At 36.4% G+C, this 144,179-nt stretch overlaps 8 protein-coding genes and 1 pseudogene across 8 annotated transcripts; 8 read left to right on the top strand and 1 right to left on the bottom strand.

Moving 5' to 3' along the window:
* The first annotated feature begins 12,354 nt into the window (after positions 1 to 12,354).
* On the top strand, positions 12,355 to 14,031 carry LOC116134794 (UDP-glycosyltransferase 73C1-like). Its single transcript, XM_031420439.1, is given in 1 exon segment — positions 12,355 to 14,031. A coding segment is annotated over 1 exon segment (1,479 nt). The 5' UTR covers positions 12,355 to 12,395; the 3' UTR covers positions 13,875 to 14,031.
* A 26,063-nt stretch (positions 14,032 to 40,094) lies between these two features.
* LOC116134747 (secreted RxLR effector protein 161-like) lies at positions 40,095 to 40,592 on the top strand. Its single transcript, XM_031420406.1, has 2 exons — positions 40,095 to 40,281; positions 40,432 to 40,592. The coding sequence occupies exons 1-2, from the start codon at positions 40,095 to 40,097 to the stop codon at positions 40,590 to 40,592; spliced, it is 348 nt and encodes a 115-aa protein (XP_031276266.1).
* A 1,150-nt stretch (positions 40,593 to 41,742) lies between these two features.
* LOC116134746 lies at positions 41,743 to 43,355 on the top strand (annotated as a pseudogene).
* A 19,243-nt stretch (positions 43,356 to 62,598) lies between these two features.
* On the top strand, positions 62,599 to 64,170 carry LOC116134745 (UDP-glycosyltransferase 73C1-like). Its single transcript, XM_031420403.1, has one exon. It carries the CDS (start codon positions 62,599 to 62,601, stop codon positions 64,168 to 64,170), a length of 1,572 nt encoding a protein of 523 aa, XP_031276263.1.
* A 2,019-nt stretch (positions 64,171 to 66,189) lies between these two features.
* LOC116134811 (UDP-glycosyltransferase 73C4-like) lies at positions 66,190 to 67,779 on the top strand. The gene has a single exon (XM_031420462.1). The coding sequence runs from the start codon at positions 66,201 to 66,203 to the stop codon at positions 67,698 to 67,700; it is 1,500 nt and encodes a 499-aa protein (XP_031276322.1). The 5' UTR covers positions 66,190 to 66,200; the 3' UTR covers positions 67,701 to 67,779.
* Positions 67,780 to 68,088: 309 nt separating this feature from the next.
* On the bottom strand, positions 68,089 to 69,516 carry LOC116134744 (UDP-glycosyltransferase 73C4-like). The gene is given in 1 exon segment (XM_031420402.1): positions 68,089 to 69,516. A coding segment is annotated over 1 exon segment (1,428 nt).
* A 13,204-nt stretch (positions 69,517 to 82,720) lies between these two features.
* On the top strand, positions 82,721 to 86,321 carry LOC116134810 (UDP-glycosyltransferase 73C3-like). The gene is made up of 2 exons (XM_031420461.1): positions 82,721 to 82,817; positions 84,426 to 86,321. The coding sequence occupies exon 2, from the start codon at positions 84,643 to 84,645 to the stop codon at positions 86,101 to 86,103; it is 1,461 nt and encodes a 486-aa protein (XP_031276321.1). The 5' UTR covers positions 82,721 to 82,817; positions 84,426 to 84,642; the 3' UTR covers positions 86,104 to 86,321.
* Positions 86,322 to 88,291: 1,970 nt separating this feature from the next.
* On the top strand, positions 88,292 to 89,864 carry LOC116134804 (UDP-glycosyltransferase 73C3-like). The gene has a single exon (XM_031420450.1). The coding sequence runs from the start codon at positions 88,308 to 88,310 to the stop codon at positions 89,769 to 89,771; it is 1,464 nt and encodes a 487-aa protein (XP_031276310.1). The 5' UTR covers positions 88,292 to 88,307; the 3' UTR covers positions 89,772 to 89,864.
* Positions 89,865 to 113,910: 24,046 nt separating this feature from the next.
* Positions 113,911 to 120,254, top strand: LOC116134796 (A-kinase anchor protein 9-like). Its single transcript, XM_031420441.1, has 8 exons — positions 113,911 to 114,023; positions 114,129 to 114,326; positions 114,488 to 114,610; positions 115,242 to 115,279; positions 115,370 to 115,538; positions 115,741 to 118,932; positions 119,066 to 119,193; positions 119,744 to 120,254. The coding sequence occupies exons 1-8, from the start codon at positions 113,943 to 113,945 to the stop codon at positions 119,976 to 119,978; spliced, it is 4,164 nt and encodes a 1,387-aa protein (XP_031276301.1). The 5' UTR covers positions 113,911 to 113,942; the 3' UTR covers positions 119,979 to 120,254.
* Positions 120,255 to 144,179: the final 23,925 nt, after the last annotated feature.

Raw genomic sequence — 144,179 nt, 5'->3', positions numbered from 1 at the left:
AATAAAAAAAAAAAAATTACGGTCGGGCTCGTACAAAAACCCGTCAGGTTAGGGTTGGCAGGTCAGGCTGGGCTGACCCTTTTAGACAAAGAGGGGAGCCTAACCTTGCACGGGTCGAGTCGGACAGGTTATTTTTCCACTCTATCTAACAGTTTCTATTAAACCACTCAACTACCCAGAGGAGTTACATGACAATTATTTGATGTAATCTTTATCCCACAAAATTTACAGCCATACAAACTTGTCCTTCACCGTCCAACGCTCTTTGTCAGAGATTGCAGTTAGCAACAGCAAAGCCATGTGAAATTGTCATCACTTTTCAACTACGTTTATCGTTTATCATTTCTAAGAATGTATGCAATTGCAAGCACCAAGTGCTTTCAAGACTTGGGCGATTAAAGAATTAAAATCCTTTTTCTTGTTACACAAATCGGGGTAACTTTAATTTATTATTATAACTTGTCTCTTTAAATAAATAAAATCTAATTTTAAATTAAATTAATTAAATAATAACTAACAAAATATACTTTTATTATCTTTTTTAAAAATAAATTTCATAATTAATGAGTAGTATTAGTTTACCAAACACCTTTTAAGCAGTAACTTAAGAAATAAGTGACTAAAAAAGAAAGTGGCATTGGCAGAGCCACTCTTGTTCCAATGGCCCCTCCTGAATCTTGAATATTTTTCTTTTTAAGTTTTTTACAAAGTTTTTATTAAAGCATTCTCAAAATTCTTCAAGCCCACAAACTAAACTACATTAATCGGCTATGCTTCGTACGAAAATTGTAGAATGGTTTGAAAATTAAGTTTTATACTAAAAATTTATCACAAGAAATATTTATCATGAGTGAAATTTCTATATTGTTAAGCATTTTTGACTCATTTACTGTAGTGATTTTTGTGTCATTGATGGAACTGTAAATACAGTTGATGCATGGTCAATTGAAATGAAGCTACAGACAATTGTCAATGGTTTTCAGCACTGCAAAATAAGGACCACTAATGTCAATGAATTATAAGTTACAAGTAAGGTGGATGAAGAGAATAAAAGAGTCACTATAGAATTGAGTAACCAAATTCGACAAATTCACTACACTAATCGAATGGATATTAATATTTTCTTCGATTATCCAAATGAGAAACAAATCGTGTATACTTTAACCAAAGGAGAAATCATTGTTGCAATTAGACAAGAAGAGAAAGGAAATAATCCTAAGGATAATAGTACGGAAATACAAAAAGTCTTGTGTCATGAAGCTCTAAACATGCTTGAGAAAGTAAAAATATTTTGGCTTCAACATGAAAGTTTTTATGCTAACAAGCTATTACGTACTCGTAAGATAAAAGATGTGATAACAACTCTAAAACATAAATCATTGTCCCAAACAATTTTAAATAAATATTTTATTTCATTTTAAACCTTGAATTTTACATAACATATATTTTTTTTGTAATATACAGATAATTATTACTATGTAGAGGCAACTTTCCTTAAGGTGGGAATTAGAAAAATTATAACTTATTACAATGTAGAGTTTATTCTTATTTATAACTATCCCAAGTTGGGACTAGAATTTTTTATGACTATGTAGAGTTTATTCTTATATAGAGTATCATTATAGAGGGGTTTTACTGTATATATATATATATATATATTGACTTTATAAATTTTTAATTAATCTAATTCTATAATGCTCTTTTTGAAAGGAAAATCCTAACTCCGGACTGTGAATAAACTAAAATTAGTTCAAGAAAAACAAGAAAGGCACAAGGCTAATCAAGAAATGATCAAGAAATGATTTTAGATTTCTTGTTACTGTAACTGAATATCTAAATGAATGAAATACACGAGTGTCTTCTTCTCTTTCATACAGCACTCAGAACTCAGCTTAGTCAACTTAGTAGAAGCTGAGCTTATTTAATACAAAGACAAAACGACAACACTTTGACAAATATTCAAGAGCTCCTACACTTTTTAAGTTTCATAGTTGCATCCATTTTTATCAACATTCCCCCTGAAACCTGACTGGGGAGCCATACCTAATGTTTGTTTCTTTTCACCAACATTCCCCCTCAAGCTTGACTGGAGAGAATTTGAATTTGTCGAATTTGTCTGGTGATTTGTTTGGTCTCTCCTCCTTTGGTTAATGCTTCCCTTTAATTTGGGTGCATTTTGCAGTTTGAATCCGCAAGTCAAAAAATTACACACCTAACCAATAAACATTTCCTGAATACTTGCTCTGCAACGCAACAAATTGCTCAAAGCTACTACACAGCAGATCAACAAAAATTTCTTCTTGAACACTTCTGCTTTCTTCCTGAATCACTTTTGTTCTATAACACAGCATTAGTCAATGTATTACTCAAGCTAAGCCAACTACTCATCAGATCAGCAAGATACTTCTTGAATACTACTGCTCTATAATAAACTGCAAAAAAAATTCTTCTTGAACACTTCTGCTTTCTAACACCATGCAAATCAGTAATGAATTCCTAACTCAACAATCAATCACATCTCTCTAATCAACCAAAAAAATCTACTCTGCAATCAAATCTCTGCAGCACAGTGTAAAACAACCAACAAAATCAACAATCAATAAAATCAACAAAGTCTGCTCTGCAACACATCTCTGTAACAGTTTTACTCAACACTATTACACCTCAGATCATCAGAACACTTCCTGAACCACAAAAGAAACTTCTGCTCTGCAGCTCAGCCAAAAATCTGCTAATGACACAAATAAACATAATAACAAGTCTGCTAAAAGGAAAGACAAATTATCTCTCTGATCAGCAGTGTCAGTAAGAGCAACAACAGTCAGTTTTTGGCACAATTCAAAAAATTGAGCAGGGTTTTGTTAGTAGATTAGCAATCTGAAGTTTTGAAGGCACATATTGAACAACAAGATTTTTTGCTAGAACTTGCTCTCGGATGTAGTGAGTGTCTATTTCTATATGCTTAGTTCGGGCATGAAAAATAGGATTGGAAGCCGCCAACGCACTTGCACTAACATTGTCACACCAAATGACTGGGGTTGAGTATAAGCAGATTCCCAGCTTAGTGAACATACTTTGTAACCAATCAGTTTCTCTTGTAGTTTGTGCCAAAGCTCTATATTCAACCTCTGTAGAAGACAACGCTACTACTTTCTATTTTCTGGAACTTCATTGGATCAAGTTGGGACCCAAATAAACACAATATCCACTAGTACATCATCTATCTTCAACATTGCTTCCCCAATCAGCATTAGCATAACACTCTACATGTAATGAGCTTGCTAGTTTTAATTGCAACCCAAAATTCAAAGTACCTTTTATGTATCTAAGTACCCATTTGCAAGCCTGCCAATGCAACTCAGTAGGGGCTTGTAAAAACTGACTTAGTTTGTTAACCGAGAAGCTGATATCAAGTCGAGTAAGGGTGAGATATTGCAATGCACCTATGGTACTTCTGTAGAGGCTAGGATTTTCAAACAATTCACTGTCATTACGACTAAGCTTTGTACCAACTGCCATGGGTGTGGAGCAAGGATTGGCTTCAAACATTTTTGTCTTAAGAAGTAAATCTGATGCATATTTAGACTGTTTAAGGTGAATTCCAGCAGAGGATCTAGTTGCTTCCACTCCTAAAAAAATACTTGAGAGAGCCCAAGGTTTTGAGTGCAAACTAATCATTTAACTCCTTAACCAAATGAGTGATATAGACTGAATCTAATCCTATGAGAAGTATATCATCCACATAGACCAACACATAGATAAAACTAGAAACCAACTTGAGACTAAAAAGGCTAGAATCGAAAATTGAATTTATGAACCCCTTGGCTTGAAGAGCATTTTTAAGCTTGTCAAACCAGGCTCTAGGAGCCTGTTTAAGTCCATACAAGGCTTTATTCAATTTACACACAAAAGAGGGGTGAGTAGCTGATTCAAACCCCATAGGTTGCTTCATGTAAACTGTCTCATTCAAGGTGCCATTCAGAAACGCATTATTTACATCAATTTGTTGTACATCCCAAGAGTTTGTAATGGCTAGGGTCAGCATAATTCTGATAGTAGAGGGTTTGATAACTGGACTAAAAGTTTCAAAATAGTCAAAGCCTTGTGTTTGTTGAAAACCCTAAGCCACTAAACAAGCTTTATACTTTTGTAGGGTGCCATCTGCATGAAATCTAGTGCGAAATACCTACTTATTTCCCACAATATTCATATTAGTTGTAGGTGCCACAAGGGTCCAAGTGTTGTTGTGAACAAGTGCATCAAATTCTGTTTTCATGGCTTCTCTCCAAGCAGTGCTAGTTAAAGCTTCAGCAACTATTAATGGTTCTGGTTCTATAATAGGTTGACTTTGTGTAAGATAGGCAATATGAGGTAGAGCAGCATCACTGTCATTAGAGAAACTAGCTGCTGACTTGGCTCTTGTAATCATGGGGTGATTATTAATAGCAGATCGGAGCTGAATATTTGTGAACTTTGATAGATTTACATCAACTTCAAGCGTGCAGTTGGGTGAGGGACGGTGGGAAGGGATAATGGGAAGATTAGAAATTGATTGGGAATTAACTGATGAAGTTCAATTTGGAGAGGAATAGGTAGTAGGTAAGTTTGGTAATTAGGAGGCAGTATGTAAGGCTAGTGAGGAGGTATTTCGGACTGCTGTAGTGGGATGTGCATAAGGCTGAGGTAGTGAAGTAGAGGGATGACTAACTGCTGTATTATGTAAAGAGGATTGAGGTTGAAAGCCATTTGCTAAAGGAGGAGGAGGAGCATAACCAACTGGAGAACAGGAATTATGAACAATAACACATGGAAATTTGAAAGAATTTTTAGTGTAGAGACTGACTAAAGCATCAGAATTATGACCAGATACACCAGCATCAGAATTATGACCAGATACACCAATAGTGTTTTCAAACCTATTATCTAAAAAAGGGAACTCAATTTCGTTAAACTTAACACTAGGGGAAACAAAAACTTTTCTATCAACTCTTAGACACTTGTATCCTTTGTGTAGCAACCTATAACCGACAAACACACATTTAGAAGAATGGAAATTAAATTTGTGAGTATTAAAATTGCAAAGAAAAGGAAAGCAAGCACAACCAAATACTTGAAGACCATCATAAGAAGGAATTTGCTTGAAAAGTTTAAAATAGGGTGTGTTATTCTGAAGTACATCAGCAGGCATTCTGTTGATAAGAAAAATAGTTGTTTCAAAGGCTAACCACCAATATTTTAAAGGCATGGATGCATATGCAAGTAAGGTAAGACCCGTTTCGACTATATGCTTATGTTTGCGCTCACTTCTACCATTTTGCTGGTGAACATGAGCACAAGAGAACCTAATTTGTATACCATTACCTTGGAGATAAGGAAGAAGGGCTTTATACTCTCCCCTTTGATCAATTTGAAGGCATTTTAGTTTATTACTGAATTGCTGTTCAGCAAGGTGATGAAACTTAATAAAAATTGATTTAACCTCAGCCTTTGTCCTAAGTGCAACTAACCAAGTGAATCTATTAAAGTCATATAGGAACTGAACATAATATTTAAAACCCTCTATTGAAGAGACAGGGGCTGGTCCCCACACATCACTGTGTACCAAGGCTAGAGGTTCAAGTGCATGGGATTGGGAAATGGGAAAACTGTAAACCCCGTGTTATTATTCCAATGCCTTAAGGTATGAAATTTACTTTTCAAGTAATTTTCTTTTTTTGAATGGAAGGGTAAAATGGTCAATTTACATGTATTTCGAGATGTGGCCATTATTAAGTGTAAGGGGTGATGTCATTGAAGAGAAATGAGGGTAGAATGGTCATAAAGTTGATTGATATGGTTAAATGGCATAAACAGTAACCAAGGGTATAATGGTCTTTTCATACAAAACCATATGATTAAGTGTCCATAAAAGTGCACCAAGGGTAAATTAGTCATTCACCTAATGGGATTGCTTAATGGATAAGTGTTTCAAAGAAGTCAAATGGCATTAAATGAGTGCTTATCTTTATGTTGTGGTGGAAATGACCAAAACGCCCTATATGAAAAATTTATGCCAAATGACCCTTATACCTAACTTTATTGACCATCCATTAGAGCAACAATTGAATAATATTACAAGGTTTAAAGAGAGAGTAGTCGGCCTTGTACACCCCAACATATCACTTCTTCTTCATCTCTAAAATCCACCATAAAGCCACTAATCCAAGCTTTTATTCTCAAATTTTCTTAGGATTTCAAGTTGATTTTCAAAGAAATCACACCCCCCTTAAAGACTTCAATTTCAGGGTTAAAGGTGAGTTTCAAAACCCTAGTTTTCTGAATTTTTTAGTTAAAAGAGAATTCATAAGTGGTTTGTGTGGAAGGTGGAAGGTGAACTTTGGAGTCAAGTAGGAGTACCTTTGTGTTGAATACTAAGGTGGAAAAAAAAATCTCCCTTATGACTACAATTGATAAACCTAGGTTTATGAAACTTACATTTATTTATGTTATATGAGTGTGATGCTATGTTTTGGTTATGGATTGTTTAAATGGTGTGTTTGATTGGTGTATGTGTACATGTGGAGGATGATTATGCCAATTAAGAGATTTGTATTTGGACGATGTTTTGGCACTTTTTGGTTCTGTAAAAAGGGAGGTTTTTATGGCCTTTTATACTAAGAATGATATGGCAAATGATATGAATGTCAAATGAAGGTGACATGGTTAAATGAATAGAATTCGGATTTGGCTTTTTGAGACTTATACTGTACATGCTTCACTGAATCAGTCATAACTGAAGTTATAGAAGTCTGATTGGTTGATTCTTGAAGTGTTAAAAAGACCTAAAACGTTATTTGTTTAGCCAAAAATAAATTGCGATTAGAAGATATGGAAAAATTACTTAAAGTAACGAACTGTATGGCATCCACCTTCTTAATAGAATTCCCATTTGTTTCTAATTCTAATAAACCCCTGAATAATCTTACTACTGAAATTCCTTGTATTGTATGAGAAATTGAATGAATTATTAAGAAGTTTAGTAGGAAATATAGTATGATTGACATGGAATATGTTAGTCCATATGTTTGCATTCATAATGGTAATGCTATAGCTTATTTAGTTGTCTTATGAAAAATTTTGAAATGTTAAAGAATGAATTCCATGAGTCTCTTGAGGTATAAACCAGATCAGAGGAATGGAATTCTATGAACCATGAGTCCTTTGAGGTGACGACCAAGAACAAGGTATAGTTTAATGAATCCGATCGGATAACAAAGACTATGAACCATCAAGTAAAAAGACAAAGAAATAAGCATGCCATGTACATGAATATTTCATAAGTCATATATGTTCTATGTTATATTATGAATGATTATGTTATGACTTATGTTATGAGAAAAGTCCAAAGTGTATGATATGTTTTATACTTGTTATGTTAAGAATGAAGGTCATATTTTGTAGGTAGGTAAGGTCCTAAGTAATTATCTTGTAAAATGATGTATAATGAACCTTAATAGTTTATAAATGGCCATATTCCTTACTGAGCGATTAGCGCTTACCCCACGAAATGTTTTAAAATGTTTTGCAGGTAAGATTAAGGCATGAAGCTGAGAGAGGATTCCGAGGGACGCTATGAGCATGACGGGAGTTTTAATTATGACTTTTGAATGGTTTTGCTAGTATTTAGTGTAGTAATTATGTTTATATCTCATAATGCAGTAAATATGTCCATGTTATTATGGAGTATATATGTTTGTGTTAATAAAAGAAATCAAATTGCTAGTAAATTTTGTAAAAGTGTGTATGTTCTCGTAAGTACTACTATGGATTTCATAATGTACTCCAAGAAAGGAAACTATATTTTTTACTTGTACAATGAACTTAATATAGTTTAGAAATTAAAATGTTTTGAAATAAAAATAGATATATTTTTAAACTACAAGTTTATTCTTTTAATAGGATTTTAAAATAAACTTCTTTCCTAGGCATGCGTTTTCTAGGTTCTCAATGGCCAAGGGATACTTAGGAAATACTCGGCTAGGGAGGGGTTTTACAAAAACTATTTTGATGCAACTTACCAAGTTGACACGCTTCACAAAATGAGAAAGGTGGTGGACACAATTTGTGAAGCTGAGACAGTGATGCAGTTTTAGGAAAAGTAGATAAAATTTGTTGAAGTACATGGGCATGAGGGTGTCCTAACCTCTTGTGCCAAATTGTGCACTGATGAGGCTACTTAATTACAATTAAACAATGGGTTTTTGTAATGCAGTCTAGATTATTATGAATGCAATCAAGATTAGTGGTTGAAACAACATGTTTGTAATTGGCAGAATCCAAAATAGGATTATAGTCAAGACTGATTTTTGAAATGTTAGGAGTGCATATATCAGCAGAATTGGAATTGTGAACACAATCATTGGTCTAAACACAACCAGTAATTTTATTTAAAATAACAAAATCAGATGTTTCAGAATGAGATGCTATATTTTCATTATTCAATATAGAAGTAAATGTGTCCTTCTCAATGTGAAGATCAGAAACAAGTTGGTTGCTTTCCAAATTTGATATAGACACTAGTGACTTATTATCAACAGAAACATTACAAAATATACTATCACTAGACTAACTATTATTAGGACTACTAGATACTGGAACTGCTGGAGACTTAGAGGAGTGTTGTAGAGTAATAGAAAAATCAGTAGCAGGCAACACAGTTTGTACATTGACAGTAAAACTTTGGGATGGACAGGAGGTAGACATTGGCAAAGTAGAAGGTCTGTATGGAATATCCAACTGATAAAGACCTCCTATAAGTCCTTCATGCAACAATATGGCACTTGTGGCTTTGTCCTTTACAACACAGCAATTAGCATCAAACTCTACAACCACATTATTATCTTTTGTAAACCTAGAAATACTAAGGAGATTTTTAGTGATTTTGGGTACACAAAGGATATTCTTCAAATGTAAACATTTGGAATGAAAGTTACTGGGAAAAGAAGATTTACCTGTATGGGAAATAGGAAGATGCTCACCGTTGCCTACTTGTAAATGTTCCTCACAATCATAGTTCTTGCAAATATTCAGGTTATGCAAGTTGGAGGTTACATGGTCTGTTGCACCAGAATCCATGTACCAAGCAGGGTCTGTGGGTGTAAAATGTGTGGCTATAGGATGGATTTGTTGAGTGTGAAGCACTTTTGAATTAGGATGAGTAGCTCCAGGCTGTGAACCAACAAAAACAACTCCAGACTATGAACCAAGAAAAACAGTTGGTCCTGAACCAGTTTGGACCAGGTGAACTTGACTAGGTCTTGAGGCTGTTAACTAGGGACTCCAAAGGTAGGAGAATTCACATCAGAGTACTGAGAGCTAGGATAATGCTTATGATTATAAAAAGCATTCTTTTGTGGGACAATATTGGGAGAACCAATGTACTGGGAATTATGGTACTATAGGTTTCCAGAGTAAGCATTCTGCTATCCAGGAAAAGCATTCTGCTGTGAGGGAACATTAGAGGGTGGATGGCCATTATAGGTGGAATTGAACCTGTGATAGCATTGGATAGCCGAATGCCTTGCCTTATTGCAGACTTGACATATAATTCTTCCTCTGCCAGTGCCTCGACCTCTGCCTCTTACGTAGATAGGAGGTCTTGGTCCATATGTGTTAGGGGCTGCATAAGTTAGGAATGATTGGGAAGGTTAATTGGAAAGGGTATACTCTTGGAAAGGCTAAGATGAATTTGAGTAAGACTGAGGACTGATATATGTTTGTGGACAGTGTGGATTCCCCAAGGATATCAATGAAGGAACATTACTGGACTGGTTATTTCCATAGACTTTTGCTACATTATGGCTTGACTGATTATTCACATTAGAGACGTTGTAACATCCTGGGTTATGAACTGAAGCTATATGGGCTGAGGAGTTATAAAGGTCCACATAATTGAACTTTTCTAGCCTTATTTCATACTTTTGCAACAAGAATTGTGCTTCTTGCAAAGAAATAGTATCAATCTTGGACTCTAATCTAGATGTGAGTGTTACTACCACAAAGAAACAATATCAATCTTGGACTCTAATCTAGATGCGAGTGTTACTACCACAGCATCATATTCAGGCCCCAATTCATCTAGTACATATTGTAACATATCTTCATCAGACACAACTAATCCACTAGCAACTAGACTCTCCAAAATATCTTTCATTTTCTTTACATACTCTCCAATACTTAGATCCCCTTTGTGTGTGGTTTGCAAAAGGTTTTTAAGATGTAAAGCCCTAGCCTTTGAATCTGTAACGAATTCATTCTCTAAAGCTAACCAAATTTCAGTGGAAGATCTACACTTAGATATAGATCCAAACATGTACTCTGAAATTGAAGTTAATAACCAACTTTTTATGAGCTTATATGTTCTTTTCCATAAGACAAACGCTGGATTAAGACTTTCACCAAGAGTACTACCAGCTCTATTTTGACCTAGCTCATTTGTAATATTAGAATCAGAAACTAAAATTGGGGGAGGACAAGGAACCCTACCTAATACATGGTCCTCCAAATCGTGTGAGCCAACAGCGGAAATGACTTGTGAACTCCAGAATTGGTAATTATTCCTCGTCAATTTGGGATTGATGACTTGCAAGCTTGCGACAAGTGCTGTGGTGGTTTGATTCTGCACTATGGGCATCGTTCTTCCTATGCTGTTAAGCGTCTTCGAAGAATCAAGATCAGTAGCCATTGACGTGAGTCACAGCTCTGATACCATGTGAATAAACTGAAATTAGTTCAAGAAAAACAAGAAAGGCACAAGGCTAATCAAGAAATGATCAAGAAATGATTTTAGATTTCTTGTTACTGTAACTGAATATCTGAATGAATGAAATACAGGAGTGTCTTCTTCTCTTTTATACAGCACTCAGAACTCAGCTCAGTCAACTTAGTAGAAGCTAAGCTTATTTAATACAAAGACAAAACGACGGCGCTTCAACAAATATTAAAGAGCTCCTATACTTTTTAAGTTTCGCAACTGCATCCCTTTTTACCAACACTCCCCCTTAAACCTGAATGGGGAGCCATACTTAGTGTTTGCTTCTTTTCACCAACACATACTAGGGAGTGGGTTGAGAAGTACTCTCAATTTTTCCACGTATATAATTACTTTTCTTATTTTTAGTTTGATGAATAAAACTTATTTGGGACACGAACAAGGATGATGAATAAATTTCTCAAAAGCTTCGGTTATTCTTAATTATATATCTATTGTGATACTTTTTTTTTTTCTTTTTTCATAAAAAAGAGTAGTAATATGAGGAATTCACTTTAAGGATAATTTTTTCTCCGAGGATGAATTAAGATAAAATAAAGGAGAAATAAGTGATAAAATATTATGGGTGTAAATGCAAAGTTCTATCCATTAAATCTAACTTATGCAAAAGAAGGCCTAGCCTCTTGGTGAAGTTAGAGTTAACGAATGGGAATTCATACAAGCATTAAGCATATTGCCAAACCAACACTTTGGAACTGTATGCTTGTTTATTTTCGCACCTCAGAATCCACTTCTTGTGGTAGCACGTGAAGTATATTTGGTTGATCTATGCGTTTTATTTCTTTTATGCATTTGTGACCACATGGAAAAATGTATAACATTACCATCAAAATTCTCTCTGCTTTTTGTGTGAACCACGTTCTATTCGGATAAATTGTCTCATCTTGATCGAAATAATTAGTGATTATAACTTGTGAACTTGAAATGCCTCCAAGATCTTAATTTTATATATGACAAACCCAAAAATGAAAATATATATTACTTAACCTGGTTCAAAACCTCTGGCGCAAAATGTTATTAGTTTTTAAGTTTTTCTAATTTTTTTTCTAAGGGTTAGATATTATGACTTAAATTTTTGATACTCTTTATAAACCATTCATTATTAATGACCTAACTGTAATAAATTTATGTTATTTAAAAGTTTGTGTCTTCCATCACAATCGGCCTTATTCTAATGTAGAGAAGAATTTATATAGGATAGTCTCATCACGTCACGTAGTTATATGATGAAATCTTCCAATAACATAATGATATATAGAGTTAGTAACCATCCATCATGATGATGGTTATTAATGAGTGATATAAGGTAATTATTAATCAATCATGCTAATAGATAGATGAAAGAGAATTTGACAAGTATATGCCATAATACGTACTAGTATTTCATTGAATTGCCTTACCATATGACCTAGCGGATAAGGTAAAACTGCCCCCACCTAAGTATTTCTCTCTAACGTATGTATTTACATCACCTGGACAATCCAATTCTAATATGAAATTGAATCATGATATATATATATATATATATAAGAGATGAATGAAACTTGTCCCCTAGTCTTTAATTTCATCTATACCTCAAAATTTCATGGGTTCTGAAGAAAACCAGCTTCACTTTGTTTTGTTTCCTTTCATGGCCCAGGGCCATATGATTCCCATGATCGACATAGCAAGGCTGCTGGCACAGCGTGGAGTAATTATCACCATAATCACTACACCAGTTAATGCAGCTCGGAACAGAAAAACTTTTTCTCGGATTACAGAATCCGGACTTCAGCTCCGAATAATCGAACTTCCGTTTCCGTGTGCCGAAGGAGGATTACCAGAAGGTTGTGAAAATCTTGACATGATTGATTCACTGGGCTCCGCCTTAAACTTTTTCAACACAGCACAGATACTACAAGAGCCGGCAGAAAAATTGTTCCAGGAGTTAAAACCACAGCCAGACTGCATAATCTCTGATATGTGTTTGCCCTTTTCCGCACACATTGCTGCCAATTTTAACATTCCAAGGATTATTTTCCATGGATTTTGTTGTTTCTGCCTTTTGTGCTTGCACAGTTTCTTTCTCTACAGTGGCCTCGAAAGTATGACCCTGGAGTCAGAGTACTTTGTTGCCCCACGTTTGCCCGATAAAGTTGAATTCACCATTCCTCAGCTGTTCGATTCGTTGAATCTAAATTCCTTTACGGAGAAAGTTGCTGCCGCTGAACCAGTCACATATGGAGTCATCATAAATACTTTTGAGGAATTGGAGCCTGCTTATGTTAAGGAATTTAGAAAGGAAAAAGATGGCAAAGTATGGTGTGTTGGTCCGGTTTCACTGTACAATAAAGACTACTTGGACAAAGTTCAAAGAGGTAACAAAGCTGCAATTGATGATAACCAATGTTTAAAGTGGCTTGATTCAAAAGATCCTGGCTCTGTAATCTACGTTTGCCTTGGAAGCCTTTGTAATGTAATTCCTGCACAGTTGATAGAACTTGGGTTAGGCTTAGAAGCATCAAACAGGCCATTCATTTAGGTGGTAAGGGGGGGAGGAGAAGCATCCATCGAGTTAGAAAAATGGATTTTAGAGTATGGTTTTCAGGAAAGGATCAAAGAGAGAGGGCTTGTGATCAGGGGTTGGGCTCCGCAAGTACTAATATTGTCACACTCCGCAATCGGTGGATTCTTAACACATTGCGGATGGAATTCGACGCTAGAAGGCGTGTGTGCTGGCCTGCCATTGGTTACCTGGCCACTGTTTGGGGATCAATTTTGTAATGAGAAACTTGTTGTTCAAATACTAAAGATTGGTGTAAGTGTTGGGGTGAAACATCCTGTGAAGTGGGGAGAAGAAGAACAAATTGGAGTGTTGGTAAGGAAAGAAGATATCAAGAATGCTGTGGAAAGGTTGATGGATGAAGGAGACGAAGGAGAAGAGAGAAGAGAAAGAGCTAAAGAACTGGGAAAGATGGCAAAATTAGCTGTCCAAGAAGGGGGATCCTCTCAACTCAACACTACACTTCTACTTGATGATATCAAAAAACAAGTTCGTTCCAGGAATCAGCCTGCTGATATATGAGAGAATTACGCTAGTTATTCGAAGCTTTCTGTTTGCACTTCCTTTCTTCATTTCACATAAAATAGTTTTCAGTTGTTGTATGCTTCATTAATTTGAAAATGTAGTTGGCTTGCTATGTTGATGAAGACTGTAGTGCTAGCAGAATTGTTGGAAATTGAGAGGGTCTCTTATACCAATTGTTGGAATTTGGAGCAACGACAACATAAAAAGAAGTGATGAAGACAAAAGAAAAACATCCGACTCCGTTATTTTATTAATCAACCTCTCTCTCTCAATTACACACACAAATAATAAAGTTTTCCATCTCTTTTATAGTAAGAGACAATAACATTAAACCTAATCAAACTCTACTTCCTAATTCAACTCAAATAAAAAAAATAAAAAAATATAAACACATAATCTCAAACTCAAACTCCTAAGACAGGAAATTAACTAAAATAACAATTCTCCTAAAACAAATCTTTTAGAGAAGGAAATAACCAAATTACTTAACAAAAGACTTCAACTGAAACTGAACTGGTTAGAACACAACGCACGCCACGGCCAGGGCCGGCCCAAGGGGTAGGCAGGTGAGGCACCTGCCTAGGGCCCCCCCAAAAAAAGCCCCAATAATGGGCTCAAATTTTTTTTAAATAGATTTACAAAAATACCATTGGATCTAAAAAAGTTTATAATTTTTTATCCAAACCGATCCAAAGGGCCCCAAAAGGCCTAAATTCATTATAATTTTTTTACATAAATTTACAAAAAAAACCATGTTTCATATTTTCCATTCACACCCCTAAATTAACTAAACTAGTTATTTAAATGTCTAAAATTTCAAAACACCCATTCAATCCCTAAAATGATGAAAACATTGCATCTCCACTCCTCTACACCGCCATAGTAGTGTCGTTGTCGGCATTAAAGTGATGATTCTGGTCAATTCTCACCAAAATCAACCGGATTCATCACTTAATCATTTCTGAAACGTTTTCCCAGCCTTAAAATCCCCCAATTTGGCCGATTTTTGCTAATTTTCGCAACCCATTTTCATTCTTCACAGCGTGCGACAGCCATTTTCAGCACGTATTTGATGTCGTTGACCTTCCTCGACACCACCATCTTCGTCCCCTCAGCCTCCTCCCCTCATCTCGCCCTCACAAGAAAGATTAGGTAATTTGGCTATATTATCAATTGAAAAAGATTTGGTTTCTAAACTTAAATATAAAAATGTAATTAGTGATTTTGTATCTCAAAAGGCAAGAAAAATAAATTTGAGATAATTTTTTAATATATGCTTATATTATTAAAAGGGCCCCAAAATAACTCTTGTCTAGAGTCAGAAATGTTCTTGAGATGGCCCTGGCCACGGCATAACTTTTTCTTCGCTGTCGTAGTTGTTCCTTCTTTCATGTTCTACCCTTTTCTTTAGATAAGAAAGTCAGCTCGGGAAAGAGGAATAGAAAATGGGTACACTTTTTTCCTAGTAGGCATGGTAGGATAGTAGGGACTTTGGAGATCTCTTTCTGTCTTGCTGTGCCACCTACCCCTGGAATCAATTGTGCATGTCGGTCTTCCCCTGCCCACCCTTTTGAAATGCCTTGTATAAGCACTTTTGATAGCGTGTCTAAGGCATTGTGATAGCCAAAGCTCGTTAATATTAAAGAGGGGGGATGGGAATAAAGTCAAGTCTGAAGGCATATGGATCCTTTCGATAAGACTAGCTCTGAATCGTAGTTCAGATTCAAGTCGGTTCAGTGAGGGTGACCGCTGATAAGAGCTTGAATGTTTATATTTTGTTAGTGATTTAATTGATTTATTTATGGAAAAATGTGTTTAAAGTGTGGAATTTCGATTAATTCTTTCATAAATACCATTTATGGGATCACGGGTGCATTTTAAGTGTTTTCAAGCTCAAACAGGTTTTTAAAGGGAAAAGAATGATGTCGATAGAATTCACAACGCGTAGGAACAAACGGCACAAGAATCAGGGTTGAAATGAGGAAGTTGTGGCACGTCAAAAATGTTATGGAAAATCTGGAAATCCTTCATCATAAGTATGCCTCGATGTTTCTGTCATAACTTGAGCTGTAGAAATCAGAATTTGATGATTTTGATGGCGTTGGAAAGCTTATTTAGAGAGCTACAATGTTCATGTTGATGACTTTATCAAATTCTGAATATTACAGATGCCTTGGACAGAAAGAACGATCGCTATAGTGACCATTCTTACCGCCGCGGCGATGAGTCATGGGTGTGTGTTAATTCATTACCCTAATCCGAATCTGAATGGGCTAAGTTTTCTAATCTTTTTCCTAAGCACGACCAGAACCCAAGGGATATAAAGGAGGGTCTTTAAGAAGTTAAGGACGGGACTTTTTGGAGAGAGAGAAGAGGACGGCTACCAAGTTGGAGATCGGGATCCTGGAAGCTCTCGTTCACTGATTATAGAAGTTTTTTATCACTTTCTTTCTTGACCTGATGTCATTGAATCAAATAATGGATTTTGTTATTTTCATTATGAACTAATTCTCTTTTCTAGGGCTACAGATGTAGCCCAATTTATGCATATGTGTTGACTTTATTATATTAATTTTATATTGAGCATGATTTCTAAGTTGTATTATCGTGTGTAATGCTTTCAAGTCTCAAGGGCCCGAGAGTTGAATGATATCATGGGTTGGGTTGAGATCGAGAGATGAAACCTGATTTGTCTTAAGTAATAAAATCATAAATTGAGCGAACACTAGAGATAGGTTATCGCAATCTGTGAGGCTCCGGTAAATTCCATAGAACTTAATGATCTTTTAGCGCCTAAATCCAACTTAGAGATATCTTGGGTTGTTGCTTAAGGGTTAATTTGCTAATTGCTCAAGAGAGAGAGAGAGAGAGAGAGAGAGAGAGTTAGTGGAATATTAGGGGATTTGGCCTTTAGAATACGCTTAATTAGGTTAACAACAAATGTCAATGCATAGAATTAAATTGGTGCGAAATCTATGCCCTAGGTTTAGTCATATTGATCCTTACATCAAAGCTTTTACAAATTCTGCATTTATTTAGTTTTTAGTTTGTTACTTTATCATTAAAGCTTTTCTTAAAATTCTATTTTATCAAATAGCAATAGGATGTAATAGTTTGGTACTTGGTAGGTAGTTCCCCTGGGATTTGACACTCGTTTACTCAAGCTTTACTACTTGCACGATTTCGTATACTTGCGAAAAACATACCAACCGCGAAAGTCATCGAAAGGGAATGGGCCAGAGCACGTCGTGGCGAGCTTTTCTATTGCCGCAACGACCTAGTGGTCTGCTTGCTTCTGTTTAGTCAATAAGGCATCGACTACCAAAAAGTGTTCAAACTCTAATAATGTTGAAGGCATGAAATGGTTTAAATAATCAGTCCATGTTTGGTATTTACCGTTGGATTTTGTTTATATATATGAAAAATGCTATCCTTCAAAAACTCATACAAGAGGGCTACAAAGTGACATCAGCAAGAAGAAAAAAAACAAAAAAAAGGGGGAGAGAGAGAGAGAGAGAGAGAGAGAGAGAGAGAGAAATCATGAAAATTAAGGTGTGGATTATCTTTGTATGCCCCTTTGTAGTGTCTTTGTAAAACTAGCATGCTAATATAGATTATATATATATATATATATATCATACAGAAGTCTAAATCAAAAACAAAAGTCTAAATCAAAAGAGCTATATAGGATATTATCTTTCAATGCATATCCTAACACATGATAAATCCTAGGTTAGACGAAAACAAAAGTCTATACAAAACCATCTCCAAAGCATACACTATACAACCACCATGCCGATATAAATCTATGTTGGCACAGGAATTTTATCCCCATGTCTCCATGTCTCTCAAAAAGCTTACCACATATTATTATAGTTGGGTTTCCTAGTTGTTTGTGTCCCACATCATCAAGTTAGTGGGATTATCATCTCTTTTGAACCATATATATGGGTATTATTTCAAAGATAATAAAGTAGATTATTTTCAACATATATTATATTTCAACAATACTAGCCTCACAATCACTTCTCACTAACACCTCTCACTAACTCATGTGACAGCTCGCAATTGGTTTGGTCAAGTGAGATCCATTGTTAGACAAACGGAACTCATACGAGTTAACTAATTGCGAACGACACATCGTGTTTGTGAGAAAAAATTAGTAAGTGTTTGTTAGTATAGTATTACTCTATATATTTTATGTTGCAAGCCTCTCAGCACCACTACTTATCTGAGAGGAAAATTAAAGGGTCTTGTGCGTTTAACTATTTTCAATTTAATGCCCTCCATGTATTCTAATCATATGTATATGTTTTATATTTAGTTAAACTGGATAGGTGTTTTTTTCTTTTTCTTTTTTAATTTTTTCTGCTTATTTGATTACTTTTAGATGCATTTTAGAACAAAATTTTTCTTTTCCTTTTTGCTTAGAATATATATATATATATATATATATATGTATATATATATATATATATGAAGGCTCTGACTGCACATATCTTTTTATTTATTAATTATTAATAGTATGATGTTTCACAACGTCACTCTTTCTCTTGAAAAAGAATTCTGGTAAATATCAAAGAGTAATCATTTTCTTTGAAAAGAATCTGTTTGACCCATCAAAGTGTTTATTTGTGGCGACGACGGCCCTATGTACTCTTTGATAGGTATTAGTTTCAGAACAATTAATGCTTAAGAGTTCATATTGTGTTTGTTTCCAGTTTTATTTTCTGGACATAAATAATTACAATTACAACTCATCTATGCATGTTTTTTATTTGCGTCATTGTATAGGTATCCGATGCCGTATTTATGTCGGAATATACAAATTTCAGAGAGCATCCAAACTGAAAAAGAAAGATTTAGTCGGGGCGGATCCAAGAATTTTGTCATGAGACACTCTATCATTGTTTGTCAAATAACTAATGAAAACTTTAAAAACTCATCAAACCTTAAACAAATAAAATAATACAATATTGGGAGAAAATAATATAATAACACATTAATTTTCTACTTGAATAAATCTATGAGAAAAAAAATTTTGAGTAAATTTGTTGAGTAAACCTTGAGCAAAACCTTATTTTAATTTTAATTTTTTTTTATTTTTGACTTCCAAATATTATAATATAAATTTTTATGACTTTGATAAGACATAGTTTAAGCTAAAGTCAATCAAAACTTAAATCAAGCCAACATTACGTTGACCTTTAATATGAATTAATAAAAAAAGGGGAAATTTCCTTGGTATAAATATAGTTAGTAACTCAAATTTTATTAATAATTTTGAGCAGTTGAACGGTGACGTTTGAAATATAGAAAAGTGATAGGTGAAGGGTGAATAATATCTTATTTAAAATATAATTAAAGTTTTAATTTAGGAAAACAGATTCATTCTTAGATATAAAACATAAAATAAACTTACAAGATCTATGTCTTTTTCTCTCAAATTATAATAAATGATCTCCAAAAAAATAATCATTATTCAATCCTAAAATAAACTAAATTGAAATGAGTAATATACATACATAAAACTGATAAAAGAGAAAACGAAGCTAATTATAACACCTTGAGTAGTGAAAACTTCAACAATTTTAGTCTTTAAAAGTTTTAAGAGTGAATAGCATGAGAAAGAGAATGAGAGAGTAAATAATTTTGGGGATAAACTCATAAAAAGCAGGTGGAGCCATCGAGAAAAAAGTAGAGAGTGTTTTAAACTTTTAAAATGATGTGGGTTAGGAATATATATATTAATAACAAGTTTTTTATGATCTTAGATATATGTATAATAATTCTCATTTTTTTTAAATATGACGATGGGTCTGAATATATATTAATAACATTTTTTTGTGGGTTAATATATTATTAATTTTATTTTAAAATCTGAAGGTTGGCCTACCCTCAAAGGGGCTGGATCCGCCCCTGATCTAGTCCCTTACTTTATTGTCCACCAGCCCTAAAGGGACAAGGGTAACATTCAAACTCATAAAATACCCTTCAACTGGTTAAACAAATAGCAAGTTTCTTAAATAGCAGCTGGACAACACTAATGCTCTAAAACACTGGCACACAACCTCCCATTTGCTTCCCCATCACCTCCTTTAAACCAAAAATGTGCATTCTCGACCTTACCCAGTGCCCACATCTCAAACAGAAGAAGTCCAAATAATAGACACAAAAAAAAAAAAAAAAAAAAAAAAAAAAAAAAATTCACGCATTACAACAGAAGAAGTCCAAGTAATTTTATTTTCCTGAATGTCCATAATTGCGTAGCTTATTCAATTTATGAGAGATTTTTTTTTTCTTCGATTGAACATCAAAAAACTTAAATACGAAAGCAAACTTTTTGCAAACTTGTATTAGAAAAACAAAGCAACCAATATCTAAAACTCACCAAAAATAATAATAATAACAACAACAACAATAACAATAACAATAATAATAATAATAAAGATCCAATTAATAACCATTAGAATGAAACCATGATTAAGCTTTTCTTTACCTTTCTGTGCGATCGAGGAGATGGAGAAAAAGGGAGGTAATATGAAAGAAAGTTGGTGATGGGGGTTTTAATTTTGAAAAGTAATGTTAAAACTGAGAGAAATTGTGCCAGCCGGAGTAGTGATCGGGAAGTAGAGAAGATGAACTGGAGAATTTTATGAATAGTCGAAAGTAGTGACCGCAGCCATGCATTCTATTAATTTAAATATAGGGTTACACATGCACAACAAATCTGGACCGTAGGATCCATCACAACACAAATCAAATACATTAAGCTTGAAAGGACAAAAATAGCTTTATCATCTAAAAAAAACGAGGCTCATGAGTTCATGAGAAAAAATCATCGTTTGTGTATCATGCAGATGCAGTTTGGGAGATAGCAGTGAAAAAGGGAATTGAAGGCAAATAATTTTTGCCGCATATTATCACTTGGCGTTGGCGGACTTAATTATATTAAGAACTTTTATTTTTTTATTTTTTTAAAGTTCATTTTACAAAAATGGATTTTTGTCAACGATAAAGCCCGGATAAGAATTCTAGGGTGGCAACCATAAACTGATAAACAGAATCAAAGTAATTTTTAAAGAACTTATAAGAATATTAAGAACATAACATTGTCCTTATTTTTTATATACAATAATGTCTAGGATATCGAATTTTTGCACAGAATTCTTGGGTAAATGGAAATAGTATAAAGAAAGAAAGAATGAGACCCCAACAAGGGAATCTCTATAAGAGTTTAAACAACCTGGACATTTCCAGGAACCAAACAAACACAGCGAAAGCAAAAAAACAGCGAAAACAGTTCAAACATCCAGCATGCAAATCACACGGAAGCCTAAGACAGCAGACCAGCAACACAAAAAAGGCAGGCCTTACATCAAACCAAAAAAACCAGCCTGTACAAATTTACATATAGACAAGGCTAACAAAAAATACTGATTGCAGGTCAGCTTGTACTCCCAAAAACTTGTTATCAGCCCACACATCAGCAACAAAAGTAAGTCTCCCTCCGGGGACCACACTTGAAAATAGGTCCAAAACCACATAACAGAAGCAGCCCCAGTGCATATCTCATAGAAAACATTCGGCCACCCATCACACGGCCAAACTGATGTGTCCAAATAAAGACACATCCAAAGGCCTTGAGGAGGAGGTAACTGCAGCATCAACCGGAAGGAGCAGGAGATACAGGCGTAAACAGTAATTAAACAAGGTAGTTTGCACAGAATTTTTGCATCGAAGGACATAACATTCAGTCAGACACAACCACATTACAGACAAAACACATCTTTCCTGAATGAACGGCCGTCCAACAATTATAGACATTCGTCCATATTTTATGGACGGCCATTCATTATGAATGGATGAGCGTCCACAAAAATATCAATGGACTCTCGTCTATATTATATGGATAGATGCCTGTATACTATGGATAGACATCCACCTTATATGGATGTCCATCATTAAAATTATAAAAACAAAACAATGGACTTCCGGCCATCATAAAATTAATACTTGTTTCAAATAATAGCTAAGAAAAGCATACTCCCGCATCATCAGCTGCATACAAACCGCTGAATTACTTAAATTCCAACTCAAATTAACTCTTTACAAAACACAAACAGCTAGTTAAAATTCTAAACCCACAACCCAAATCAAAATCTAACAAAAACCAATGTAGTAAATAAACCATCTTCTCAATAAACAATTACGAACTAACATTAAAAGAATCAAAACAGAACAAAAATGTTAAGGCATGACGTAAGCTCCAGAAACATCTTGCCTATAAGAGATATCCAAAACCAGCCCTCTAAAACAAGCCAAGTCATCAGTCTCAAAATCACTGTCATACTCTTCGCTTTCATCATGAATCCCTGCATCACTCACATTAATACTCGCCTCTACATTGAACAGTCTCGATTTCTTCTCACTGAAAGAAGAGTAAAATCTTGTGGTAGACTTAAGAAATCTGAGCCTTCTCCGGTGAGCTTGAATTGATCTTAAAGTTCGAAACTTGTAGTGAAAAGGGTCTCTTGTTTCCACACCAAATGACCCTCCATCACCATTGAAAAGAAGCCTTAAACGACCTTGCGCTGTGAATTGAGCCATAAATGTAAACAAAAACCAAAAAACAAGAGTTGGGTTGTGTCAACTTTGAAGAGAACTACTTCAGCGGGGTTATGTCAGTCACTTTTATACAAGATTTTAGAGATGGGAGAGATTAAAGGGAAGAAGAAAAGAGTAGTTTTTGAAGTGGAAGAAAATAAAAAGCATCCAGTTTACGTGAGAAAACTTTGACAAATGTTTTTCAACATATCCTTGAGAATATCTTCTTTCGGTTGGAGTGTTAGCTAAATGACAGATTTGCCATACTCATTATGTCCTCCTCAAATTATTACACCGAGAAGAAGAGTTGGTGTTAGAATTTAGATTGATTTACTTAATAATGGAGTGTTATCTAAACAATGGCGTCCATTGTTTTGTTTTTATAATTTTATGGACAGGCCTCCATATGAGATGAACATCCGTCCATATAATATGGATGGGAGTCTATTGATATTTTTGTGGACGTTCGTCCATTCGTGATGGACGGCCGTCCATAAAATATGGAAGAACGTCCATAATTATTGGACGATCATTCATTCACAGAAGACGTGTTTTGTCTATAATGTGACTGCGTCTAATTGGATGTCACGTCTTTCGGTACAAAAATTCAGTGCAAAAATTTGGTGTCCGTAGCATTACTATTTTTTATATTGATACAAAAAGAAATTTAATTTTGTAAAATAATATTAAATAGCTCTAAAATCAGCCATGTAATGAAAACTAGCCCTTTTGAAACATTTGCACTTTTTAGCCCTCTCAAAAAATTAGAGCAGAAATGTCCTTACATATAAAAAGTAAAACATTTCATTTTTCTCTTTTCGTACTCCTCTTTAGCAGAAATCATTTTCTCTAAAAAATAAACCCTTATCTCAAGCAGTAAACTCTCAACATACAAGAATTTAGAAAATATATATTTATCTCCCATTTGCTCATTATTGGATCTATTAAGAGCTATATAAGAGTTAATTTATTTTATTTGTTTTGATATATAAATTTTCCTCTCATTTTAATAAATTAGACATGGTATGTGTTAAGATTTGTATTTAAGTGTATGATAACATTAAATTGTTGTTGGGTGTCATGTTTCTGGGATTGACAGTTGTTATGCTTAAAAAATTATGGTTGACGTAAGCTTACGTCAGCAAGTACCAATCAAAGTTCAAGGAGACTTTGCACCGTCCAGGATCTGCCATGTCGCCGTAAGACAGAGAGAATACGATTGTCACCAATTCAATAGATTCAGGTTTTGTCTACAAGTGAATGGGGACTGCACACCTATCCAAACCCCTGATAATTTGAGGATATTTCCTAAGTTATCAGACAATGAGTCGTAATGAAGGACTTGCACAACACCTACCCACTTGCAGACTTGTAATCATCACCTTGAATTCAACAGCTATAAATAGAGGACTCCCCCTCACAAATTTGAGATCTCTCACTGATTTTCATAATAATCAATAGCAAGACAACCCACGGGAAAGAGACTAGCTTAATATTCTCTTTGAATACCAAGCTTTTGTACCTCTATTCGCTATTCATGACCTCTTGTAATACACTTATATAAAAGAAACAGTGGATGTAGGAATCGCTTTAAGCATTCGAATTACTATAAAATTCTCACTGTCTCATTTATTATTCAATCTTTGCTCTTTATTATAACCTTGTCCTAACTCATGAATTAATCATGTGTAATTTCTAAGACTTGCTTAGCACTTTGCACGTGCAAGGTTGTTGGTGTCAAAATCACGCATCAATAGTTTGACGCTAGAATGAGGGCTGGATTTCACATCAGCTCTTCATCTGATTCTAACTAATCAGTTAGTTTCACCTGCAAACTCATGGCTCGAGGTCTTGAAACTGAGTGTGCTAACACCAACAATGAGGAGACCACTTACATTTACGAGATTACTCCTCCAGAAGTAACTCCACCTCCTCAAAGCACTGTGGTGGGTAACCCCTCGACTTCTCAGCCAGATCCAGCTGTCATTGATTACTTGGAAAGGTTTAACAACACCCTCTAGACGATGAGCCAAAGGCTAGATCGTTTACATCAGGTCGCGCCACCCAATTCTAATAAGGCGGTGCCACCTCCAAAAATGTTTGTAGCACTAAAGCACGGATTAGAGCAAAAGCTCATACCACATGCACTACGACGCATAAAGATAAGGGAAAGCGGGTGGCTGAGCATGGGTCGAAAGGCTCTAAAGGGCCAGCGAATACTAGTCGCAAGGCAAGAAGAGTACCATGGCCTTGCGACTCGACAACAGTATGTCGCATCAGGAGTTAACTCATGCCACATCGCATGGGCACCCCCATAAGAGTGCTCGGCAAGCAGATTCCCATCATCGCCAAAATGATGGTCCAGACCATCACCAAGGGAAATACCCACCATCGCGGGTCGGTTCTGACCCCCACGGAGGTGGGGAGAACTCCCCAAGCCATTCAGTGCCTTCACAAGGCTCCAACCAACTTGTTGCGTTGTAATTACAACATGTAATGTATAGCAAGTGCACTAGTCGCAAAAAGTAATAAAGTGATAAGTAAAGTATCGTTCCCACGAGGATTATTTGTTAAGCACTGATTTTCCTAATTGTTTGACAAGTTGGAGAAAACAAAAAAATGTTTGGATTTGCGGGATGAATTTAAGCTAAAGTGAAACAACATTTACTACTAACTCAAAGGCTAATTAATGATAGTAAAACTAATTCGAGAGAAAATATCAATTAAGCAAACGGTTAGGGTTTTAACTTCACTAGGATTCTATGAATTAATCAACGAATTATGCTACTTCTACACTCACATGCACGGATTATAAATCGAACTCCCTAATGTGTAAAACATACCTTCTCAGACTATGTTTTCCTACTTTTCCCTATTAAGCTTCCGTACCCAACAATTTGAAGATTAATAGTTCCAAGGATTTTAAGCTAATGGAATCCTAAATTGATTTCATTGATTCTCAAACCTATCTCTATCATTCAATACAACAATGGCAATTCCCTATGAAGCTCATACATGAATCATTTCTCAATCTCATCATGTTCAACATATAAATTCAATAAAAACAAGAATAATCACACAATCCAATAATAGAATGTAAAAGCAACAACAATCTATTGATTAAACATAAAAATCCTAATTACAAAACCCTAACCCAAGGTGAGTTAGTTCATACTGAAATTAACACAAATAGAAGTAATTAAAAACAGTAAACAATATATCCAACGTATTGAAATAAAGAAAAGAAAACAAAGATCTTCCCTATTTGAAGAATCCAAAAAGTTCAATCTCAAATCTCCTCTTCTTCTCTCCCAAAATGTTGAACTCCCTTCTAAAATGGCTAAGTTTTCTTATATAGTCGATCCAAAAACCTAAAAGCTCGCCTAAAACAAAACTGTGCGTTTTAATAAAAACTGGAATTTGTAGACTTCGTTGCGGCGAAGAATAAACTTCACCGCGGCAACGAATTCCTGAGAGCTTTCGCAGCAGCGAACTGTTCTGAACAATTATGAAATTATGGAATTGCCCTCCGCTTGCTTCCTTGCTTGAATCTTCAATCTTTGGTGCTCTCCAATAGGAACAAGCTTCATAATGCTTCAAATCCGCTTTAGAACTTCCCCGAATTCTAAGATTCGCTTACTTTTGGGTCCAGAAACTCAATTCCACTTTTTATTTGCTCAAAGTGCACGTTTCGGCCTGAAACATAAAACATATGAAATTAAGTTGTAATTTAGACAAAAACGACATAAGAATTATCCAAAATTTGGCCAAAAAGCCCAGATAAAATAGTATAATCCTAGGATTATCAAATACCTCCAAACTTAAGACATGCTCATCCCCGAGCATCAGGTACAAAATATGATAGAAAACTAACTAACAAACAAAACACAAAACAACAAAATTGAAAATGAAATGAGAAAAATTAGACTCAAACTCAAACACAAAGAACTACCTAGAATTTATACAAGTCTCAAAAATTGTTGAAACATTATTACTGGAAAATGCTTAACACTCCAAGAAGTTATAAATTGAATTGACTATTTTCTCTATCGGCCTCCTGAGTAGGTAATCCCCACTTTAGTCCACCTTCCGACTTTCTGGATTATTTTATGCAGAAATGCAAAGTTTATCAAATGGTGGTAAACTCCATAAGTCTAAGTATCGAACTATTCTCCACTAATGAGGTTAGACATCACTCAGGATCAAAAGGTCTTTACAGGCTTGTAACGTTAGGCTCAATTAGTGGGCTCCAAAGAAAAGGAAAAGAAAAACAAAGCAAGAGAACTCAATTTCCTTTAAGCAAACACTAAGAACAACATCAATTTCCACTTTCTTTCTCAACCACCGCTCAAGGTGTCAACCCTTTTATAAACCTCAACACGTGCAATTCTTATTTTTGTTCTGAGATGAAACTCTAAAATTTATATATTATATATCTATATTATATATATATTATTTTATATATATATATATATATTATATATATATATATATATATATAATAATATATCTATGTTAGTAAATACGAGTACGGCAAAAAAACAGTACGGGAATTTTAGGGTATATACGGCAAATAGTAAAAAATACGTTTATAAAAATTCGGTCAAAAATTCGGATACGGAAAAAATACGATACGGGTATATACGGGTTTAATACGGTATATTATCAATAATACGTTTTGAAAAATACGGCAATATTGATCCTAGTTTTGATACTTTTATGGACTAATTATTAATGTATCTTTGCATTGACTTCAATTAAATCTTTTGCTTTTGCTTTTGCCTATGGTAACGTGAATCTTTTCTTTGCCTTAACAAATTCCCAGGCCCATGTCTTGTTCTATCCCACCCCATGTCTTGTTCTATCCCACCAATAGAAAATATATATATATATATATATATATTTTTTTTTTTTTTTTGGTTTATGCAATAGAATTATAGAAACGTAATCTACAGTTACAGTGTTGAGTGTTGAAATCCACCACAAACACAAAACACCCGTGACCCATCTTGAAAACCCCCCTCCCTCTCTCTTCTTCAATCAAATCATCTCTCAGTGTCTCACGGTCTCACCCACAAAGCCAATTGCTTCTTCCAGAGTTCCAACAATGACATCTGCTTTACAGGTTATTTTTTCTACCAATACTTTCCTTTCTTTAAACTTATCTTCTCCCCCAAACAAAAACACAAACCCGTTAAAACCCTCAACCAGTTCGCCGTCCGAGCTGAGGAAGGAGAAGTATTGGCAGAAAAGCTGAAAATGTCATCCGTCGCAGAACTGAGGAAGGAGAAGAACTGAAGAAGAGAAGAGATACTGTGTAATTTTGAATTAAACCCCCTAAAACGACGTCGTTTTGGGGTGAGCAATAGGTTTTTTTTTTTTTTTTTCAATAATACGCGAATTATACGGGTATTCGTATTATATGCGTATAATTCGTGAATTATACGGGTATTCATATTATACGCGTATAATTCGGCAATTTTTATAACATACGTTAAAACGCGTTTTATACGCGAATTATACGGCTGGGCGTATAATTCGCGTATAAAACGCGTATTTACTAACTAGGATATATATATTTTAAAAGCTTTAATAAATTGAGGTCACCCCTTGTTCTTGCCCTTTTTTCGACCCCCTAACTTATTATTTTGGTTCATCAACATCTCACAAAACTTTCCAAATTCTTTTTTGTTTGCACTAGGTTTAGAATTCTCTTAAAGGTCATGATACATGTTTAGGGTGAAGTGTTTGGGCACTTTTTGGTTGCACAAGAAGAATAGGACAGTGATGATTTCATAAGGCTCAATGGGGTGACTAGGGAAAAAAATTTCATGGTTGGTTGGAAAGGCTCAAACGTTTCGAAAAACTGCCTAAATCACTTCCTCAATAATGTCTATTCCTAGAATTTCGCCTCAAGTACTTCTCAACTAGGTTCTAGAGTCCACCAACATTATCAAAACTTCATCTAACCACATAAAATGTTTCTAAGCATGCCGGAAACATGAAAATGGTGGTTGAACCACTCAACAAACCTCTAGAAAGGAAAAATTCATCAACCAACCTAAACTTGAAGCAATGCTTAACATTTTCCATAAATAAAATCCCAACAATCCTATTCTCATCATAGACTTATGCAATTCATCATAGACACAACAATCCAAAAATAAAAACAACTAAACACAAACAAAATTTCAAATTTTCCTACCCCCAAACTAAAGATGACATTGTCCCCAATGTCACATCATGCATATCCCAGGAATGGGAAAACAGAATGAAAAAGGTACGAGATAGTTCCCTGATTAATCTGAGAAGTCTAATTTCCGTTCAACAGCATGCACACCCATTCCTTGGCTTCCTCATCATAATCATCTATAAAACAAACGCAATTTTGTGGTGTCCACTGTGTTAGAAGTTTCCATTGACTAATATGAAAATATTACAATCTTATCTCGCCTTTACAACTAACTAGAAAATTTAACAACAATTAACAATCTAAAAAAATAAATAAGTTCCAATGTACAAAACAAGAAAAACAATAACAAATGAAAACATAAATTACAAAAACAAGTGCTCAGGTTTCATTCTTCATCTTCCTCCTCGCCTTTAGTGTCATCATCTTCTTCCTCTTCTTGCCAGTCTTTCCATTGGAAGTTCGAAATATCAACGCCTAGATTGGTGCAACAGCTGTGTTGCATATCATACAGCATTCGGGTCTGCTCTGCCATCCAATCTTGATGTCGTTCCATCTGATTCACCTTGTCTAAAATTTGTTGCAGCAGCTCCTTTGTCGTGGATGTTGAACTGGATGTTACGACAGCTTCTGTGGTTCTTTGTCTTTTTGTCCCGGAGCAGGTCCTTCTCTGGAAGGACGCTCAAGTAGCTTGTAATAGTAGTTGGTGTCGAGGGTGGGGCAAGATGAATAAGTGGTTCATCATCTGCCTTCTTGACTCCGCTCGAGTGCACAGCTCAATGATGAGATGTGGGAAGGCGAAGCTCCCTCGCCCTAGTTTGGCTGCATGTTGTATGCTCGCCATGATAATATTCCCCACATCCATTTTCTTTCCAATGGCAATGGAATAAAGCAACACTGCCCGCTCAAAAGCCACTGTACTATAATGTGTCTCCGAAACCATCCTCGCACACACAAAATACTGCCACAATCTAGCCATGGGAATCAAATTCGTTCCCTTAATGCTCTTTCTCCCCTTCTTTGAAATCTCCTAAGAGGTACCCGACTTTGCTATAACCTTAAGAATCTCCTCCTCCTTAAATTGCCTCTTTCTAAATTCCTGGTACTTATCATGATCAATTGGAGTCAGTTTGTAGAAATCATTGATAACCTTCGCATCGATTAGCACATCAACACCTCTCACATAAACATGCCCAGCATCACACTCAAAGAAGTTGGCATTGAATTCTCTCACTATTGGCTCTATGGCTAGATGTTCGGGTTCACTCATGAAGATATCCCAATTCCTCCCTCGGTTCCAATCTTCTTTATGGATTGTGGTCAAACCTCTCTCGGCAATAAACCCTTTGTCTTTTCTTTTGATTGTGCCTTCATAACGCTGCCGAGCCTTCTTATTCATCATTGATAACCTCCGCATCGATTGGCACATCAACACCTCTCACATAAACATGCCCAGGATCACACTCAGGGAAGTTGGCATAGAATTCTCTCACTATTGGCTCTATGGCTAGATGTTCGGGTTCACTCATGAAGATATCCCAATTTCTCCCTCGGTTCCAATCTTCTCTATGGATTGTGGTCAAACATCTCTTGGCAATAAACCTTTTGTCTTTTCTTTTGATTGCGCCTTCATAACGCTGTCGAGCCTTCTCATTCACAAACCTATTATCGACTTGTTTCCCTTTATCCCTGGAAGCCATTTTGAGCGGCATTTTGGTTTCCAACAGTGAACACTCAAATCTAACCCCAAACTAACTTTTCAACCTGACAATTCAACTCTAAAGTACTCTTGCTACTAACCACAATCACTCCTAAATGCACACCAAAGTTTCAAAAATTTGCACCTACACCCCCAAATTCACTCCCCTTCCAAACTCAATCAAAACACTTCCAAATCAAAAACCCAACTTCCTCAACACAACACAAATCAAACTCCACACTTCTTAAATACAAATCAAACCACAAATTTCACCAAAATCCACAACTCAACACATTCAATCAATATCTCAAAATTAAAGTACTAACAATCAAAATTGATCAAATTTAAGGCTAGATAAATCGAAATCTTACCAATCCCACGATGAATGCACCACCAATCTCACCAATTTTGGCCCATATTGCAAGATCCCCAATTTTTTAAAACCTAGGGTTTCCAAATTTTTCTTCAAAATTTCACGAAAATCCTTGCCAAAGTGAGTTGATTTAGTGTTTATGAGGGTTAAGGAGTGGAGTATAGGGACGGAAATTCATTGGAGAATCTCTGGATTGAAGGGAGGAGTGTTTGGCTCTTGGGTAAGTTTTGAAATTTTTCGCGAAAAATGAAAAATGACTCGAGTATATATAGAAAACAGACTTCGCCGCGTCAAAGAGTAAAATTCCCCGCGGCGAAGTTCTTCGTTCAATTTGCAAAACCCAGCCGATGCCATTTCTTCGCCGCAGTGAAAAATTCCAGTGTAAACAGCGCCGCGGTGAAATTTCCTTAGCTCATTTCCACAATACCGTTTATGCTGCGGTGAAAAATTCCAGGGAATACAAAGCCTCGGTGAAGAACGAACTTCACCGTGGCGAAGTCTAGAACTTTTCAAATCCAATTTTGTGCATCGTGTACATCACCACGGCGAAGAATAAACTTCACCACGGCGAAAACTGGGAATTTCCATTTTTTCAGCATAATTCGATCATTCACTTGAAACACCAAAAACAAACAAAATTAAATTTATTCTAAATCATAAAACAACTAAACAAATTCAAAACAACAACAAACAACTGAGAACACTTGGGTTACCTCCCAAGAAGCGCTTGTTTATAGTCGGAAGCTCGACTTTCTCAAGTCATCATTCCGGGATGTCGAGTTTTACGGGTAGTGACTTACAACTCATCGCCCCATCAATGTATGGCTTCAACTGCTGTCCATTGACCTTAAATGTCCCATTTTCTTCATGTGAAATCTCCACAGCTCCATAAATAGAGGACTCCCCCTCACAAATTCGAGATCTCTCTCTAATTTTCATAACAAACAATTGCAAAGACAACCCACGAGAAAGATATTGGCTTAATATTCTCTCTGAATACCAAGCTTTTGTACCTCTGTTCCCTGTTTGTGACCTCTTGTAACATACTTATATAAAAGAAACAATGGATGTAAGAATCGCTCTAAGCATCCGAACCACTATAAAATTCTCACTGTCTCATTTCTTATTCAGTCTTTGTACTTTATTATAATGTTGTCTTAACTCACGAATTAATCACATGTAATTTCTAAGACCTGCTTAGCACTTTGCACGTGTAAGGTCTTTGGGGTCAAAATCACGCATCAACAACAATGATAAAAAAAAAGGTTAAAATATGTTGTTTCAAAAAATTTAACACGTTGTCTAGTAGTTATCGATCGAGCATGTTTGGTGACTTTCAATCTAATGATAAAAAAGGGTAATTCTGAATTTAACAATGTCTCCTTAATTAATTTGTTGATCAATTACAACATAAGTTAAGATATTAATTTGTATTCTAACTTTGTAGGTATAGCCTCTTTATGTAATGTTTGCCTCGTGATAATTTTAGGACTATTTAATATTAACCTTCAATTTTTGTTAATTCATTCTAATACTTGGATAAAGATATTAAAAAAAAAATGAGTAAATTTGAAAATTTGAATTTATAATAAACTAAAAGTAAAAGATATAAGACATTTTAGAAGTTCAAAAGTCCCAAACCTAGTATCATTATTTTCTTGATAAATTTATCACAATTGAATAAAACGATTTGAATATTAAGAGATTAAATTTATCAGTTGAGAGAATTAGAGGAGAATGAAAGGTGGATTTTGATATTCATAAAAAGAAAAAAAATTATATAAAAGCTATTAATTATAAATTTTACAATCCATCAATAAATATCCTTGATAGTAACTCTATCTATGGCGATGGTGATTTAATTATGGAATTAAAATCAACCATTCATGTACATTTAAATATTGGGGTAATCAATTAAATAATTATTATATTTTTCTTTAAGTTGTTTGTCATGTTTTAGGGTGTGTTTGTTTGAGCTTATAAGCTCTAAAATTAAACTAATCCGTTTGTTTATAACTTTTTTGGGCTTATAAACATGACTTATAAGCTAAAAAAATAAGTTGGGGGAATGTACTTTTTTTTTTTTTTTTTTTTTGGCTATAAGCATTTTGCTTATAAGTTAGTTTGACCAAGTATATTATTACATTATCCCTATTTAATTTTAAAATTCCATAATATACCCTTATTTTTATATTTCAAACAGGTCATGTTACTATAGTACCATTTTTAGTCATTGTAATAATAAAATGTACTTATACGCCACATTTTATCAAATGCGTCAACTACTTATCAATTAGTTATAAGTACTTTAACCAAACACGTAACTGCTTAAATTTCAAATGCTTATAAGCTCAAATTAGCTTATAAGCACTAGCTGTTTATAAGCTAATTTTCATAAGCTCAGACAAACATCCCCTTAACCACATTTATTAATCTTAAATTTATTTCGCTAGTTATGTTAATTAATTAATTTGGTTTTATTATATTTTAATTTTGTTTTACTTGAATAAATTTGGAATTATGGAGTTAGCCTTAAGTTTAAGCTAATTGCACAAAAAATAGGGTAACGCTAGGGGTACAAAGAAATCTTACAAAAATTTTTGTACAAAGTAATGTGGCAAGAAATAAATGGAAGAGTGAATATGATAAGTTTGACTTTTTGTATTCACTCTTCTGTTAATTTTCTGTCACATCACTTTGTATAAAAAATTTTTTTAAAATGCCTTTGTACAAAAAAAAATAATAATAATAAAGTCATCACAATTTCCCAAAAACAAAGTGAAATCAAACCCAATATGGGCCACACAATAGAATAGTATATTACTCCTTTGCAATGCTTATATTTAAATTTGTTCTTTGTTACTGTTGAAGATAACAATAGCTTTCGGTGTCAAAAAAAGAAAGAAGAAAATGAGTTAACGATGTTCCAAGTTCCAAGCCTGTTAGTTCTCATAAGAAGGAACGGCAGCATTTTGGTGTTTCAGCAAAATAATCTCTGCACTCTTCCTATTCTCTGCAAATTGAGAACTGAAGCAAACTAAGACTTAGAGTCTCTCTCTTTCTATTGAAGAAGAAGAAGATGATTCAACAGTCAAGATTATATGTATTTGTGTTTATGTTTAAAACAATTGATGGATTAGATTTGTTTTCACATGGATTGCCAACTCAAATGGCAAGTGTAGTATAAATAATTTTGTAAAATCATTTTATATTCATTCAATTCAAGATTGAGGTATTTTTTTTTTTTTAATTCTCAGTTCTCTGTTTTTAGCGATCCTGTTAGGGCTTTTGCAGTTGAAGAAAATTTACAGTTACTAATTGATGGAAGAAGTTAATTTCTATGCTTGTGAACTTTTTATTTGTCTTTATTTTAGTTTTATTGGAGGGTTAAAGGTTTGTTGCATACATTAATTGCAACTACATACAATGAATGATTTTTCTCTTTTCATTTGTATGTATATACAATGAATAATATTTCTCCCTTCATTTGTAAGGTACAATTGTTAAATGAAGCTCAAAATAGTGGCGTTTGAGGAATTAGAAGTTTTGATCTTGGCCTTTGCTTGTTAAAGAAATCTAACGGCTGCCATTTGTCCAAGAAAGTCAAAGCTATAAAAGACATCAAAAATTTCAGATTTGTATCCTTTCTCCAGCTCTCTCTTTATGATAAAAAATAGTACTCTGCGAGGGTTTCTAGTTGATTCTAATTTTCTTGTAATCAGTTTTAGATTTCTATAATCTTGAGTTGAAGGTCGAGTTTCCTTCAAGGGTAGAGATTCTAGGTTGTGATTTCTCTTGTGATTAAAGGTTACAGTTAGAATTTGGGGATTCATTGAGTGTGTAAAGATTTGGAGTTGATTTGTGTTAGGAAACGACCAGGTTGCGCAGCGGAAAACAAAAAATTACAATCATGGATCGTTCCTTAGAACCCAAAAATCAGGGCATAGAAAATTACAGTTTATATTTTATAAGAATCTGCAGAAAAATAAATCCAAAGGTTTAGATTCATACCCACGTTTGGAGGCTCCACCAATGTTGTCTCTGAACGTGTTTGCTACCGATCCAAGTATAGGATCGAACCAAGAAGTCTACACGAAGACAACCGCCAAGAACCAAGGAGGGATTTGCTAGATCCTCCTTGGCCTTAAGAAATCAAGAAGAAAAGGAGTATTTGATTTTTCAATCAAAAAGTGAAAGTGGCGTGGGAGTGAGAAGAAAAAGGGCTACGGTGTTTTCTTTGGTTTTTCAAAAGGGCAAAATGAATTGATCAATAAAACAACAAACACTATTCCTTTTATAGGCAAACCAAGTTGCCCTATTCCCACATGGAATGGGCTTGGGCTCCAACCCAAACACCCCATGTTGCCAAACACTCCCAATTTGATATTTTAATTTAATTCATCATTATCTTAATTAAAATCAATTAATATTTAATTAACATTTAACAATAATGATGATTTAATTAAATATGTGCGAACACACATTTAACCGTAATTTCACTTATTTAATTTTTTAACAAATTAAATAATAGGCTACGACCTCAGCAAATTTAATTGCACTGTGAAATTACCAAAATACCCTTTCGCCTAAAAAGACGAAAACGCCCTTCTTTCTTCTTGGCTCTTAAATTATCTTCTATGTGTGTGACCCATAGGCTCCTCATCATACCGGTAGTGTATAGTATCGCGATTAACACCAATTAATCGTCTCACTAATACACAGACCAAGATTGGCCCCTAGCAAGGCATCATGGCCACCCGATAGATTCGGATTCAGCAAAGTAGCTACCTTTCAACGATATGGTTACCGTACAATACGATCCTTTCATCATACGTTATCTCGACGAGACGAAGGCATAGAAATAGTGTCAACCTTCGGTTACTCTCGATATTATATATTCAGTTTCTGGACCAATGACCCGTATTATAATCTGGATAGAGCAACAACTCAATCCCACTGTGGCCACAGTTTTAGTGTCATTGCCATATACTGAATTGCGCCGTGAGATAACTTCTCCCGTACCCGGGAGTGATGAATCCTCTGTCAATCCACCATAGTCTTGATACACTCCTTGATATAGCCAATCACCACCGTACTGACAGCTCTGAATAGAACTGCGTTAGGCTAGTGTCAAACTGTACCAATCGGTGCACAAGGCGCTCCGGTGATCTCAAGTCTAAGGATCACATGCACCACCATTCGTTAGAGGATTTGTTCCATAGACACTGGGGTTACCATCCATATGGAATCCTCTGGTGGGTCAGTCCAGTGAACTTGCTGCGGTATATCCGCCTACAACAAGCACCCATGTGTTGCACCAGGTTGTCACCAAACAACCTTGACAAGTGAGATCAGTCACTGCCTTTCGACAGGGTCGTTCAACACTATGATAGCCTTACCGTATTATCTGTGCCCTTACTTCAGAATAATACTGGGGCTACGGACGTTTCTAGAATGGCCACCATATGTGCTCATAGGGTTCTCACTATCAAGATTTGAAACACTTGATACCCTCGTCACGGTTCTACCATTCTAAGGACATATATCAATACATATTGCAATAATAATGATTTACGCGATATAGAATAAAATGCCTTTTATTATTGATTAATGAACATTATTACAAAGAGTCAATTCTACAGTAATTGATTGGCTCTAGGGCATCTACTCTAACAATTTGTTCTTGTAATTTGTAAACTTCTAATCTCTTAGTGCAGTGAGCCCCAAAAGTTTTTGGAGCTCAACGTGGATGTAGTTTTTTCCCAATTTTGGAATAAGTGAACCACGGTAAAATCCTTTGTGTTCTTGATTGTGTGTTCCTGCTTCTTTGGTGTGTGATTTAGATTCTTTGGAATGTGTTTGATGTTTGTTTTGGCAGATTGAGTTCTGATTCTTAGCATAACAGTGGTATCAGAACAAGGTCTAGGGTTTCTTGAAATCTAGGGTTTGTTAATTTTTAGGGCTTTTTGGTTTGTGAGTCTCAATTGCAACCTAGGGGTAGAAATTCCTAAAATCAATGTCTCAATCTCTTGAAAACGGTCAGAAATTGTTTTCAATTTCTAGGGTTTCTCTCAATAAAATCCCAAATCAAACACTAAGTCTTTAGAATGACTACCACACATGTTGAGACCACCCAATATGATGGGAACATCGATTTTAATAGCTGGAAGAAGAAAATGAAGGCATTGCTATCTCACAATAAGGTAGCAATTACACTGGAGAAGGACGCAACAAAGTGGACAGAGGAAAAATTAAAGAAGAACGCTGAGGTGGATGAGGAAGCCAACAACCTCATCATCATGAATCCCTCCGACAGCGTCTTAAGGAAGGTAGATGGCTTTGAAACGCCTATCACACTCTGGGGTAAGCTTGAATCTCTTTATGCTTTGCAATCAACACCTAATCTTGCATATCTTAAAGGTGTTTTATTTGCTTACAAGATGAATAGTTCTAGGACAATTGATGAGAATCTTGATGAGTTCTTGAAAATGACCCTAGTGTTTAAAGGTATAGATCAAGAACTTGGAGATTCCAGTTTAGCCCTGATACTGTTAAATTTGCTAACTAAGGAATATCAGGTTGTAAAAAATGCATTACAACACACTGGAACTATCCCTAGTCTAGATTTAATAATCTCAGGATTAAAGGCTAGGCAATTAGAACTTACAGTGCAAAAAAGGAGTGGTAACAATCTGTTTGTGAAGGGAAAATGGGAGTCAAGCATGTTAGGTAGTAACACACTATTTGAAAATGGCCCTAGGAATAAAAAGAAGGGTAAAAATAGTTGCAAAGCAAAAGGGGAGACTAGAAAATGTTTCTTTTGTAACAAAACAGGACACTTAAAGAAAAATTGTTTTGCTTGGATTAAGAAACAGAAGCAAGGAAATACAGAAAGCAACCTTGCTTCCAGTAAAACCAATATCAAAGAGTCAGAGGTCCTCACTGTCTCTAAATCAGATAATGTGAATGAATGGGTACTAGATTCAGGTTGCTCATTCCACATGAGTCCTAATAAAAATTGGTTCCAAGACTTTGAGGCTAATGAACTAGAAACTATGTTTATAGGAAACAATAATGCCTGCAAAGTCTAGGGAATTGGTAGTATAACCTTGAGGCTTGAAAATGGAAAAAACATTAAATTGACTAAGGTTAGATACATTCCAGAATTAAGGAGGAATTTCATCTCTCTAGGAACACTATATGAGTCTGTGTGTTGTTATAAAGTTGAGAATGGGTGCCTAAGTGTCTATAGGAATAACAACATAGTCCTTAAGGGAGTGAAAAGAAATGGACTGTACATTTTATGTGGGAACCATGATTCTGAATGTTATAATACTGCTTTGTTTTCTACTGACCTGACTGTTATAAAGAAGTGGCACCTTAGGATAGGCCACATGAGTTAGAAGGGCATGGACATCCTAACGCAAACAAGGGCTGTTTGGTAAGGATTCGATTGAAACTCTTAACTTCTGTGAAACATGTGTAATGGGTATGCAACATAGATTGAGTTTCCAAAAGGAACTCACCTTGTTGAAAATTGTTTAGATTACTTGCATGCTGATTTGTGGGGGCCTGAAAGGGTAACATCACATGGGGGCAATAGTTATTTCCTTTCTATAGTTGATGACTACAATAGGAAAGTGTGGGTTTACTTACTTAGGACTAAGGATGAGGCTTTGGGCAGGTTTAAGAGCTGGAAACTATTGGTAGAGAACCAAATTGACCGAAAGATCAAAGCCCTTGGGACTGATAATGGGTTAGAATTCTGCAATTTAGAGTTTGATAACTAATATAGTGACCAGGGTATTCTGAGACACAGAACAGTTAGGAAAACTCCTTAGCAAAATGGATTTGCTGAGAGGATGAATAGAACCCTATTAGAAACGGTTTAGATGTTTGTTGTTTACATCTGGACTACCTAAAACCTTTTGGGGGGAAGCCTTAAACACTTATGCATACTTAGTCAATAGGAGTCCCTCAAGTGCCATAGAATTTATGTACCCTGAAGAAAAGTGGTCAAACAGGAAACCCAACTTAGGTCGCTTAAGGGCTTTTGGATGTGCAGCATATGCTCATACCATTGATGGAAAATTAGACCTAAGATCATTAAGGTGTGTGTTTCTAGGTTATCAAGAAGGAACCAAGGGGTATAGGTTATGGGAGAGAAGTGCACCTGGAGTGAGGATTATAATTAGTAGGGATGCAATATTCAATGATAATCTTTTTCCTTGCAAATCTATTGATAATGGTGCAGATACCTTAAGCAGTAACCCTATAAGTCAAGAACCACATGAGAATGTTCAAATTAAGGTGGAGTCTCTAATAACCCAACCTGAACAGGAAGATCCAGGAACTGAAATCGTCACACCAAATCTAAATCCTGACTATGAAGAGGAACATGTTGAAAATCCTGAGGTTTCTCAACATGATTCACTAGCCCAATACCAACTGGCCTGAGATAGAACTAAAAGAGAGATCAGGCCACCAGCGAGGCTCTCTTATGTTGAGCTCATATACACAGCCTTGGTGGTTGCGGTTGAATTGCAAAGGGCAAAACCTGTCACCTATGAAGAGGCAATCAGATCCAAGGATAGAAGAAAATGGCAGACTGTAATGAAGGAGGAAATGCACTCCCTAAAGGTAAATGGAACCTGGTCATTGGTTCCAAATCCCAAAGACCATAAACTAATTGAGTGTCGATGGTTATTCAAGGTAAAAGAAGGTATATCTCTCTCTGATCCTCCTAGATATAAGGCAAGATTGGTAGCCAAAGGCTACAAACAAAGGGAAGGAATAGATTTTAATGAAATATTTTCTTCCGTTGTGAAATATAAGACCGTAAGACTTATGTTGTCTATTGTTACATGCCATGATTTAGAAGTAGAACAACTTGATGTTAAAACTGCGTTTTTACATGGAAATTTAGAAGAAAAAGTCTACATGAGGTAGCCTGTTGGTTTTGTAGATAAAAGACTTCCAAATCATGTATGTTTGCTACACAAGTCCTTATGTGGTTTAAAACAATCCCCTAGGCAATGTTACAAAAGATTTGATGCTTTTACCATGAGTATTGGTTTTTATAGGAGTCAATATGATAATTGTTTCTATTATGCCTTGAATGATAACATGCCTTAGTATCTTCTTTTGTATGTGGATGATATACTTCTAATTAGCAAGTCTAAGTCTAAAATAGATGAATTAAAGAAAAAACTCAATTCTAAGTTTGATATGAAGGACTTAGGGTGTGCTAAAAGGATTTTAGGGATGGTTATAACCAGAAACAGAAAGTGTAATGAGCTGAAAATACATCAAAGTGTTTATTTGCAAAAACTGGTTTCTAAATTTGGTATGGCTGAGTCTAAGGGTGCAAATATGCCTTTAGCTAGTCATTTTATGCTGAGTAAGTCTCAATGTCCTAAATCTGATTCTAATTTGTTAAAAATGGAAAATGTTCCCTATGCTAATGTAATAGGATCAGTCATGTATGCTATGATAAGCACAAGACCTGACCTTGCTTTTGCCATCTCACTACTCAGTAGGTTCATGTCTAACCCAGGGTTAGAACATTGATCTACCCTAAAATGGTTGCTGAAATATATAAATTGCACAACTCATGTTGGTTTAGAATACTCCAAAAGATGTGAGTCACTTGATCTTGTGGGTTTTGTAGACTTTGATTTTGCAGGTGACAAGGATTCAAGGAAGTCAACTACTTCCTATTTCTTCACTTTGGCTGGAAATTGTGTGAGTTGGAATTCCCAACTCCAACCTATTGTGGCATTGTCTTCGACGGAAGCTGAATATGTGGCATTGGCAGAAGTATTCAAGGAAGCATTGTGGCTGTAAGGACTTCTAACGAAGGTAAAATTGATAGATGGGGCAGTGATTGTATTTTGTGATAGTCAGACTGCAATACATCTAAGTAAAAATCCAGTCTACCATGAGAGGACCAAGCACATGGACATGAGGTTTCATTTTGTCAAGGATTTAGTGGCGCAAGGAGTGATAAATCTGAAGAAGATAGCAACAGAGGATAATTCAGCAGATATAGGGACAAAGGTGGTGACACCTACCAAGTTCAAGCATTGCTTGAACATGTTGTTTGTAAATTAGAGCAGCAATTGAGCTATGAAGAGAAATTGGATGGGTTAGCTACAGTAATGAGGTTTTTGAAGTTGGTGAGTTTTGAGCTTCAAGGTGGAGATTGTTAAATGAAGCTCAAAACGGTGGCGTTTGAGGAATTAGAAGTTTTAATCTTGGCCTTTGCTTGTTAAAGAAATCTAACGGCTGCAATTTGTCCAAGAAAGTCAAAGCTATTATAGACATCAAAAAATCCAGATTTGCATCCTTTCTCCAGCTCTCTCTCGACGATAAAAAATAGTATTCTACAAGGGTTTCTAATTGAGTCTAATTTTCTTGTAATCAGTTTTAGATTTCTGTAATCTTGAGTTGAAGGTCGAGCTTCCTTCAAGGGTAGAGAATCTAGGTTGTGATTTCTCTTGTGAATAAAGGGTATAGTTAGAATCTGGGGATTGATTGAGTGTATAAAGATTTGGAGTTGATTTGTTCTTGTAATTTGTAAACTTCTAATCTCTTAGTGCAGTGAGCCCCAAAAGTTCTTGGAGCTCAACGTGGATGTAGCTTATTCCCAATTTTGGAATAAGTGAACCACGGTAAAATCTTTGGTGTTCTTGATTGTGTGTTCTTGCTTCTTTGGTGTGTGATTTAGATTCTTGGGAATGTGTTTGATGTTGTTTTGATAGATTGAGTTCTGATTTTTAGCATAACAACAAGCAATACAGAAAGAATATGATTCTCTTATTCCTATAAGGAAAAAAACTAATTATTTCATTCTTATTTGGTTCACCTACCAAATTAAGTGTTATATATATATATATATATATATATATATATATATATATTGCTTAATTGTGGAACCCTATTGTACCATATCTATATTTCATTGTCGAACTAAATTGCGCCGCAGTTCATCACAATGGCATCCCTGGCCGATCACCACCACCTTCATTTTGTCCTGATTCCCTTCATGTGCCCAGGCCACCTTATCCCCATGGTAGACTTGGCCAGGCTTCTAGCACAACACGGTGTCATTGTCACCTTAATCACCACACCTCTCAACGCCATTCGATTTGAAAAAATAATCAATCGTGACATTCAATCTGGTCTCCCGATTCGACTTCTGAAACTCAGGTTTCCTTGTGCTGAGGCTGCCTTGCCAGAGGGTTGCGAGAATGTGGATTCTCTCCCCTCGCGAAACTTGTCCAAGAATTTCTCTGATGCAGCTAGGATGTTGCAGCAGCCAATAGAGAAGTTCTTGGAAGAGACAAGCCCGGGCCCAAGTTGCATTGTTTCTGATAGATATCTTCCTTGGACGATTAATGTTTCTCGTAAATTTGGAATTCCTAGTGTCACGGGCTGGGAGTTTCACACCCAAAAGGCTAACCTATTAGGTGGAGGGACTCCCCCCATTTATAAGCCCAAGACCTCCCCAATACGCTTTCAATGTGGGATTTGTTACACTAGGCTTGCTTTTGATGGGACAAGCTGCTTTGCTTTTATATGTTCACATAAAGTTATGTTGTCAAGGATTCATGAGAAGGTGTGATTCAGAGTATTTTGTAGTGCCTGGTTTGCCGGATAGGATTGAACTAACTAAAGCTCAGCTACCAAGTACTATAAATCAAAGCTCAACGACCTTCAGAGACAGGCATGAAGAAATAAAAGCAGCAGATGAGACATCATATGGGTTGGTATTTAATTCTTTTCAAGAATTGGAAGATACATATGTTGAAGAATGTAGGAAGTTACAAGGAGACAAAATTTGGTGCATTGGGCCGGTATCACTATGCAACAAAGAGAACATAGATAAGGGGCAAAGAGGTAACAAGACCTCAATTGATGAGGAACAATGCTTGAAATGGCTCAATTCATGGCCATCAAAGTCTGTAGTTTATGCCTGTCTTGGAACCCTTGGTTGCATGTCACCTCTGCAGCTAATCGAACTGGGACTAGCCTTAGAAGCATCGAAGCGGCCGTTTATGTGGGTTATAAGAGACGGTGTCAATTCAAATGAACTTGAGAAACTGTTTTATGAAGAAGGATTGGAGAGAAGAACAAAAGATATAGGACTAATTATTCGGGGGTGGGCACCGCAAGTCCGCAAGTATTGATTTTGTCCCATCCGGCCATTGGAGGATTTTTGACACACTGTGGGTGGAATTCTATACTAGAAGGAGTTTCAGCTGGTTTGCCAATGATAACATGGCCATTGTTGGCGGAGCAGTTTTTCAATGAGCAGTTTGTTTTGCGGCTAATAAAAATTGGTGAGAAGGTAGGGGCTAGCATTGCTATAAATCAGGGAGAGGAAGAAAAGTATGGAGTGATGTTGAAGAGAGAGGAAATAAGGAAAGCTATAGAGATGGTAATGGATGAAGAAGAAGGCAAAGAGAAGAGGAAGAAAGCCAGAGAAGTTGGGAGGATGGCGAAGAAGGCATTTGAAGGAGGACTGGAGGAGGATCTTCTCACAGGAATATTAAATTACTAGTGAAGGATATTCTAACGGAATCCAAGAGAAGGCTTTGCACGTGATGTCAGTGAGCAATTTTGATCTCTTTCGGCGGTTTAATTGGATTGTTTCGGTGGTGGATTGAATTGGATCCAATTTTGACAATCCAATTATATTTGATCCATTATTAAATTTGTTAAAAAGTAAATCCAATCTAACCAGTTAGACCATTCAATTTATAAATTTCAGTCTATTTTATTAATATTTATTATGTGACAATAAATTTCAGTTTTAATGCCTGATATTTTTATTTTATTGAGATTATTTTCATTTGTTATTTTATTTTTGTAATAGACAACCAACTTATGTCTCTTTCTAACGGAATTATTTATTTTAAAATTTTTAAATATGATCATTTTCCTATGTTTAAATAATATAATAGTTCTCTAATGTTTAAATTATTTAATTGTAAAATAAATAAACTTTGACAAAAAGTTTAATAAGATATATAATCAAATTGGATTTAGATGAAATCAATTTTTTTATTCAATTAGATTCGTTTTTCTTAAATTTCATTAGATTGGATTGAATTTTAATTTTGTTCAAATTAGATTGCATTTGATCGGATTTTAATTTTCTATATATTAGATTGGATCAGATTTTAATTCAAAATTGTATTAGATGGGATTTAAAAACCTAAAATCCTATATATACTTGGGTCGGATTGGATTTAGTAAAAATTATTAGAACACCCATATAAGTGAGAGAGTGTGATTAAAGTTTTTTTTTTTTTTTTTTTCATTAGCATATCAATTTTGTTGTCATCTTTGCATGTATTTTAAATATTATAAGGGTTTATCTTTGATATAAAAATAGTATCAATCTTTAAATTTTTAATTTTAATACTTTTAATTTGGTATAAAATATAATTAATGAATTTTAACATATTAATCCATAATTATAATTCAATGTCGTCTCTCTCTCTCTTTTTTTTTTTTTTTAATTGGCTTTTACTCTATGCATAACTAATAACTGACATCCTAACTGTTGTTTGGACAAACAATTGAAAGAATTTTTCGGTGGATAAAATATCTTTTTTAATATAAAATTTTTAGTTTTCATTTCTTTAATTCAAATTTTATACTGTGATTTCTTACTATATTTAAATTTTAATTTCTTAAAAACGTCCTCTGTAACACCCACATCGAGGTAAGTAACTCTACTTATGTCTTAATGCCTTTATTATTACTTATTCCAAGGTAAAAGAAAGAAAATTGACATTTTCACTTTTCGCCGCGGCAAAGGAATTTTCTCGTTGTGGCAATGAATTCACTTCCCAAATTCGTGTCAGAAATTTCAGACTTCGCCGAGGCAAAGAACTCTCCGAAATTTTTGAGAAAATTCTGGAAAACTTGCTTGAGGGCAAAATGGTCATTCCACCCATAATTAGTTGAAAATGTGGGGAGTGAAAAGAAGTATAATTACATGGAGAATGCAATGGAAATGAGGACATTATTGTAATTGACTAAAGGACAAAGGTGGAATTTCTTAGAAAGTGCAAGGGTAAAATGGGAAAGTATAAATAATACTATGTGTTGATAAGAGTTCAAGAGTTGAAACCCTAGCCACTTCTACCTCCTTTCATGCCACCTTCATCGCCAAAAGCTCTCAAATTTTCTCTAATTACTTTCCAAGGAAATCCATAGAATTTGGTTCACTTTTGATAGATTTTCAATCCTAAGCATTCAAAGGTAAGATTCTTGTACTAAGATGTGAGATTAAATTTTTAAAAGTGTTGAATTCTTAGGGTTTATATGCTTAGGGTTTAAGAGAAGGAGAATTGTATCAAGGGAAGACTAAAGTGTTTGTGTTGCTCACATCTAAGGTAAGTAAATCCAACCCTAGTTATGATTTGAGCAATAAGTGTGTAGAGAGATTCTTATATGTATGTATGTGTTTGTATGTTGAGAATTGTTGATGGAATTAATGATGAACGATGGTTAGAATTCAGCCATGAGAAGTAGTGTTTATGTATGTGATGAATTGGTGGAAGTTTGGATGATCTATGAAAGAATTGGAGTAGAATTGTGGAGTGTGATTTCCTGGCCAGGTTTGAAGTTGATTTTAGGGAGTTTTGCTCCAAATTTTGGTAGCTTGAGAGAGATGTAGAAGTGTAGCCAATTTAGTGTTTGTATGTGCATGCAAATTGTTTGATGAAATTTCTAAGTGAAGTGCATGCATGAATATGATCGCTTGTTATCTTGATATGAGTTTGTAGATGGTAGAGAATAACATGTCCACATGTCATATTGCATTCTTGCATTGAAACATTTGAATTTAGAAAGAATAACAAGAATAAGCCCATCTCCATGCATACATACATATATGAAAACACTAAAGAAGAAAGAGAAAGAAAGAAAAGAAAATTCATTATAGATTCAATTATTAAAGAAAAGAAAAGAAACTGAATTCTTATTTAAAAGAAAGAGAAGAGAAGAGAAGGTTGTTGCGATGGGAGCCCGTGAGTGACAGAGAAACAGAATAGCCCCACATGCACGCCGCCTTCAATGAGCGGCCTCAGAATAGAAAGAAGAATTTGTACAGTCCGTTAGAAGTGCATGTGGATGAGGATTGTACCCAGAAAGAATTTCAAAATACACTCACACGGCCAGGGTTCCAAATCCATGCCTCAACTGAGTCCGATCAGCAAACCAGAATAAAAGAGAAAAGAAAGAAGAGAAACACAGAAAAAGAAAGAAAACAGAAATACAGAAAAGAAAATGCATCTTCTATGCATTTGTGCGTATGCATTATACCATTCCCACTATCCAGAATTAGTTTCACTAATTGTGCCTACATATCAATAAGTCAGAAACTAGACCATTAGAAAGAGCAAAGAAGAATAGAGAAGTTTGGTATAAGGAAGGAAATTCAGAATACGAGTAACGTAGAAAGAATGGTAGTATAGTGGATTTACTTACTAGGCAATTAGTGTTCACTCCGTTGATTTCACTGTTTTTGCAGGTAATAGATAAGATGCGATCGGATGAAACGTCAAGAAGCAGAGGAGTTTGGCAACACTGTCTGATTGTACCTTGAGTTTATTTTTGTGAGACTTTGTTACTTGATGTAGAAATTTGTATATGGAAATAAAATTAGTTTTGGGCCCACTATCTTATACTTATATACATACTTGTTTTTCTATGACATATTTAGTGAGTTTCACTTTATACTTCCCAAAGTATACTAGCTAGAGAGAAATATTACACCCTCTTTTACAATCAACTTCAAACTCTCACTTCCAATTCTCCCAAAAACCCCAATCTCAAACTCAACAATCAACAATTTTTAGAAACGTACATAGCCTCAATATTATTCTGACCAATGACACAGATAATACGGTAAGAATATCATAGCGTTGAACGACCTTACCAGAAAGTAGTGACAGATCTCACATGTGAAAGTTTTTTTGCGACAACTTGGTGCAACGTGTGAGTGCTTGTTGTATGCAAGTTCACTGGACTAACCCACCAAGAGGATTTCATAGATGGTAACTCCAGTGTCTATGAAAGATATCATCTAACGGATGGTGGTGCATGTGATCCTTAGACTTGAGATCACCAAAGCACCGTGTATAAATATTTGTGTAATTTGATGCTAACCTAACGTAGTCCTATATAGGATTATCAGTACAATGCGGTTGGCTACATTGAGAAGTACACTATGGTTATGATGAATCAACAAATTATTCATTACTCTTGGGTACATGAGATGATCTCATGGTGTTATTCGATTAATTACGCTGACCGTGAATTTGTGGCCACAATGAGATTGAGTTGTTGCTCAAATCCAATTTGGTCATTGGTCTGATAATTGAATGTCAATATATTAAGGTAATATATTTGAAGTTAACCCTATTTCTATACTTCAAACCTTGATGGGATAACAAATGATGAAGAGATTGAATTGCACGGTAATCATTCCGTTGTTAGATATCAATTCTTCACTAATCCCTATATGTTAGGTAACCATGATGTCTTGCTACATGTCAATTTTGATTTGTCTATAATGAGACAATTAATTGGTGGTTAATATCGATACTACTCATTGCCAACATTATAAAGGGCCTATAGGTCACACACTTAAAAGACAATTTAAGGTTTTTAAAGAATGAGGGCATTTCGTCCTTTTTGGTGAAAGCGTAATTTCATTTTTTTATGAAAATGTATTTGAATAATTTTGCTATGCAATGCTGAGGTTGCTACCTAACCCAATGTTTATATTGGAATTTAATTTGCAAAATTGTATGTTTATATATTTATTCCAATAAATATATAAATATAAGTATTAATTAATTAATAGGTTATTATTAATTAATTAAATACCAAATTAATTCTATTCCAATTAGGAATATAAATTAAATATCAAGTTAAATCTATTCCATTTAGGAATAGGAATTAATTAAATACTAAATTCAGTATATTCCAAATAGGAATAGGTTAATCCTATTCCAAAGTGGAATAGGATTTTTCATGCTATATAAGCATGAATTAATTTAGGATTTGAAAACCCTAATTTAGTGAGTGCCGCCCCTTGCTTTGGTATTGAGAGAATTCTCTCAATTTTTCATTTATTGATCTTTCAACCTTTAAACAATTAATTAGTTCTAGCAAATAAATTAACTGTGAGTGATCTTGTCTTCGTGTGGATATACCATTGTGTGCAATCCTATTTTGAATTGACTTGCAAAGGATTCAAAGAGAGTTTGAAGGACTCTCCAAATGAAGGTATAAACGGATCCTTGAATGTTTAATTACGTTTTGAAGCATGTAAATAATTTATTCAAAACCCGGATTCATGGGTTTTAGGTTTAATGCGAAATTTTAATTGTTTCTGCTTCCCTTTTAGTCGCATTAATACCTTACAGATATCATACTTGGAACTTTGTTAAAATTAAAATGGATATGATTATCTTAATTCTTACTTTCTTTCAAGATCCACAAGTTTAAAAAAAAAAAAAAATGATGTAATTTATAAGTTAAAGTTTGGATAGTCAATAATATAAATGAAAATTTACATAAGTTTAATCTTCTATGCAACTGTTCAATTTAGTAGTATTTGATTTTGAAATATTACATATTAATTTAATGCTAAATCTAATAAAGTTAATTATAATTTAACATATAATGGTGGAAAGAAAAATTTCTCCTATTAGTAAAACTACTTCAATATAATGTTTAATGTGATTCCATTTAAAATAATTACACAAAATGAATTATTTCATTCAATCTTTTGTAAAATTAATTATTTACAAGAAAAAATATTTTAAGACAATACTTTCTTTTTGAGAAATTATATTAAATGACCCTATCTTAGACGTGGAGTTAAAAAAGTAACACTTTTTCAAAAGTTTCTCACAATTTAGCAAATGACATTATAAACTATTTTTATGGACGAAAATACACCTATTCACAAATTCTTGAACCTTTAACCAAAACCCATTCTTCAACCCTTAAAACCTATCTAACCCATTCTGCATAACTACAATCCCTATAAAATTGAAAGATATTTATGTAGATGGATGGTTAATGTTGGTTGTTTGGGTTAATTTTTAAATGGGGATGTTAAAAATTGAAAGATATTGGATGTTCGATATTCACTATCAGACAACATTAAAATACCCCTTTGTGAAAATTACATATACTACCGTATAGTCCTATCAAACGTTCGATACCCCTCGTTGGATGGTATCAAACGCTTTTCGTCTTCTTCAACCTTGAGTTGCAAAAAGTGACGGATACCATCGACACCCTTTGATAGTAGTCCCAAGTTTCGTCAAAAACATCAAAATCCTTCAATTTGCAACATCTTTAGTTAAAAGTTAACCCAAACAACCAATATTAACCACCCATCTACCTAAAGAATCCTAATTGACATGTTTCTTTCGCATAAAATTGAATTAAGAGTCAGTTTATAGCTTTGGTTTTGAAATTCTTCAATGGAGGTAAGGGTTAGTTTAACTTTGAAGAAGATGGGTGAATGGGTTAGGGTTTATATATCTATCAGGACATTTTCATCCTTCAAAATGTGTAAGATGTCATTTTACTAGTTTGTAAGAGGTTTTTGGAAAGTGCTACTTTTTCAATTTCACCCTTAAGATATTTTTATTTAATATAATTTCTCTTTCTTTTTTACGGTGAAAGTATAATATAATAAATAAAACTCTATACATTTTTTAATTAAATATATATAACATGATATTTGGTGGGGCCTTTCCTTAATATGGGGCCTTAGGCAACTGCCTCAATTGCCTAGGGGTCGAGTTGACCTTGCTTCAAATAAATGTTGACCTTGCTTCAAATAAATATAAATGGCATTTTCCCACCCAAGGTTTGACGAGATGGCAAGTTCCCAGCCCTGGTTTCATAAATTCTAGATTCTCACCCTTAAATTAACAAAAATATGTTTAATGTAACGGTCAAAATTCATTGCATTAAATCTAAAATGAAAATAAAAATTTCAAAATAACCTTCCACATCTCAAATTTCTCTCGCTTGCACCCTCTCTCAACTCACCACCAATGTTGGCATTGTTGCAATCAACCCAACAGGTGCACACAGAGGGTTGGGCGTTGGCACTGAAGATGTGTGTGCGTGTTGTGGATAGGCAAGTTGGTTGGGGAAATTCATCGAGCAAATGGTGTGCCAACCCAAAAAACTTTGATCGCAAACTTTTCCAAATCCTAGAAACACAACATAATCACTCCAATAACAAACACAAACAACCTTCAAAGAGAACCAAAACCCTCAAACTCCAAACAATTCACCAAATCGACTTCCAAAAGAAGCACAAATTGGCAAATCGTGAAGAGAAACGCAAACCTCTCTGCTAGCGAATTGACAAGCAACCAGTTGCTGGTGAAGGGAGGTTATGAAGAGCAAGAGCTGGCAATTGAGAAGGTGGTGTCCGATTGAATTTTGATCACTGGATATGGCTAGAATCCAGTGAAGAACAACAAAACCCTAAAACCAAAATTGTTGGCAAATGAAGAGATGGAACAATCAAGAACCAAAGGGCTTTTGATAGGATTCCTGTTAGTAAAGTTTACTAGCTGAGGGGGTACAAGGGTAAAAGTGGCACTAGGAGTGTGAGGGAGTGCTAAAGGGAGCATTGTAGTAATGGTTGTTATGGGTTGGCCATGTGTCAAGGGAATTATCTGTTCTTTTGGCTTAGATTGTTAATTGCATATTTGTTATTCTTCTTTTATTCAATACAATATTTGGATCCTTGTGGAATTTTTGGTTGTTCTTTGTGTTCTTAGAATTGTTTGCGGGTGGAATTGACTGATTTGGCAAGGGGTTCCATCAATTTGGTATTAGAGCCTAGTTAGCTAATGGTAAATACTAGAATGGAAAGTAGAATTGACAGCTTAGAAAAGGAAGTGGGATCTATGAAGCGAGATTTAGAAAGTGTTAAGGAATACTTACTTGAGATGTGTGAGCTAAAGTGATTGAGAGAGGAACGAGATGAGGCGCAAAATCACGAGAAAGGAAAAACATCATCTTTGAAGAGTCTAAACAACGGTGAGAACCGTGGGCATGATTAAATAAAAAATGGTGTTGAGATGAGGAAAGATGACAAGAGGATTAAGAAGCTGATATTGCCGATATTCAATGGTGATGATCCTTATGGGTGGACTTTCAAGGCAAATTGCTATTTTAGCATCAATCGGTATGAAGGGGTAGAGATGGTGTAGGCTTCCTCTTTGTGCTTGGTGGGAAGGGCCTTTAACTTGTATCAGTGGGTAGACTCTCTTTCACCTTTTCACTATTGGGGAGCTTTTAAAGCAGCCTTGATCACCAAATTCCATCTATCTTTCCACGGGACAACTTATGAGGTACTAGTAACTTGAAATAGACGGTGATGGTGACGGAGTTCTGGGAAGAATTTGAAGCTTATGTTGCTCCATTGAAAAAGATAGGAGAGGAGCAGAGCTGCTCATGGGGATCTTTATGAATGGGCTTAAAAAGGATGTATAGGACGAGTTGAGGTTGAATAAGCCTAAAGCATTAGTTGAGCTGATTGAACAGACCCACTGTATTAAGGAAAAGAATTGTGTTTTAGAGAAAACCCGACTCAGATTTGGTAAAGTCTAGACCCATAGACATGAATCCTACAATCAGGTATCCTCTAATCTAGATCTAAGTCGCCCAAATTGGTGGAATAATCCGCCAAAAAATGCTGAGTTGGGGCAATTCATGGGAGCTCAAAATCGAAATTGGGAAAGGGGAAGTAAGTCAATGGAGATTACGGTACTCCGATAAGAAGTGATGGATTCCAACGGTTAACTAAGATTGAGGTTCAATTTAAACGGGAAAAGGGGCTTTTTTTCATTGTGGTGAGAAGTTCGGACCCAACCACCGCTACCCAAGTAAATCAGTCTAGATCTTGCTGGTTCTGGATGATAACGATGATGCCAAAAAAGGGGAAGATGTGCAGGAACCTGATGATGCACCACATAAGGAAGGTACTTCTCTCGCCTTATTAATGAATTCCATTGTGGGGACAACAACCAATAAAACATTGAAGCTCAGGGGAAGAATTGGGAATGAGGAGGTAGTTGTGTTGGTGGATAGTGGAGCCTCTCACAACTTTATTGCCCATGATTTAGTGCAAACGTTGGGATTGGAAATCGGGAAGAGTAAGTCATTTGCGGTGATGGAGAGAAATGGGGTTACAATTAGAGGTGAGGGGATTTGTGTAACACCTACATCAAGGTAAGTAATTTTATTTATGCCCTAATACCCTTAGTTGGATTTCTTTGAATTTACCTTAGACAAATGTGAAGGAAACTCCTTAAAACTTCATTAGGGGTAAATTGGTCTTTTCACTCATAACTAGATGAAAAGTGGGGAGTGAAAGGAAGCAAAATAATATAAAGAAGATAATAAAAATGAGGGTATTTTGGTAATTGACTAAAGGATATAGATGGGATTTCATAGAAAGTGCAAGGGCAAAATGGCAATTCATGCATATATTATTAGATATAGGGTTTCATTAGAAGAAACCCTAACCATATTTCAGCCCTTGTACCCGCCACCCTGACCCCTTTTTCTCTCAAATTTCTTCACCAAATCTCAAAGAGAATTCATAGGATTTGGCTTGGATTTTTATAGATTTTCAATCCTAAAGCATCCAAAGGTAAGATTCTTGCACAAGGTGTGTGATTAACCTTTAAAGTTTTAAATTCTTATGGTTTTTTATATGATCTAGGTCCAAGAGGAAGAGACTTTTAGCAAAGGGGGGTTATATCACACATTCAAGGTAAGTAAACCCAATTTTACCCTTGATTTGAGCAAGACTTGTGTAGAATGATTCTTGCATGTTTGTATGTGTTTGTATATAAGAATTGTTGGCTGTTTTTTATGTTGAATGATGTATAATTTCCAGCCATGAGAAGTAGTGCTTGAGTATGTGATGAATTGGTGGAATTATGGAAGAATTAGTGTTGAAATTTTGAAGTGTTGAGATTTGTTGAAATCGGCCAGGTTTATGACTATAATTAGTGAGTTTTTGCTCAAATATTGGTGGATTTAGAGAGATGTGGAAGTGTAGCCAACTTAGTAGCTGTATGTGCATATGAATTGTTTGATGAAAATCCAAAGAGAAAATACATGCATGAGTTGGCTAAACCCTATTGAAGAAAGGGTTAGAGAAACGCAAGAATTGAAGTAGAAATATTATGTTGGGCTTAACCAAGAGTAAATGTTAGTATTCAAGAGTGCATATTGTTATGCCAAAATTTAGAATATCACTTGGTCATGTAAGTTCCATGAGAGAAATGGCCCTTAGTGCTTGGTTCTAGTACTTGAACCGTTACTACTTCTTGAATAGCACATGAAAGTGTTAGAAAAGAATTGCATGTTAAAGTGTTACTTTGATATGGCACTTGTGACAGTAGAGAATGGTAGAATATGTCATGACATATCATTATGCCATAATGAGTTTTCAAGTTTGTGGATGTGAACTTGGAAAGAATATCAAAGAATGGGCTTGATCATGCATATATTATACATATGATTTATTTATATATAGCCTTGATTTGGTAAATGAGAATATTAAAGAAAATGTTAGCAAAGAATGAGAAAAGAAAGAAAGAAAATGGCTTATAGATTCTTTTGAAGCTAACATGCAAATATGTATATTTTCTCACTTACTAAAGAATGCAAGTGTAGAATTTCCATAGCTTGGAAATTCATTTAGAAATGTGTATCTTTCTATTCTCTTTCTACAGCATGTTATGTTATAAGGTTGTTGTGATGGGGAACCCGTGAGTGACAGAGATGCAGAAAATTCTCACATACACACAGCCATCAGTGAGCGGCCTCAGCATAGCATAATAGAATTTGTACAGTCCGTCAGCAATGTATGTGGATGAGGACTATACCTAGTAGAAAATACCTACATGCATGTCGCCATCAGCGAGCGGCCTCAGCATAGTAGAACAGAATTAGCATAGTCCGTCGGCAATGCATGTAGATGAGGATTGTACCCAGTATACACTCACATTACCAGGGTTCCGAATCCATGCCTCAACCTAGTCCAATCGGCAAACCATAACAGAAAAGAAAAGAAAGAGAAACAGAATAAGAAAGAGGAATAGAAAAGAAAAGAAAAGAAAGAGATACAGAACAAGAGACAGAAAACAGAAAAGAAAGAAAATTCTCAAAAAAGTTTATTATTCTGCATATGTATTATGCTATTTGCATGATTTAGCATTTCTTATGTGCTTGACGATGTACAGTTTTATTAATTGTCTTTGCACATTGTTAAATAGCAAATCGGAATATTAGAAAAGAATGCAAAATATCTGAAAAGAATGTAGAATATCATAAAAGAATGCAGAATATCAGAAAAGAATGTAGAATATCAAAAACGAATGTAGAATATCAAAAAAGAATGTAGCATATCAGAAAAAAATAAAGTGAGAAAAGGAAAGTCAGAATATGAGTAACAGAGGAAAAACAGTAGTGCAGTTTGGTTTACTTACTGAGCAATTAGTGCTCACTCCGTTATTTTACTGTTTTTCAGGTACTAGATGATTTACGGTCGGGTGGGATATCAAGAAACGGAGGAGTTAGGCGGCACTTTCCAAGACTATCTTGTACTTAATAAAGTATATCAGATATTTTGTATATATACTTATATGAATTAAAATTAGAACTTTTGGATTTTACATTATATACCTATATGTTTATATGTTTACAAAAGTTATTTATTGGATTTTGTCATATATTTCTTAAAGAATTACTCGCTAGAGAGAATATTACAATTTGTAAAGGGGTTAGTTTGCAGGTTCAGTGGATTGAGTTAAAGCAGAATTTATTTCCATTTGAGTTGGGCTGATGTTGTGTTGGGGATTTCTTGGTTGGCCACCTTGAGGGATGTTTGCTCTAATTGGAAGAATCTGACTAGGCTTTCGTCAATGAAGGAAAAAAAAGTGGTGCTACAAGGGGACCCTTCATTGGTAAAATCAGTGGCGTCTTTAAAAAACCATGTTGAAGTCATTAAAAACTAAGGATGTTGGATACGTGGTAGAAGCTTGTTCTATAGAAGATAGGGGTTTGGAAAAAGAGGAAGCAGTTGAACCAAAAGTTGCTATTATTGTGGAGGACTTTAACCATCTTTTCCAGCAGACTACCAAACTTCCCTCCAAACGCCTTGTCGACCATGCCATAACCTTATTGGACAACTACAAACCCCCTAACATACAAATAAGGGTGAGCACGGGTAGCGGGTAGAACCGGAACCGGGGGTAAGAACCGGAACCGGAACCGGAACCTACCCAGAACCTGCACTGTGCGGGTAGGTTCCGGTTCCAATTTTTTGGAACAGCTACTGTGCGGTTCCGGTTCCGGTTCTTGCATGTGGAGGAACCGGAACCGGAACTGGAACCTATAAAAAGCGTACCCTGTTTGGAACCTGTAGGGGGTACCCGATTTGGAACCTGTTTTGGAACCTGTTTGGAACCTGTTTTAGAACCTATTTGGAACCTGCTTTGGAACCTGTTTGGAACCTGTTTTGGAACCTGTTTTTAGAACCTGTTTAGAACCTATTTTGGAACCTGAACTATAATTAAATATTTATGAAATGTAAATAATGGGGGAGTTTCTATTATTTTACATATAAAAAAATTTTAAATAGAAAAAGTTAAATTTTTAGAATGACCTAATTAAATAAATATACGAATACAATTATACTTATTACATATAAATTACACCATATTAAAAGCTTTAATATATTATAATACATTAATATTAAAGTTTTGATCAATTAAGTGAATAATTGGAATTATGATTCAATTAAAAGTGTTTTACATTTTTAATGTTATTAAAAGAATTATTTTTGAATAAAATAGTATATTTGATTGAGTAATAATATATTTAGTTATTTACTTCAATTATCAAGTTCTAAGTATATCTATAATAAATTAGTAATTAATTAATTATATATGATAAATTGATAAACATTAATAAATTTAATTACTAGTTAAATATCATACTTAATCAATTATAACATTACATTATAGTTAAATGATTACTTAATTAATTATAATTTTATAACATTACTTAATTGATTTATAGTATAATTAATTATAGCATTACATTAATTGATTACTACTTAATTAATTGACTTTATTATAAACATTAGTACAAACTTAATTAAATGATTAAAAATTTAATTAATTATAATATTACATTAAAAATTTATAGTATGATTATTTAATAGTTAATTCACTATAACATTACATTATAGTATGATTATATAATTAATTATAACATTACATAATTAAATAATTACTTAATTGATTATGAGTTATGATATTATGTTTTAAACATTAGTAATTACTAATTTACTACATAAACATTAGCACAATACTTAATTAAATGATAAGAAATTTAATTAATTATAACATTACCTTATAAACATTTCATTATAAACATTAATTAAACATTACATTATAGTTAAATAATTACTCAATTAAATTATAATATTATTATATTACATTATATTATGATCACTTACTTAATTATAGCATTATATAGTTAAATGATTACATAATTACTTAATTAGTTATGAATTTATAACATTACATTATAAACATTAGTAATCTACTATACTATTACATTACTTAATTAAACGATTAAAAATTTAATTAATTATAACATTACTTTATATATTTGTAATATGATTACTTAATCAATTATAACATTCCATTATAAACATTAGTATATTAATTAAATGATTTGAAATTTAATTAATTATAATATTAAATTATAGATTTGTAGTATGATTACTTAATTCATTATAACATTACATTATACTATTATAGTATGATCATATAATTAATATAACATTACATAATTAAATGATTACTTAATTGATTATGACATTATATTATAAACATTAGTAATTTACTAATTTACACAATACTTAATCAAATTATTATAACATTATATTATAAATTTATGGTATGATTATTTAATTAATTATAACATTCTATTATAAACAATATTACAATACTTAATTAAATTATTAACAATTCAAGTGTTGCTTAGAGATTACAGGTTATGAGTTATATTGGACACAAATGAATGAATAATGAAAATTTGTTGGGGGTGTATTTGTAAACTTATAAGGTGTTTTTGTTATTTTTTAAACTAATAGGGGGGTAACTGATTTTTTATAGGGTACCCTGGAAAAGAACCGGAACCTGCATTTTAGGTTCCGGTTCCTTGAATTGAAGAACTTGCACTGTGCGGTTCCGGTTCCGATTCCTTTTTTTGGGAACCTGCACTGTGCGGTTCCGGTTCCCCCGGAAAATGCAGGGTATCCGGAACCGCTCACCCCTACATACAATCCTACAAATACCCTTACTTCCAAAAGAATGAGATAGAAAGGTTAGTTAGGGAAATGTTGGATTCCGAGATTATTCAACCCAACAAATACCCCTACTTCCAAAAGAATGAGATAGAGAGGTTAGTTAGGGAAATGTTGGATTCCGAGATCATTCAACCCAACACTAGTCTGTTTGCTAGCACTGTTCTATTGGTGAAGAAAAAATATGGTAGTTAGTGCTTCTGTGTAGACTATAGGGCTTTAAATAACCTAACCATACAGGACAAATTCCCTATTCCATCGATTGAGGAACTTTTAGATGAGTTGGCAAGGGCGACAATGTTCACAAAATTGGATCTAAAGTCAAGTTACCACCAGATTAGGATAAGGGAAGAGGACATGGCTAAAATAACCTTTAGGACCCATGAGGAGCATTGCAAATTCCTAGTTATGCCATTCATGTTAACTAATGCCCCTTCCACCTTCCAAGCACTCATGAATACCATTTTTAAGTCGGTTTTAAGAAAGTTTATACTAGTCTTCTTTGATGATATCCTAGTGTACAGCCCCGATTTAGACACTAATTTAGAGCACCTTAAATAGACCTTCAAAATACTAGTTGAGAACGAATTAGTGGTCAATCGGAAGAAATGTTTGTTCAGGCAACAAAGGCTAATATTTAGGCCATTTGATTTCATCTACAAATGTAGAGGCTGCCCACAAAAGCTTAAAGCTATGTTATCCTAGCCTATTCCGCAAACCATCAAGAGTTTATGGGGATTTTTAGGGTTGACGGGTTCTTATAAGCGTTTTGTGAAAGGATATGGGATGATATCACAGCCATTAACACAACTCCTTCGAAAAGACACTTTTGAGTGGAATGACGAAGCACAACAAGTGTTTTAGGCTCTAAAAACTGCAATGACAATAGTACCCATCTTGGCAATGCCCATACCGATGCCTCTAGACAAGGCATGAGGGTTGTCTTGGTTCAGAAATCATGTCCCATTGCTTTTCTTAGTAAAGCCCTCTCTAGCCAATCCAAGCAGAAATCAATTTACGACTGGGAGCTTAGGGCCATAGTGTTCGCGGACCACAAATAGAGACACTATTTAATCGGACGCAAGCTTATTATCAAGACCGACCAACGGAGTTTGTAGTTTCTGATAGACCAGAGGGTGAAAACTCTGGAATAGCATAAATGGATCTCAAAACTCAAGGGGTTCTCTTTTGAAATCCATTACCAACTTGGCACTTCCAATGAAGTGGTTGATGCCTTGTTCAGGAGAGAAGAAGAAGTTGAGTTGGCGGCTATTTCTATGGTTGAGTTTTTAGAGTTGGATGATTTAGCATCTGAGGTGCAGCACAACCCTAAATTAAAGTCCATCATGCAAGATTTACTCCTAAATTCCTCAAGCCATCCTCACTATCGTATTCATAGTGGTTGTCTTTTCTATAAAGACAGGTTAGTTGTCCCTCGAACTTCTAAACTCATTCCCAAATTTCTAGAGGAGTTCCACAATAGCCCAAGTGGAGGTCATTCAAGTTTTTTTAGAATTTATAAGCGGATATGTAGTATTGTTTTTTAGAAAGGAATTAAGAAAGATGTTCAAGTGTTTGTGCAAAAATGTATGGTCTGCCAACTAAACAAGCATTTAGCCCTCAAACTAGCAGGGTTACTACAACCTTTATCTATTTCTTCTCAAGTATTTGATGATGTCAACATGGATTTCATTGGGGGGTTGCCTAAAGCTAAAGGGTATGACACAATCCTAGTGGTGGTTGATAGACTTACTAAGTACGACCATTTCATTCCCCTTTGTCACCCGTATAATGCTAAAGACGTGGTTGTTGTGTTTGTGAACAATTTTGTGAAGTTGCATGGATTTCCCAAATCCATTGTATCCAATAGGGATAGGGTACTTATCATTCAATTTTGGTTGGAGCTTTTTAAAGCCGTGAGAACCAGTTTAAAGTTAAGCTCCGCTTACCATCCTCAAACTGATGGGCAAACTGAGGTAGTCAACTGATACTTGGAGGCATATTTAAGGCATTTTTGTAGTTCCCAGCCCAAACATTGGTCACGATGGTTGTCTTGGGTTGAATATTGGTACAACACTGCTTACCACAGCTCAACCAAGATGACACCTTTAAAGGCATTGTATGGTAGGGATCCTCCCATCGTCCTTAAGTTTACGGATTGTCCATCCTTAGTGGAAGAGGTAAATCAGCAAATGCGGGAGCGAAACTCAATTTTGGATGAGCTGAAACACAATCTTGCCATGGCCTAGGGACACATGAAGGCACAAGTCGACTTGCACCTTCGAGAACTCACCTTCCAACTAGAGGATCAAGTTTTCCTCAAGCTTCAACCATATCGGTTCAAGTCCTCGGCTAAAAAGATGAATGAGAAGCTGAGTCTGAGGTTCTATGGTCCGTTTACAGTTTTGGAACGAATTGGGCAAGTTGCCTATCGACTAGATTTACCTCCAACTACTCGAATCCACCCTATCTTTTATGTCTCTCAACTGAAACGCAGCTTGCACAGTTCGGTTCCAGTTCAACCGTGTCCTCCCTTCTTATCAAAGGACTTAGAACTCTTTGTCCAACCGAAGGTAGTCTTGGCAGTCTGCACTTTAATGGATGGGTCTAAAGAAGTCCTTATCCAATGGAAGGACCTTCATCCTTTCAAAGCAACTTGGGAGGTGTATGGTATCATCAATCTCCAATATCCACTTTTTCACCTTAAGGACAAGGTGGCTCCTCAGGAGGAAGGGGGGGTGTATTGATAGGCCTCCTATTAGTAAAGTTTACCAGCTAAGGGGGCACAAGGGTGAAAGGGGCGTTAGGAGTGTGAGGGAGTGCTAAAGGGAGAATGGGGTAGTGATGGTTGTTATGGGTTGGCCACGTGTCAAGAGAATTATCTGTTCTTTTGGCTTAGATTGTTAATTGCATCTTTGTTATTCTTCTTTTATTTAATACAGTATTTGTATCCTTGTGGAATTGTTGGTTGTTCTTTGTGTTCTTGGTATTGTTTGCGGGTGGAATTGACTGATTTGGCAAAGGGTTCCATCAATGTGGAGTGGGTGATTGGGAAGGTGATGGTGATGGTGGCGATAAGGCAAATCAACTTCGTCTCAATTAGCCTAGATTGGGGTTGAATCAAATGTTTGCATAGACATGAGGGTTAAAAATTAATTTACTAATCTATTTGTCAAGTGCAGTTTGGTAATAACAGATTCTATACTGTATCAGAATCCAAAAATTACAAACGGTGTTAATTTAAAGGTGGGAATCTGGAATTAATGAAACCAATGATGGAAACTTGTAGAGTCGCCAAACCTTGGGTGGGAACATGTCGTTTACTCATATATATATTACAAAGTAATATGGAGAGTGGAGCACAACGTTTTATTCCCAAGTTCTTTGTTTGTATTTATTTACATAATTTTTAACAAAATTTCAACTATTAGATTAATGCATTTGAGATTACATAAAAGTTTTGTTGTTTTCTGGGTGCATTAAGTTTGTTTTAAATATTAACAATTCAAAATATCATAATCCAAAGTGCATAAATTATGTGGAGTTTATAACGCCTGACTTCACTCAGGCACCTCTAATTCACGTGCTTGGTGCTCTAGTTTCATCAATCTTTTCTGAAAATCAATTTCTAAAATTGATTTTTTATTTTTTTTTTTGGATTTTTTTTCTAAAAAAAAAGACAAAAGCAAATGATTAAACTAAGTTCTTTCATTTTTTTGGGAAATCAATCTCTAAAACTAATTTTTTTATTTGTTTGGATTAAACCAAATTTAAAAAAATAAATAAATAAAGAAGAAGAAGAAAATTATTGAACCAATCAAAGTAAAAGGTTGAAGATGATTTTGTGTATTACCTTGAATATCGTATATGGATTAGTTAAATTCAAAGAATAAAGACTTATTTAGCAAATACTAAAGAAACCGAGATTGAAGAGGATTTTGATTTGTTTGGGGTAGAGGTGGCCATACAGTCCACAATTTTTTTTTTGGCACGGTACGAAAATTTCGTGTCGTGCCACAATTAATGAGCCATGTCGTGTGCTAAAGAATGGGCACGTGAGTCGACACAACACAACCCACAAATTTTAAAAAAATTAATATAGTCATTGCAAGCCTACGAAGGCATGTGGCAGGCCCACAAAGGTATAGTACGACACGACAAGGTCCACCGGCCCATAGGTCATAGCCTTGAGTTTTGGTTGTCTGGCTTGACAGTTTGGAGGCAGAGTAGAAGATAAAAGAGAAGAGTTAATGATAACTTGATAGGTGATGGTAGGGACATTATTGTCCAAAACAAGGGAGAATGTCTTGTAACCAAGTTTCATTACAAGTAGGTCACAGGTCACTTCTCAGTTTGACCTTGAAGAGAGCTTAAACAAGTAACTTTTACATTCATTTATTGTTCGTTTATGCATGTGAATAGTTAGACTTAAAACTTGGACAGTGGACCCAGGGAGTGTTTAAAAAATGAGTGATGCTATGGGTACTAATAGATGAATAATTGAATACTAATATGTGTACTAACTAAAGTATAGTATCCGTACTATATGCATAGTATGGGTACTATGCTTTAGTTAGTACACATATTAGTACTCATCTATTAGTACCCATAGTATTATTCTTAAAAAATAAAGGCCAGGGGAAAAAGCCCCGTTTGTTTAAAGAAGTGATTTTCACCGTCTAATTTATCATTATCACCTAGTTTCTAATTTAAAATATAACTTTTTTTTTTCAGATTCATTTTATTGTGTGATTACTTTTTTCATAGTTTTATTAATATATTTTTATTAAACAAACAAATATTTAAAATAAAACAAAAGGTTTCAATAATTATGAAATTGAGCATATATGTAATTTTTATTAAGGATAAACTTGTTAAAAAAATTTAGTGAGAATAGTGATGTCGTTGTTATTTTGGAATTAAAATAAATAAAGAAATTACAGCAAATAAAATGAATTACAAATAATTAACTAAACAATACAAAACATGTTATGAATCTACTATCATTTGACACATTTCATCATGCCATTGCCACCCTTTGACATATGGCAAAATGTGACAACAATTTGTGACACCTAATGGCTAAATACTGATCGGGGTGGCACCCTGCCCTCCTTTGTAATTTTATGGTACTAATATGAGAAGAAAATAAATTCGGCCCTTTCATTGTTCTATTTTCAATAGTCTCTTATTTTTCATTTGTTATGCATTAGTGGTTATAATTATTTTATATGTCGTAATCAGTTTACAACAAAACACTTTTTTTTTTGCCAGATAAGGCTGCAGCGGCAGAATACTTCTTTTTTTCTTCCTTCAATTCACGACCACAGCTTCGAGTGTGGCTTGTACCGCAACATCCCGCGACCTTCTCCCCAATTAATCACAATGGCTTCCCCGACGGGTCTCCAGCAGCTTCATTTTGTCCTCATTCCCTTGATGTGCCCAGGTCACCTTATCCCAATGGTAGACATGGCCAGGCTCCTGGTAGAACATGGTGTAATGGTTACTTTAATTACCACACCTCTCAACGCCATTCGATTTGAAGCGATCATCAATCGTGACATTCAATCTGGTCTCCCAATCCGAATTCTGAAACTCAGATTTCCTTGTGTTGAGGCTGGATTGCCAGAGGGCTGCGAGAATATGGATGCTCTTCCCTCGCCAAAATTGTCCAAGAATTTCTTTGATGCAGCTAGGGTGTTGCAGCAGCCAATCGAGAAGTTCTTGGAAGAGACAAGTCCAGCCCCGAATTGCATTATTTCTGATAGATATCTTCCTTGGACGATTTATACTGCTAGTAAGATTGGAATCCCTCGGCTTGCTTTTGATGGCACAAGTTGCTTTGCTTTTATGTGTTCATATAATATAAAGTCGTCCAGGATTCATGAGAAGGTTTCTGATTCAGAGTACTTTGTGGTGCCTGGTTTGCCGGATAGGATTGAAGTAACTAAAGCTCAGCTACCCGGTACTCTGAATGCAGGCTCAGTGACCTTCAAAGATATGCTCGACGAAATAAAAGCAGCAGATGAGGCATCATATGGGTTGGTATTTAATTCTTTTCAAGAATTGGAAGAAAGATATGTTGAAGAATGTAGAAAGGTAAAAGGAGATAAAGTTTGGTGCGTTGGGCCCGTATCACTATGCAACAAGGACAACATAGATAAGGGGCAAAGAGGTAACAAGACCTCAATTGATGAGAAAGAATGCTTGAAATGGCTCAATTCATGGCCATCAAAGTCTGTAGTTTATGCCTGTCTTGGAACCCTTGGTTGCATGTCACCTCTGCAGCTAATCGAACTGGGACTAGCCTTAGAAGCATCGAAGCGGCCGTTTATATGGGTTATAAGAGATGGTGTCAATTCAAATGAATTTGAGAAACTTTTTTATGAAGAAGGATTGGAGAGAAGAACAAAAGATATAGGACTAATTATTCGAGGGTGGGCACCGCAAGTATTGATTTTGTCACATCCGGCCATTGGAGGATTTTTGACACACTGTGGGTGGAATTCTATACTAGAAGGAGTTTCAGCTGGTTTGCCAATGATGACATGGCCTTTGTTGGCGGAGCAGTTTTTCAACGAGCAGTTTGTTTTGCGGATATTAAGAATTGGTGAGAAGGTGGGGGCTAGCATTGTTATGAACCGGGGAGAGGAAAAGCAGTGTGGAGTGATGGTGAAGAGAGAGGGAATAAGGAAAGCAATACAGATGGTAATGGATGAAGAAGAAGGTAAAGAGAAGAAAAAGAGAGCAAAAGAGCTTGGAGAGATGGCAAACAAGGCATTAGAAGGTGGGGAATCTTCTTACAGGAATATTAAGTTGTTAATTGAAGATATTCTGAATCAATCGAAGAGCAAAAAAAAAGGTGGGCAGAGAGTGACTCATGAAGAGGGCTTCAATAAAGCATCAGGGATAACAAGCAGCCTATCATTTATGAAATTTACATTGAGATTATTTTAGTCTTTGGATTAAGAAAAACCAAAAAAGAGGATGAATTACATTTTCCCACCGAAGTTTGATTAATGCCTACCCTAAACTTTCAAAAAAAAAATTTCCCAATCATTAAAATTTAGACTTTAGTTTTAATGGTGTAAGAGCATTCTGGTCAGTTTGCGCATATATATTACAGGGTTAATTTTATTTACACCCTTACTATACAAATAGATAACAAGTGCCTTCACTAATCTGAGAACTAGTCACTTAGATCCTTTATCTTCAATTTCTATCATTAAAGTGGAGGTTTGATCATGATTGACTGCTAAAATTACATAGATGCCCACACATTTTTGATGCTTTGACTATTTTACTTACGTGTTTGTGTTTCTATAAAAAAAAAAACTTTTCATTATCTATAAATTATAAATTTACAAAACAATTTTTCATTAAACTTATAATTTTTTATTTAAAAATTATAATTTTCAAAAAAGAGAAAAGAAATTGAAATTGTGAAAAAAGAAAAGAAATCTTCCAAAAATAAAAACAAATTGAAAACAAAATTAGCTGGACGGAATTGCTCTTGACAAAGTTTGATTCTAACTAGATTGCACCTGTCTAGTACGATTCTAGTTGAATTGCACCTGCCTAGTATGATTCTAGTTGAATCGCACCTAGCAAGATCGCACCAGCCTAGTGCGATTCCGTCCCCGATGATGAAGGCTACTAGTGACTTTTTTTAAATATTTTAATTTAATAATTGGCCTTTTTTCTAAAAAATTTAATTTATTAACCCTAAAATTAATATAAACCAAACTAATATTTATAAAGTTTTGGTGGGAAAATGTTTTTTGGCTTTAATAAAAATTACAAAGTTAAATAATAAAAGGTATTGTAGTTTTTTCATTGTTATACTCCGTTGATTGACAATAGGTTCAAAGTTCAGGGGTAGAAAGATATTAGCCAAACTTCGGGTGGGAAAAATACCATTAAGCCTTTAAGTATGTCTCTTTGGTGATTATAACTCTATCAAAATACTAACTTCGTCAATTATTTATTTTATTAGAAATGAAATCTTTACGGTAATTTTCATCTAAGTCAATGCCATTTGATGATTAATAAAGGCGGCTAGAAGAGTCCTATTATATAATGGAGCAATAATGCAGCAGTTTTGTCTTGTTATTGTTGTAATCCTCAAAAAATGTATTAAAACATAATTTCTTTATTTTGATTTATTGTACAGACTTTGCTATAATATTGTCAGTGACAACTGACAAACAATATCTCGGGCGGCCCACCATATTATTTTGATACGACTCTACATATTCTTTTTATTGAAATGTGAAGCCATTTGCTCATGGGCTGGAGGTAATTACTAATTAGCTCAGACTTTGACAAATCAGTTTCTACAAGGCACAAGCATTAAGTAAACAATAAAATAGAGTTCGGTAGCTCAGGCTTTGCAGGAGGTTTGAATCTGACGATATAAATACAGTAAAAATTACTCTTGATTAAAAGGCATTAATTGTTTCTTATAAATAATGATAATGTACAATTCTTCAAAGGCATCACAATACACCATATTTTAATTCACACGATCTACTCTTGTTTTGAGTTTCGAAAGATTTCATGACACATGCATTTTCATTGATATATGGTTATTTCTTTTAATAATTACTAATCACAAGTTTTTATTTGTGCAGGTAAAAACTCAGATCATAATAGGATTCTGATCTGTCCCAAATATACAAAACTAATAGCTATAAATATTTCTTATTTGTGGAGAAAATATATGTTACTGTACACCCCTAATCATTTTATGGTTTTAATAAAAAAATTTCTACCCTATGAATATGTACGTCATAATCAATTGAAAATTTCATCACGAAAGTCTTCTATCCATTATTTTTTTGTAACATGTTTATGTATGCTCTTGCGTCACCGCTAAAAAAAACAAAAAGAAAGCCATCCAGAAGGGACCAAGTCACCGCTGCATATTAGTCACCATTTGAAGCTACTGCTTTCTATCAAAACACTTTACCAGCATTTTATTTGCAATGGCTTCTGCATCACAGCCTTGCCAACCTCACTTTCTTTTGATACCCCTAATGGCTCAGGGTCATCTTCTCCCAGCGGTTGACATAGCCAAACTATTGGCACAGCGCAACGTAATAGTTACTATAGTTACAACACCTCTAAATGCTGCTCGATTTAGCAACATTATCAATCGTTCCATTCATGCCGGGCTTCTTATAAATGTCATACAAATTAAATTTCCGGCGACTCAAGCTGGCTTGCCTGATGGGTGCGAAAGCGCAGATGCAGTTCCTTCACTAGACTTGTTCAAGAATTTCTTCACAGCCATAAGTATGTTGCATGAACCAGTAGAAAATTTGTTCCACGAGCTAAAACCAAGTCCAAGTTGTATAATTTCGGATAGAAATATCGCATGGACAGCCGATATCTCTTCCAAGTTTCAGATTCCGAGGATTTTATTTGATGGGACAAATTGCTTTAGTCTCTTGTGCCTCCATAATCTATATAAATCCAAGATCCATGAGACTGCGTCCGAGTCAGAATCCCTGGTGATACCAGGATTATCTGACAAATTTGAATTTAGAAGATCTCAGCTACCTGGTCTCTTCAATCCAGGTTCAAATAGGGATTTGAATAAATTACGAGAAGAGATAAAAGCAGCTGAAGCAGGGGCATACGGGATCATAGTTAACAGTTTTGAAGAATTAGAGACAGAATTCCTGAAAGGTAATCGAAGTGCAACAGGACGTAAAGTCTGGTGCGTTGGTCCAGTATCACTATGCAACAAAGAAAACTTAGATATGGCTCAAAGAGGTAACAGCAAATCTTCAACCGACGTGAATCAATACTTGAAGTGGCTTAATTCATGGCCACCAAACTCAGTAATTTATGCTTGTCTTGGAAGTCTCAGTAACCTTAGGCCTCCACAATTAATTGAACTTGGTTTAGGCTTAGAGGCTACAAATAGGCCATTCATTTGGGTAATAAGAGGCATGAGCGCAGAAATGGCGAAATGGTTAGAAGAAGATAGGTTTGAAGAGAGAGTAAAAAGTCGAGGCCTATTGATAAGAGGTTGGGCACCTCAGGTTCTGATTCTGTCACATCCGTCAATTGGAGCATTCTTAACGCATTGTGGGTGGAACTCAACACTAGAAGGGATTTGTGCCGGCGTGCCGATGATTACATGGCCTTTGTTTGCTGAACAATTTTTCAATGAGAAGTTAGTAGTGCAAGTATTGAAAATTGGTGTGCCTGTGGGGGCTGAAGTTGTGGTGCATTTTGGGGAGGAGGAGAAGTTTGGGGTGCAAGTGAAGGAGGAGAAAATAAAGGAGGCTGTAGAGAAGGTAATGAATGAAGATAAGAAGGAACCGAGAAGGAATGAAGCAAGAAAGCTTGCGGAAATGGCAAAGAAGGCGGTAGAAGAGGGAGGATCTTCTTACAATAACATCACTTTGTTAATTGAAGATATCATTCAACAACAATTGAGCAAAAGAGAGAAAGTGACCATGCTAGAAACTTAAAATTTTCTATAATTTCGTGCTACTTGTTAAAGTTTAAAATACATTTGTTTGGTCATTTCTATTAACCTTAAGTTTTTGAGATTGATGGTCGAGTTTGTGTTTAGACCCACATTTTGAATCCATACATGGGCAGAGTAACAGAAAGTTTGTGGCGTTTTGCTTAGTCTCTACATAAATTTGAAGAAGCTCCAAGCGATTATGAGCAATGTGGCATTATCAGCTTATCACTCTGTTTTGACTCAAGAGTATTACTTGAAAAGGAAAACATTAATACATTCTTCGTATACACTAATTGAAGTAGAAAGCTAAACCATAAAAGTTACATTAATTTCTCTCAAATCATACAATTGAATAAATGAATGATGAATTTGACAGAAACAGTCTTATATTATGAATGGTCTCTTGTTTGTTGAATGATATCATCAATTAACCAGGTAATGTTATTGAAAGAAGATCCTCCCTCTTCAACTGCCTTTTTCCCCTTTTCTGCGAGCCTTCTTGCACCTTTCTTTATCTCTTCTCCCTGTTCTTCATTCATTACCTTGTCTACAACCTCCCTTATCTTCTCCTTCTTCACCAGCACCCCAAACTTCTCTTCCTCCCCAAAAGGCACCATAACATCACTCTCCAATGGCACACCAATTTTCATCACTTGAGTTATTAACTTCTCATTTATAAACTGTTCACCAAACAAAGGCCATGTAATCAATGGCACGCCAGCACAAATACCTTCCAATGTCGAGTTCCACCCGCAATGTGTTAAGAACGCTCCGATTGCTGGATGTGACAGAATCAGTACCTGAGGCGCCCAGCCTCGAATAACTAGGCCTCTTTCGTTTACTCTCTTTTCGAACCCGTCTTCTTCTAGCCATTTCTCGATTTCGCTTTTCTTGTCTCCTCTTATAACCCAAATGAATGGCCTGTTTGTAGCTTCTAATCCTAAACCAAGTTCTATTAACTGTGGAAGTCTAAAACCATTGAGACTTCCAAGACAAACATAAATTATAGAACTTTCCGGCCATGAATCAAGCCACTTCAAGCATTGATTTACATCATTTGAAGCCTTTTCACCTCTCTCAGCCTTATCTAAGTTCTCATTGTTACACAAAGAAACCGGACCAACGCACCATAATTTCTTTCCTGTGGCTCTTCGATATCCTTCAACATTGTCTTGTCCTAGCTCTTCAAAACTATTAACAATCACACCGTATGCACCTACATCACCTTCTCTCATCTTTCGTCCCAGAGTCTTGAAGTCTTCGCTTAAGCCCGGATTGAAATCACCAGGTAACTTGTTGGTTGTGAGTTCAATTTTATCAGGCAATCCTGGAACCACAAAGGGCTCAGACTCGGACACTTTCTCATGGACCTTAGACTTCTGTAAATTGTGGAAGCACTACAGAGAAAAGCTACTCATCCCATCAAATAATATCCGAAATGGAACCTGAAACTTGGTCGCAATATCAACCGTCCAGGGGAAATTTTTGTCAGTAACGATACAACTGGGACTTGGTTTTAGCTGGTGAAACATCTTTTCTACTTGTTCCTGCAACATATCAGTCGCTCTAAAGAAATGTTTTATCAAGTCTCGTGATGGGAGTGTGTCTACAGATTCACACCCTTCAGGCAACCCAACCTTAATGGATGGAAACTTAATTTCTAAGACACGAATGGGTAGCCCGGCTTGAATGGAACGATCGATCACGTTACTGAATCGAGTGACATTGAGAGGTGTGAGAACTATGGAGACTAAAACGTTACGTTGAGCCAAAAGCTTGGCTATGTCTATCATGGGGATGAGATGGCATGGAGTCATATAAGGTGTTGATGCGTGATTTTGACACCAACTAAACGCACGTGGGAAGTGCTGAGCTGACTCAGAAGACACACATGTACGAGGGTATTGAACTGAATAAAAGATGAAGAACGGTGTTTAAAGTGGTTCAGATGCTTAAGTAAGCGAATCCTACGTCCACTGGTATCGTATTAATATATTTGAGATCAGGTCGCATTCAACGAGCTGACTTATAAGAGATTACAAGAGAGAGAGAGAGAGAGAGAGAGTATATATGCTATTCTAGAGAGAAATTTAGCTAATCCCACAAACGGGAGAGGATCTCTCTATTTATAGTGGGATGAATTGAGGTAATGATTACTAAACCAGGGAGTGGGTCAGATTGTCATGCAAATCCTTCCTTGCATCCCGTTATTCACCTACTTAAGTGATTTACTCAACGTTTGCAGGGATTGGACACGTGGATCACTTCCAGCCTTTCACCAGCCTGGTGCACACCCACTGCACTGGCAGGAGCATGCCGCTTGCGTCAACATGCGACGTGGCTGAGTTTGAATGGCTGCAGGACTTACCTAAGCTCTGACCGCTTACGCTGACAGGGCTCTGCATCAGCCCTACTTTTTCAAGCATAACAGAAGTCCCTTAGTTTTTAAGGTTTGAGAATCGAACCTTGGAAACTACATATTATGCCTTGATTTGATGCGTTTAAAGAGACACTAGTCGATCCGACCTGGTTGCAAAGATGTCGAGGAAACATTTCCACGTAGGCGACCTAAAATGGCTTACTCTAAGGGTCAACGACCTATTCTTAGACCATATTCAGTGCCATAACGATGACTCTGGTCTTTATCTGAGGTTCACGACCTTATTGCACTTAGCAGGATTTTTTGCCGAAGGTAAGGGGTCACGTCGCTTCGCAACTGACATAAGACAAGATTGAAGAGTCACGTCGCTTTGCGACTGACATAAGACGAAGAGTGTTCTATATAACAACCGCATCAGATGGTATCTGTCACATTTTTGTAGCTGATACATTTAATGAAATATCTTTTGTTCTGACAGACGTGTCCTGTGCGCAATAAGTGCTATCCATGCATATTGAATGCGAGCCATGCTGAAACGACATTCCCTATCAGGGCATTAAATGCAGATGGGGGCGCATTTAATATGAAGGAGGGAAACGTGCCGTCGCTTAAGTGTTTCAATGGAAGAGAATGATGATTTGGTTTCTTGAAGCGTGACGGTCACTCTTCTTCATTGATTCACGACACGTGGTCGCGATCAACGGTCAAATGCGTTTTCTGCCCAAATGTCGTTTGACTTCAGGAAACCAAAGCGCCACTTTCTTCACTATAAAACCCCAAGCTCAGTTCAGGTAATGCCACAATACTCACTTTCTCAGGGAGAGCAAAAATTTTCGTGAGCTTTGGTGCTTTGTCTATCAAACTGGTGTGCGTTTGATATTCGAAGCAAGAGGATTCATTTTCTCATTCCAAGAGGTAAGGATGGTTTCTCTGCCACTTTTATTATTGTTTCTTGTTTTCGATAGTTGCCCTGCGATGATAGTCTATCGGTAGTTGATCGAAGATGGAATATTCTCCTTGGGTTTGACCCATTTGATGGTAGCTCTAAAAGTATTCTGTTAGGGTCTAGGGTTTAAGGGAGGAAGCTTTTTGCTTTCTCCTCCATGTCATCGTATGAAACAGTGCAAGAGGACTGAATGATTCCCTGCATGTCGCTTTTTTCAGACTACAGTAGAACGGACTCTCCAACGACCAAAATTGAGGAGGGGACCAGCTCGCCTGTGTAGGATGCTCCTGCGGGTCCCCCTCAAGAGATCTTGTCGATGATTACTGCTGAGGATATTTAGAAGGTGGTAGACCAATACGCTCTCAACGTGGAGGTCTTCCAAGATAGGATACACACAGCTCGAAATCTGCCACAAGGGATGGCTACGATCTCCGATAACATTTTCAAGAGTGGAGGGTTGATCCTTTTCTACCCTTTTGTCAGGTCGGTCCTTGATCATTTTGGGATCGCACCGCTACAGCTAATGTCAAACGCATATATGATAGCAGTGGCTATGTATATCGCCTGCGGTGAAAACGGATTAGGCGAGCTAACAGCGCTAGAACTCAATTGCTCGTACATCCTAAAAAAGAGTAAGGACAAGGACTCATTCTACCTCTCCAAGTGCTCTACAATAGAAGCGGGAATACATACTTATCCCAGCAATGTAGGGGCATACGAGACGAAGTTCTTTTTCTTTTGATATGATGGCATTTGCCACTTTCTATAGCCGAGTAGGTTCTCTGTTCTTTTGAGATCGCGAATTTCTTTTTTGGTCTTTGCTAATGAGCTCTTTGTTTCTTCGCAGTTAACAAAACGACTAGGTTATCGCTCCTCGAGGATCCAGACAGGATCACTACCTTCGATTTTCTGCCCGAAGAGAGTCGCGATGCAAGGCTGCTCGTGACAACCGCAAATTTGCTAAAGTATAGTTTCTTCAACCCCGAAGCGACCTTAGAGACCCTATCGAGTAAGCTTCTTACCCTTAACCTGCTTTTCGATTTTTCATGCAACGAACTGTTTTGCTAACGTTGTTCACATGCAGCGGCCATGCCTTCCAAGGTGCCCAGATCGCCACGACCGAGGCAGTTCACCTTCCCCCGAGTAAGCACCACCGGACCAATTGGAGCAGCTCCTAATGGTCCCCCCGTTAGAAGGACGCCGATAGGTGCTCTGGTACGACCAACTAGGGTTCCCCAGCCTTCGACTGTTCGCCCGAAGCACAAGACCATGGCCCAAAAGTCCAAAAAGTGAAAACAACTTCAGACCGAAGAGTCAGAGTCCGAACCGGAGGGCCTGGGCATTCAGCCCGAGAGGTCGCAACCTTACCAAGCGTTCTGCTCGAGAGGGTCTTCCAGGGGTGCAATCGGCATCTCCATTGCTCTAGGGGAACCGTGAACAAGACAAAGCTAGTCTGTGGACCTTGGGAGGAGACCGGGCAAGGAACCAATGGGCAATACGATTCCTGCTGCAGGTGTGGGCATGAACATACCTGTGCTGGACTCGATGGGATAACTTTCGGATCATCTACAGCTGGTGGTTTTTACCCTGCTGGAGTGCGGGCTCACGGAGGCATTTGAGAAGTTCGTGGCTTCCAACCTTGTTGACCTGTTTTCCATATCCCTCCAACACTTAAGCCAGGTAGAACGAGCTGTCCTCGGAGAGGACTTTACATTTATTCTTTTCAGTAGCAAAGAGACTAACTTGTTACTCTTTTCGTTCACAGGCTCTGCTCTCCATGCACTTGTCCCTGCAAAAGGTCCAGTTGGGAGCTGCCAAGGGGATGGTCGCACTGAGAGAAGAGAACGCGTAGCTTAAACGGGGCTTAGAAGCCGCTGAAGTAGAGAAAGACTTATCCACCGTTTTGGCGAACCAATACCTAAATGAAAGGAATGCTGCTCTTCGCACAGTGGACTTTCAGAAGGCCGAGCTAGAGAAGCATGGAGAGGAGGTAAAGGAGTTCTAGAGGACAATGGCCAGACTTACCAAGGAGGCTTACGAGAAAGAGCAGGAGCTGCAAACGACCTCTCAACGGGCCTTGCGAGTAGAGCGGGAAAAGGCAAAGCTATGGGAGTCCACCGAAAAGCAAAGGTGGGCGCTTGAGGCCGAACTCCAAGTTATCCAGGGCCAAGTTACTTCGCTGACCGAAGAGATGCAGCGACAAGGGTTGGAGATCGAGAAGAAGGCTGCTGAATGGGCAATTCAGTCCATCTATGCCTTACGGCCGAGGAATCCCAAAATGGATCTATTTGACCTCCAGGAGGAATACCGGGACATCCTCAGATCCATGGCACAGATTGACGATGAGGATGCAGCGGAGGCCGCCCAAGGATCTGACCTGGAAAAGCATCCGGAGTATGTCCCAGAGGAGCCTATGGTCGGCCAGGTGGACGGCGATCAACCTAGGGATGATAAGGTCGCGCCTCCGGGAGTTGGGGATGAAGGCCAATGATTGCTTTTACTTTTTGTACTGCCTTTCCCATGCCTGCTTTTTGTACTCCTTTTTTTATTTTATAAATAAAGTCATGGCTTTCTTAATCTGTTATGAATACTTACAATTTTCGTACTTCATGTTACACATGAGATCGCATTCTAACTGTTGACAATAACATTGATACAAATCTATGTGAACATAATTATACACATGGAAAGATAATTGCAAAAGGACGTCTTTTATTTACAAGGACTAAGAAAAGTAACATCTTTACAAGGAGAAACTGAGTTCGGAATTACTGATAATATGGTCGGAGATGTTCAGCATTCCAAGCTCACGGTACTTCGGAACCATTCAGCCTTTTGAGATGATAAGTCCCCGGTCTTATCACTTTGGCGATATGGTATGGGCCCTCCCAGTTCGGTCTCAAAACTCCCACACTCGGTTCTCTAGTACCGAGAAGGACTTCCTTTAAAACGAGGTCGTCGACCTGGAAGTCTCTTCTTCTAACCTTAAAGTCAAAGCACCTTTTCGCACATTGCTCATAGGCTGCTATTCTTATCTGAGTCTTACTGCAGTGTTCTTTAACTAGATCCAGACTTGCGCGCATAAGCGCCTCTTTGATTATTTCGTTGAACAGATCCCTCCGAAGTGAACCGGTTCCTATCTCCATAGGGATCATTGCTTCGCAGCCATATGCTAGTGAAAAAGGGGTTTCTGAGGTAAAGGTTCTCGGAGTTGTTCTGTATGCCCACAGAACTTCAGGAAGGTTGTCGGCCCAATTTCCCTTGGCTGCGCCAAGTTTGGCCTTTAGAGTGTGCTTGATGGTTTTGTTGACAGCTTCAACATGACCATTTGCTTACGGTCTTGCGACTGAGGCAAATTTCTTATGGATGCCCAGCTTATCGTAAAAATGCTTGAACTCATCGTTATCGAACTGCTTTCCGTTATCAGAGATAAGAGTATGAGGAATCCCATAGCGGCACACAATATTTTTGAAGACGAAGTCCTTAAGCTTTTTGGTGGTGATTGCGGCCAATGGCTCTACTTCGACCCACTTGGTGAAGTAGTCTATCGCAACCACCACATACTTGACTCCCCCTTTACCAACTAGCATGGGTCCGATGAGATCGATTCCCCACATGGAGAATGGTCAAGGGCTAGACATGGTTACCAGCTGGTGGGAAGGAGCTCACGGTACGTTTGCAAACCACTGACACTTGTCACACATTTTAACAAAGTTGTAGGTGTCTTCTTGGATCAAGGGCCAGTAATACCCTTGACGAACAACCTTGTTGGCGAGGGATCATGCGGCCATGTGATTACCACAGATTCCTTCATGTATCTCCCTGATGATATAGTCTGCTTCTTCATCGGTTACACATCAGAGAAGAGGGGCGCTAAACCCTAGCTTGTACAACTGATCTCCCATGAGTGTGTAACGAGCAGCTCTTGTTCGCTCTTGTCTCGACCTTGTCGTTAGGCAGGATCTCATCTCGGAGATACTGAATGATAGGGGTCATCCAGGAGACTGATTTTATTACATTCATAGCCTGTTTGGGCGAACTGATACTGGGGACATCTATGAATCAAACAGGAATGCTCTCTAGCGCGTCCGAGTCCAACAATGAGGCTATCTTTGCCAAGACATCCGCGACAACATTGATGTCCCTAGGAATCTGCATGATCATGAAGTGCTTAAACGGCTCGAGTGCGGCCTTAGCTTTCTTCAAATAGTCGATCATGTTTTCTTCCTTGGCCTGATATTCCCCCAAAATCTGGTTGACAACCAGCATGGAGTTACTGTGGATACTGATCGCGGTTGATTCCATTTCTCTTGCCAACCGCAATCCAGCGAGCAGAGCTTCATACTCAGCCTCATTATTGGTTGCTTTGAACCCGAAACAGAGAATGCTATGAATGCAAGTCCCTTCGGGACTTACGAGGAGAAGGCTTGCCCCAACCCATTTCCTGTTCGATGATCCATCGACATACAGGCTCCAGGTCAACAGGTTCTTAACAGTTCCCTGGGTGACTTCGCTGGCTTGTTGCTCAGATTCCTTTATCGGGTGAGAATTCTAAGATGAAATCAGCAATAGCCTGCCCTTGATGGTTACCTTCGGTCTATACTGTAGATCGAACGGACTTAGTTATGTAGCCCACTTGAGCAATTTACCCGATGCCTCTGGCTTCTAGAGGACTTGCTTGAGCGGGTAACTGGTCATTACATGGATTGTGTGGGCGTGGAAGTAAAGTCGTAACTTTCTAGAGGCGATCAGCAAGGCATAAGCCAATCGCTCCATTTCTGGATATCGCATCTTGGCATCCAGCGGATGCTTACTCAGGTAATAAACTGGCCATTGAACCTTGCTCTCTTCCTGAACTAAAGCTACATTGACCGCGTACTGAGAGACGGACAAATACAGGAGCAGAATTTCATGCGGGAGAGGCTTGGATAGAAGAGGTGCTTTTCCGAGGTGCTTTTTAATGCTCTGAAATGCATGTTCGCACTCAAAAGTCCACTCAAACTTCTTATTGGCCCTGAGTATATTAAAGAATGGCAAGCAGCGATTTGTTGCCCTCGATATGAAGCAATTGAGTGCCGTTATTCACCCATCGAGACTCTAAACCTGTTTTTGGTTGGTCATGCTTTTCATGTCGAGGAGAGCTTAGATTTTCTCGGGGTTGATCTCTATTCCCCTCTGATTAACCATGTACCCCAGAAATTTTCCTAAGGATACTCCGAATGAGCATTTGAAAGGATTGAGCTTCATCCTGTACTTCTAGAGGATGTCGAACATCTCAGCGAGATGCGTTATGTGATCTGAAGTGACATGTGACTTGACTAGCATGTCTTGAACATAGACTTCCATCGACTTCCCAATCTACTCGGAAAACATTCGGTTAACCAACCGCTGGTAAGTTGCTTCAGCGTTTTTCAGGCCGAAGGGCATAACCCTATAGCATACAGCCCTCGATCTGTAACAAAGGAGATATGCTCTTCGTCCGGTGCATACATCAAAATTTGATTGTATCCCTAGTATGCGTCCATAAAACTCAGCAGTTCATGCCCGAAGGTGGCATCAACGAGCTGGTCAATCCTTGGTAAGGGAAAACTGTCTTTTGCGTAGGCTTTGTTGAGGTCGGTAAAGTCAACACAGGTCCGTCACTTATCGTTGGGCTTCTTTACTATAACCGGGTTGGCAACCCAGCTCGGGTAGAGCGCTTCCCCAATTGACCTATTCTAAAGGAGATTATCTACCTTGATTTTCAAGGCAGCATATCGTTCTAGATCCATCGCTCTTCTTTTCTAGTGGACCAGCCTGACTTCACTATCGATGTTCAAGGCATGGAAAATGATGTTCGGGCTGATCCCGACCATATCAGCATGCGTCCATGCGAACACATCAATATTTTCTCTGAGGAAGCTGGTCAAGTCAGTAGCGAGCTGGGGGTTGATATTGCTTCCAATCCTCAACACTTAGCTCGGCTCGGCTTGTTCTAGTCGACTGACACTTCCGATAGATCCTCAACTGGCCCACTAGAAAGGCATTCCTGGTAGGGGTGGAAAAAAAAGATCGAAAACCGAACCGAACTGAAAATTCGATTTTTTTTTAAATCTGGTTCGGTTTTCGATTTAAAAAATTCATAAACCGATTAATCGGTTCGGTTTTCGTTTTACAAGTATTTTTAAACCGGTTAACCGAAATCGAACTCTAAAACCAGTTTCAAAAATAAATAATACATATTATTATAATTAAGCCCACTGCCACTTTTCTCTTTCATCTATCTTTTCCATCATTTTCAATCTTCTCCTCACTTTTCTCTTTCATCTTTCATCGTCAGTGTCACTTCTCTCTTTTATCTTCACTTCTTCTCCTTCACTTTTCTCTTTCATCTTCATCTTCTTCTTCTCCATTTCTTCTTTTCACTTTTCGCCTTTTTTTCCGTCTTCTTCTCCATCTCTTCTCCTTCAGTTTTCTCAGTCTCATTCTCTCTTAGTCTCTGTCTCTCACTCTCGCGCTCAGTCTCAGTCTCTCACTCTCACTCTCGCGCTCAGTCTCATTCTCTGTCTCTCACTCTCTGTCAGACTCTCATTGTCTCTCCGTTTTCAGATCTGTGTTCTCACGTCATCGTCGCTCAGCTGTAGTCGCCGTTGTCACAGTCGCCGTCGTCGTCTGTTGCCGGTGGGTTTTAGATCTAGGTTTCAGATCTGTGTTGTCACGTTTTCAGATCTGGGGTTTGACATTGAAGATTTTGGTTTTAATTCTTGTATATGGATTGATGGTGATGGTTGTGTATTTGTTAGTTAGAACTTAGAATGAATGATTTAGAACTACAAGTTTTTTGTGTTACTGCATCAATAAATGAATAATGATTTTGGAGTCGAGAATCAATTGTTATTTGGTTAGAAATGACTCAGTTGTTTGATTAGTTGTTTAATTTTGGATCTTGGTGTTTCAACGTCATTAAACCTGAAAAAAAAAAAAAAAAAAAAAAAAGGACTGAATTGGGCCAAAAAATGTAGCCCATAATGGTGACTGAATTGGGCCGAAAAAGGCAGCCCATCATAAATTTTAATTAACCGGTTTAAAAACCGGTTAACCGAACCGAATTTTCGGTTCGGTTTATAACCGGTTTATAATCGAAACCGGTCCGGTTTCAGTTCAATTTATTTTTGAAATCGAAAACCGATTCGGTTCAAACAACAGGTTTACCGGTCCAGATTTTTCCACCCTAATTCTTAGATACGAGGATCCATATTATCCTCGATTGGGCCAGGCTGTGGTTTGATCCGACTGATCGCCATTGCCTGTTCGGGAATGCCACTCGGGATACCTTTCCCCTTGCACGCCATCTGCACTACCTTTACATAGCAGTCGCGAGATACGCAATGAGATCTGCTTACTTCCCCTATCCTCGTCAGGGTGGGGAACTTCATCTTGAGATGGTAGATCGAAATGACTGCCTTGAAGTTTCTTAGTAGAGGTCGCTCTAGGATGCCATTGAAAGCTGAGGGGCAATCCACTACCAAGAATTCAGTGACCTTGGTCACCTCGTCGGAGTCACCCAGCGTGACTGGAAGCGAGATCATTCCCTTAGGGATCAGGTGATCCCTTGTAAAACCATATAGGGGGATAGAGGCGAGCTTCAGGTCGGCCTCATCCAATTTCATTCTTTCAAAAGCTCGTTGGAACAGGATGTTCACAATGATTCCATTATCCACCAACATTATGTGGACGTCTCAACGCCCTATTTGGGGCGTGATGACGAGAGCATCATCATGGGGATGATGCAATCAGACTGCATCTTTTTTGGAGAAGGTGATTTCCTCCTCTCTGCAAACCTTTGATGGTCGTTGCGTCATGTTCATCACACGGATAGGGTCGTGATAGGCTGTGCGAGCATATCTTTCTTAGGCACCTCGTGAGTTCCGTCTGAGGTGTGGTCCCCTAAAGATAATCCCCACGCTACAGATACCCTTGCGATCACGACGCTTCTTGCCCAGTTCCTCTCGATTTTTCTCTCTTACGGGAGCAAAGTCATCAACATACTCTTTGAAATGCCCTATTTGATAAGGTCTTTGATTGCCTGCTTGAGAACTCGACACTCATCGGTGTGATGCCCATTGCCCTGATGGTAACAACAGTATTTTTTACTGTTTCTAGCTGAAGGAGGATTTTTCATGGGCTCAGGTTCTCCGAGCAGGCCAACCTCTTCTGACTTGTCAAGAATGGCCAAGACAGATGCATTCAAAGTGGTATATTGATTCCTGTCACGATCACAACGAGGAACTGGAGCATAAGACTTCTTGGGCTTAAACCGCTGTTTCTTTCCTTTCAGTTGATCGTCATTAGCCTATTTGCGATCAATCCTCCTATTTTCCCCCTGACCAGGTACACTGTCTGAAGTGCCAGGGTCGTGGCGGTGGAGCGCCACCACGGAGTTCTCAATACGAAGGATTTCTCCGTAAGGCTGTAGAAGCGGGTGAGAGAAACTTCGTCCTCTGACTGCTGCTCTTTCCATAGATCTGTCTGTGGATGAACTCTCGCTATGATGAGAGTCCAAACGGACTCTTCGGGAGTATGAGCTACTTTATGGAGTTCCCTATGGAACCTATCAATGTAAGATTGGAGGGATTCATCATTCTCTTGCCTTATGTTGTTGAGGTAGCTCAAAGGCATTGAGAACTTCTTATTCGCTTGGAAGTGTCTCAAAAACGTCAAGCTCATCTGATTCCACTAGCTAATCGATCCCGCCGAGAGCTACCTGAACCATCGCTTGGCATAAGATGTTAGAGTTACTGCCAAGCAACAGCATTTTGCCAAGTCAGAAACTTGGTGAAGTTCCATCAGGTCATTGAATTCGTACAAATGATCATGCGGATCAGAATTCCCATCGAACGCCCGCATATCGGGCATTTTGAATCTAGATGGGAGAAGGGCGGCTAACACAGCCGGAGAAAAGGGAGACGCCTCTGTGACCTGCCCTTGCTTATTTTATTGAGCCTTTAGCTGATCTAAAGCTCGTTGTAGCTCTTCAATCTGAGGCAGCGGAGCCATCTGTGGATTGCTTTCCCCAACGCGGGTTTGACCCTCGCGATTGCGGTTGAGGAAATTCCGAAGGTCGGATTCCTCCTCGCCTGGGCCGACAGTTCCGACCGCTCTTGACACACGTTAGCTAGAGTCGTGCAATGGCATTGAATGGTCTAGGGAACTTTCCCGACCTCCACGGTGGTGCGAACCGACCCGCGGATGGTGGGAACTTCCCGCGCGATGATGATCAGAGTCGTCATTTTGGCGATAATGGGAATCTCCTCGCCTTGCACTTTTGTAGGATTGCTCACGTGATGTGACACGGGACAGCTCAGGCCACGACATGTCACCGAGTCTGCGTGCCACGAGTATTCTACTCGGGGTGCGGTTGGTGTTCGCTGGTCCCTCGAAGCCTCTAGGCCCGTTGTTCGCCACCTGTTTTCCCTTCCTTTGACACGCTGCAGTGTGTGCGGCACGGACTATCACCCTTTTTGGCACTTTCATGCGACCTACAGGCGTTTTTGGCAGTGGCACCGCCTCATTTGATTCATGTAGCGCGACCCGATCCAAGCGGTCCAACCTTTGGTTGACCATTTGGAGAGTATTGTTGAACCTCTCCAGGTAGCTCATGACGGCTAAATCAAGCCGTGAGCTTGAAGGGATATCCCCCATAAGATTTTGTGGGACTGGGAGCACTTCGGAAAAAGTGTCCTCTTGCACCTAGGGGGTCTTTTCTTCACCATGATTGGTTCGCTCAGGTTCAAATCGGCGAGCCATTTGTTGTTGTAGGACCGATTAGTTAGAGATTCTCCTGATGAAGGACAAATACTAAATCAAGCCCTCCTTCTAGCGCCAAAATTGTTTATGCGTGATTTTGACACCAACTAAACTCACATGGGTAGTGCTGAGCTGACTCAGAAGACACACGTGTACGGGGGTATTGAACTGAATAAAAGATGAAGAACGGTGTTTAAAGTGGTTCAGATACTTAAGTAAGCGAATCATACGTCCACTGGTATCGTATTAATATATTTGAGATCAAGTCGCGTTCAGCGAGCTGACTTACAAGAGATTACAAGAGAGGAGAGAGAGAGAGAGAGAGAGAGAGAGAGAGAGAGAGAGAGAGAGTATATATGCTATTCCAGAGAGAAATTAGCTAATCCCACAAACGGGAGAGGATCCCTCTATTTATAGTGGGATGAATTGAGGTAATGATTACTAAATCAGGGAGCGGGTCAAATTGCCGTGCAAATTCTTCCTTGCGTCCCGTTGTTCACCTACTCGAGTGATTTACTCGACGTTTGCAGGGATTGGACACGTGGATCACCTCCAGCCTTTTACCAGCCTGGTGCACACCTATTACACTGGCAGGAGCATGCCGCTTGCGTCAGCGTGCAACATGGCTGCATCTGAATGACTGCCGGACTTACCTAAGCTCTGACCGTTTACGCTGACAAGGCTCTATGTCAACCCTACTTTTTCAGGCATAACATAAGGTATCAAGACGAAGTGAGATTAGTAACTTTTAGAATCCATTGCAATAAGGGTGATTGATAATTGAAGGAGAAGAAGTTAAAATTGTGAGATATATAGAAATTGCTTTGCTGAATATTCTTGGTTTGATTGCTCTGGTCAATTCAAGTGACTGTAAAGTTTGTTAACAAGTTGTGGTGGTTGCGACTTTTGACGTAAGAGCATATATAAAGAGATAGAGACATGAATGTTTGGAGTAAAAAAAGAAATTATAAATGAGTGCAGGCGGCTGAGTGTAGCGTTCTGTAGCTTCAATTTGAGGTTGACACTTGACTATGGTGTTAGACCGTTCACTTTTCTTTCTCAGAATTTTGAAATTGGTTGAAGGCAATGCCCAAAAACAAGCAGATTACTGAGTTAATAAAACAAAGCTTAAAAAAAAAAAAAAAAAAAAAGAATTACCCCTATGTAAAGGGAACAAATAATAGGAGAATTACGGGAACATACAAAAGAACAAAGAGTACTACAGTAATGTAAAGTGTAAACGTAAAGAGAAGAAAGAACAGCAGAATAGGGACGTAAAAACTTAATTAATTATAAGGTCATCTTTTAGAGTTACAAATACTTTAGAAGTTTAAAATTATTAAGAAATTGCTTAGATATCCCTATAACCATGAAACAACTGAAAGATTAACATGAGAAGATGGCCTGATAGAGTGAAAGATGGATTGAGAAGTTAAAAGACCAATTACCATACCCAAAAAACAAAAACAAAAAAGGTATTAAGATGATATAAAATCCCATTTTAAAATTAACTGAATTGTGAAAAAACACAAATCAAGGAGATAAAAGATGAAGAAGATTAAAAAGAAAAATCTCTTTGAAATAAAATAAAATATATTTTAAAGTTAAATTTCTTAAATAAAAAGCTTGGAAAGAGTTTTTGTGGTGCATAAATTCCATTACTTAAATATTCTTTTTAAAGGATTGTTGAGTCTGCTAATTGGGCCTCACAAATACAAAACTGGATCCATTTATCAAGTGGGCCAATTAGCTCAATTTTATCTTAATTGTTTGTACATAGAGAGGCTGCTCGAATGTTTTTCTCCATCTTTACTGGATAAATTATTATTATTATTATTATTTTCTTTTTTTTTTATTCTGGGCTTCGACCGAGACATCATTTGTCTATGCGGGATATTGTTGAGCAACAATGTTATCTAAACTATGCAGGTGAACGATAAGATGAAGAGTTAAACTCGGAGGGTGTTCTTCCAGAAAATTCTGTCTTCAGAGATGGAAAGGAACAGGTAAATTGCTTTTTAGTTTTCTGATTGTTGTTTAATTGGTTAATTTTAATGTGATATCACCCTCTTCACAAGTCTAGTTATGGGTTGTTGAACATTACAAGGGTTTAGAAACAGGCTTGCTTTTTTTTAATAAGAATAAACGTAATTCCACTTAGCTAGTTTGCTTGCTGCTAGACTTGTTATACTCAATTCTTTTTTTTTTTGAGTTAGGAAAATTTACTTATGTGACCTATTTTAAGATATCGAATTACCCCCTTTAGAAGGTGAAGGCTTTTGAACATCTTTACCCCACCATCCCAAACAAATCACAACAGCCAAAAAAAAATAGTGTGGAAAATGGTTTCTAAAATTGACAGAATAGGGAAATTTTCTGACCAAATGGGCACCCAGACGAAACAAAGTTAGAAACCATAAAGAAATAGCATTTTAGTTCAACAATTTAGCCAACATTTTACTTCATCATTCGGCATTTCTCACCAAAGAGTTGTTGAGTTTGAAATTTGAATTGATTCTTGGGTGAAGAGGAGGTTCGGGTTCGTCTTTGTTCCATGAGTATGGAGTCAAAGGTAAGGGGTTTCTAAGTTCTCCTTACCATTTAAAGCTTAATATTTAGGGTTTAGGGTATTTTAGATTTAAAGTTATATTAATAGGATTTGTGATTGTAATGGTGCAAATGATTAGAGTCGAGCACCTCAAGTGGCTAGACTCATCAGCTTGTGTGACCTCACTCAAGTTAGATCGGGTGTAGTTGCTGGAGGCGCTTGAGTTTCTTCAAATTCTTTGGAAATCCATTTCAGGTAAACTAAGTATTCAATTTTTAGGGAAATATGGATCGTTTTACTTGCATTAAACTCACATAAAGATAATATGCAATTATATTTACATAGAAAAAGAAAAAGCATAGATCTACCAATTTAAAGGGAACAAAATCTTTAAAAATTACCTCTATACTTGATGAAAATTTATTCTTTATGTACCAGATTTAGAGTTTAGCAATGTGTTTGTTATTAAGGTGCTGTTGATTGAATTAGAGTGAGATGGAGTAGGTTTTGGAGAGAAACTGAGAAGGTGAAGGAGAAGTGATGAGGTTTTTTTTCGCTTAAGGGAAATTTTTTCCAAAAAAGTTAGGAAAGGTCTACAAATCAAATTGAGAGTGGATTATTTTATAATTCGGCCCTTACTTACAAATCAATTACAAAATGGGTTATTTTGTCATTGACATCTTACAATGGGTCATATAATTAATTTTTCCTTTGAGAGTTATACCTTCTTTATATGCTAAGCATACAAAAATGCTAAGAATATACTTTTATTTTTTTATTTTGATGTTTGTCCATGGAACTCTTGTTATTTTCACTTGATTTAATCATTTCATGCAATTCTCTTATCACACAACCTTTATTGTAATCAAATAACAAAATTAAGTGCACTGCTAAAGTAGTATGGAGACAGTGAGTAAGAGATTATAAGAGATTTTGTTGGCATTTTTGTTAAGTACATTGCTGTTTACTAAGATTCTGCTAAAAATAAGTCAGTTAAATCATATGCTTGATCTGATGTTCACATGTTGTTTGTGATGGGCAATGAATCTCTATCTTGCTTATGTAGGCGCTTACATCACTTGCTATACTGAAAGATGTAGAGGAATCAAAGCTGTTTTCTTGTCCTCACATGAAGGGACAAAAGAATGTTAGTTGAAGATACAAGGAAAAAGGTAGTTGAAAGCCAAATCTAGCTTATAGGATCCGAGGTTAGGTTTGTTTTAACAAAAACAAAATTCTGAATTTTCAACCTATTTTGATCCACCCTTCAATAAACAATAATAATGGCCTCTCAAAACCAACTACTTCAATTTGTTTTTCTCCCACACCTGGCTCATGGCCACTTAATTCCCATGATTGACATGGCTAGACTAGTGGCACAGCGTGGTGTAAATGTTACTATTATCACAACCCCTCTAAATGCTTCGCGATTCAAAACAATTGTTGATAGAGCCATTGAATCTGGGCTCCATATCCAACTTTTCCAAGTTCCATTTCCATATTCAGAAGCTGGCTTGCCTAATGGATGTGAGAGCATGGATGCACTCCCTTCACGAGATATGTTCAAAAATCTCCTTGTTGCCATTAGTATGCTACAAAAACCAATTGAAAAAATCCTTGATGAGTTACAGCCTCAACCCAGTTGTATAATTTCTGATAAAAATCTTGTTTGGAGTCACCATACTGCTCAAAAGTATCGGATTCCAAGGCTTGTATTTGATGGGACAAGTTGCTTTTCTCTGTTGTGTACACATAATATATTAGCTACTAAGATTCATGAAAATGTTTCTGAGTTTGAGCCATTTGTGATCCCTGGTTTGCCTGACCGAATACAAATAACAAAAGCTCAGCTACCTAATGCTGTCAATATGGGCTCATCGGATGCTAGAGAACTCCGCTATGAGATTAGAAACACTGAGCTAGCTGCCTATGGAGTGGTAGTAAACACTTTTGAGGAGCTGGAATCATCTTATATTAAAGAATTTCGAAAGGTTAGGGGAGATAAAGTTTGGTGCATAGGACCAGTGTCATTATGCAACAAGGAGAATTTGGATAAATTTGAGAGAGGCGACAAAGCCTCAATTGATGGAGACCACTGTTTAAAATGGCTTGATTTACAGGATCCTAGTTCTGTAGTCTATGTTTGTCTAGGAAGCCTGAGTCGCCTGGCAGCACCACAACTGATAGATCTTGGCCTAGCCTTAGAAGCATCCAGCCGACCTTTTATTTGGGTTATCAAAACTGGGAATAAAGAGTTTGAGAAATGGATATCAGAGGAAAATTTTGAAGACAGAATCAAAGGAAGAGGGCTTGTAATTCGTGGTTGGGCTCCACAGGTTCTAATTTTATCTCACCCAGCCATTGGAGGATTCTTGACGCATTGTGGTTGGAACTCAACTCTAGAAGGGATATGCGCAGGTGTGCCAATGGCGACATGGCCTCTGTCTGCTGAGCAGTTCTATAATGAGAAGTTTATGCAGGTTGTGAAAATTAGTGTGAGGTTGGGGTCTGAGTTTTCGGTGAAATGGGGGGAAGAAGACAAGTTTGGAGTATTGATAAAACGGGAAAGAATTCAAAAAGCTATAGAAGAACTAATGGGAGGAGGAGAGGAAGCAAAGAAGAGAAGAAAAAGAGCAAAAGAAGTTGGAGAGATTGCAAAAGCTGCGTTAGAAGAAGGGGGGTCTTCTTATCTTAATTTGACATTGTTAATCCAAGATATTATGCAACAAGCTGAAACTAATTAGTCTCCCGTTTTCTCCTGTAATGATTTTAGACTGGTTGTAAACAAATTGTTGCTTCATCGGCAATAGAATAGGACAAATCAGATAATTACATACAGAAACTCTGAAATATGGATACCATATGATGCCAGTCAAGTCTTAAAATAATTGAACTCACACTCTCTGTTCTTGTTAGTAATTACATGCAGAAACTGTATAACATGATGGAATGCATGATGTCAATGAAGTCTTTAAATTAACTTTTGCTTTCAGGCTCTGTGTGGTGTGTTAAATCTGTTAATTAATTTAAAGTTTTGAGCTTGTAAGGAAGTGCATAAATAACTGGATATGAGTCACTGTGAAAAGGCAGATCAAAATAAGAAACTGAAGATTCTTCATGCTCTTTAAAATATGTAAATAAATTATGCCAAACTGACTGCAGAACTGATTTTCAGGTGACATACTGTCATGAGGTCATGTGACTTGTCTAAAATTGGAGAATGTTTCTTGCCAAAATTTGAGAAACAGACCCAAATGTTTTGTTCTTTTTCTGGAAAAAAGGATTTAGAAGCAATGACGCTTTTTCATTATATTCATCTTTAAAGAATAAATTTCAAATAAATTTTTCTTTTTTTTTTTTTTTTAATTATTTTCAACATATTTCAAATAGAGCACAAGAAAATGTTTTTACTTCTAATTTGTTGAGATTTGGAACAAAATTGCATTTCTGATTACTACATTCATAAGCATAGTCTACTTCCTTGCTCACTTCTCTTGTCACAAAAACTATTGACATGTATACACTATTTACAATTTTTTTTTTTTTTTTTCGATAAACCTGGTAATTATAGAAAAGAATAAAAGAATTTCCACCTAAAATGAGACTCTCCTTTACAGCCAGGAGCCTTTGGACAAGCCCAAGAGACAAAGCTGCACAAAAGAATCAGGAGCAACTAAGGATACGCCATCTTTATACAATAAAAAACAAAAAAACTGCTATACACTAGACCGCAAGAAACTGGTCCAGAAAACAGCCGGCCTGCCCAACCAGCAAAAGCTCTCTCGGAAACAGTACAAAAATCCAACTTCCGGTGACTGACCAAATCTGCACAAGCTGCAAAAATGCAGGAACCACTGCACAAGCTACAAAAATGCAGCAAACAACTGCACAAACAAACGGATTCTGCCAGGCACAACATAAAATGCAGGACAAATTCACCAACACAAAATACAGCAAACTAAATGTAGGACCAAAGAGCTTGCAACAGCTTCAGTCCTCCCCTGAATTTGCATAATCTCTAAAGTTGAAGATCCAACAGGATCAGGTCTCTTTACCAGCAACCAACTACCAAACTCCAACCCAGTTTTGAAGATCTGATTTAGTAGCTACTGACCTGATTCCACGCAGCATGTTATCAGCCACTATTTACAAAGTTCTTAAGTGAGGGAATAGAGTTTTCTGATGATATGGGATTTTAATAAACACAAAGTTATCGATAGTATGTATTTAAAAATAAAATAAATAAGAGAAAAGTGGACACAAAAACAAGATAACTTCGAAATTTCGAGATTTCAGTTGTAGAGAATATTTTTTAAACTTTAGAATCCAAGCCTTAAAACTGTAAGTCATGAAAGAGACAGCATGATGTTAACTTCTTTTTTAGTTTTAGCCAATTGTCTAGGAATAGTGGACCAATTTCTAATGATCAAACTGGACTGTATGAATGGCAGATTAACTTCTTGGAACATGTACTATGTTATAATCTATATTATATTTTACTTTAAAATTAATGTTTGAAAAAAATAAGATATTAAATTAAATTGAGATTTCTTAACTTAAATTCTTGAAGTAAAAATTTGACACAAATTTTCATTCTATTTAATTCAGTGGTTATTGTTTAACATAACGATCCTTGATGAACATGAATATTTTCATAAAGGAGATATATATGTAAATCTTTCATGAAGATTTGGAAAATCTTCTGGGATTGTAACTCTAATTTGTTTCTTATCTGCACAAATTATTGAGAATAAATTATATTTATTCTCATTTCAGGTACCAACTATAAATATGTCTAACTTGTGATTAACCAAAAAAAAAAAATTAGTTAAAGATAAGCTTGCTAACGACATCACAATTATCTCTCTAGTCTCTATATAATATAACAAAAATCCCCATCACTTAGGATCGTAGCTCAACCGCTGCCACCATTCAAAGCTCTCCTCCAATGGCTACCCAAACTCACCACCAGCTTCACTTCCTCCTTGTTCCTCTAATGTCCCAAAGTCATCTTATCCCCTTCATAGACATGGCCAAGCTCCTCGCTCACCACGGCATGGCCGTCTCAATCATCATCACACCCCTCAACGCAATCCGACACAATGCAATTATCGATTATGCCAAACACTTGAACCTCAACATCCAATTCATCTCCCTCAAGTTTCCTGGTACAGAAGTCGGATTGCCTGAGGGATGTGAGAACATGGATTCCCTCCCTTCTCCAAGCTTAAGCCCAAAATTTTTTGACGCAAGTAATATGTTACAAGAACCGCTAGAAAAATTGCTTGGAGAGTCAGAAATTAAGCCTGATTGTATCGTTTCTGACATTTGTCTCCCCTGGACTTCACATAGCTCGCTTAAGTTTAACATTCCGAGGCTTATCTTCCACACAGTTTCTTGTTTTTGTCTCTTGTGCTCTCACAACATTGAACGCCACAAAGTTGTTGAGAGTATCACCTCTTCTTCGGAGCCATTTTTGGTTCCTGATATGCCTGATTGGATTGAGTTTACTGAACCCCAGTTGCCTATGACAAGATCAAACCTTTCAGATGGTTTTCGATCCCGGTTGGCCACGTTCAAAGAAGCTGAGGATTCGGCACAAGGGATTTTGGTGAATACTTTTGAAGAGCTGGAGCCGAGATACGTTGAAGAATACAAAAAAGTGAAGAAAATTTGGTGCATAGGCCCACTTTTTTTAACTAGCAACACATTTGCAAGAGATTATAATAACAAGGCCTCCAATGATCACGAGTCACTGCAGTGGCTTGATTCCAAACCACCAAGCTCTGTAGTTTACGTTTGCTTTGGTAGCCTTTCACACTTGAAAACTCAACAACTGATGGAGATTGGATTGGGGTTAGAAGCCTCGAATTATTCTTTCATCTGGGTGATCCGAGAAGGAGATCATTTAACAGAACTCGAGAAATGGTTTGAAGAATACGTGTTTGAAGAGAAGGTTAAAGGGCGAGGTCTGATTATTAGAGGCTGGGCGCCACAGATTTCGATACTGTCACATTCGGCGACCGGTGGGTTCTTGACGCATTGTGGGTGGAACTCAACACTAGAAGGAGTGAGTTCGGGGAAGCCAATGATAACTTGGCCGATGTTTGCGGAGCAATTTTACAATGAGAAATTGTTGGTGGAGGTTTTGAAGATTGGTGTGAGAGTTGGGGTTGAGATGTCGGTGACTTGGGCGGAGAAACAAAAGGTTGAAGCTTGGGTGGAGAAAAAGAAGATTAAGAAGGCGGTAGAGATGGTGATGGATGAAGGAGATGAAGGAGAAGAGAGGAGAAGAAAAGCCAAAGAGCTTGGAGAATCGGCCAAGAAAGCTGTCAAACAAGGTGGTTCTTCTTACCTGAATACGACCTGGTTGATTCAACACGTCATGCAACTACAGGTCAGTCATCCATGATCAAACCCCAGTTATAACTTTTGATTTTTTTCTGTAACAAAAAACAAATACTGTAAGGCTAAAATTAATGGTACATTTGTTCTTGTTACTGGAAAGTTAGCAGAGTCTTTCTATATTATGATTAATCTCCTAATTCTTTTATATTCTTTAAGTCAATGAATGAACTTGACAAGAAGGCACGAAATAGTAATCCAATTTTTTTATTTTTATACCTACAACTTCAGAACTAGAAATCGCTTTGAAAGAATAATGGTTGAATGAGAATAGTTTACTTATTTAATTGAATTATCAGTTAAAAAAAATTCAAACCAACATCAATCCATCTCTATGGAAACTCTTGAACAGTAATTGCTGCAAAACAATCTTGAACTTAATATCTTGTGATCAATAAATATATCGAAAATACGAAAATAAGAAAAAAAAAATACAATGCAATTGAACTCATCTTTATAAGGAATAGGATAAAAATTAATAAGATGCATTTGATCTCATCTTTATAAAAAAGGAGACATGTTTGAGATGAAAAAATATTGAAATGGAAAATGTTTGATTGTTAAAATTAAATTCTTCCATAGTCGCAAATCTTTTGAATCATAGGTTAGGAGGAACGTACTTAGTATTTTATAAGTTAAAACAAAATTTCATCATTGAGAGAGCTAGAATTAAAATCCAGGAAGAAATGAAATATTCTCACTTGCAAAATATATTTTTTGGCCCAACAAAACCATAAGACTTAAAAGGGTTTCTAGGCCTAAGAACATTAATAACTCTATGTTTGCTTGCTAAAGTTTTTCAGATACAACTAATTGAATTACTTGAGAGATTTTTTTATTTCATTAAAAAATCAGAAACTCCCAAATATAAAATAGGTTTTTCAAAATAGACATTTAGATTCCATCAATTAACAACCGTACTAAGTAATTTAATTAACAGAAACTATAAAAACTGTATGTTGCAATTTTATTAATTTTACAATTGTTAATGAATTTCTTTGATATACAAGTGAGGAAGATGACGATGAGTTAAACCTATAGGAAGAGCAATGGAGGAAGATTTTCAAAAGCATTCTCTACGTGATTAATGGTTGAAAATTTATATATGTTGCTGGACTTTTGAAGATTCACAGACGGCTTTTGCCTTTATCGTCATGGCTTGGGATCTGTCCTTTGGGTTATGAGTAAGATAATCCGATTAACCGAACCAGATTGCATAAACCAAAAACCAAACCGGTTATTTGGTTTTGGTAAAAGGCTAAACCAAAACCGAATCGGTTTACGAAATAAACCAAATTTAAACCAAACCGAATATTCGGTTCGGTTATCCGGTTAACTAGTTTTCAAACCGAATTTCCAATAAAACCCTAAATTCTACATTTTTTACATTTTAGTCACCAAATGTAGAAATTTATTACATTTTTATTTATTTTTTGGGTATTGTTGTTGTATTATTCCTGTGAAAAACACATTAAACGGTGGTATTTTCAAATACTGAATCTAGAAACACAAAACAAACATAAAGAATTCCATTATACATTAGTTGTTTAATGAAAACATTGGCATAAAAAGTGAAAAGTTTTCAAATAAAAAGTCTTCTTCAAGACTTCAACCATCTTAATTTAGGTCTGACTTCAAAATTCAAATCTCCAAAGTCCAGACTTCTTCAATTCAGGCCTTCATGGTAAAGTAACAATCTGCAATAATGTAAAGGGGAAAAACAAGTCAATAAAAAATAATCTATGAGAAAAGTTCAAACCCGTCTATCACCAAAAAATAACAAACTCTTATCCCTTCTCATCCACAATAATGTAACAATTTCCACAACACAACAAAATGTAACAATTCTTCCAACTCAAGATCTGCATCAAAAACTTTATTTCCACAACATAACCAAATGTAACAATTCTTCCCAAACGACAATGGTCTTTGACAATTCAAAAAGTGCCATGTGCATGTTATTTTCTTTAGTTTCTTGAGAGAGTTGTTCCCATGTCATTACTAACTGCCACAATTATTTTATTCTACAAAAACTTCAATTACAATAAAGAGAAGTATTAATTGAGTTATTTCTATAGCAAAGTATTAATTGAAGTTTCACCACCCACTACTGCAATTCCAAAGGGTCTTCTCTAAAAATAATATAAATAGCCTAGAATCGAAGTTCTATACTTATCATTTATCAAAGCTTCATATCCAGAATGATATGAACACGATCCTGGAGCAGCATAATACAAACTCAACATAGATTTTACACAAGGGACTAAGGGAGCATACAAAACCTTCAAAATTAGTAACAAAATTAATTGAATTTAACCAATGCTTTGAAGAAAAAAAAGAAAGACACCATAATCTAAATTTCATTGACATAAAAAAATGGTGGATGCAAGTATATTTATACTTTTACATTACCCAAATGAACAACAGAATAGTCTCTCGATTAAGAATACTAGTAATGGTGAGATCGAAAATCAATTATGTATTCATCTCAATATCTCACATACAGACAAATCAACATTCAACAGAATTAGAGATGCATTACCTTGCTGAATCGGCAGTTAAGTGGTGGACTACTGGTCGTGGAGCAACTGAGGATTGAATGTCTGAATCGGCGGTGGACTACTGGTCATGGGCTCGTGGTTGTCGTCGTTCGTGGAAGTGGAACTGAAGTCGTGGTCGTCGCCATTCGTTGTTCATGGAAGTGGAACTGGAACTGGAGTCGTGGTCGACGTTATTCGTGGTTTAAGGAACTGGAGCTGTGGTCGTCGTTGGGTGGTTGTCTGGTGGTCACTGGAGGTTGTCGCCATTCGTAGGTGATAATGGTTGATGGTGATGACAAATGCTGATGAGTGATGAGACAGATGGATGGGTTAGGAGTAATGGAGTTTGGTGGTGGGAAACACTGGCGATAGAGTCTGGAGGCAGAGATTTTGCAAAAGCCCAAAAACAATAAAACACATTTTGATTTTCTTTATATACCTAGGGTTAGGGCTAGGGTAAAAACCGGTTTTGAAAACCGCTTTGGGAAAACTCGAAAACCGAACAGGTTTTTTGAATTTTCAATTTTCACAAACCGAATCGGTTTACAAAAAAACCGGATTTTTGATCTGGTTTTTGGTTCAATTCGGTTTCCGAACTATTTCTCCTACCCTTAGTTTGGGCTAATGTTTTAGTTTGGGGTTTTAAGAATTTTAGTGTGGGAAATGATTTTGGTTATAGCGTTTCCAGGATGAAAACATGGTAAATTCTAAATTCGGATGGGAATAAAACGAGCCTAACCTAAACCAAAGAAGCCCAACAACAAACCCCATGATAAATGGGTCTAGAAAAACCTAACTATGGTTCAAGATTGATGACATGACAAAAAAAAGTTAGGGCTGCCTAAGGCCCAAAGTTGAGAAGTCTACCCAAAGGCGAAAAGGGCCTAAACCCCATCAATTTAGTGGAGACTTGTGGCGTAAAGGGGGATATTGTCGCTAACTAAACTTATCTTCTTGCATTGCCATTGTTGGCACCACGATGCCACCAGAAATCATGGCCAAACAGCACTAAAAACACTTCACACATTCAAGAGGACGAGACTATATAAATTCCCGGTTGGTTAAGCGTAAGACTTTGTTCCAAGAATCACTATAATTAATTATTTTCTCTTTGTTTTTGCTTGGGTCTATTATTTATTACTCATAAATATATTTTGTTAGTTACTTTATTTAATTAATATTTATTTTTGTTTTCGGTGAATAAATTTGGAAGCATGTGAAAAAGTCTTTAACTCAAGTCAACTGCTGAGGAATAATGTCAATCCAAGTTGAAGAGAGGGTTTAAGCTTTATTTGGGCCAAGATTATTGAATATCAAAGTGGAGATTGAAGCCCAAAAGAATGAATTCATTCCAAGTGCCCATAATGATAGAGTCACCACTCACCAGCCAACAAGTGTGTATATATATATATATAGACATATATATATATACAAGTGCATATCCATTAACCCACTACTTAAAAAAAAAAAATTATTTAATTTCTCCATAACCGTGTATAACCATTCATCAAAAGAGACAGCACACATACACAAAAACAAAGTTTCATGCTTATAAAAAGATTTCCAACAGTTAAAGACAACCAACACCTCTTACAAGCATTTTCACCATCATTTAATTCCATGTTTCGCCCAGCCTTCTCGGTGTTTCACCGGATTCCGAGTCGAAATTGCTAGTGGTTGTTTAGACTTCACTCTTCAGTGTTCACTGTTTGGGAATCGAGAGTTGGAGTGGAGTCAAAGACGATTCAAAGGCAGAGTCGAGAATAAGGGTTTTTTATTTTTTTGAGTTAAGGATATTTCAGGGTTAGGGTAAAATTTTGGGGAATTGAATAATGAACATATGGATTTAGAATTTTTTGGGAAAACAGTTTGTAAATAGGTTTTAGTTAAGTTCAAAATTCTTGAACCGTTAACAATAAGGGTTTTCCAGTTTTCTCATTTTTGCAAACAAATTGAACTGGTTACTCCGAAAAACCATTTTTTTCAATCCGATTTCCCTGTTCAGTTCGGTTTTCAAATTATTTTTCATAGCCCTACTTTAATCAACCTTCACTCTCCATTGGTATTCTCTCTCCAATTTCTTCATCAAGGCTCAGGAACGATAGTTTATATTGAACCCTTTCTAGGCTCTACAATTTAGTAGGCAAACTATCATTTAATATACTTAATCCCTTAATGAACTTTCTTTTAACTCCTAACTTCATTAATCCATAGATTTCTTCTCACTTCATTTAAAGTTTCATTAACTTATTCATTGAACTCCCTCTTCAATGAAGTCCAAATTAATAAAGAGAAATAACTATCACAAATTCTAACTCTCCCTTCAGTAAGTTAAGACTTAAGTTAATAGAAATTTCTAAATAAATTCTATTAACCGTCACTCTCAATTCAAGTAGCTTTAAAATCCATAAACGTAGCATAATGAATTTCTACGCCCGCACTTTGACCTATCAATGAATAAATAAAGTAAAACTTAAATCATCCTAATGAGAAGAAAATAATCATAACAAGAAATAAAGTTTTGCTTACAATCGACTCATGCAAACCTAATGCATTAGAAGTCTTGGAACAGAGTTTCGCTTAAATTGGGAGATTCTTGAGGATTTACAATCAATTAAACAAACATTTACTAATCTAGAGATTTCGATGTCCCCTCTTTAATGCTTAATTCAGATATAGAACAATAACATCGAAAACGGAGATAAAAATATTATTTAGTATCTTATAGCAGTCTTACCTATACCGATCTCCTTTGGGGATTTTATAGTCTCACCCCGGGTAGTGTGGAGGGTTTTAAGGCTATTCAGCCATGGCCATGATTTTTGGTGGCATTGTGGTGCCTGGAATAGTGACTGGTTTTCAATACGTTCTTGACTGGAACGAATGATGGTGAAAAGTTACTATCCTTAACTTAAGCTTAGCTGGGCTCGGTCGGCCTTAGCCCTCCTAGATTTGTTAAATTTTTTATAATTTTAACAAAACTTCCCTAAAACTAAAAATATTACAAATTGGTCCTTCCAACAATAATATTAAAATATGTCCTATGACTTGTGAAAAGTTAAAACTTTATTCTTCGCTTTCCAAATTCCAAGTTTGTATGCCTTCTTCACTCCACTTTCTACAGATTTTCTTTTACTTACCTTCTCTCTTCTCTTAATAAAATTGTACTTCTAGGTCTTGATGAATTTGATGAATATTGAATTTGAATTTCAGGCCTTTTTATTTTTACCACAACACCAATGAATTTCTTTTATACTCTTTAATTGTCGCATTAAAGAACCTAAAAATCCTTTAATTGACCAAGTTAATATATTGATTTGAACCACTTATTGAATATTTTAATTCTTGTTGTTGTTGGTTTCCTATTTGGTTTTGTTTTTTTTTTTTTTTAGATATGAAATATGTTGATATACTTATATTTACTATGTAGGTTACCATATGAACAAACATCACTCAAATCAACAAAAACCATTTTTTTTTCTCTTAAGAAATAAGATCGAGGTCAAGCATTAAGTGACACATTTTCCATCTAACTTAAATCTCCCATTCTTGATGAGCAATATACGTCTAAGTATCAAAGAATTGATCTAAAAACACCACTTCTAGTGTTTCTTTTGAATGTGACCCAGGTCTAGTTTTGAAATATGGACAAGGGAGGACATTTTCCCACCCAAGGTTTGGCGAAAGACACTTTCACCCGTCAAGTTTCAAAATGACACTTTCCCACCTTTTCAGGTTCTGTTAGTATTTTCTGTTAATATTTATTAAAAATAATTTATTTCTTAATTATTTTATTATAATTAAATTTGTTTAGTCAAAGTTTTTATCGATTATTTATTAGTTCAAGTGTAAGATACTTTTTTTTTCTTTTGTTTATTTAATTAATTAGAAATTGATTTTCTATATTAATTAATAAAAATGAAAACATTATAAATTTAGTAGATTATTGAATAATAGTGATGAGATATTGCGACATTTAAATAATAAATAAATATTAGGATTTAACTTTAAACAATTATATAGCATTACTCCTAACTTTTTGTTGAGGCACTATTTTTTTTCTTTTTTTACTTTAATATTGATTTTGGCCAATAAAAAATAATAAAAAATTAAAAGTCAAATATTTAAGGGTATTTTCTATTTTCAATTAAATATACAAACTTAACGAATGTGAAATGTCATTTTGAAACTTGAGAGTGGGAAAGGGTCATTTTGCCAAACTTGGGGGGAGCATGTCTTCTCCCTATGGAAAAATCCAATGATCAATAGATGATGTTCAAGAGCATATATCACATTAGACCGTATAGACCGATATTAGTAATACCATTTGTATGGGAAACAATATGTCGGTTTCAACATTATCTTTGTATGAAATTTCTCTTGGTTTAAATACTCTAGCAATATCATGATTTTGTTTTCCATGCTTCTTTAAACTTTGACACAAATCATCAAATATCCCACATTTACTGTGAAAGGGTTTTAAAAGTTGGAAGGGAGTTAATGATAAAATGGTGGTTTGTTTCCTATTTTTGCCCTATCATATTCCTAGCATTTTCAAAATAACATTTTTCCTATTCTAAAATCCATATATTTTATTCATTTTTTAAATCCCATAAGTTTTTTATTTAACTAACACCCCCCAAAAAAGTTTGAAATTGATAAAAACACCCCCACCCCACCCAATTTGCTAATTCCGGCCACCACTACTGAAGACGCTGCCCAGAAGGTGGTGGATCCACTAGAAGTGGCTGAAATCTAGTATAATGGCGCACTACTATAGTTGGATCTGGCTAGTAGTGTTGTACAACAGCTTTTTTCGGCCAGATCTACGGCCAAAGATCTGGTCCTTGACGACCATAAAATCTTTGGCCATCGTGAACAAACGCGGCCATCTAGCTGTGATATAGCTTTTTTGGGCTAATCCACATGAATTGGTGGAAAAGCCATCTTGGAGCACGATTCTAGATCCAGCCGATCGTGTGCTGATACGTGACTCCGCACTCTCCGGTGGTGGTGCTGCAGTATTTATGGTGGGCAGGGCGTTTTTATAATTTTTAATGTTTTTATTACAAGGTGTTTAGTAAATTAACAAACCTAGGGGTGTTTTTTTGTTATTTTAAATCATCCTCGTTATTACCACCCAACTTTACTTTTTTTTTCAAAAATACTTCCAAAATCTAAAATAAACGCACCCAAAATAAATGTCACTTTATACCCTCAACGGGTCTTTATTCATCACATAACACATCCATGATCAATGGCAAAACTTAGAAAATCCCTCTCACATATAGAAAAGTGATCATGAATGCACAATCTTCACAAGAAGTTTTGCAAACCGATTCGATTGGAAACCTTAATAAAATTGTTATGTTGTTGGACAAAAAAAAAAAAAAAAAAATTGATGTGCTTTTAGAGGTCATGATGAATCTATAAGTTCATTTAATTGTGACAATTTTATAGAATTAATGAAGGCTTTTGCAAAAGTGAATGAACAAATGAATGATGTTGTTTTAGAAAATGCCCTGATAAATACCAAGTACATTTCACCAAAAATTTGAAAAGAAATCTTTAACATTCTTGCTAATAGAGTATGAATCATGATACTTGAAGAAATTGGTGATGCCAAATTTGGTATTATTTTTTATGAAGCACTTGATGAATCTAATAACGAACAAATGACTATTATTTTGAGATTAGTTGGTTGTAATGGATTTGTTCGAGAACATTTTCTTGAAGTTGTGGGTGTGAATGAAACTACTGCTTTAACTCTCAAACAAGAGAAATGTTTCAAAAATTTTAATTTAATTAAAATTTTAATTACCAATATTTGTTATTTGGTCCAAAACCTTTATTTGTAATTTCACAAACTTTTAAATTGTAGCAGTTATCCCTTAGTAATTGTCTATGATGGAAAGACAATTGCATAAAAAGAAGCAGTTATAGGTCCCCGATTTAAGCAATTTATTATTTATTATCTCAAAAACCATCGCATTATGAAGTCACATTGAATTGGAAGAACCTACAGACTATGAGAAGACAAAATTGTGAAGACCAAGAAGATGATCTACAACAATCTACTATGACGGAAGGTTAATAGTATTGATTTACTTCCGTTGTGTTTTATAAATACTTATGAACATGTATATGAATTGAGATTTTGTGATTGTATGCATGTTGATTGTACGAATTGAAATTCTTATAGTTGGTATCAAAGCAAGTTTACAATCTCTGCCTGGCATGGTTGTTGTGGTATATATATGGTTTTAGGTGCTATTTGATTCTTCATATTTGATAGATTTTGTAATTGATGAATATAAATTGAAATTGATATAGTTCATGTGTGGAGACCATCCGTCTACACCAAAATTTCAACCCATAAGTCGCCGAAAATTTGGCCAGGATCAGCCTCTACAGCCATGGAAATGGTGGCTGGAATTTGCAGAGAACAGGTCAATTTTCTAGGTTTTACCAACTCAAAACCCAATCCATTAAAGTTAGCACAATCCTACTATGTTGAGAAAAAAAGTGTAGAGAGCCCAATTGATCAATTAAAATGTGTAAGCCCAATTCATTTAAATTGGTCAGTCTATCTCATTAAGCCCAATTTCTTTAAATTGGTCAACCCATCTCATTAAGCCCAATTTCTTTAAATTGGTTAGCCCATCTCAATCATTCAAATCCACTTAAATTAGTCAATCCAGCCCTTTAAGAGTCAAACTAGGCCAAACAAATCCAATAAAAGGGTCAACGGGTCAAATAGCCAAATGGGTCATCTTGACCCGACATCGATTAACTTGAACCGACATGAGACCAAATCAGGTCAATCGACCCAGTCAAAGTCAACGGTCAACGGTAAAAGTTAACGGTCAACGGTCAAAGTTAACGGTCAACGGTCAAATTGACCCGATTTTGACCTTGGCGCATGTGGGTGAGTGAGTGGGTTTCTAAGGCACGTAAAATGATATTGGTAGTGCATGGACCTATTCTAGAGGTGCGTGACAGAGCAAGAACTATTCTTGTTTTAATTTGTGTTATATGCAATAATATATGTTGTCATTTTGTGATGTCATATGATCGTATATGTTAGAGTAATTGAGAGTGGCCATTACATCTTAATTATGATAATATATGCATTAACTGATATTTATTGTGACCATATTATAGTTAGTAACACCAATTTGTTGTTAGTCATATTAGTATATTTATTTTACCCACATGGATTGTTATATTTTCATGATTAATTAGGATGAAACAGAAATTATTTTTATTTCTTAATTAGCCTATCGGTATTATGAAATATTAATAATTTTTAGTTTCATCATTAAAGGATAATGAATCATAATATGTAATGTCTTTACCTACAGGGAGATTTTATGATATGTCGATTCAATTAAGATTAGTTATTTGTTTTACATTCGTAAACTTATAATTGTCGTTGATGGTTTGTGTCTCATAATTTTATTTAGCAAGCATATCTGTTGATATATCTACAGTTGATCAAACGTTGATGATGGTTGAGGATAAAGTTCCTTATTTGAGTGGTGACAACCACAAAAAATGGAGGGAGGTCGTTATTCTCCATTTAGGGTGGATTGATCTTGACTATACTCTTCGTAAGGAAGAGCCACCTACACCTACTGATACTAGTAGTCAGGCTGAGATTGCTTTGTATGAGCGATAGGAGCGGTCCAACCATTTAAGCATAATGTTTATTAAATCTCACATTATGAGTAGTATTCGTGGGTCGATACCGAAGTGTGAAAAAGTCGAGGATCTAAGATGCTATTCATGCTCAGTTTAAAACATCAAATAAGGCATTAGGCAACACCCTTATGAGTAGGTTGACATCTATGAGGCTCATCGGTATTAAAGGAGTTTGTGAGCACATTATGAAAATGAGAGACATTGCTACTCAGTTGAAGTCCCTTCAGATGGTGATTAATGATGATTTCTTAGTGCATTATGTTCTGAACTCTCTTTTATCTCATTATACTCCTTTCAAGATATCCTACAACACACAAAAGGCTAAATGGTCAATCAATAAACTTTTGACCATGTGTGTTCAAGTGGAGGAGAGATTGCTTCAAGAAGTGAATGAAATTGCACATTTGGTGACAGGAAATGTCAAGTTCACTTCTAGCAAGAATAAGAAGTGGAAGGGAAAATGCAAGTTGCATGGGGTTACAAGCAAAGGAAAAAAGGTCAAGACCAAGTGTTTCTTCTGTAAAAAGAAGGGACACATGAAGAAGGATTGTCCTAAAAGAAAGATAACTTCACATCTCTTGGGTGTTATGAATCTAATATGATTTGTGTTTTCTTAATGATTGATGGATTGATTCTGATTCTACAATTCATGTTTTAAAAATGGCAGGGTGTTGAGAGTAATATCTAAAACCAAAAGAGGTTTATTATTATTAGAGCAATGTTTTCAAAACCAACGCGATCAATGACTTGGTCAGGTGACCGAGTCCCAAATTGACCGATTGAATTGGATGGACCGGTGGTTTGACTGTCATATCAAGCAGATTTGAAATCCAGTAAACACACCCATGAGAAATTATGCATCAGACNGAGCTGCAACAGCTCAGCAAATCATAGTTGGATTCGGGGATACAACTATCAGGAAGAAAGCAGCACTTCCACGCAACAATAGAAGTATCGAGAAAGCAGCCCGTAATACAGACACAACCAAGGAAAGGGAAGCGGACAAAGGACGCATTCCCACAACTATTAATCAAGCAAAGCGAAAACAACTGTTTGAGCAGACACAGGAAGATGAAGTTGTTGGTTAGGTAAAGGGGACCCAAGCGCAATATTCCCATAACAACAACGAAAGAAAACAGCTTCACTTGTTAGTCACGCCCAAAAGCACAAGGAAACCCTAGAGAACAGACGCACATTCAGCAACATTACGCGCATCCGCTCAAGCAAAACAAGGAAAGAAGCCCGCCAGAACTACTTAACAATACATAACAGAGACCTAGGGACAATAGACGAAACTTCATGACACCTATTCCCGTACGAACAAAGCAAAGATAGGAGTTCTACGGACCTGGAGGTCCTCCTTTAGCTGCACCCGCTGAACAGCTACAACCTTCTAACACCGGGAAACATAAGTTACAACTAGTACAAACCACAGGGAATACTTCTAGCAACATTCCGAACGAAGAGAAAGGAGATTCTTTCACAAATATGCCATATCGCTTACGCTCCTCGCCCAGAATATACAGCTGCAAGTGCTGGTTCAGCTACAACGGTAACTAGAGGAAGAAGCCCTAGTATGCACCTTAGGAACACTCTAGCTACATTAACATTATTCTATGGACCGGAACATTCATAAGATATTGACTAAAGACAGCTGAGCAACAAGCTACCCTTAACCGCTCACACGGCTTACCCGTCGTCGTCGACAAGCTCGCTCCCCGGGTAATCCTAACATGAGCTACACTTCATGACAGAACTCACTGGAACAAAGAAGAGCAGACTAGTAAGAGACCAACGGGGAACTTATATAAAATACTTACATATTCCAGCCTATACTAACACATATTCTAGGAAATGACAGGACTGGCAACAACCGAAGTGCCAACACCCGTTACACCGCTAGAGAGAAGTATCCACTAGCAGAGAACCACAGGTAAGAGAATCTACTCCTCCCGATTCAAGCACTCCCGCCCACCTTCAAGTTGGAGATCGACAGTTTCCATAGTCCCAACACCATTCTACCACCCGAGAATGCTCGTCAAACCTTATGTATGTCGTCACCCAAGTGGAAAAGGGTCCTGTGTTTCAATCACTTGAATCCGGTAAGTTTGTTCGCCAGAAGACCGAGAGTTAGGAGCTGGCTTGAGAGCAGACGAAGCCTAAATCCCTCGGAACTACTTATTCTCTCTTAACCTTCTTTGCTTCGACCTAGCAGTAGCAGAGCGAATTCCCTCACTTGCACTAGTTCCGACTTCTCTCGTCTTAGTAGTTAACTCTGCCTTCTTTCTGGACTCTCGTTCTTATCCAAGAGAAACCGGTTCAACTAATGAATGGTAGGCTTTGCCCTTCTATTAATCTATTTAATAGAACGGCGCTTATGCCTATTCCAAAGACGATCACGCCCATCTCTTCAGAAAGAAAGCCCTCCTGCTTCCCTTGCTTGGCTTGGGCGCTATTCAAAGCAGAGAGAAAAGAATATTCTAATCGGCTACGCTCCTCATCTCGACATTGAAAGAAAGCTACAGCGCTAAGACGTAACTTCTACTAGTGTGCTCCTCTAGCTTTTAGGATCGGACCATAAAGAAGGTTAAGAGAGAGAACTACCGATAAATTGAGGGTGACTGTTAGGTTCTTAGCTTCTCACACAGGTCTGCTCGCTTCTCATCTACATTCCATGGAGCCCGCTTCTACCTATCTCTTATTCCTTGGTAAATGGAGAACAGAGCCCCCATCACAACAGAATGCGCGCATGAAGCCGCCATCCGCCCCAACGTCAGAGTTTGCTCACTCATCCAGCAGAAGGAGAAGCAGCATAGGAGCAGATAGATGGATATCGATTCTAAACTTTCTCTAGGCAAAAGACGAGTTAGGGCTATCTTAGGTCCCATTGTAATCAGACAAACGATTCACTTTCTTTCTTCGATGTGTGGAAATCGTCTAGGCTCTTGCTTGCCTTTACGAATACAGCATTTTAGGAAGTCTCAGCCAGTCTTTGCCATTGAGGTAACCCGATCTTGCCCCGCTGCTATGCCATTCAACATTCAATCAAGGAGTTCTTATCTTAATGACTTAATGATGAGATGAGGCCGCCCCCCCGCGGTAAAGGACTCAAGTCAATTCAGTTTTTCAAAGTCTGGATTGGTCCCAATGCCTTCTATCGCCTTATTGAAAATTCCGCCTGGAAGTCTCGAGACACCTCGGCCTTAGTTCGCCCGAAAGCGCATTCTTTCATATCAACAGACAAGGGATTGCCAAGCCGGTATATCTTAATGAAAGACTTGAGCCTAACTGCCAATCCTCCATTCCTGTAAGGCTTTCGGTTTTCTCCGAATCATTCTGACTTTTGTACTCGTAATCCCTTCCGAAGTTAGTCTTAGCGCCAATCTTGAATCTTCTATAGCCGGCTCTATGTATTGGCTTTTGCATTTTGTGGGCTGGACTTCCCGACCTGAGTCTGAGTCCGAGTCAATCCTTCGACCAATTCAATCAATTAGCCACTAGACAGATAGGATGTCATATAATAGTAAATAAATAGGCTGGTAACTGACTGGTCCTTAGAGGTGTCACTTAAGGAAAGAAAATGCCCCGCCGGAAGAAAGGTAATGAAGTAAAAGAGTGTCGGTTTGGGGTGAGGCTTACTCCTCGACCAAAGGAATTGAAAAAAGCAAGACTAACAAGTAGAGGTGGGCATAACCCTAAGCCAAAGAAGGGTTTGATTCCACCTCAACTGAAAGAGAGTCAGTAGCAGAACTTGACTAAGCAGCTGCAGAGTTTCGCTCAGTCTGATCTAAGTAGCTAGGCTAAGAGTCAGACAGTAGGCTTCACCGGTAAGGACGGCTGTTCTTTTTGAGTTGCTGTATCGGAAAGTCCAATGAATTCCTTTTAGTCGAGTTCTTTCGAGTCAAAAGTTTTCCTAATTTGCTCAGTTGGACTGTGGAAGGGTACCCGGTAATGACCGGGGGGAAGCAAACGGGAGAACTTCCCAAACATCGAACGAAGAGAGGAGAGATTCAGTAATGACAGAAGAAGAGCTCACGTACCTTAGCCGATCACTCCGGGGCCCACCCCCAATAGACCACTCGCGATCTACACTTTCGGAGGGAGCTCACCTTCTCCACATTAGCTGCAGGGATCTAGACGAGGCGGGACAGAACGGATAGAGAACACATCCCATGTATCAACGGGAACAGGGCGGCTATCGACCTACTTACCGCCTATAACATGCCTACTCATTCCAGGAAAGGGATATTTACTAGACTGACAGCTACCCTTGGGGCGTGCTCCACTTCAAGGAATCCTGTGCATACACAAAAGCAAGGCAGATAACACTACTTACTGAATGACTCATGACAATTCCCAACCATCGAAACAAGGGAGAGCCCAGGGACCTAGGAGAGCTTGACTCGCTTACGACATGCATGAGACCTCAGCAACAAAGACCTACGGACAATAGCAGAACTAGTCATGAAACCTATTCCCAGCCGAACAAGCAAAGAAAGTAGTCCCTCGCTAAAGAGTAGACTTGAGTATCTTCGAAGTCAAAGCCGAGGAATAAGACTCAGTTCGGGTAGAGCAACCATTCCTATCGATAGAATACAGGTAAATGGCAGATAGGAAGGATAGTATAAGGTAGGGACAGAGATAGATAGAATAAACTAAACAAAGTGAAATATCATAAGAGAAGAAAGGCCCACAGAAAGTTTGAAAGCAAACTAGAAAAAGCCTTGTTCTTCTTAGCTGAGTTAGCTTTCTCTACCCGAAGGTTCAGTCTCTCGAAAGTGAAATCTCATAAGAGAAGAAAGGTCCACAGAAGGTTGGGAAGTCAGTACGCCCGGTTCACGAGGTTCTACCACTGCAGGGCCCAATCATAGTCAANAATCCCCTATGGTTATAGAAATAAAAGAAATTTCTCTATCATTAACTTTTTGGTGTTAAAATAAATAGAAGAGGGGTAGTTACATAAATATTTATTAATCCAACATATTGTAAATCCATCATATTATAAATTCTAACAGAATACTAATGACTAACTAACGGTAGGGGAATTATTGTACGCCAGGTTGACGTCTCCCGACCATTACAATCTAATACTTGCAAAAATAAATAAAGCAACGAGGTGAGCTATAAATGCTTAGTAAGTAAATCAAATCTAACTATACTCTTACTTCGTTGTCCCCGTTTTCGTTATACTGCTTCTAAATTTCTGCTTACTTTCTCCTTTTATTCTCAGGCGTACTACTTACCAGTCTTCTATTTTTTCTCAAATCTTTCTAAATCTTTCTAGTGCTGTGCTATTCTTTATCATTTTATTTCTCTTCTTTACTAAATTACATCTTTCTATTTCCTTCTCTACTCAACAAATTGCTAAGTTTCCTTCCTATTTGTCATATTTCTAATTTCTATTCTCTGCTAGCATGTATCTAATTTATGTTCTTTTCTCATATATTTCTAATTTCTTTTTCTATTCTCGTAGGCTTCTACTTTCTTTTCTTCTCCATTCTCATGGGCTTCTATTTTCTTTTCTTGGCTAATCAGACACGCAATGATAAAATAAACTCTTTAATCTATGCATAAACGCATAAAATGCAATGCACATAAAATGTCTGATGCATATGCAAATGATCATGTTTGTATTATTTCTGGAAATTCTTTTCTAATTCTTTCTGAAATTCTTTCTGTTTTCTATTTTTCTTTCTTTTTCTCTTTCTGTATTATGTTCTGGTTTGCCAATCAGACTAGGCTGAGGTATGGATTTGGAACCCTGGCCCTGTAAGCGTATTTTGAAATTCTTTCTAAGGTAAGAAATTATCATAAAAGTGCAAGGGCAAAATGGGAATATATATATTTATTTAATTATAATCTTCAATTGACAAAACCCTAACCATTTGCACACCAAAAACACCAACCACCTTCTCCCTCCATTTATCCTCCATTTCTTCAAAGTCTTCCAAAAGAATTAAATGAGAATTCATGCCTTAGCGAATATATGTTCATTTTATGGCTTTCTAAGGTAAGAATTTTAGCAAAAGTTTGTGATTTGTGTTTTATAAGTATGAGTTCTAATGAATTTATGTATTTTAGCATGAATCAGTGGAGAAAGTGAGCAAAGGAAGCAAAGAAAAGGATTCTTGCAAGAAAAAGGTAAGTGAATCAAACTTAAGCCTTGTTTTGAGCCATAATCATAATTGTTGAACCAAGATGCTAGAGAACTACAACGAATAGAAAAATTGGAAAATTCAACAAAAATAGACAAAATAAACGAAATGAACAACAAAAGGAAAACTAAAGGCCCATTTTGGGACTAAACAAGTTCTCACTAGACCAGGACAGCTGTCAACCTGTCATGCTCGAGATGGGACATGAGAGCCCCTTGCCAACCCAGACAAGACTCCTGTCCTCGCGGATAAAGAGATGTCCCTCTTTAGTCTGATTTTCCCACTAAAAAGTTAGCTTAGGAAAACAAAGAAAAAATCCCCATTGTCGACCTTGGACAAAATCGATTTCAGGTAGCTTGCATGACCAGCAACTAGACTATGCGAACTTCCCAATCTTTCGAAGAAAAAAAAGGAAAGAAGGTAAAGGTAGGTCCCTCCGCGGAACTTCCGACAGTAAGTCATCAATCCGACTAGGTCCCTCTTGGGGCAGATCGTTTTCCATCGGAATCTGTGGTGGTGGTAATAAACCCCCCAAAAAGGGGGGCGAATTCGTTCTCGCGTCACAGTACCCTATAGTGATGTGGCTACCCACTACCAAAATGAAGCAAATACTAAAAACCAAAAAGAAAGCGGGATTCATTTTTGGTTTTTGAGTGATTGTATTTTTTTTATAGTGGAAATGCCATAAAGCACGAATCAAGATACATAATAAGAAAACCAAAATCAGAATGAGGAAGAAAAAAATATCGTGATTTAAGTCTATTATTCTTTGCATCATAGGTCTTCCCAATTTGACTACGTTTTGAAATGTCCGTGGATATGGATGTACATCATACGGATCCATTGTAAGGAAGAAGAATTCCAGAATAATCATAAAAACTTTTCATTTCATCCCCGCTTCTTGCTCTTCAGTCTCGGACTCGCCTTTGCCGCGATTTCCGTCTTCCTGAATTGGTATAATCAGACTCGTTTTGAATTTTTGTGAGTTGTGGTTGGTTGTTGACCTTAATTAGCCCATCTTGAGAGGCACAATGGGGGCTTCCTGCCAGTGGGTAACCGGAGTTATAAGGAGACACTTAACCACACTAGAGAGCTTAGAAATTTCCCACAGATCCACCCTGTCTTTTGTGACTGCGTGTGCTTGTTAGATTGCTTGGGGTCTATGTTGGGCCCACTCTTTGGGATAGGATATCCATAAACCTTAAATCACAAGAACTTCTCCTTTTTGGTTAACAACCTATGTTGGGCTGACTAAGCCCACTATCCTACAGGGTCCCTCTTGTGTCGGGTTAAGGCTCCACCTCAGCCCAATTTTATGGTTGTATATGATGTACGGTGAGAATTGTTGGCCATTTAAATGCTTGAATGATGTGTAAAAGTTTAACCATGAAGAGTAGTTTATTTGTATGTGATGATTTGGCGAATTATAGATGAAATATGGAAGAAGTATTGATGGAATGTTGGAATGATGATTTCGGCTAGATTAGGAGTTGAGTTTTTGGTGAGTTTTGTTTCAATTTTGAGATATTTGGAGAGATGTGGAAGTGTGGCCAGCCAAGTACTTAGATGTGCATGTAAATTGTTTGATGAAAATTAAAAAAGAAATGCATGCATAAATTTGTTGAATATCATTGAAGATATTGTTTAAGAAAAGAAAGAATTGATGATAAAAGGTTGTATTAGACTTGACCAAGTATAAGTTTAAGTGTTTAAGAGTGCATTTTGTTATGCCAAAATTTAGAATAACACTTGGTTATGTTAGTTTAATGAAATGAATGGCTTTTAGTGCATGGTTCAAGTTGTTTGAACTTTTAGCATTAGTTTGAATGGCATATTGTATGTAGACATTGAATTATGAGTTTTGAAACCTATGAATTTAGAAAAACAATGGCAAGAATTGCATATTAAATTGTTGCAATAGTGTAGTATTGATGATAGTAAAAGATGGGTGATTATATTATAATATTACAATATGCCACAATAAGTTGTCAAGTTTGTATGCTTAAAATTATAAAGATCATCCAAATAATGGCTTGGCCAAATGAGTATATTGTTGTTTCTTGTTTTGAGATTAGTTACAAACAATATGTAATAAGTGATTTTATTATATAAAGAATAGAAAAGTTTTCCCAATTATAGATATCAAAAGAAACATCAAAGAAATAGAAATTTGGTTTATGAATTAAATACATGACCATTTTAGAAATTGATTGGTATGAGTATAGTTTTCATGCCTTAGTATATATTACAAGCTATAGAATTGTGCTAGAAGATCTTGAGAATATTTTGTATTGGCCAAAAGTTTAGTTAAAAATGTTAGAAAGAAATTAGAATTTAGCCAAAGTATATATGTTGTGCTATATGTTAGATTAAATGGAGTAATATGGCAATATAGATTAATGTATAGAATGTAGCCAAAAGAAAAGAAGAAAGAAAGGCATGTATAACAATGTTGATGGTCATGTTAAAAGAATGCAAATTTATGGCAATAAAATTTGTATTTAGAAAGTTGTACAAGACATGTTTGTAACATTAGAAAATATTAGAGAGTAGTTTAATGACATGGTTATGTGATATATATATATAAATTTGAGAAAATCTAGTAGCATAATTGGCCAAATTTGGCTATTTCACGGCCAGATCTGTGGTCATTTCACGGCCAAAGATTTGGCCGTGAAATGTCCACAGATCTGGCTATGAAATGGCCAGGTCTTTGGTGGTGAAACGGCTGGCGTGAAATTTAAGCATGCATTTCTTTTTGAATTTTCATTAAACAATTTACATGCACATACAAGTACTTGGTTGGCCACACTTCCACATCTCTCCAAATACCTCAAAATTGGAACAAAACTCACCAAGAACTCGACTCCTAATCTGGCTGAAATCATAATTCCAACATTCCATCAATACTTCTTCCATATTTCATCTATAATTCGCCAAATCATCACATACAAATGAACTACTGTTCATGTCTGAACTTTTACACATCATTCAAGTATTTAAATGGCCAACAATTCTCTTAACATGACCATCAACTTCAATTGTTATACATGCCCTTCTTTCTTCTTTTCTTTTGCCTACTGTCTATACATTAATAGAATTATAGAAGTATTAATCATTGTAAATACAATTTAACATATGGCACAATACATATGTATATATCAAAAGAAATAATTAGATGAATTTTCCCGTTGTAATATCTAACTAATAGAATTATAGAAGAGTAGAATTTGTGAGAGATAATGTAATTGTGTACGTGTACATTTTACATTCTCTTAACATGACCATCAACTTCAATTTTTATACATACCCTTCTTTCTTCTTTTCTTTTGGCTACATTCTATACATTAATCTATATTACCATATTAATCATTGTAAATACAATCTAACATATGACACAACATATATACTTTGGCTAAATTCTAATTTCTTTCTAACATTCTTAACTAAATTTTTGGCCAATACAAAATATTCTCAAGATCTTCTAGCACAATTCTATAGCTTGTAATATATAATAAGGCATACATTTAGTTATTATCTAACTTTCATAGTAAAACATCATAAATTATGTTTTAATCTCTCTTTTATATTTTGACCCCTTAAATAACGCATCAAAATACATATTTTTGAATTGTTAATAATTTAAGATATTTATGATGACCTTGATATTTATCTTTCTTTGTAACTTCAACATTTTGATATTATTCTTTTTAAGTAAGAAAGTATTGAGACAAAAAACAATTGACATGGTTCAATATTAGGGTTTTTTTTTTTTTTTTTTTTTTTTTTTTTTTTTTTTTTTTTTTTTTATAGGAAACCCCTCGTGTGTTTAGCCTTTTTTGTAGTTAGCACCTTGCTGTTTTGAAAATCCAACCCTTCCCCTCCATTTTTTATGTACCGTTAGGGCTTTTTTATTTTTATTTTTTATTTTTTTTAATTTTGTAAGGAATAGTTGTAACTATCACCCAAATTCAATCAATCTAATATCAAAATTCATCAACAATTAATACTTTTTTGGAGGTTAAATTATGAATTGTTGATAAATTTAAAGATTGATTGATGAAAATTCCAAAATTGTGGGTGCTCGCTATAAAAAAGACCAAACACATAGGGCTAGGGTCATTTTCAAAACCAACATGTGCCACTCAAAAAAAGTCAATCACACATCGGTTCAATAAAAAGCCTTTTAACATGACAAACAAATTTTGGAAATGATCTTTATTTTATAAAGTATATGAAAAGGTATACAAACTTAATTCCTTTTGTTCTTTGTGTAATTAAATAATAGATATAAAATTCATTATATAATTTATTAAATGTGTTTGTGAGGTATTTTCTAAAAATTAAGAATTTTTTTTTTTTTTTTTTTTATAATCGGGGGTGTCTAGACCAACTTACATGCACCTCAACTAATCTCTTGGAATCCTAGAACTACCGATCGGGTAAGAGTTTCAGTGTCTACCCTTAAGAGTTTAAATTTGATATATTTGAAGAATGTTTATGTGAAATTTAAAAGTTAATTTCATATATATATATATATATATATATATATGATAATTTTCTAAGTGACCACTCTTGACCCCCTCCCTCGGGTTTATGGTCATACAACCTTGTTATGTCTACAAATCAATTACTATTGAAGTGGAATTAGTTGCTAAAAGTATATCTTAAACTACCAAATATTAATTAACTTAAATATTTTATGAAATATTTCAAGTTATAAGGTGATTTTTGCCAAATTAATTTTAATGATTTCAATTTGTGTGACAAAATACACATATATAGTCATTGAAGCTAGTGGGCATTTTCGCCTAAAAACTCACAAATTTCATTCCATTCATCAAAATTCTTTATTATAAATAAACAATGTAATCTTAGTCAGTTCTTTCATACATTCACATTACTTTCCCAATTCTATTCAATCAAGGAAGTAAACACCATATAAATTCTTATTTTCTTTAAGATTATCGATAGTTCAAATATATTTCTTTACTAAGATGATTTATGTATAAAATAGAGTGAATATTTACTTCAATTAAAAAAATAAAAAAAATTAGGGGCCATTTGGACAGGGTTAATATTAGATAATTGGGGTAATATTTTTTTAAATTGATCAAATGTCGATGTTTGATTGGTTTGTAAAAAATCATTCCCATTATATTTTATGACAAACAGTAGCATTTGGAGGGTAAATTGCTGGGAATCTTAATAACTTTGTGTGTGTGTGTGTGTGTGTGTGTGTGTGTGTGTTGGGGTGGAGGGGTGTGTTGGTTGTGTGGGCTGCTGTCATTAAAACATACCATTGGTAATACAATTTTGTTTCCCATGTTGCCCCTAAATATTTGGTCCGGATTAACCTTATATTTGTTAACATTTACAAAACACCCAATTCACTTATGCAGACATTTTTGTCCTTGTTTTTAAATTTTTCGGACAACATTGCCCTTGTTATTGTCATTATTTACAGAAATGTCATTATACTCAAAACTAGCCACCATCGCCAACCACCATCGACCGCTGTCGAAGGCTGCCAAAAGTTTCCATAATGCGTACGATCGGCTGTGCGCCGGTGAGGCTTTTTCCGATCATGGATCATAGATCCATGGTCGGAAATGGCCAAATCTAGCTATTTCACGGCTAGATCATGGCCGTACTGTTATTAAAACATACCCTTGGTAATACAATTTTGTTTCCCATGTTGCCCCTAAATAGTTGAGCATTTGGTCCAAATTAACCTTATATTTGTTAACATTTACAAAACACCCAATTCACTTATGCAGACATTTTTGTCCTCATTTTTAAAATTTTTCGGACAACATTGCCCTTGTTATTGTCATTATTTACAGAAATGTCATTATACTCAAAACTAGCCACCATCAACCGCCGCCGAAGGCTGCCAAAAGTTTCCATAATGCGTACGATCAGCCGTGCGCCGGTGAGGCTTTTTCCGATCATGGATCATAGATCCATGGTCGGAAATGGCCAAATCTGGCTATTTCACGGCCAGATCTATGGTCATTTCACGGCCAAAGATGTGGTCGTGAAACGGCCAGCGTTTCACGGCCAAAGGCGTGGCCATTTCACAGCCATAGATCTAGTCGTGAAACGACCAAATCTGTGGCACTGCTAGCATCACGGCCAGATCTATGGCACTGCCAGCGGTGGTGGCTGGCTGCCAACAGTGGGTTGGGGTCGATAGGGGTGTTTTTGTTAAGTTTAAAATGTTTTTGGTTGCTAGGGTGTTTTTGCTAAATCTGAAAAGTAGGGGGTTAAAATAAATTATTCAAAAAATAATAATAAAAAATACTGTTATATTAATATTTAAAAATGAGGCCAATTTAGTAATCTATATAACATACCCATCTATTTATCCTCCCAACCAAACATATTAGTCACGAATTTATTCGAACCAACTAAACATATCTTCTAAATATTCCCAGTGATATTTTATTTCGTTAATATAATATCCTCCTATAATAAAACATTATATGATTCAAACGCCCATTTAATAAATTATAATAAATAACCAATATTTAAAACTAGAGACATGCTAGCTAACTTAGCCCAAATAATGTTAGAGGAAGAGCGTAAGAAACATGATTCAAGGGTTCCCACACTCTCACTAATGTGAGGGAGGAAGAGGCTAACGTAACATAACATTACCATTTATGTATTTATATAATGGAAGATGTTGCTCAACTTAGCATAATTTTTACTCCTATTTGCACTTGCCATGGTATTTTTTTTTTCTTTCTGCAAATGCCAATTCCTAATGATTTTTCAAAGAAAACGAATTTGAAAAGAGCTTTTAACTTTCAACTTTAATTAAGTAGTTATGCATTTAGCCCTAAAAACGTGTTTTGATAAATCTTTTTAAAAGTAATTGTAGTCAACTTATTTCATAGTCTAAAAACTCTAACTTAAGTTCACATAAGTTAAAAGTGATCCAATTTTGGAAAAGGGACAATATGACAGAACACGAGTTGTGCTTCCCAAGAGGAATGAGACCATCAATGCGAACATGATAAGTTAAAAGGCTTCGACTTCTAGGCTCCAGCAAGAACCAAAAGATAAAAACGATGTCGTACCAGTGGAAGTGGAATAGTATGAGAAAATTTAACTTATAATATTTGCTTCATTGACTTCATCGAATTCCTCTTTGGATGTATAACCCGTAAACTTGGCTCTTGGCATAATGGGTTATCCTTTTCTTATTTACTTTTTGACTTCTTGCAAACCAACAAAACCAGCTCTATCTCTTTCTTCCCAAGAAGAGTTCGATGGAGTCAATGAAGTAAATATTAATTAATTGTACAATTCCCTTCTCCATTGTTGGATTTTATGCGTTTACATCCCCAATGCAAACATAAATATCTCGATAGAATACGACATCGTTTTGTTCTCTTGCCAGAAGTCAAGAAGTCAGAGCCCTCTACTTCTCACGTTTCAACCAATGAAATTCCCCCACGTTGACAGTCGTCGATTTTACGTGACTTCATGTTTACTTCTCATGCTTCAAACTGCCAAACCAAAGCTTGTCCACATAACAAACGGCTGTTCGCGGTTTGGAAATGATGATATAAACCAACAAGTTTTTCCAAGTGAAAATAATACAACAACCTTCACTATAGTGACTTGCTATCTGATATTATTCTCCTTCACTTCTCTGTTTATGTTTTAATGATAATTAATGGTAAAGGGTACGTGATGACATTAATGCTCCTTTAAAACTTTCATGAATTATTCCTCAAACAGATAGAAGAAGAAAAGGAGAGAAAAATGTTCAGGCTACATAAAACCCGACCAACTAAATCTGGGGAGAGAATAGATTTCAAGTTCTCTCACTTTAAAGCTCTCCAGGTATTTATATTAATTGCATTGCATGTTGTTTTATTGAGTGTTTATTTTCAAGCAAAAGAATGGTGAACGGGGCTACTTGTTTGTGTATTTTTGTACGTAACGCAGGTGCCAAAGGGATGGGACAGGCTGTTTGTATCTGTGATATCTGTGGAAACTGGGAAAACCATTGCTAAGTCGAGCAAAGCGCTTGTGCAAAATGGGATTTGTCAGTGGACGGAGACGGTGTCAGAATCTATATGGGTTTCGGAAGAGGAGTCTTCTAAGGAATTGGAAGACTGTCTCTTCAAGTTTGTTGTTTCCATGGTAATGTGATTGTTCTTATTGGTTTGTATTGGATTCTGTTTCATTGACTCTCTATAGGCCTCAAGTTTGGAGGGAGTTCTGATTGCTTATACATCAACTATTTATCTAAATGTAATGATTTTTTTTAATAAATGGTATTGGATGTGAATGTTTGATCTTAGGGGTCAGCTAGATCTGGCATTCTTGGTGAGACTAAAGTGAATATGACAGGCTATACGAGTTCAAGTGCTGTTGTTCCAGTTTCTTTACCTTTGGATAAGTGCAATCACGGGACAGTTCTACAAGTAAGTTGTGCAGTTAATATTATGCTGTTAATTCTTTGTTATTGGTGTCTTCTTGCTTCATTAATTGCCTAACATAAGTTTAATTTGGGTATACTGTCTCTTTATGTGAATGCAGAGGTATAAAATTCTATTTTAAACTGTATAATCAACTTTTATTGGTGACCAAAAACGTTAGTTGCTTAATTATATAGTCTTAAGGCTGGTTTATGATTGGTATAATTGTATCATACTCTCTCATGCATTGTTGTGTGATAAACGAACATGATTAAATTAAATGTAAGTTTGTCTAAAGTATAACGTAGAATTTAGATTTCACTTAGAATTTAAATTTTATTATAGTTCAATATAAGTTAAGATTTTAGTCTGGTAGGAGCTTTTATGTTTTCACCTTTCAGTGTGCTGGCCTTTGTTCGGATCACTAGTCATTGCTTCAACAATTTTTTCTAGATGATAAATGTATAATCTGAAACCATTTTAAAAGACAACAAGAATCCTATCTGGTTGCATCTCACATATATGTTTGTGATTGACTGAATGTAGTGAAAAAAATGACAATTAATGGTTGGAACATTGGCTTAATTATATAAGTTGAAAGAATTGAAACTATCTTGCTTGTCCATCTGAATTGCAGGTCAAAATTCATTGCCTAACACCAAGAATAAAACTCAGGTTTGATCCTCTTTCTGGACTTTCTTTTACTATAATTCTACAGGCATTGCTATTCAGCTTGACATGAATGAGTTGGTGCACTTTTTTCAGGAAAGATGAATCGAAAGAGCAAAATTCTCAAGAGGAAGATCTTAATGCAGAATCCCGCGACATGGACACCAAGCCAGATGGATCTGATAGTATACTTCCAAAGAGCAATGGATCCTCCTCCAGTAAAGAGTTGGGTTCTACCTTGCATAAAGAAGAACCGGAGAGTAGGGTGCGTAATATTTTTCTGTGAAAATGGATTACGATTGAAATTTTGGTGTTCTGTTTTTTGACGATCATTTTGCATGAATTCACCTAAAGAAACAATATAAAGTATTTACTGCTTAAATCAGACATTAAGCAAACTTTTAAATGATTATCTCACATTTTGGATTTTCTATATGGAAATAAAGTATTCTTTTCATTTTCTTCAGGGAACAAGTTTTGCTGCTTCTGACTCACATCAAAGCTATGAGTCAGGTGAGGTTTCCTTGGAGGGTGAAAATTTCTCTTCAAGAAAGAACTCCAATGGTGATGATGGACTCAACCTAAGCGGGGGACCAGACTCAAGCAGTTCGCAGAACAATGTACCTGAAGGCAATTATCATGTTGAAACGCCTTCTGAATCAAATCAGTCATCATGTAATTCGGAGGATACAGGTTCAGGAAATTATTCCAAGCACAATCAGGAAGATCTTGCTTTATCAGCAAGTGGAATCAGTGCTTCGACTAAAAGCCTTCTGAAAGCTGCAGAGGACACAATACAAGAGCTTCGTGCAGAGTCTAAAATGTGGGAGAGAAATGCACAGAAGTTGATGATTGATTTGGATATACTCAGGAAAGAATTCTCTGATCAATCCAAAAACCATGCAAGTTTGCAAACGGAGCTTAAAGCAGCGTGCACAGAACGTGATGGGTTCAGAAATGAAGTTGAGCAGCTGAAATTGTTGTTAGAGAAAATGGAGAAGGCAGCAGGTTCGGAGAATTCAACATTTCAAGATGGAGGTGTAACCCATTTTCAAAAAGAATTTGAAGATGAAATTAAGTTTCAGAAAGAATCAGGTGCTAATCTGGCTCTGCAGTTGAAGAGGAGTCAAGAATCAAATATTGAACTTGTCGCTGTTCTCCAGGAGCTAGAAGAGACTATAGAAAAGCAGAAACTAGAAATAGAGAATCTTTCATTGCTGCAATCAAAGTTCAGCCATATGGAAGAGTCTATCGACGTAAACATTGAAGAAAACAAAAACACAATGCTCCAACTGCAGCAACTCCAGGAATCAGAAAGAAATTTGAAAGCTGAGGTACAACTACTAGAGCAGGCCTTAGAGCAAAAAGACCTTGGCATAGAGAAGCAAAAGAGTTTGCGCAACCAAAATCTTCTGCATGTTGAGACAGAATACAAAGCTAAGTTGTTAGCCAAAGATACTGAAATTTCTGGTTTAAAAGCCAAGTTATCTGAGTTTCATGAGAAATTTTTTACAAAAACGGTGTCCCTAAACGGCGGTGAAGCTGATCTGAGTGAAGAAATTGAAGACCTAAAAGCAAAACTGCAGGAGCTGGAGAAAGATTGCAATGAGTTGACAGATGAAAACCTTGAGCTTCTCTTCAAGCTGAAGGAAATAAAGAGCTGTTCCAGTGAGCATAATGTGAGTCATCATGAATCCAAAGAGCATAATCTTGAACAGAAGCTAAAGAAGAAAGTGCTCAGGGAGATTAAAAGCCAATATGATGCCTCAGTGCAACAACTTGAGAGTTTGAAAAATGAACTGGAAGTCAAGGTAGCAGGGCTGGATGAGGAATTGAGTCAAAGAAGATCTGAAATAGAGCGACTTCAAGATAGCTTGTTGTCCAAAGAAGAGGAGACTAAAAATCTTTTGTGCTATCAAAATGAATTGGAAGCTAAGGTTTCTAGTCTTCAAAATGAAAAAGTCCAGCTAGAGGAAAACATAACAATCATCTTGAGAGAAAGTGAAATTGCTACCAAGTGCATGAATGATTTGCGAAAAGATATAAGGTTGCTTAGCAGCAGTGTGGATTCCCATGTTTCAGCCAATAGAATACTTGAAAAGAAATCTTCAGAGCTAGAAAGTGAAGAGCACAAACTGGAGGCCCAATTATCAGAAATGGAAAATGGAAATGCAGAGTTATCAGCATGCATTTCCAGCTTGGTGGCGCAAGTAAAGTCACTGACTACTGAGAGGGAATCAATACAACTAGAGCTAGAGAATTCTAATGCTCTTGCTATGAATCTCCAAGATGAGCTCAAAAGATTGAGAAATGACATGGAGACTCAAGAAACAGATATGAAGAAAGAGCTGGAGGAGATGCATAATCAGTGGTCAGAAGCACAAGAAGAGTGTGAGTACCTGGGAAGAGAAAATTTGAAGTTACAATCCACTGCTAATAGTCTCATCAAAGAGTGCAGTTCTGTTCAGAAGTCAAATGGAGAATTAAAGAAGCAAAAGTTTGAATTGCAAAAGCATTGTACCCACTTGGAGGAAAAGCTGAGAGAGTCAAATGAAAACTTTGCTAATTGTTCCAGAAAACTTGAAGGTTTAGAAGAAAATCTTTCTTCCATGCTGGAAGATATTGCCTTGAAAGAGAAAAGCATAACTTTGCAGTTCGATGCACTTTTCGATGAAAATGGAAAACTAAGGGAGAAACTTGCTCTGGCAGAAAGCTTGTTAACTCAAATGCATTTAGAGAAGACGGTTGAAATTGACAATCTTCAACAGGAGATAGCAAACCTCAGAAAGCAACTCTCAGCAACACTTGATGAGAAAAAGAGGATAGCTTCTGAAGCTGAGCATGAAGTGTCTGGTCTACATGCTGATAACGCTAAACTGGAGTGTGCTCTTCCTGATCTTCAATGTGAATTGAAACGGGTGGAGAATGAGCTCAACAATATTCAAATAGAATCACAAGCAAAAGTTCAAGGCCTGATGGGGGAGCTTGCTGCTTCCAAACAAAACCAAGACTTGCTGATGGTTAACCATGAAAAGTTGTTGAAGCAGTTGGAGATATTCAAATCAAATGAAGAAAAATTTAAGATCAGCTTGAATGATCTTGAACTACAGCTTACAGTGTCTGAATATGAGCGGCAACAACTCAGGGAACAGTCTACCAATGTGAAAGTTCAGTTGTTGAGCATAGAACATCTTGAACTGGAATTTTTGTCTCTAAGGAATGAGCTCAATGCAACAATATCAGAGAAAGAGGAATTGAGAACTTCATTGCATCATAAGTGTGAGGAATGTGAGGATATGAAAGCACAAAAAGATTCATGTTTGGAGAAGATTTCTACCTTGCAGAGGGATGTGTCTAAACTAGGGGACTGCAAACGTCAGTCTGCCGCCTTGGAAGAAAAGCTTTTGCAGATGGAGGATGACCTAATGGAAAAGGAGGAAATACGTGTACAGGATAACGAGCTCAAAAATGAGCTCTCCATGATCAAGAAGGCTAACAGGCAACTTCAGTGGAAGATACAACTACTTGAGGAAGAGAAAGATAAGTTTCTTATGAGATCTCAAGCCCTCAACGAAGAATTGAAGTTGATGAAAGAAGAAAAACAGAATCAGAGGGAGTCCAGCAGCACAAACTCTAACAGAAGTCAACATCAAAAAGAGGTAACATGTAAGCTTTGTTTGTGCACATACATGTAATGGTAACATTAAACTGCAAAATGTATCCTTTTCCCATTCCTGGGGATTTTTTTTCTAGATAATTGATGCTTCTGTCACTGACTCTCTTTTGGTACAGGGTGATAATGGATACAAAGTTTACCATAAGAGTTCTCCTGCTGCTTCAGGCTCAAAGATTCAGTTGCTTGAAGCTGAACTAGCCAAAACTAAGGAAGCAAATAGCACGTACAAAGCACAGATCAAGAGGTGAGTTCCCATAGCATAGTATGGCTTCATAAACAAAAATTGTTTGCATAGCTTATTCTGAAGGCCACATTGATATTGGCATTATTAATTGATACAAATTTTTAACAGTTTGAAGGAAAAAAGAAGGTTTTTCTTTCTCATTAATGTTAGTCAGTTTCGCAGGAGTCACATATATTTTTTCAAGATTGAGCTTGAATCTAATTAGATTACCTTTTGTTCTTTTCATGAACTAAAAACTGTAAGTATCTACTACAACTGATTTCAGTAGAAATCACCAACATTTACTACATGGAAATTTACTTGCGAGAACAGACTTTTGAGTGTAATCAATTTGAAAGAGGATGAATGCATCAATTGAAGCCTATCTGGCTGGCTTACTGTTTTTATATTCTGGATACCACAATGAGACATTATATAAGGTGAAACAACTAAACAAATAAAACTTAATGGTCGGAGCCATCAGGGAGGTAGCATGTGACCCTATTAATGCAGATTTTATTACTTGTATATTTCATTTTTAATGTATTCTTCAATTGCTGTTGCTTAGCAGGTTGTCATCTGAGGGCAAAAGCCACCGTGTAAACGGTAGAAAATCTGTAGCCGAAGGTGAAGTTGTGACAAAAGAAAGATTCGAACGAACAAAATCATCTCTAGAGTCAGAGCTAAGAGACATTCGCGAGCGATATCTCCAAATGAGCCTCAAATATGCTGAGGTAGAAGCTCAGCGCGAGGAACTTGTCATGAAGCTTAAGATAGCCAAAAATGGGAAGAGATGGTTTTCTTAAGTTGAATGACATTAATTTTCAATTGAGCTTCTCGTTTTATTGCAGATAGCATTTTTCAAGAATCAGTTAATATGTCAAAGGTTCAACTTCCATGACATTCAAGAGAGTAAGTTCTTGGGAGGAGAAAAAAAGAGAAAGTACCCCCATTTGTAAAATATGAAATAATTGATGGAAAAGTTGCAGAATTTCATATTAAAGTAACATCAAATTGTAATTGAACCTGGAGAGTTGAAAATACAATGAACAAGTGTTCCATAAATAAAATATCAAAGAAGTTTTCTGATGCATACGCAGTTGCTTTATCAAATTTCAAATTGGTTATTTTTGTATCAAGTAATATTCTCTCAGAGTTTCCAGATACCCGCATATGCCATCAATTTCAGAGTTTCCTTTTTCTTATTAAAACCTCAAAATACTTGAGGCAGAGTACACATCCTCGGACTCTCCGATCTCCATTCTAAATTTGTCGCAACTTTTATTTTAGAATTCTAGAGTCTGTAAACTTGTACACATTGAATAAATTCACGACTGTACTACCATCCACAAAACCATTTCTTAATTTGGTTGTTATATGAGTCAGCAAAGAGCCAGCCATTTCAACAAAGGCATTACGTAATCAGAAAGAGCATCAATCTTTTCTGTTTGAAAGAACAAAAGAATGATACTGCTGGTGTCATCAAGAATATGAAATCTCACTCAGCTAGGAAATATATTTAAGGACACTAAAGAAAATGGCCTACCCCATTTTAAATAATTGATGTCAATTCATTGAGGTACAATTTGGTGTAAATTCCATTGCACATTGTCTATGTCACTTGTGAACTTTAGAGAAATTGATACCACGTGTAGAAGGGTTTTACTGTACTAAGATAATTTCTATGTTTAAGGTTTGGAATCAATTAAGCAAAGCCCTATCTTGATGACATTAGCATTGAAAATATCTTAAATGAGATTTTATTAGAATTATATATGTCATAATTCTACATTTAATTAATAGAAATAGATTTATTTTTTATTGCAAACTAGATGGATAATATCACTTTATATGCTGGTTTTTTATGTTAACGACTGTGAGGGGTGACATAAAAATAGAGTACAGATATTCATCGATTATGTGGATTCTGTGTGTTCGTGATAAATCGTAAAAGAGTAGTAACATGTATAATGGTATCCACTAACGAGTGGAGTCCGAATATTAATCAAAATATGAATTAGTAAATATTTGACCAATGTAACTTATATCCTATCTAAAAGGCAGTTGACAAATTAAAGTAAATAATTTGATGTGCAATAGTCCATTCTTGAAACCACATCAAAAACAGGAAGATCTTGGTATAGGAATATAAAATATAGGGAGGGGCTTAAAAAGAAAAGTAGAAAGATTGAAAATAATGAATTGAGGAGGTGTCATCATGTGTTGAACACAAAGCGGGTGGCAATGGCATATCCCTTGGAAGATGCTGCAATCTCCATTTCACTCTGTCTACTTTAATTTCCTTTTCTTCCTTTCAAACAAAAGTGACCACACACACCTTCTTAAGTCATCTCAACCTTTAATTGCTCTCGTGACCAACTAAACAAACCAAAAAAAATAACCCCTATAACAACCCCTCTCATCATTCATTATCAAACCCTCTTCCCACAGCACCATCCCTGCAAGGCCACCCCTCCCCATGCCTCAGTTTCTCAAACCAAAATGGTAGGGGTGGCCTTGATGCTCTTATTGTTTTCTTAAAGCGATGGTGCTGCGTACTTTCTATGTTTGATTTATTCCCATGAATCTTTTTGAAGGTTTTTTGGGAGTTCTTCTCTTGTAGGGCAACTTCGATCCTTTGGCATTTTTCACTTCCTTGGGCTCAGATCTGTCTTTGCTAGCTGCATTTAGATGTTTTTTCAGCTCGAGAGCATCTCAAGGGCGAGTCAGATTATGTTACGTTAGTTTGTTATGTTATGTTTCTCTTGATTTTCAGTGATGTATTCTACGAGTATCAGTGCTTTGTTGCCAGGTATTTATGATTTTCGTGATCATAAATTTAATAAGCCTCTGGCGTGAGTTTATGTAATTGCAGTTCATATTTTGTCTCTCTTTCAGCAATTAATTGCTTTATTTGCTTGCACTTGAATTACGATGATGATGTAGTTGGTTTGGTTGTATTAATTAATTCATAAAATATGAAAGGGTTAATTTGGGCAGATTATTTAATATAATTGCTTTCTAACTCGTGTATAAATATATAGTATTTTTTAAGCCTTACTAGCTGCTTCTTGACTGAACAGGGTTAGATAGTTAATTAGCTACTATAAAAAGGATTTCTTAATTAATTAGGTCATACACTAAAAGATGATATTGCATATCAATGTGTGTTGTTGAATTTCACATCAAAATGACACAGAAGCAGAAAGGTGTCCCAACTTTGACAAATAGAATCACTTGATTTTGTTTTAAACAAATTCCTTTTTGATGAAGATGTAGATGATGACTTCAATCTTAGGGTTTTTTTTTTATTTAGATGGATTGTTAATTTAATTACTTGGTATGAGTATGGATTTTAAATAAGTTTTGCAATTAATTAATTCAGTTATTCTTTAATGTAAATGTTTGTTTATATATATATAGATACATTATATATAATATATATATACATATATTAAACAGATATGACATAAGCTCAGTTTCTTGCATCATAGTTCGTTAAATATAGAATAAGCTGCCTGAATTGATAAGTTGTATGATTAAATATCAATAATTAGGATTTTTTTGCTATACTTTTTTCTATATATTGTATAATATTTATTTAGTATCTTTTATTGCAACTTTTTACCTTTGCTAATATGAAACAGTGTGATAAATTATTCAGATCAATTCAATAACCCTACAAATTAATTATAAATAATTTAATAAAAATACATCAATAATAACATAAAGTTTTAATATTTATAATTATGATAAATTTTCAATTTGTATTATTGCTTACCCTGAAACATGGTCAATGGACTAAGGTAATAGTACTTTATTTTTATTTTTTGGTCTTTTTGGTGTGGGACATATACCCATTCATATTGAAAAGAAACATACTTTGTGCATAATCTAGTTGGCTTCCAAGATTATATTCCACGTGTTTTGAATGATGAAATTATATTCCACGCCTATGAGATTGCCAACTCTTAGTTATATTCAAAATTACAATATTACACTTACAATTCTATCTACAAATTTTCTTTTATAACTCTGATATAACAGTTTCTCAATTGGTCAACCATATTGACATGCAAGACCTATAACAAACAAGTGGAATTTACTTGCGAACTACCATTTAAACTTTTATGTAGGGATGTGAGATTGAGTGTCGCAATTTTTATTGTTATTCAAAATCATATACTGGAGATAGCAACTATTATAATTTTATTAAACCCCCCTAAAACTTGTTGAAAATGCATCGCTCACATCCTAAGACATAACAACTTCAAGCTTTTGGTAGATTTGATTAAGCGTTATACGTTTACCCCTAAACGTAGATAGAGAGAAATTTAATGAAATGCCCCTAGTTCTGAAATGCATAATAATGACCAAACCATAGCCCCGATATTATTGAGACTAATGAAATTACGCCTTCTATAACTCCGGGAAATTGACACTTTTTATCCCATAACTACGGAAACTATCAAGACACTCCCTACCATTAATTTTTGCCATTAAAAATTCATCTATCTAAAGTTAAATCAGTTTTGTCACGTACAAAGATTTTTCAATTAAAGATAAGAAAAAAAACCCTCAAATAGAAAAAGGAAATTAGAAATCGAAAATAAAAAAAAAAGTCCTAAAAGAAATTTGAAAAAAAATTAAAAAAAAAATTGTAGTACATTGAAGATCACAACCGATCGCAACAGTGATCTGAGACCACGACCATAGATCACATAATTTTCATATATTAATTAATATATATGCTTCGTAAATTATTTATTTTTTTAAAGGGTTTTTTTCATATTAGGATTTTCTATAAAATTTTTCATTGTTTTTTATATTTAAATATTTTGTAAATAGATATAGTTTTCAAAAGTTTTTTTTATTTTTGCATAATTTTTAATTTTTTTGGATTTTTTATCTAAATATATATAATCTTCTTTGTCAAAATAGTTATTTTTATTCAAGGGTTTTACATAGATTTCATTAGGATTTTTCCTTAATTTTTTGATAAATGATTAAAAAAAAAAAAAAAAAAACTTAGAAATAGTCTTTCAGTTTAAAATTACTAAAATGCCCTCAATTGAATCAACTCAAAGAGATTGAGTTTTAAAATTAAGGGGGTATCCAAAACTTTTCAAAACTCCTTGGGCTATCTGAAGTTAACCTATCTCTCAGAAGTTATATAAAAAAACCTAAACAGGAGCTTCATCGATATTATTGTTTTGGTCCTTAGTTGTGAGTGTTAGAAAATATGGGGGAATTTTAATTAAAATCGGCATAATTCCCTGAAGTGAGACTTTCTAAAATCTTGGGAGTAAATTGGTTTTCTCTTGTAAAATTTAAAAAGAATTTAATCATTTTAAATGAAATTACCAAATGCCCAAAACCTTAAGTAAATTACCCAAATGCTCTTAACCCTAACCCAAACCCATTCTCACTCTCTATCAACTGTCGACCACCACCTTCAAGTGTGGGACAACAGCGACCTCCAACGACTCCGACACTTTGCGAGTTTGTAAAATGGGTAAGACGATTGAGGAAGATGAAGAAGGGAACGAAATCAGAAAGATAAAAGAGGGAAGAAAAACAAAGAAGGTAAAGAATGAGTTAAGCGAAAGAAAAGGTTTTAAAAAATATTCAAGTTCTTGTTTTCTTAAATCTTTAAGATTGGAAAGAAAGTTAAGGAAGAATCAGATGAAGAAGAGAACAAAAGTGAGGGGAAAGAAAGGAAAAAGTATTAAAAAAAACCATTTAGACCAAAATATCTTTCAATCATTAAAATATAATTGACGGCAGGGGGTTCTTTAAGACTTTCCCAAAATCCTTGGTCTGTTTAAGCTCAACATTTCTCTCCAGGGTGGATAATTAAAGAATAATACTACACATACAACATTATGTGGCAAAAGATGATTGGGTGAAAATTTAATTTTAATTTAAAATCAGCCAATCATATTTTGCCACATAATGTTTTATGAGAAATGTTGTATGTGTAGTATTACTCATAGTTAAAAACCCCTCTAGGTGCATATCTCTCCAAGGTGGATAATTAAAACCCCCTATAGCCTCTAGGTGCATATCTAATTGACCGGATAGGTTAAACTGTAAGATTTAAAAACTTGGAACATTTTAACCCCTAGGTTTTGAAAAGTAGAAGGATGTGCAAAATTTGTTTTGACTATTTCTTTAAGTCCATCTCATCCCATGTTTGTGAAAGAAACATGCCAATGGAAAAGAGCACAACTTTAATAGGCATGAAAAATATATCTATTTAATCAAACAAATTCTAAACTTGCTTCCTTCTATGCACATTTGCATTAATATCCTTGAACAGTACACGATCTTAGGTGGATGACATGAAGTCTCCAGATCAAATACAAACTAGAAAGTCTCATGAATTACGAAGAGAATTTTATTGAGTATCTCATCTAGCTCATACATGTTTCCATGAACAAAAAGAATTTATTTCAAAACACATACAAGAAATCATGAATTAGATCAGAAAAGTAATTGGGAACTGGTAATTGGTTCACCATTTTGAAACTATAAAGCTAGCTTTTAAAACTCGACCCGAGGGTGATCTGGTTAGGTGTCCGAGTCCTTGGTTAACCGATTGGACTAGTATGATCGACAAGTCAAACTGGTGATGTCATCATGCTGACTTCAGCATGAGAAAAAAACCTAATTACTTCTACACAATCTTTCACTATCTCTATCCTAACTTCAATCACTAAACCTTCTTTCCACTAAAATTCACATACTATCTACCAAACAAACCAAAAACCAGAAAAGAACGCTTACTGCCATCTTCTTCTTCTTCCTTCTCATCTTCAATTCACTCAAATTCAAGAGCACATGTCGTCCTCCACGTCTTCATCACTATCAACTTGAGCCTCCAGATAAAAAAACTTCGACTGGTTCTATTTCTTCATCTTATGATTTCTCCCATCGTCGCCGTTGTAATCTTTGTCCTCATTATCATAATCTTCCTCATCCCTGTCATCGTCCTCCTCGCCACATCATCATATCGTCTTCGTCTTCATCTCTTCAGCGAGGTGTGGCTGATAATTTGGGTTTGTTCAAGTTTATTAAACAATTTTCCTTGGGCTTTAAACTGCCTATTAGGGATTTCTCAATTTTGGTTAGATTAAAGATTTGTGTGAAATAAACAAGAAAGAAAAAGGGATTTAGAATTAGATTTTAGAATTTAATAAGAGTTAACTAGGTTTTGTCTGAAAATCGATTAGACCAACAATTCGCTATAGTAGCCCGATCCAACTGCAAGTCAAAACAGTTTAACTCTTGTCTCCATTTTCACCTTAACAAGCGCGGCTCAGTAGCTAGTTCCCAGTTCTACCGATTGAACCAGCCGAGCTGGCCCAAGTTTTAAAACCTTGCTATAAAGAGACAAAGTATTCTTAAGCTCTAGTGCATCAAGTACATCACTTATTGCACACACACACACACACACACACACATATATATATACAAAAGATGAATCATAAACAGTGCAGGTTTTGTTGTTAGATAATGATGATTTAACATATTATAATAGTTCATAAATTGTCTTCTAAAGTTAGTGAGATGAAACAATATCTATTTCGCAATGAAATAGAACACAATTTGTTGATGCTTGATTTTGATACCAACAACCTTGGACGTGCAAAGTGCTAAGAAGGTCTTAGAAATTACACGTGATTAATTATGAGAGTTGATTAAGGGTCACTTTTTTCACATTTGCATGCAAAAACTTAAAAGTAAATGAGACAATGAGAGTTTTATAGTGGTTCAAATGTTTAAAGTGATTCCTACATCCACTGTTTTCTTTTATATGAGTGTTCTTGGTGATTAGCCAAGTTTACAAGAAGTCGCAAACTGCAAACTAAATTACAAATGCTTGGTATTATGGGAGAATATTAAGCTAGTCTCTTTGCCGTAGGGTATCTTTTCTATTTGCTTTGTTAATTTCAGAGTCTCTGATCCCAATTTTGTGAGGAGGAGCTGCCTATTTATCCCCACTGAGTTCAAGGCAATGATTACAAGTCTACAAGTGGGTAGGTGCTGTGCAGATCCTTCTTTAAGTCCCATTAGTTGATAACTTAAGAAATATCCTTAAATTAAATGGGGCTTGAACACGTGTGCGAACCAAAATTATTCACAGACAAAACTTGAGTCGACTGGATTGTTGATAGCTATATTCTTTTTGTCTTAGGTGACGTGGCAGACTTTGGATGGCGGAAAGCCTTCCTGAACTCTGATTGGTACTTGCTGACATAAGCTTATGTCAGCCCTGAGTTTTTAGGCATAACAAAAGCTCCCTAATTCTTGAGATTTAAGAAATTGGATCTTGAGAACTTCATGGTTATGCCGCGACTTGACTTGACTTGACTTCAAAGATGCTTGCTCGAGCTAAGAGTTAAGAAGCAATCACATCGTTGTAGATGACCTGAAGTTGATCACTTGATCTGACTTCTGAAATTCTGTCTTGACTTGCGAATTGGCGATAGATTGTGAACTATGACTTGAGAGTAACATAGGCGACTTGATGTGATCGTTTACTGAGATTTATCAACTTGAGCTTGATCTTGTCTCGAGACATCGAAAGATGTTTTGAACTCTAACCATCATTCACGACCTTAAAAATTTAGCTTATTCCATGGCTGAAAATACTGAACCATCTTGTTTGGTGTTTGTGTTTTGACATGTTGAATAAATGTCTCTTTTGAACGACCTCTTCAGATGTTATATGTCGCATTTGACAGCTGGTTCAGTCAATAAAGCAATCTTTATCTGACAAACATGTCATTATGCGCAATAAGTGTCAACCATGAACATTAAATGCAAGTCATATCGAAATGACATTCCCTTTTGGTGCATTAAATATAGACGAGGGCGCATTAAATGTGGATGAGATAATTATGCCAACGATTGGCGTTCTCAATAAAGGATAATGTTGGTTAGTTTCTACGAGGCGTGGAAGTTACTCTTCCCAGGGATCAATGACATGTGGTCACAATCTACGACCAAGAATGAACTCCCACCCAAAATTTGCTTATAAAGAAGCTGTAGCGCAGTCGTATTCATATAAAACCCTAACTTTGCCTTAATTTTTCAGAGAACTCGAATTTTTTCAAAGAGAAAACACCATTTTCTTGTTCTCAAATTTTTTTTTCTTCCTTCACTGGTTCATGCGAACCCAACACTACGCTAGAGCACCCATTTTAGGCAATCATGAGGTAAAGAAAATTCTTCCTTTTTCTCTTCTTCACATTCCTGCAATTTTTTTACAATCATCGTGGCTATGGGTATCTGGTAGGCTTAGGAAAGAAGTACTTCTAGATAGTGTTCGAGAAAAACACTTGAAGGCTTAAAAACTTAGAGTCTGTTTAGGAGTTTCATGGTAGTAGTTATGAGGGTAAACTACCGTAGCAATTTTGAGGGTAAACCACTATAGTAGTTTTGAAGGGTTTTTAGTAGCGGTTTTTAAAACACCAACCTGTGCTTGGGAGTTTATTTTCTAGCGGTTCTGACAGTTTTTTAAAATGATAAATTTATATATATGCCCATAAAAATACCCCAACTTCAACCAAGGCTTGGGAGTTTTGTTTTTTCAATTACAAGGTAAGGGTTCCTTATTTGTTTTCTACTTATTAATATTTTATAACTTCAAATGTGATAAAGTCTCCTTATCCTTATTCGCCATTCTTTGCAACATCTAGAATGATTAGAAAATTGTAGCTCTACTTCTCCAAGAAAGCGTCTAGAAATGAGATTTTAATAATTTTTTTTTTATAATTGCTTAAGATTATTTTTATATTTAATATGGTTGGAGATGTACATAATATGGTTATTTTTTTGGATATAATTGGGATAGTTTTGTAGTGGATAGGGTATATGTGGAATAAAATTCTAAAACCAACCAAAACACCCCGATTTGGGGTGTTTTATAAACCCCCCAAAAATACAATACACTGGTTCTGGGAGGTTTTGAGCCAATCAAAACTAGTGCATAAAAAATCTAGCAAGTAATGGTTTTAAAACACCGCAAAACCAGTCTAATTAAAAACCCCTCAAAACTAGTGGAAAAAAAAACTCCTAAGCAGACCCTTAGGATAAAGAGTCCCGGAGGATTGTTTTTAGGGTTAGAAACCAGACAGAAACTATAAAGATTTCCTCTACTTCTTTTGAGTCATCGTGTGAGGTAGATTTTTCAAGGTTTGAGTCTCCTTTAAATGTCATACCTTTACAGACACTAAAGTCGATGGAGATCCCTGAAATGAGAAGAGCTAGTGGTGAAATCTCACACGTATTAGGTACCTTTGCAGAACTCAAAAAGTTGATAAGGTCAACTGTCACGCTGGAAGAAATACATAAAGCATTGGACCGATACGCAATTTCAGTAGATGTATTCTGAAAGAGGCAATATACGGCTCAGGATCCTCCCAAGGGAATGGTTGTGATCTCCAAAGCAATTTTTAAATGCAAAGTGAGAATTCCCTTCCACCTTGCATCAAGTCGATCCTCGACCACTTCCAGGTTGCACCATTCTAATTGACACTGAACGCATATATGATAGTTGTTGCTATGTGTATATCATTCTGCGAGCACGAACTCGGAGAGCCAATGACGTTGGAACTCGCATGCACTTACATTTTGAAGAAGAGTAAAGATAAGGACTCGTACTACCTCTCCAAGCGATCAATGATCGAGGAAGGAATATTTGGTTATCCCAATAACATGAAAGCATACGAAACCAAATATTTTTTTCTTTAAGTACAAAAGTGTCTGTAAATTTCAAGAACCAAGGAGGTTTTTCCCTTCAATTTCAAGTCCTTGGCCTTTTTTTACTTGCTCTTTTTTCGAAATATAGACTAACAAACTCTTTTCTTATGTAGAAAACAAAACGACCAAATTACAGCTGTTGACAAATCGTAACTGCATTCAAACCTTTGGTCAACTTTTGGATAGAGGTTGTGATGTGAAGCTGCTCATGATGATAGAAAATCTCCGGAAGTATGGATTCTTCTCCTCTGAAGCGTACTTGGATAGATCAGCTCGTAAGTTTTTCTTTAACTGAAAAACCCAAGTCTTTTACATATTTAGACTCTAATCGCTGATCGTTTTTGTATGTCATGCAGCAGCCATACAATTGAAGAAAACAAAGCAACCTGTGGGAATCACATTCCCAAGGTTGCATCCAAAATCCCAAGTTAGAGCAACTTTAGCCAATGTCCTTGTAATTGGGACCTAAATTGGTGCCAAAAGGCGACTAGCTGTGGAGTGACGTGAAGAAGCTTCCTAGCTTGCTGTAACACATCCGATGAAGAAGAAAACTATGGGCACGAAAATGAGGAAGACAATAACAGTAGAAACGTCTGAGTTTGAATCAGACGACTATGGGGTGTTGCCTGCCAGACTACGGGGTGTTGCCTGCCAGACTACAACCTACCCAACTTCATGCTTCAAAGGCCCCTCCAAAAGATGTGTCGGAGGCATCTCAAGGGAAGAAAGGTGAGGCCACCTAAGAAAAAGAAAAAGAAGCTGACTAAGAACATATCGAGGAAATTCTCGACTTGAGAGGTCGAGACAAGTCAGTTTTAGACCTCCTCGGGCAGCTTCCCAATCACCCAAGGCTGGTAATCTTTACACTGCTTAAGTGCCAACTAGAATTGACCTTTGAAAGGTACATAACCTCCAAACCTTCCGACCTTTTGGTCACTACGCTCCAAATGCAGAGCCAGGTAAAGCAAACTTCTCTCCCTGTGATCTCTTTGAATGCTGATTGAATTCCTTAGTTTTCTTAAAAAAACTAACTCTTATTCATTTTTCTTTGTAGTCCGTGCTCGCCCTAAACATCACGCACAACAAGATGAAGATCAACTTAGAAGGAAAACTCCATGAAATGAAGGAGGAGATCGTCAAATTGAGGCAAGCCTTGTGGATTACAACGAAGCCGCAAGTGAAGCACAACTTCAAGTGAGTACACTTCTAGTAGAAAAAGACTATTTTGCAAGCAGTAGAGTTCTAGAAGCAAGAGCTTCAAAAGAAGAATGATCAGGTCAGAGAGCTTTAGATGACAATGGCAAGGTTTACTAGAGACTTGAGCTCGTGAGAGCATGAGCTTTAAGAAAGAAAGAAAGAGCTTGAACCGTGAGAAGGAGATGGAGGAATCTCGAGTTACCCTATGGGCGAACATAAAGAAAAAAATGAGAGCAAAAGAGACAAAGCTCGAGGTGTCTCGTGGGTAGGTCAATTCACTGACCGAGCTGATGCGACAACTCAATATTGAGGTGGAAAAGAAGGCTGGGCAATGGTCGCTACAGGTTATTCATAGCTTGCGAGCGAACAACTCAAACATAGATCTTTCTAGCCTTCCCGAAGAATATCAGATAGCCTGTGCATTGATGCAGTCGGTTGAAAGACAAGAAGACCTAGAGACTGTCCAAAAGGGGATCAACAAGAAACGGAGAATCCCGAAGACCAAGCTATTGACCCTAAGGTCGTAGCTGCGAAAGTCAGTGATCCTGAAGTTTAAAAGAAGTGATCGCCCTCCCTTCTACTTGGTCTCAAAGAATCTATTTTTCTCTTCGTTTTTGATGTAGCTCTCTGATCGTCCATGTACATATTTTTCAATATATAAATAGACTTTTTGCTATTTGTGATAGTACTTTTATAATTTAAGCACTTTACTAAATGAGTACATTTTTTCCGATCGCATAACTTTTAGAACATTGTAAATAACAAGATTATTATAAAAAAAAACATGAGATTATGACACAAGTAATTCTTAGGGAAGAATTAGAATAATCTTATGATGAAATTTGCAAGCAAAGATTACAAGTAAACAAATCATAAAACTATACAAGAGCTCAGAATTTACTGATAATAGGGTCACAAATGCTCAGCATTCCAAGCTCACGGTACTTTAGAACCATTAAGTCTTTTGAGATGATATGTCCTAGGTCGTATCACCTTAACGACTCAATAGGGACCTTCCCAGTTGGGCCCCAATACTCTTATGCTTGGTTCTTTTGTGTCGAGAATGACTCTTTGAGGACCAAGTCGTCGACCTGGAAGTTTCTTCTCTTGACTTTGGAGTCGAAGAACCTTTTAGCCCACTACTGGTAGGAAGCTATCCTTAACAGACTTGCATGCATAAGTGCTTCATTGTCTGCCTCAATAAAAAATTCTCTCCAAAGGGAACTAGTCCCTACTTCAACTGAGACCATTGCCTCGTAGCCATATACTAGCAAGAATGGTGTTTCTAAAGTAGAAGTTCTTAGAGTTGTTCTATATGCCCATAGAACCTTAGGGAGATCATCAACCCAATTGCCTTTTGTTGCGCCAAGCTTGGCCTTCAAAGTGTGCTTAATGGTTTTGTTGACAGCTTCAACTTGACCATTAGCTTGTGGTCTTGCTACTGAGGCGAATAACTTATGAATCCCTAGTTCTTCGCAAAACTATTTGAACTCCTTATTGTTGAACTGTTTCTTATTATCTGAGATGAGTGTATGAGGAATTTTGTAGCAACACACTATATTCTTAAAGACGAAGTCTTTGAGCTTTCTTGTGGTGATCATAGCTAAAGGTTCTGCCTTTACCTACTTAGTGAAATAATCCACTGCGACTATAACATATTTGACACCAACTATACTGGTTGGCATGGGACTGATGAGATCAATTCCTTACATAACGAATGGCCAAGGACTAATGATCGTTGTTAATTGGTGGGAAGGAGCTTGTGGGATGTTCACAAATCTCTAGCATTTGTCACACTTCTTCACAAAGTTGTAGGTGTCTTCGTGAAGCAAAGGTCAATAATATCCTTACCAGATAATTTTATCGGCAAGAGTTCATGGAGCAGTGTGATTACCACAAATCCCTTCATGTATCTCTCTCATGATGTAGTCTGCATCTTTATCTATCACACATCGAAAGAAAGGAGTGCTAAATCCTCGTTTATACAACTAATCTCCGATTATGGTGTAACGAGCAGCTCTAGTCTGTAGCATTCTTGCCTCAATCTTGCTGTTAGAAAGAACCTCTTCTTTGAGATACTGAAAGATTAAAGTAATCCAAGACATAGATTCAATTATAGCCATTGTCTGGTTGGGTGAGTTGATGCTGGGAACTTCGATGTATTTGATCGGGATGGTATCCAGCACATCAGAATCTACCGATGAAGCTATCTTTGCCAAGCATCTGCGATAGAATTGTTATCTCTCGGGATCTGCTTGATCGTATAGTGCTTAAAGGGCTCGAGTGCGGCCTTGACTTTCTTCAAATAACTAATCATATTCTCTTCCTTAGCTTGATATTCTCCTAATATCTTGTTGACTACCAGTTGAGAGTCGCTATTGATGTCGATCATTTCTGACCCCATCTCTCTTGCTAGTCACAAACTAGTAAATAACACTTCATACTGCGATAGAATTGTGATCTCTCGTGAAGTGGCTTGGATAAAAAAGGTGGCTTTCCGAGATGCTCCTTTATGCTCTAAAAAGCTTGCTCACACTCTAGAGTCCATTCAAATTTCTTGTTGGCCCTGAGTATATTGAAGAACGACAAACAATGATCTGTTGCCCTTGATATGAAATGACTGAGAGCCGCTATTCTCCCATTCAAGCTCTAAACTTGCTTATGAATTGGGGGCTTCTCATATTTAAAAGAGCTTGGATCTTCTCGGGGTTGACTTCAATTCCTTGGGAGTTAACCATGTAGCCCAGAAATTTTATTGAGGAAACTCTGAATGAACACTTAAGAGGATTAAGTTTCATTTTGTATTTTCGGAGTATATTGAACATTTTTGTAAGGTGGACTATGTGATCTGAAGCGACATGCGACTTGACCATCATGTCATTGATATGGACCTCCATTGTTTTCACGATCTTCTCAGAAAACATATGGTTAACTAGATGCTAGTAAGTTGCCCTAGCGTTTTTCAAACTGAAGGGCATGACTTTATAGCAGTACAACCCCCGATCTGTGATGAACAAGGTGTGTTCCATGTTAGTCGTGAACATCAACATCTAATTGTATCTTGAATAGGCATCCATGAAGCTTAGCAGCTCGTACCTGAAAGTGGCATCAATGAGTTGATCAATTCTCAGCAGAAGGAAACTGTCCTTTGGGCAGACTTTGTTAAGATTTGTGAAATCAGCGTAGGTTCACCATTTACCGTTGGCTTTTTTCACCAAAACAGGATTGACGACCCAACTAGGGTAATGAGCTTCCTGAATGAACCCAATTGAGAGTAGCTTGTCCACCTCAACTTTAAGAGTCGCATAACGTTTTGGGTCCCTAGCTCTTCTATATTGGTGAACTGGCTTGAACTCACTGTTAATGTTAAGTGCATGACATACTACCTTGGGGCTGATTCCGATCATTTCAGCATGAGTCCATGCAAAAACATCGATATTCTGTCTGAGGAACGTCGCTAAATTGGCTATGAGCTGAGGGTTGAGATTATTTTCGATTCTCAGCACATGAGTTAGCTCATTCTCATATACAAATACCTCAGACAAAGTCTCAACCAGCCTACTTTGGGTAGACTCCTCTTGAACACGAGGATAAATGTTGTCTTCCACTAGACCTGGTTGTGGCTCGATCTTGTTGATCGCTATTGCTTGTTCGGAAAAGTCCTCGGGCTTCCCTTTCCCTATACATGCCATTTGGATTGCCCTATTATAGCAGTTGCGAGATTCACGATGTGATCCCCTGACTTCCTCACACCCCATTGGAGTGGAAAACTTCATCTTCTGATGATAAATAGAGATGACAGCCTTGAAATTTCATAGCAAAGATCATTCGAGGATTTCGTTGAATGCTGAAGGGCAATCCACTACTAGAAATTCTTTCATTTTATTCACTTCGTGGGGATCTCCCAAAGTGATTGGAAGAGAAATCATTCCTTGGGGAGTTAGATGATCCCCAGTAAAACCATTGAGAGGAGTAGCTATAGACTTTAGATTTGTATCTTCCAGTTTCATCTTCTCAAAAGCTCGCTGAAATAGGATATTCACGGTGTTCCCATTGTCCACCATCATCCTGTGGACTTTGCACCTTCCTATTTCAGCTATGACAACCAGTGCATCCTCATAAGGGTGGTGCACTCGTTTCACATCTTTCTCAGAAAAGGTAATCTCCTCTTCTTTGCACAACTTGCTAAGTTGCAGTTCCAGATTAAGCACATTGAAGGGCTTATGTCTGGCTTCTTGGGCCTACTTTTCTTGTGCATTCTGAGAGTTCCCTATTATATGAGGTCCTTCAAAGATGGTCCCTACTAAGCAAAGACCTTTGTGACCTCTGCGCCTTTCCCCGCTGTCTTCTTGATGCTTTTCCCTCGTGGGAGTTAGACTATTAACATACTCCTTGAAGTTGTCTTTTTGGATAAGGTCTTTAATTGTCTGCTTAAGAGCTCGACACTCATCAGTGTGATGCCCCATTATCTTGGTGGTAATGGCAGTATCTCTTGCCATTCCTTTTAGATGCAATTTTTTCATATGTTCTACTTCTAGTTCTCCAAACAGATTAGTTTCTGCTAATTTATCCAGAATAGCTGAAACTGATGCATTGAGTGGAGTGAAGTTATTGCGACTGTGGTCACGACGAAGAACTGTAGCATAAGATTTCTTAGGCTCCAACCATTATTTCTTTCCCTTTCTCTAACTATCATTAGCCCATTTACGATCAGTTCTTCTACTACTCTCTCCCCGGAACTCATCCCTTCGATTGGAAGCGCTAGTCGAAGGCTTGGGGTCATGGCGATTCAAAGCTGCCATTGAGTTTTCTATCCTTAAATATTTCTCTGTTAGATTGCAGAAGCGGGTGAGGGAAATATCATCCTCTGATTACAGTTTCTTCCACAGGTCAATTTGTGGGCAAACTTGGGCAATAATTAGAGTTCAAATTGAATCTTCAGGTGTATTAGCCACCCTATTCAGTTCCCTGTGGAACTTGTCAATATAAGACTGGAAAGACTCATTTTTCTCTTATCGTATGTTGCTGAGATAGCTTAACGGCATTGAGAACTTTTGATTGGCCTAGAAATGCCTCAAAAACAGTGAGCTCATCTGCTACCACAAGTTGATAGACCCTGGTGGAAGCACTAACACTTCTCTAAGTTTGAAACTTGGTAAAGCTCCATGAGGTTGTTAAACTCATATCTAAGGATCATAATTCCCATCGAATGCACTCATGTCGGACATTCAAAATCTTGATAAAAGAGGAGCAGCTAGAACTGCTGGAGAAAAGGGAGATGCCTCAACAACCTGCCCCTACTCATTCTGCTGAGCTATGTAACACCCACATCAAGGTACGTAATTTTATTTATGCCCTAATACCTTTAGTTGGATTTCTTTGAAGTTACCTTAGACAAATGTGAAGAAAACTCTTTAAAACTTCATTAGGGGTAAAATGGTCTTTTCAGTCATAATTAGATGAAAAATAAAGGAGTGAAAGGAAGCAAAATAATGTGAAGAAGATAATAGAAATGAGGGTATTTTGGTAATTGACTAAAGGTTATAGATGAGATTTCTCAGAAAGTGCAAGGGCAAAATGGGAAGACATGTATATATTATTAGTTATAAGGATCATTAGAATAAACCCTAACCATTTTTTAGCCCTTGTACACGCCACCTTCACCCCTTTTTCTCTCAAATTTCTTCACCAAATCTCAAAGAGAATTCATAGGATTGGCTTAAATTCTTGTAGATTTTCAATCCTAAAGCATCCAAAGGTAAGATTCTAGCACAAAGTGTGTGATTAAACTTTAAAGTTTTAATTTTTTATGGTTTTATATGATCTAGGTCCAAGAGGAAGAGAATTTTAGCAAAGGGAGGTTATATCACTAGTGTTGTACAAATTCAAGGTAAGTAAATCCAACTTTAGTATTGATTTGAGCAATAATTGTGTAGAATGATTGTTGCATGTTTGTATATGATTGTATGGTGGGAATTATTGGCTGTTTTGATGTTGGGTGATTTGGTGGAATTATGGAAGAATTATTGTTGAAACTTTGAAGTGTTGAAGAACTGTTGAAACCGGCCAGGTTTAAAGCTAAAGTTAGTGAGTTTTTGCTTAAATTTTGGTGGATTTAGAGAGATGTGAAAGTGTGGCCAACTAAGTATTTTCATGTGCATATGAATTGTTTGATGAAAATCCAAAGAGAAATGCATGCATGAGTTGGTTAAATCCTATTGAAGAAATGGTTAGAGAAATGCAAGAATTGGAGTAGAAAGATTATGTTGGGCTTAACCAAGTGTAAATTTTAGTATTCAAAAGTGCATTTTGTTATGACAAAATTTTAGAATATCACTTGGTCATGTTAGTTCAATGAGATAAATGGTTTTTAGTGCATGGTTCAAGTTACTTGACCCTTTAGTATTTCTTGAATAGCACATTACATTTAGTTATTGAACTAGAAATTGTGAAACTTATTACTTTGGGAAAGTGTTAGTTTAGTTATTGAACTAGAAATTGTGAAACTTATTACTTTGGGAAAGTGTTAGAAATGAATTGTATGTTAAATTGTTACTTTGATATAGCATTGTTGAAGTAGAGAATGGTAGAATATGTCATGACATATCAATATGCCATAATGAATTCTCAAGTTTGTGTATTTGAACTTGGAAAGAACATCAAAGAATGGGCTTGACCATGCATATATTNCTCGGGTAGTGGGTTCCAAGAAAAAGGATAGGAATAACAAAGTAAGAGAACTCGGTTTTCCTCATGCAAACACTAAAATCACATCAATCTCCACTTCTTCTTAACCACCAATCAACGTGTCCACTAATTTACAACCCTCAAACTTGTATCTTTCTTGTTTCTGATTTTGACTTGAACCAAGAAATTTTTTTTTTAATAAAGAAAAACAAATCAATTGAATTGAGGTGAACTACCTCTCTTATTCTTCTTGCCCTTCTCACAACCCCCAAACTATTCTTTTAGTAAATTCGCACAACTTTTCACTTTCTCTATGTTTGCATTAGGCCCAAAATTCTCCTAAGGGTACGATAAAGTGTTTAGAGCATAAGGATCAGACAATTTTTGGTTTGCAAAGAAATAGACAGCAATGATAATTCATAAGGCTCAAATGGGTGACTAGGGACAATTTCATTCATAGGTTGGCTGGAAAGGCTCAAACGTTCCAAAAAGAATGCCTAAATCATTTCCTCAACCATGTCTAATCCTAGAATTTCACCTCAAGCACTTCTCTACTAGGTTCTAGAGCCCACCAAAATTATCAAAACTTTACCTAAGTACATAAAATCAATATAAGCATGCCGAAAAAGTGAAAATGGTGGTTGAACCACTGAATAAACTTCTAGCTAAATTCAGTCCATCAACACAAACTCGAAGCAATGTTTAACACTTTTCAATAATAAAAACCCAACAATCCTAGTCTCATCATGGAATTATGCAATTCATCATTGGCCAACACAAATGTAACTTAAACACAATTCAAAAAAATTTCCAAATTTTTTTCCTACCCCCAAACTAAAGATGACATTGTCCCCAATGTCACACTATGCACAATTAGGAATAGAAATAAAAATAGAAAAAGGTGTGAGATAGTTCCCTGATTAATCCGTGAAGTTGAAGTTCCGCTCAATAGTGTGCATCCCAGTCCTTAGCTTTTTCATCATCCACATTCTGTAAAAACAATTGAAAACTGAGGTGTCCACTATGTTAGAAAAATCCACTGACTAATATGAAAGTATTACAACCCTAATCTCGTCTTTACATCAACTAGAATTTAAAACAAAAATTGAATTCTAGTTCAATGTTCAAAATAAAAGAAAAATAGAAACAACTAAAACAAATAAAAATAATGAAACTAAAACAGGTGTTCAGGTGCTCATTCTTTGGCTTCCTCGTCTTCCTCAGTGTCATCTTCTTCTATTTCTGAGCCCATCCACTCATCTGAGTCCCATTCAGCCCACTAATGTTCTGAAGTATTAATCCTGACGTTGTCGTAGCAGCGAATTTGTAGCTCATGTGTCTTCCTAGCTTGCTCTGCCAGCCAATCCTGACATCGACCCATTCTTTTCATCAGACCCATCATTTTCTGCATCATTTCTCTCATTGGGACTGTTGAACCGGATACGGTGGCCGCTTCTGTGGTTCTCCTTCTCTTGGTGCCTGATCTGGGCCCTACTTCTGGTTAATGCGCAAGATGTTTACAGAAGTAGGCTGTGTCGAACACTGGGGCAGCATGGATTAGTGGCTCATCAACATGTACCTCGACGTTTGCTTTAGTGCACAACTCTGTAATGAGTTGTGGGAACAGAAAACTGCCTCGTCCTGGTTTGGCTGCAAGTTGAATACTCGTCAGGATGATGTTCCCCACATCCAGTCTCTTTCCTGTGGCAATAGAATATAACAAGATTGCCTTATCATACGTCACTATACTGTAGTGCGTCTCTGGCATCATTCTAGCTGAAACAAAATACTGCCACAACTGAGCCACTGGTGTTAAACTAATCCCCTTAATGGTTTTCTTGCCCTTCTTTGAAATATCCCAAGAGGCATCTGGTTTCGCTATGGTCCTAAGAATCACCTCATCATTTTTCTGTGTCCTCCTAAACTCCTCAAATTCATCCTTGTCAATCTGAGGTAGGTCATAGAAATCATTGATGACCTTTACCGAGAATATCACATCAATACCCCTCACAAAAACAACCCCCTCATCACATTTAGGGAGGTTGGCATAAAACTCTCTCACCAGTGGTTCCACAGCCGCATGTTTGGGTTCATTCATAAAGTTCTTCTAACTTCTCCTTTGACTCCACTCATCAGCCTCGGTGGCAGTCAACCCACGTTCAAGGATAAATCCCTTGTCTTTCCTTTTGGCTGCTGTCTCATAGTTTTTTCGAGCCTTGTCATTCATAAACCGGTCATCTACTTTCTTTCCTTTTCCCTTGCCCTTGGATGATGCTTTGACTTTGAGTGGCATTTTTTCTAAAACTAGATTTCAACTCAACAATGCACTCAAAAATTCAAACCTAAGTGTCCTACGTTAACCAATTCAAACTTGAAAAAGAAAATTGACAACACTTCCAAAAAGTTGCACTTCAACCCCCAAACTACAATTTTTTCCACAATCACCCAAACACTTCAAAATTGTAAGCCACACTCCTCAGTATCACACAACACACACACAGTCCTTCCTCACACTATCACCAAAAATTCGCAAATCCACCAACAATCCACAAATTTCAGATCCACAAATTAAAACTCGAAAATTTTGAGAAACAATCTTAGAGAATGTGAAATCTTACCCAAAGTAAGGAGTACTTGCCACCAATTGAGCCAAAATCAACCTAAAATGCAAAACCCCCAAATCGTTGAACTCAAAAAATTTCGTGACTTTTCACAAAAATTTGTGTTGAAACGTGTTGGTTTGGTGTTAAGGAAGGTTAAGGAGTTAGAAATCTTATCTGGAATCATCGGAATAGCTTCGGAATGAATGTTGGAAATTTCTTCTCTGAACTGGATTTGAAGAGTTGCGTGAAAAGTGAAAAACGAAAGTGGGTATTTATATAAAATAGTTGTCGCCGCAGCGAAGAACAAGCTTCGCCGCGGCGAAGTTCTTCATTCAAAAACCCTAATTCCAAAACCCAAGTCTTGCCGCGATGAAGAAAAATACTTCACCGCGGCAAAACATTACCGAGGCCATAATGCCGCAGCGACAAACTATCTTCGCCGCAGCGAAGTTTCCTTAACCAAATTTCACCAAATTCTTTCGCCGCAGCGAAAACTTACCAAGAGGACAGCACCGCGGCAAAGAACAAGCGTCGCCGCGGTGAAGTCTGGAACTCTTCACCTTCTAAATTGTCAAAAATTGCTTCGCCGCGGCGAAAACTGGAATTTTCAGTTTTTTTCCTTGATTCCCAATTTCACCTGAAACACAACCAAAGACTTATCAATTAAAATTCAATCACAAAATCAAATAAAAATAAACAACTTCAAACCAATCAATAAAGAAAAATAAATAATAACACTTGGGTTGCCTCCCAAGGAGCGCTTGTTTATAGTCGAAAGCTTGACTCTCTCAATTCCTCAAGTCGGAATGTCAAGCCGGATCGGGATGGACTTGCAACTCATCACCCGATCAATGTATGGCTTCAATCTCTATCCATTGACTGTAAAAGTGCCCTTTTCTTCATGTGTAACTTCCACTGCTTCGAATGAGTGAATTCTTGTAACTGTGAATGGTCCAGACCATCTAGACTTATGTTTTCCGGGGAATAGCCTAAGTCTAGAATTGAACAACAACACTCTCTGCCCCACTTCAAAATTCTTCTTCTTGATATGCTTGTCATGCCACCTTTTTGTCTTCTCCTTGTAAATTCGAGCATTTTCATATGCTTCGAGATGGAACTCATCGAGTTCATTCAAAGTCAGTATCCTTTCCTCCCTAGCAGCTTTCAAGTCCATGTTTAGCTGCTTGACTACCCAGTATGCCTTATGCTCGAGTTCCACCGATAGGTGACACGTTTTCCCATAAACTATCCTAAATGGAGACATACCAATAGGAGTTTTAAATGCAGTTCTGTAGGCCCATAACGCATCATCCAATTTTAGTGACCAATCCTTCCTAGATGCATTAACTGTCTTTTCTAAAATCCCCTTAAGTTCTCCATTAGACAGTTCCACTTGCCTGCTCGTTTGTTGATGGTAAGGTGTTGCAACTCTATGCTTCACTCCATACTTTCCCAAAAGTGCATCTAATTGCCTATTGCAAAAATGGGATCCTCCATCACTAATGATCGCCCGTGGTACCCCAAATCTTGAGAAAATATTCTTTCTCACAAAATTAATCACTACCCTAGCATCATTAGACGGCAATGCAACTGCCTCCACCCAGTTCGATACGTAGTCCACCGCCACTAAGATATATGTGTTCCCAAAAGAATTTGGGAAGGGACCCATGAAGTCAATCCCCCACACATCAAAAAGCTCAACCACCAGGATGTTGTTCAACGACATCTCATCTCTTTTTGAAATATTACCACTCCGTTGACACTGGTCGCACTCCTGAATCATCCGGAAAGAATCCTTAAAGAGGGTTGGCCAATAAAACCCAGATTGAAGAACCTTGGCTGTTGTCCTAGTTCCTCCAAAATGGCCACCCACTTCTCTCTCGTGACAATGCCGTAGAATGCTTTCCATTTCCTCCTCTGGGACACATCTACGTATCATTTGATCATTACAGTGTCTGTACAAAAATGGCTCTTCCCAAAAGTAATACTTCAAATATGAGAAGAATTTCCTCTTTTGTTGGAAAGTCATTCCAATTGGGAATGCCCTTGATGACAAGTAGTTCGCAAAATCTACATACCATGGTGTTTCATCCACTTTCATCAATTTCTCGTCCAAAAATGTTTCTCCAATTGGGATTTCCTCCTCATTTCCCTGGAGTGGTCTCTCAATTCTCGATAAGTGATTTGCCACCACATTTTTTGACCCTTTCTTATCTCGTATCTCCAACTCAAACTCTTGCAGTAGTAGGATCTATCTAATCAACCGAGGTTTTGCTTCTTGCTTTGCTAATAGGTGCTTGAGTGCTGAATGGTCTGTGTAGACAATCACTTTTACACCTAACAAATATGAACAAAACTTGTCAAAAGCAAAAACCACAGCCAACAATTCTTTTTCAGTGGTGGTGCAATTCAATTGTGCATCAGTGAGTGTTTTGCTAGCATATTGAATTACATGCAACACTTTGTTTTTCCGCTGCCCTAACACTACCCCTAGAGAAAAATCACTAGCATCACACATTAATTCAAATGGCAGTCCCCAATCGGGAACTGCAATAATAGGTACAAATACTAATAATTTTTTAAGAGTTAGAAAGGCAAACATGCATTCATTATTAAAATCAAACACAACATCTTTATTCAACAAATTGCAAAAAGGTTTAGAAATCTTAGAAAAATCCTTGATGAAGTGTCTGTAAAACCCCGCATGCCCCAAGAAACTTCGAATTGCTTTGACATTTGATGGTGGTGGCAGCTTCTCAATCACTTCTATCTTTGCTCGATCGACTTCTATTCCGTTCTTTGAAATCCTATGATCGATACTATTCCCTCCTGGACCATGAAGTGACACTTCTCCCAATTGAGCACCAAGTTCGTCTCCTTACATCGCTGCAAAACAAGAGAAAGATTACTTAGACAACTATCAAAAGAAGAACCAAAAATTGAGAAGTCATCCATGAAGACTTCTATAAACCGTTCCACCATGTCTCCAAAGATCGACATCATGCATCTCTGAAATGTTGCTGGTGCATTGCATAACCCAAAAGGCATCATTCGGTAAGCAAAGGTACCATAGAGACAAGTAAAGGTCGTCTTCTCTTGATCCTCAAGAGCGATGACAATCTGGTTGTATCCTGAATACCCATCCAGGAAACAGTAATAGACATGTCCTGCCAACCTCTCCAACATCTGATCAATGAAAGGTAGTGGAAAATGATCCTTCCTTGTTGCCTCATTTAATTTCCAGTAATCAATGCACACTTTCCAACCCATCACCATCCTAGTTGGAATCAATTTGTTACTCTCATTCCTTACTACCGTGATACCTCCCTTTTTCGGAACCACTTGTATGGGGCTCACCCTTGGACTGTCAAAAATAGGATAAATAATCCCCGCATCTAGGAGTTTCACCACCTCCTTTCTCACCACTTCCTTCATCGAAGGATTCAATCTCCGCTGTGGTTGCACCCTAGGCTTAATATCATTCTCCATGAGTATCTTATGCATGCAAAATGATGGTGAGATGCCTCTAATGTCCGAAATAGTCCATCTAATTGCTAGTCTATGTTTCCTCAACACCCTAATCAACTGCTTTTCCTCCAATTTACTCAAACCTAAACTAATGATCACCGGGAAGGTTTTTGAGTCCCCAAGATATACATATTTGAGGCGCGAAGGAAAAGGTTTCAACTCAAGCTTTGGAGGTTCTTCATTTTTTCCCTTTTCCTTCTCTTTTTCAAAATCAAACTCCTC

This window comes from Pistacia vera, unplaced genomic scaffold (assembly GCF_008641045.1).
Source record: "Pistacia vera cultivar Batoury unplaced genomic scaffold, PisVer_v2 Contig291, whole genome shotgun sequence".
Lineage (NCBI taxonomy): Eukaryota > Viridiplantae > Streptophyta > Magnoliopsida > Sapindales > Anacardiaceae > Pistacia > Pistacia vera.
This window is presented reverse-complemented; position numbering and strand designations above follow the sequence as displayed.

Coding starts and splice junctions, on each gene's coding strand:
- LOC116134811 (XM_031420462.1), top strand. CDS start 66,201: ATGGCTTCTGCATCACAGCCTTGCCAACCTCACTTTCTTTTGATACCC.
- LOC116134810 (XM_031420461.1), top strand. CDS start 84,643: ATGGCCTCTCAAAACCAACTACTTCAATTTGTTTTTCTCCCACACCTG.
- LOC116134804 (XM_031420450.1), top strand. CDS start 88,308: ATGGCTACCCAAACTCACCACCAGCTTCACTTCCTCCTTGTTCCTCTA.
- LOC116134747 (XM_031420406.1), top strand. CDS start 40,095: ATGGCTGAGTCTAAGGGTGCAAATATGCCTTTAGCTAGTCATTTTATG. Junction 40,282..40,431: donor TTTTGCCATCTCACTACTCA/GTAGGTTCATGT, acceptor TTGATTTTGCAG/GTGACAAGGATTCAAGGAAG.
- LOC116134796 (XM_031420441.1), top strand. CDS start 113,943: ATGTTCAGGCTACATAAAACCCGACCAACTAAATCTGGGGAGAGAATA. Junction 114,327..114,487: donor TCAAGTTTGTTGTTTCCATG/GTAATGTGATTG, acceptor GTTTGATCTTAG/GGGTCAGCTAGATCTGGCAT. Junction 115,539..115,740: donor AAGAAGAACCGGAGAGTAGG/GTGCGTAATATT, acceptor CATTTTCTTCAG/GGAACAAGTTTTGCTGCTTC.
- LOC116134745 (XM_031420403.1), top strand. CDS start 62,599: ATGGCTTCCCCGACGGGTCTCCAGCAGCTTCATTTTGTCCTCATTCCC.